This window comes from Vitis vinifera, chromosome 6 (assembly GCF_030704535.1).
Source record: "Vitis vinifera cultivar Pinot Noir 40024 chromosome 6, ASM3070453v1".
Taxonomy (NCBI): Eukaryota; Viridiplantae; Streptophyta; class Magnoliopsida; order Vitales; family Vitaceae; genus Vitis; species Vitis vinifera.
This window is the reverse complement of record NC_081810.1, coordinates 16411780-16525182: the sequence shown is the minus strand read 5'-3', so window position 1 is coordinate 16525182 and position 113403 is coordinate 16411780. Positions and strand designations below refer to the sequence as shown.

The window sequence follows — 113403 nt, the reverse complement described above, 5'->3', positions numbered from 1 at the left end:
AAACTATTTAAAAAATATTAAATTAAATAATTTTTTTAAATATTAAATTAAATAATTTTTTTAAATATTAAATTAAATAATTTTTTTAAATATTAAATTAAATAAAAGTATTTTTCAAAAATATTAATTTTTTCTCAAAATCAACAAAGGGCATTTTTGGAAATACTGAAGGATAATATCCTTCAACTCAATTTTCATACTTTCATTGAGTCTTGGACTCAATTTGAAGAGTTACACAAACCTTTTGTTAATTTGGGGGTTCATCTACCCCTAAAACATAATTCTCCCTATATATTATATATAAAAGAACAAAGTGTTTGTCCACTTTTTTTTTTCCTAAAATAACCTCATTGTCTCACTCACATGTAATTCAGTCATCCTATTATTTTATAGAAATAATACATACCTATAAACACAACTTAAATGATTAAGATAATCTATACTACTTGTAAAAGTACGAGATGTTTTACATCTTTTGTTTCCTGAAATTACCGTCACACCCAAAACCCATTCCAAGGGCATGATTGTTATTTTACATCTCAAGCCCAAAGGCTTAAAGTAGAAACAATACAAACATTCGTATTGTAATTAAAAATTTACCATTTACCATTTACCAATTACCAAATTCTTATTTAGAGTAGTAGAACAAAATTTCTAAAATCTCCAATAACAATTTTTGAAACTTAACACTTCAAACCAAGTGTTATTGTCCAAATAACTCCAAACTCAAATAATACTAATGGAAGATAAATTTTAACATCTAAACAATGCTAAAAAATAAAGAGAGTTTTGATACATGTCCTAACAAGTCAATTTTCCTTCCTAACCGTCACTCTTCGCCCGAACTAAAGGTACTTGGAAAGTTATCAACAAATAGGAGAATGAGGTCAAAGCCCAATAAAGAATATTAACACAGTTTCATGGATCAAATATTTTCAATTATATTTACAAATAGGAGATATAACATATACTCTATCTATAAAACTTTTGAATAAAACATGTTAATGCATTTAAATAGTTCAACAAACATTTTCATATATGTAAAAAATCATTTCATATCCATTTCAAATCAAATACATTTCAATTATTTTCACTCTGGTTATCAAACAACAAATAGTGTCCATTTAAGTGGGACTTTACAAATAGGTGACTAGCCTCAAATGTTCCTTTTAAGGTGGACAAAACCAAACACTACTAGTACTAGTAACCTCTAACCAAACCCCTAGAGGCTGGGGTTCAAATCAATTACATTTCCCACCACGAAAATGTAAAGGTCAACTATTATATCCTATTGACAAAGGTCAAACAAACTAGAGTCAAATTCTTTATTTTATTTATTCCAACTTACAAAAGCAGAAAATCTCCAAGTGTTTCGATATAAACAAAATAAATGTTATAACACATTTTTCCATACAAAAAATATGTTTGATCCATGCTTAAAAGCAAAATTAACAATTACACATTTCAAACAACATATATATATATATATATATATATATATATATAAATTATTTTCTTTTTCAAAATTTGTATTAATTTCCCTTACCTCAAAAGAAGTCCTTAAAAACATTGGAAAAAAATAATTCTGGAAAATCTATTATTCACCTAATAAAGCATAAGAGAAATAATCATTACTATTTATCTAAAATTATAGGTTTGACAATCCTAAAATTTTAGGCATTCAAATTAATGTTTTTAATTATGAAAGATAATTTAATCTATTCCCATTTAAGAAAAAAAATAATAAATTTCTAATTCATATAAAACTTAAATTTTATTTTCAATTTATTTATTGGGACATAACATAATTTAATTAAACTACAATTTATTTCACTAATTAAATTTTATGCTATCATTAATCTAATTAGAATATTATAAATTTAACTAATTTGTACTTCACCTCATTTTATTTATACATAATTTATTCTATCATTTTTATATTTTTCAAACACAACTACCATAACAACACTCACAATATATATATATCATCCACCACACTCACACACTTCACGCACAGTGCATACCTCCTTATTATTATTATTACTTTCATCATTTTTTATTCTTCCCACACGCATGCATATATATATTTTTTTTAATGGCCATTGAGCACACAATTTCAAAATCTGTTTATTATTATTATACACTTTTAGAAATTAGCCAATACATTGAAATCTTATAATTTTTTTTTCTCTTCCTAATATTTTCCAATCCCTTAAGGCACATATAATGATATATTTATTTACTCATTTAATTTTTGAAATTTCATTGATTAGATCTATTCATCTAAGAAAATTTTAAATTTCCCTATTTTCATCAATTAGACAACCTATATTCATAATTTCAATATTTTGACCTAAAAGTTTTAAATAGATTAACCCTAGGCTAAATTGAAATCTTTAAAAGAATCTTTTTATTTATTTTTTTCATCTAAAAACTTAAGATTTCCCAATTTCCAACAATAAATCAACCCATAATCTTAAATTTCCTATATTTTGATATTAAAAAGAATTAAATAGACTAACCCTAATCTAGATTGATTTTTTTTTTCAAAGAATATCTAGTGTGTTCAAAACTAACTAAAAAATATAATATATTAATTTAGGGTTAAAATCTTACCTAAAAGAATCTGAACTTTAAACTCTGAACCTCTAAACCTTTAGCCCTACGATCTTCAATTCTCTAATTTTGGTTTATAGGGTTTTCTAAATAAAGAAGACAAAAGGAAAATCTAATTTATACTTATGATTATTAATTGTAAAATGACTCTTTCACCCTTAATGAGTTTTAATTAATTAATTAATTACTTTGTAATTTACTATTTTGTCCTTAGAGTAAATTTTGGGGTGTTACAATTACTCTTATCAAATTTTTTTTTTTCAAAAATACCCCTCAACCCATCATTTATGTCAAATGTTTGTAACCTATCCTATACTTAAAGCAAGCCCAAGCCTTAAATAAATAAATCAACTTACCAGTTTATCCCAATCATCATCATCGTACCCAACTAATTACCCATTCTTTAGCCACAACCCTTGTACTTATAAAATTTTAAATAATAACAAATATGTATTGTTTTTTTACACTATCAAAATAAGCACCCAAAATAAGTACCTCCCAAAACATGTGACTTGGAGTCACTCAAAAAACAGATAGGTGTAATTGCACAAAGTAAGCTTATTTACAAATAGGTACCAACATATAATTCACTTATAGCACCAATGGATATATCAAACTGATTTTCAAATGATACTTTATGAGATTTTAATGTTATAAAAAAATGTTGCAACACCACGTGAAGACTGAGTCATGGGCTTTGACTCTTGTCCTAGCTATATAAACGCAAAAATTAGTGCAACCAAGGAGACTCTGTTTTCATTAGCTTATGGGGCATAAGTCGTGGTGCTAGTAGAAATAGGAGAACCAACCCTCCAAACCTCAACCTATGAAGAAATCACCAATAAAAAAGCCTTGGAAAACATTGTTACCTTGTTGAAGAAAAAACGTGAAATGACAACTATTCGAATGATAGCGTGCCAACAATGCTTAATGCAAGCGCATAACCAAAAAGTTCGACATCGCTCGATGAAAAAGGAAGTTTGGTACTTGAAGTTGTAATTGATCCTAACAGATATCTAGGTGAAAAGAAATAGCCCCAACCTAGGAGACCCATTTCGCATTGCTAAGATGTCTCGAGCAAGAGTATGTTGGTTCATTCACCTCAACGGAACACCATTTTCTTGACCATAGAATCACACACACCTAAAAAGGTACTACGCCTAAACTAACCTACCTTTTTTAAGATAGTTGCGGAACTCTACCATAAACTTACACTTAGCAAATTTTGGTTCAAACTTGTTTATATGAACAACCCACTAATCCTTGTACATTACAATAAAGTAAGCCTTTTGCATGAATATTGGCAAACTAAATCCGGGCATATTATTAAGGAAAAGGCTTGTCATGAGCCAAAACTTAAGCCCTAGTAACGAAAAGTGACCCGCCATAAAGGGAGGTCTATTTTAGCTAACACCAACTCTGCTAAATAGCAAAATGATTCACTATCGAACTATTAGTTTATGGGGAAAGCCCAACCGTAGCTCAAACTCACTTGAGTAAGGTGTGAATCTAAAAGCCTGCAACGCACAACATAAACAAGTTAGCTTTGACATTATGTCAAACTCATTTAACTTGTGCCATCAAAGAACCAAATAAAAACATGTATGAATCCAAGTTCGATGGTACAACCAAAAGAAACATAACAAACAAAAACTTTGTGGCAACGAGTCAACAACAAAAAACCTAAACTCAAAACATATACTAACAATCATACAGGTTAGACGGGGTAGCATCCTTTGTGACAACAACGTTTCTTGTGGCTGGATTTGAATAAGACTCAGCCATTCTCGAGGATGTATTGATATTGATCTCTAAGGTTCCTCACTTACCCTCGAAATGGGAAGGACCAGTAATAGGAAGGATCAAAGGTGTTTTGCCCTTAGCCTAATCTCTTACTATGATCTTTGAAGCTCTAGGCGATTCACCACATACTGCCATAGAGCTACCACCACCATCCTTGTTTTTCTCATCATTGGTCTGCTTCTCATTAAACCTAAGCTTCTGAACATAACACACGAAACATCCATTATTAAATCTCAAGAGAAAGACAAGTAACCCAATTTAGCATAAGAAAAAAAACTTATCTCCAAATCTAATTTAGTTAATTCATCACCCACTCCGAGTGACAGGTCTCTAAACACGTGTTGGGAACCCTAGATTACTCTGTTCACATGCCCTAGATCATGTAAGGTGCATGCAAATCTATCTTAGGCTTTCTAAATCTATCATAATGGATAAACGATTGTTCAAAAACAATATGGATGTCATCGAAAGCATAGATCTAAATAATAAAGACACATACCTTTGATCCAGATGTTCTCGAATTAATTCCAATCGATGTAGAAAACTCCAAAGTCATAATGGATATTGTAAACACCATGATCTTCCGTCTGATGACTCTTCTTTGTGTTTAAGCATTGAGATGGTAGAGATTTCAAGGGTGGAGGCGAAGGTTCTCTCTCTAGACTGAAGAGGAAAATGGAAAGACATAGAAACCTTAACCCCTAAAGTGGTATTTATAGGTTTCCTATTGGGTTTAAGTGACTTAAGTCCATCATGGGTTTGGGTCACTTAATATAGCTCATAAAGGTTGCTAATTGATTAATTAATCATACAAGACTTAATTACCAATTAGGCCAGTCCAGAGATACCACTTCCTTATTCATGTGCAATCTTGCATAATTACCAAAATGACCTTATGCACAAAAATGAACTAAAAACACATTCAACCCTCATAAGTTGTGCCAATAAGGAATATGAGTTCGGAGTGGGGATCACTAGGACCCATAGGAGTATTGGCTTCTTTAGAATCAAATTCTAAAATTGACTCAACATCTCATTATAAAGAGTCAACTACACTCTAGTATCCTATGTATGTTACAATAAGACACCAAGTGCTCAGGTTTATGACCTACTATCTACTACATGCAGACTCCCTATGAACTTGTATTCATAATCTAACAAGGTAGTTTTATCACTTATTAAGATTACCTCTCAAATCATTGAGTTATAAATCTCACTTATTATGCGATCAAATGACATACTCTAATTCCAAGGAGTATATGTCAAATTTCACTAAAGGAATTATTGTGGCCACATATTTCATGATCACTTGTCCTTTGGATCACCCAATATGACACATTGTCTCAATCCCATGAGATATTATGGTGTCTTTATTAAGAATACCTATTGCCACCAGCCTCCATCAATAGTGACCTAATCTATAGGGACATATAATCACTTTAGGGTCTCACTCATAGGTTAAAACCTCCTATTGATTTTGACACTAACTCAACATCCTTTCAAAGTTGAGAGTCCATGCAGTATACTGACTTGGTAAATCATGACAATTGATAGCATTGCGTCATGATTCATCGTAGGTCCTGTCCAATATGTCACATACACTAGTAAACTCACCATGGGAAACTCATCCCAACGCCCAAGACAAGTCATCCCTCCAATTAGAAGGTGATGTACTACAGTTTCTATTGGATTGTCTAAATCCATGAACCAATTGTGAACAATTTATCTACTTAAAAAGAACTCATGACTTGTATCATTTGTGTAATGCCTAATGCACCCAAGTCATGTACAATGTAAGAAACATGGACTGAATGTTCAAATCAATGTCAATACACCAAAGAGATAACTAGGGGATAGTTAAGTCCAACTTTGTTACATCACGTCTTACTTTTAGGGGCTCAATTCCAATAATGAGCTGATCAGATAAACCTTCTAACTTATTATCTAGGCTAAACTCTAGGGGTCAAATGTTTCAATACCTAATTTCAAATGAGTTTCACTCTACCCAAGGACATAGTCCTCATTTTGGTTTTACTCATCACGAGCAAACAAATCGCAAATCAATTGGCTATATACTTTGTGTCATAGATACTCTATTTTTTTCTTTCCCAATTCTTTTGCAAGCAAAGAAGGTCGGTCTCGCACAACATTCTTTACCCACCTCATATTTTCAAGCAAGTCACTTAATTCTTCATTCTCTTTCAAAACCAAACATGTTCCTTTAGTTGCACAATCTCATGTTAAGATTCAATCATCAGGCCTCACTCCAACTTCAATTCGACATTAGCTTTAGATAATTCCTCAGAACGGTAGGTCACTTGGGATGACATATGCTCAATCTAACCCCTTAGACCTACCAAAGTCAACCTAAAAGAAGTGAGGTGATGGCAAACATCAAGGTTAAATTGAAAACCTACCAAAGAAAAAACCTATGACCTATGCAATTACTAAACAACAAATAAAAAGAATGATCACCTTATACCTGATAGCAAAGGCCAATGGACCTATCCATGGCTAACATATTAGAAAGATTAAACAAAAATTTTACATCCTCTAAAAGAGAAGATAACCTAGTAGTCTTGATGGCAAGGGCAAAATCCTCACCTACAATCAGATCATTTATTTCAACAACCATTTTCTTCCCAAATTCTATGCCAGAAAGTGGAAAAAATGAAGCCAACATCTCCTTCATACCCTACCGCACCTATTATAGTATCTCCCAAACTAGGAGTTTTGGGTTTAAATGAGTCCTCAACATCCTCACCACCTTCAATGAGGTCAATAGGAGACGAAGATGAGACAAACTTATCCTTAATGTGGTTGTAGAAAAGCGAGTCACCTGACCAATGGGGTGGAAATTTCCCTAAACCATTGGAGAGATATCATAGAACCTCTTGTACTAAAACCGATATTTTGAGATTTTCTTTCCAAGAAGATCAACTCAACAAAGGTTACACCCAATTTTTTTTAGACGATCAGCTATTAGAGGCGAATGAGGTAAAGATAATTGTTTCTCCAATGAAGCATCTTTATATTTAATAAAGGAAAGACAAGGTGTCGAGGAAATTAACCCTATTAAGACAAAAGTAGCATACAATTAGGCAGGTTTCAGTAATATCTTCTTGTCCTAGAGACCAACATCAATCTTGAGCTAATTAGTTATCTCGACATAACGAGATTCTTCAGTTTCTAATATTTCGGCGTCTTCCATCTCTGCACACCACAAAATACCAACATCATTAAGAAAATTAATAGGAAAGAAAATGAGAAAAATCAAAATATAAATAAAACAAACCTGGAATGCCATGAACTCTTGGAACATGAGGAAGACCTAAGGGCCCAAAAGCCTTGAACTCCCAATTGTTGGACACTACAACAATGCCCCTACCTAAATCTACATTTATTAAGGGCACACAGGTAATTCCACTCATACCTAACCATGGAGGATAGGAGATACCACTCATGGGGAATAGGAGATTTGATCACATTATAAATGTATAAAACATTCTTAGCTGAAATACCTAGGCCTTTCATATGATCCAAAACTACCATAAATATAATCAATCTCTCAATATTAATACACAGTTGGTTTGGAGCCAAGTGGAGGTGACACACCACATTTTTAAATAGTGGGGGGAGAGACAACCTCAACCCAACCTCAAAGCAACTCTTAGGCAAGAGGAACTCACCATCAATGTGGCTCCCAATTCCAATTGATAAGGATATATTGAACTCAATCAGAAATTTATCTAACAACCCAAATATCTTCATCATTTTCCCTTTCTTCGATATAGTCACAAAGAGAATAATATAAAGAACTGCAAAAATATTAAATTAAGAATGAAAATGTGGAAATGAATTGTTGTACCTTTCTTTGAAAAAGAAATGCAGAGAAAAAAGTCATCAAAAAGCAACATTATAATTAAAACCCTCAATTGCAGAAAAATAGTTCCCATTAGGTACATCACACCAAGAGACATGTGGCAAGATCCACACCTTCGAACGTGGGGGACACTGTAGTAACTGTTAGGATAGAGTCCTTAAAATGATGACATGATGTAATAAATTTGGAATTCATTATTTATTTGATGATGTTCTAGTTTCATTTTTATCTATCCTTATTCCATATATTATACTTTATGAGCATTCTTCCCTGCATCTTTTGCATTGTATGTGACTTAGGTGCATTAGGAGTTGCATAAAAGATCTAAGTCATGGGTTCCTTGCAAATAGATGACTTGTTCACAGTCGGTTCATGGGTTTAGGCAACCCATTAAATGTTGTAGTGTACCATCTCCTAATTAGAGGGATGATTGATCTTGGCTATTAGACTGAGTTTTCCATGGTGAGTGCACTAGTGTGTATGGTTGCATATTGGACATGACTTATGGTGAGTTATGACTTTAGGCTATCAAGTAGTTATGAATTCACCAAGCTGCTTCATTGTGTTGTCTCTCAACTTTGAGAAAATATTGAGCTTGTTTTGAAGTTAGCAATGGATTTGACCTACAGGTGAGATCGTAATCTGATCATATATTCCCTATGGATTGGGTTACTGTTGATGGAAGTTGGTAGCAATATGTATTCTCAATAAAGACACCATGATATCTCTTGGGATTAAAACAGTGTGTCCCATTGGCTGATCCTAAGGAGGTGTGTTCATGGAAACTATGGTCATAGTAGTTCCTTAAGTGAAACTCGACATAGGCTCTTTGAGAACTAAGATATATCAATTGAACACACAATAAGAGAATCTGTAACCCAATGATGGTAGAGGTAGTCTTGAAAGGTTGATAGTTTTTACCTTGTTAGATTACGAACACTAGTTCATAGGGAGATTGAACACAATGGATAGTAGGTCACGAACCTAAGCACTTGGTGTCTCGTTGTTATTTACATAGGATACTAGAGTTCAATTGATTCTTTATAGTGAGATGTTGAATCAACTTTAGAATTTGATTCTAAGGGAACCAATATTCCTATGGGTCCCAATGATCCCTGTTTTGAGCTCATATACCTTGTTGGCATAGGTTATGAGGGTCGGATTGACTCTAAGTTCACTTTTATGCTTAAGGGTGTTTTGGTAATTATGTAAGGTTACATGGGGATAAGTGAACAAGGTCTTTAGATTTGGTTAATTGATTAATTAGCAAGTTATGTTGGGTTAATTAATCAATTAGAACTTGTTTTGAACTAGATTAAATGACCCAAACCCTTACTAGGTTCAAGTCACTTAAGCCTAATAGGAAACCCTATAAATACCCTTTTAGGGTTAAGGTTCACATAGTTTTTCTAGAGAATCGTCTTCCATTTTCAGAGAAAGAGAAAAAGAGTCATGACCTCTACCCTCCCTTCCATCCCCACCAGAAATGTGTTAAGATCAAAGTTTGAGTTATCGAGCAAAAGATCGTGGGTTTACGAGACTTCTGTAATTTCATATTTCATTTTCATCACGTGGATTTGATTTGGGAACATCTAAATCTAAGATATGTTTTTTGTTAGCACTTTCTGAATCATTTTAAAGTATATAAATGTTATTTTTTTCCATTGTGCACATGATTTAGAAAAATTTTAGGATAAATTATGCATGTTTCTAACCTAATTCGGACTTGGGAAATAGAAAGATCTGGGTTTTTCCCATCAGTAACTTCCTTAGGGAAAAAAAAATCTTGGATGTTATGCGTTGTCAATGATTAATGCAAAAAACCACCTCAAAATACCACTGGTCACAATTAATTCGAAGTGATAGAACAACTCTAAGTCTTTTCAAAAGGCTTAAGGCTCAAGGCTAAGGAAACTGACACTACCAAAATAAGCACCCCCAAAACACATGACATGGAGTCCCACAAAGTGCAGTCAAATATAATTACATAAATTAAGCTTACTTAAAAATAAGTACTTGCATATAACCCACCTATAACACCAGCGGATAAATCAAATTGACCTTCAAAAGGATACTTTACCAACTTTTAATGTTATCTAAAAAAGGTTGCAACACCACATGAAGGTTGCATCATGGGTTTTAACCCTTGTCCTAACTATATAAATGCAAAAAATCAAAGCAAAGGATAAAATCAAATAGAAAAAGAAAAAAAAAACCAAGTTTTTTTTCCTTTTTTTTTTACATATTTTTTTTAATCTCATATTCAATTTTAAATTAAATTGTTTTTTAGATTTAAACATTATTATTGAAATTTGTTGATAAAAAATTATTATAATTTTAGTTTTTGTTTTAATTTATTTTGTAACATATTTTATTTAAAATAATTAAAACATGGAAAATTAAGTCTCCTATTTTGCATTCATCTTTGCCATTGGAAGATGAATTTGTCAAATGTCTAAAGAGAACTTAATCTTCCAATTCCCTTTGTCAAGGCCTTTAGATGACAAGTATCAAAATTTTGAAGATGTCGCTAATTAATTAGTTTATCTATTACTTATGGTAGTTTCCAAAGGCTTAAACATAATTGAATATTTAAGGTTTGAAAATTATATAAATCACAAATTATTTTAAGCAACCCTCTCAATCTCTCACAACATGATAGATTAAGGAATTGTAATTGTATCAATTTTCCTACCTCCTGAAGAAGTTCCTCAATCAACTTATTCCTTCTCAAATCCAATGCCTTAAGACTTGTCAAATGCATTAACAAATTATGAGGGGTTTTAAGAACTCTTGAATTGAGTGCTTGCTCGGCCAAAAGGGTGTGTAGATTATTTTTGCTATAATATTTTTATTGAATGATGTAGAGAAAGATTAACACCTCGATGTACAAAATAGGTTGTTCACAGACCATAAAACATAAATGGTTGGTGGGAAAACAAGAAGTTTCCATAAAGGTAATGCAATTTGGCATCTATGGATTAAGTAGGTTTCGATTATCTGTTATTATCCACTTGATGTCTTTTTAAATTAGTTGTCTACAGTTCATACTTAGCTTTAATTTTTATAGGTTCCAACATGTGGAGGACATAGTCAAAGATTTACTTACATGGATCCAAAATGAGGAGATGACATTATGGGAAAATGGAGTTATAGTCACGTTTTTAGTAGGGGTAAATTATAAATGGAGGAAAAGAATCATAGGAAGTTTATAGTTGTAGACAATTAAATACTGCAACTACAAATGTGGCTTTTGGTGCCCACTTAAATTAGCATTGCTACCATAGTGTATGTCATGATCATGATCAATCTTTTTTCGCAAACAAAACATATAATAAACTCTTGGCTTATGGACATGATAAACCCTTTCCTATAGATACAAGCCCAATATGGTCGTGCTCCATTTAGGCACATGACCATAGATGGCACAAAGTGTTCTTCTAAGTCCTTCAAGAAAGTTGCGTACCCACTTTTCATCCTCATGAGAGATTTGTTGTCTAAAGGATTCTTCACTTTCTAAATCCTTATGAGTTTAACACAACCTAGCCTCTCTTCAAGCATCTTACTTCATTCCCTCTCACCATTCTCTCATCTTTTATCTCATTATTCAAATTTGTGTTTTTTTATTTTAAAGCTTCTAAAACTAGAGGTTTGATTGCTTAAGGAATGTGTTTCTAAGTTCTGGATCATAATTTTGTTGGTTTTTATGTAATAGGACTTATTTGAGTTAATTTCCTGTTTGTTTGTTTTTTTTACAAGATAGGGTTTTCATTTTCATTTTTCTTTCTTATCTTCCAATTCTTCAACAACCTAAGGGTGTATTTTTATGGATAATTTTTATTTGAATGTATTTGTGTTTAGTTGCCAAGAAAACAAAAGCATATAGAGGAAATGGAATTTGAATATTTATATTTCTTGCAATTTAGTTTACTCAGAGTGAATTAACTATATTAGGACATGATTGTGCTTATACTTTCCTTTTTTGAAGGAAAAATAAGCTTTTTAGTTTTCATTTCTTTTCTTCAAATTTTTCAATAACCAAACAATGTATTATTGTTATTTTTCATTTTATTTTTTTTTGAATAGTAGTTTGATGAGTAGAAGACTCAATGGTATAAGAAAGAGTGAGGAAAAAAGGAATTGACATTGAGGATATTTTCTTTGAAGGAATCACATGCTACTACAAACAATTTTAATTATGATAACAAGCTTGGAGAATGAGGGTTTGGTAGTGTCTGTTATCTGCAATTGTAGGATGGATCACAAGTAATGTTTAAATAAATCTTCAATTTTTTTTTTATATTTTAATTTGAGTTATTGCTAATGTTTTTATTAATTTAGTTATCAATTTATTAATTGATGAATCAAAATAGCTTTTATTCTGAAACGATAAATATAACTTCGATTGTCAAATCTAACTTAGAAAAGAAAAAAAGGGAAAGGTATATGTTATTGTTATATCTCAATGTTCGACTTAGAATTGTTTAAATTTAGGGAACATTGTAAAATTTGTTAGTTGTATGACTAGTTTCAATTATTATGATAATATGGTTGGTTTTAGTTGTGATAACATGAATTGGATTTAACATTTAATTGAAGTTGGATAATGGGGTAGAAAAAATTAGGTATACACATCCATCGGTTTCAGGAACACACAATTGATATAAGAATATGATATTAGAACATTAAATCAAGGGCAAACCAAAAATCTAACTCCTATTGGGTAGACCTATTTGTGCAAACCACTCAACCACACTTCTAAGATGTTGATCAAAATATGATGTCATGTCTCTCTTCATGAAAGCATCAAAGAAAGTACACCATTATGATTGAATTCATTGTTCATGGTTTATTTACTTATGATTAATTTTGGGATGAGATGTTTTTAAAAATTTAGATCAACATTTCTTTGTAAAAGAGCAAATATTTTGTAAGCAAGGATAGTTTTGGTAGTTTTAAAACTTATCAATTTTATGGTTTATGCTATTTGTTTCTCTTAATTATGTTTTACACCAATTTCTATAGTCAACTAAGCGACATCTATGGTTAATGCTATTTGTTGCTCTTAATTCTATTTTAAACCAATTTTTGTAATCAACTAAGTAACATTTATCTAAGAGGCTTGGAAAACTTGGATTGTAACTCCTAATACACCAAAATCATGTATAATGCAAGTAATATGAATCAAATACTCAAATTAATATCAATACATTAAAAGGATAGTCCGGGGATAATGAAGTATAGTTTTGTTACATCATGTTGTACTTTTAAGGACTTAATCCCAACAACTTAGTCTTGAGCTAATTTCACATAATTTCCCCTTTAGTTAGGCATTTTCACGAGCAAGTTCTAATTTACACTTGTTTAACTCTTCGAGCTAGTGCATTATTTCTTCACTTTCCCTTTCCTCTACTTGTTCTTGGATCCATGATAGTAAAGGATTGTCACGAGGACACCTGCTATTATAATTAAATCAATCAAATGATAGTGATAACTTTTATGTTTGTTTCCTACAAAAGATATCAATTTGTTGCAGGCCCTTTCATTTGGGATGAGTTGGGCATGTTCTTCATCCTATAGATGAACACAAATAGGAATGAGTTGATCAGGCTAACCCCTCTCTAATGGTCAAGTTAACCATGGGTGAAATGATATGACAACAAATAAAGGTTGAACCATTTCTCTTCCCCAATTCTAGTACTTGGACTCCTTTTTATGGTTTCCTTTTGGTGGATTATTTCAAGGAAGGTAATAGATATAAACATCGATTATAGGTTGCTTTGAATGATTTTGGTTACAATTATTTTGATGACTTTGGTCATTACACAATTAATATGGGATGACCTTTAAGGTTTTGGTTGTTATGTGGTTAATACGAGAGTTGTCTTTTATGAGAGATCAAACTCTATAGGTAGTGGTAACTACTAGGGTCATTTTTTAGGATGTGATTGTGCTGTGTTTACGGTTTAATCACATTTATTTATTTTGCTATAGTGGAATTGGTCCCATAATAAAATCTTAGGAGACAATATATGGAGGTAAGACACCCTCTTTAGACCTTGCTAGGCAAGGAATTTTTATGTCCCCGCATATTTTATATAGAAATTATTATTAGTTCCTATTTTTAAAAACAAAAGTAGGAATCAAACGAGTATTAGTTAGTTATTTATTTTTTAAAGTATACAATGTTTATAATTAAAAAATGTATTTTTATTTTATTTTTTGAAATTTTAAATATATAAAACTAACTAATCTTAAACAAATTAGGTCATATATGGTATCAAGTTGACACAAATTATGAGTAAAAAAGTAAAACAAATTGAGTATTCTAATATAAATACAAATACTTAGGGTCTGTTTGGTAACTGTTTTCGAAAATAATTTTGAAAAATAGTTTTTGAGAACAACTTTTGAAAACTGTTTTCAAAATTTTATGAAATCAAAGTCTGATTGGAAACTTAAAATATTTTTAATTTATTTTTAATATGTTTTAAAAATAATTTTTATATATAGTGTTTTATTTTTAATTATTTTACATGTTTGTATAATTATTTCATAGAAAAGTCATAACAAAACAAATGAAAACAATTAAAAGACGTTATTTGAAAACAATCTATTTTATATTTCTAAGAATAAAAAACAGAAAACAATTTTTGGTTGTTAAATACATTTTCTATATTTTTTTTTGAAAAAAATGAAAAAATTATTTTAAAAAACAGTTTTCAAACATAAGTTATTCATAATCGCCATAATCACCAGGCAGAAAGGATAATGTTTAATAAAAAATCGACTAAGTTTTCCGACCGGAGTTAGAGTCGTGTAGCGTATGACAATGCCACACATTGAATTAAAATGAAAAAACAAACAAAATCGGTAATCGGACTAAAAGCATAAACAAAACACTTAATAAGCCGTAGGTTATAACCCAAACAGGAAGGCGGGCGGAGGGCGAAGGCATTAAAATCACTCACTCCATCTCTTCACGCTCTTTCCAATTTCCCCTTTCTGGGCTCTCAATTCTCATTTCTCACCTCCAATGGCCGAAGTCATCAACATGCCCCTCGACTCCCTCGACCGCCGCGACGGCAACGATAAATCAGCCGAAGAGCAGTCCCAGTCTCAGTCACCGTCACCGCCACCGCCACCTCCACCTCCGTCGTCGAGGAGACGCGACAGAAGAGACGACAGAGAACTCGATCGCCCTCCCAACCGACGCGCTGACTATTACGATCGGAACCGAAGCTCGCCGCCGAGGGAGAGGGATAGGGACTACAAGCGCCGGAGTAGCCCTAGCCCTCCTCCGCCATACCGCGACCGTCGCCACTCCCCTCCGCGGAGGTCGCCGCCGCTTCAGCCCTATAAGAGGTCCCGGAGAGATGATGCAGGCTATGATGGGAGGCGCGGGAGTCCCAGGGGAGGGTTTGGACCTGGAGATAGAAGGTATGAGTGTTGCGATTTGTTGTTTTGTTTGTATTTCGTTATTTTAGGGCATGTTTGGTGTGGTTGCAAAGAACGATTAGGTAAAGAGGGGAATAAGTGAAACTCTTTTGAGGCTTAATCTTTTGCTCTAACCAAAAACACCCAATCATTATTTACTATACATGACATTTTGGTGAAACTGAAAGAGCGGGAATCATTAGACTCACTTCAAATCCTGTTTCTTTTCCTCAGTTTTCTCGGGAACCAAACTAGTTGCAAAATTACTGAGGAAATGATTCAAATGGAAAGGAAATGAATATACAAAATCTTCAGTTGTCTTTTTTTGGTTCTTAAGAACATGTAGAGTCAGCTTATCTAAGTTATAGGAAATTGAGATTCTGAGCTGATTTTTTTTTATCTTTTTTATTGTTTAGGAATTAGGGTCCAAACATAGAGATATATGACTTTGAGCTTCCTTTCAGTGTTTCTTACTCACTCCTAATGCATTTGTTTCTGCAAATGGGGAAATGACCATTGTTTAGTCAATGTGGAAGGTGACGAATTTAGGACAGTTGAAAGACCTGTTTTTGGGAATAATTTGTTTTTAAAGAGTGCAAGAATGCCGTTGTGAGATAAGCTTTGGAGATGTTTTTTCATCTTTTGTTTGTTTGTTTTTTTTGTTGGGTTTGTGGATACACTGAAAGATTAACTGATGAAGTTGTGGAACCATTACTTGATTGACAGCCAGAAAAATTTGTTAAAAGTGGACACTCTCCATGGGCAGCTCAATTAGCAGGTACTCCCACTCAGGAATGGGAGGTCCAAGGTTCAAATCCTGGGCTTACTCGATACACGGTTCTTGGGGAGATGGGTAGTGAATTCTTGGTTTTCCTGAGTCATGTGGAGCAGGGCTATTGCGTTCTATTTTATAGCAAAATTTCTTAGAAGGAAAATATTGATAAGGAGAAGAGGATTGATAATATTTAGAAAGCAAGCATGTGCACTGACACAAGGCATTCCAATGAACCATAGAATAAACCAATTTAAATATAAATAAGCTCTGAATGCAAATGCAACAGTTGTTGATGAAAGGGTCCTCCCCTGGCTGCTATATCCTAATTGATCATGTTTAAAATTTCTTAATCATCTCTTTACCCTTTAGTGAAGAACACTTATGCATGTCTTAGCTATTCAAGCATATATATTTTTTTTTTGATAAGTAAAGGATATGCATTAAAAAGGCAAAACGCCACAAAGTATACAGGGAGTATACAAGGCAGCTAAGGCCTCAAAAAACAAAGACAAAAAGAATCACTTCCCTTTAAGTGGATGCTATCTACTCTAGGAAGCCTATAAGGGAGAACGCCTCCTCACCTACATACAATTTGGCCCAACTCCACAAATTACAGACAAAAAAATTCTTTAACTTATGAACGTTCAACACCCTCCCCCTAAAAGCTAATCTATTCTTCTCCTTCCACACCGTCCAAAAAATACACAACGGAATGGCGTCCCAGATCTTTTTCTTTTTCTTTCCCACAAACGAGCCCCTCCAACTAGCTGAAACCTCCTTTACAGTTTTTGGAAAAACCCATTTCATATCAACTAAACCAAAAACAATATCCCATAAAGTTCTAACCATTGTACAATGAATAAGGATATGATTTACACTTTCTTCCTCGCATCCACACAAAAAGCAACGATTTGGAAGTTGTAGTCCTCTTCTTTGAAGTCTATCCAAAGTAAGCACCTTCCCCCACGTCGCCTCCCACGCGAAAAAAGAAACTTTAGTTGGCACCCTTGCCACCTAAATGCTTCTTGAGGGAAAGCCTGTGTCATCAGACTTCGCCAACAAACTATAAGCTTCCTTAACCCTGAACTGACCACTTCTTCCTTGCCTCCACAGGACTGAGTCTTCCTCCAATGAGGGTTTATGACCCCTCAGTATATGGAGAAAATCCCCAACCAAATCCAACTCCCAATCATTGAAGTCCCTCAAAAAATTTAGATTCCAATTTCCTTGACCCGAATTTTGATCCCACATTTTCTCAACCGTTGAGTTCCTTTGAACAGCCATACCAAAGAGGTGAGTAAAACAGTGGGACAGTGCTGACTCTGAACACCACACATTTGTCCAAAATCTGATCGTGTTGCCCTTCCCTACTCGGAATATCATGTTATCCCAACACCACTCTGATTCTTTCCAAATCTCCTTCCAAACCCCTACTCCAACCGCCCCATTAGCCTTCTTTGGCCTCCAACCAAGACCCTCCTGCCCATACTTCACCTTGATCACTTGTTTCCAAAGATTATCTTTGTCACATGCATACCTCCATATCCACTTGCCAAGTAAAGCTTTGTTCAACATAGCTAGCTTCCTAAGGCCTAGCCCACCTTTATCCTTGTCTGTACATACCACCTCCCATTTAACCAGATGAATTTTCCCCTCCATATTTCCCCCTCCCCACAAAAAGTCCCTTTGCACTTTCTCAAGCCTTCTAACAACGACCTTGGGCATTCTGAAAATAGACATTTGGTAGATTGGCATGCTAGCCAAAGTATTTTTTATTAAAGTGACTCTTCCCCCTTTAGAAATATATTGCTGTTTCCAAAGAGCTAGTCTCCTCCTGACTCTCTCTTCCACCCCATCCCATATATATGGCGCTCTATTGGGGGCCCCTAAAGGAAGACCCAAGTACTGAGAAGGTAAAGACCCCACCCTGCAGCCTAGCTCAACAGCCAACTCCTTCATCTCCACCACCTCTCCAATTGGAATGATTTCACTCTTGGCTAAATTAATCCTTAGGCCTGAAGCCACTTCAAACCAGAATAAAATCCAACTTAAATGAGTTAGATGATCCTTTCCGGCCTCACAGAATATAATTGTGTCGTCAGCAAAAAACAAATGAGAGATGTTCAAAGGGGGTCCACTACCACCCCTTATGTTACACCCTGATAAAAAACCCCCCTCCACAGCTCTCCTAATAAGAACATCTAGCACTTCCATTCCCATAACAAAGAGATAAGGAGACAGGGGATCTCCTTGTCTAAGGCCTTTAGTGCTAGGGAAGAAGCCTACAGGCACTCCATTAACCAACACTGAAAATTTAGCTGAGGATAGGCAGCTCCACATCCACCCCACCCACTTAGACCCAAAACCCATCTTTTGCAACACCTTCAGCAAGAACTTCCAATTGATACTGTCATAAGCTTTTTCTATATCCAATTTGCATATAAGGCCCTTTTCTTTTCGTTTCTGCCACGAGTCTATCACTTCATTTGCAATTAAGGAAGCGTCAAAAATTTGTCTTCCCCTCACAAAGGCATTCTGAGAAGTAGAGACCACCTTTCCAACTACTTTCTTCAGTCTGTTAGCTAGCACTTTAGCCAATAACTTGTAAAGCCCCCCCAGGAGACTAATAGGTCTAAAGTCTCCAAGGTCCTCAGCCCCACTTTTCTTGGGGATCAAAACCAAGAAAGTATTGTTGAGGCTCTTGAGGAAAGAGCTATGTTCGTAGAAGTCCTTGAACATTTCTAGAATCTCCTCTTTAATAAACTCCTAACAACTTTGCCAAAATGCCATAGTAAAGCCATCTGGACCAGGGGCTTTATCCCCATTCATCTCCATCAAAGCCACATGGATTTCATCCTTTGTAAAGGGCCTCTCCAGGTTCTCAGCCTCTTGTTGGCTGATCTGATCAAACTAAAGTCTCCCAATGTCCGCCTTCCACCCCATATCTTCTGAGAGCAAATTTTGAAACGCATTAGCAATTCCTTCCCTAATTTCCTGCTCCTCTAGCAGCCATTCCCCATTGATCTTAATTCTCTCCAAAGAGTTATTTCTACGGTGATCGCTTGCCATGCGATGAAAGAAACCCGTGTTTCTATCCCCCTCCTTCAGCCATATTTCCCTTGAGAGCTGTCTCCAATGAGTTTCCTCCATAATCACCCATTTTCTGTAATTTTCTTTTGCCTCTTTCTTAAGCTCTGTTTCCTCCACAGTCAGAATCCTCTCACTTTCCTTCCTATCCCAGAATTCCACCTGCTGTAAGGCTAAGGATTTGTTGCACTCCAGCTTTCCAAAAACTTCTCTATTCCAAACTTTCAACTTCTGTTTGATTTCCTTCATCTTAGTAGCCAATTTGTAACTAGCACTGCCCCTAACCTCAATTCCTTGCCACCAGCTGTGCACAAGATCTTTGAATCCCTCAACCTTAAGCCACATATTTTCAAATCTGAATGGAGTCGGGCCTCGTCTTATCCCACCCCCACTAACGTGATTGAGAAATGATCGGATACCGGACGGGGCAGCCTACACTGATTAATCCCACTGAATTGGTCTATCCAGCTAGGGGACATAAGGAACCTGTCCAATCTTGCCCAAGCCTGATTATTTTGACCCCCATTCCAAGTAAATTCTCCCCCATGAAGGGGAAGATCCACCAGCCCAAGATCATCCACAATCTCAGCAAATTTCCTCATTGCTGAGCTAATTCTCCTCTGGCTACTCCTTTCCCTCGGAAACAAAGTGATATTAAAATCCCCCCCTAAACACCAAGGGTCTTCCCACAGCCCTCTAATCGCCCCAAACTCTTCCCATAATGCATCCCTTTCCACTTTGGAGAAAGGGCCATACACTCCCGTGAAAACCCAGATAGCCCCATTTTCTACGTTCCGGAATCTGCAAGATAACGTAAACTGACCCTCTTCCCAATCTGGAATGTCCAAAGACCTTCTATCCCAGCATATAAGAATTCCTCCCGAAGCCCCCTCCGCATTGACAGCTTTCCAATCTAGGAATCTCCCGGAGCCTAAACTTCTCGCAATGCTATCTGACATAGATTGAATTTTTGTCTCCTGAATACAGATTAAGTCCACCCTCACGTTCCAGCTCAGAATTTTCACCTTCATGGGACAATCACAATTTGGCACCCTTTGCCCTGTGCCGAGCCTTTTTGTTTAATCCTCCCTTCATAATTTATGGAATATTCCAGTCTTTTTAACTCCCTTTCAAACTTAGACTTTTCCAGTAGCTCTTTGCTATGAATTTTCTCTCGTCTTTTTTTGATTTTGGTCAAAAAATTCAATATTTCCTTCTCCAGCCCCTCCGTGGGAAAGCCCAGGAATTGGCTGAATTTCGCCAAGCCACTCTCTTCCCATTTGCCCTCCGGCTCACTTCTCTCAATTTGGCCATCATATGTGTCTCCGACCCCATCCATCCCCCTGCCTTTGTCACTACTACTTTTGATTACTCCCAATTCCTTACAGCCATTGATCCTTTCATTACAAGCCTCATACACTGTTAACCACATTGTGTTATCAGCCCGTACTTCCTCATCCAAGTCCCCAGAATGATCGTAAAACTCCCCCCCCCCCCCCGGAGTCCGATAAAAAAGAATAGGATTGAGATGAGAAGCCCCCAAAGCCCTTTTCCCCTAAGAACAAGACCCCGTGCCATACCTCATTGATTCCTCTTCAAGCGCCTTATCCGTCTCTGACAGCCTAGCCACACCTTGTAGCTTTCTCATATCCTCAGACTCCCGCGCAACAAAAGGCTCTGGCTCAGGAGGATTACTTGAGGCGAGACACTTCAATAGGAAGCCCGTCTCCTGAAGGTTATTTTGGTCTTGGGCTGCTGAGGAGGTTGGGCCCTCCCTTAGCTTTCCATTTGGATCAGGCTGTTGGGGGCAACCCTTTGAATAATTTGGGCCTTTGTTTGACGATCGGGCTTTTGGCGAAGCTGGGCCTTTAGCAAAGCAGCCCACATCTTCAATCCTATGCGACGGGCCTGCTTCTGGGCCAATCTCACTTGCAGCCATACCTTTCATCTTAGAGCCCATGGCTCCGCTCGTCAGGCCAGGCCCACCAACCCTCCTTGTCTCCTTTGGGCCCGCGATTGGACTTAAGAAATGCAGTTTACCAATTGAGGCCCAAGTCCGGATTGTCGGGCTTAGATCTGCACTGGCCTCAACCCGACCCGACCCGACCCGACCCGACCCCATGCTCACCCGTCTCTTCATCTGACGGGTTCAGAGTCTCGAGCCTCACGCTCACCCACTCCTTCGTCACTCGCTGCTCCGCGCGTGAGGCCTCCTCACCCCTAACCTCACTGCTATGATGACCGACTTCTTGTCTGTGATTCCTCCTCAACACCGGACGACATTCCCACCATAAGGACACAGCGTAAACCTCCTCCTCCACTTCGAATTCCAGGATGCTCGGTCTAAATTCTCCTCTCGATCTCACCAAGATTCTGGCCCACTGGAGCTCACCCATCGTTTTCGTCTGTTCATCGGCTGTAATAAAACCGCCACATTCGTCCCCCACTCTCTTCAATATCTCTGGACTCCATAACGAGATTGGGAGCCCAACTATTCTCACCCAAACTTCTTTTCTCTCTTCCTCCTCTGCCCAACATCCACTCCTAGGACTCCAGTGCTCCAACCCTACCTGGATTCCTTCCATCGCGCGATTCCCAGAGGAGACAACACGTCTAGCCTCTTCCAAATCTTCAAATTCCAGTAGAGCTCTTTCCTGTTCCAACTTAGCCAACCCTAAACTACCTTTAAGATCCCAAGACTTTGCCCAAAGTTGCCCCAACTTCTCAAGTTCATCTTCTCCCCCTGAACTATCTTTCCAACTCGCCACAACACAATGTTCCAATTTCTTTAATAATCCTATTGATTCCTCCCTTTTCGCCTCCACTACGATTACATTTGGGTTGCTCGACAGTGATTGTTTCGCTATTGTTGCATACGATCTTCCCACAACAGCCTTCTCCACAACCTTTCCTTCCTGGTTTTCTGATTTTCTGCCAAGAAAACCTACCATCTGGTTAAGCTTCTCCGCCATGGTCATCCACCCCCTTTTATCCCTTCTGCCTCTCGGGATGAAGATGCAGAACCTCTTCCTCTCTAGATCGGAGACCCCTAGCCGTATAAACCCCCCCGCTCTGTTTATCCCTCGTGTCATAGAGTACATTCTCCCCTGCTCCTTCCATTCCCTTCCCCATCTTGCTTCTTTCTCATCCTTGATACAGAGATTCAGCCCTTCTAAGAAAAACCCTAGGCTGTCCGATCCCAATTGGACCCATGACGAAACCCCTCCCTTCTTCTCCACAATGAGGACTTGGATTTTTCTTTTTCTATCATCCACAACAATCTCGAACGCCTTGGATTCCACTGCGAAACTGCACTCATTCCTTCTGCTTCGTGAATTGTGAATCTAACCAACATCTGACGTTTGCTACAGAGTGATAGGCACCAAATCACATTCCATTCTTCCCAAATTAAGAAATAAGGCTTATTGTTGGCAGAAATTGCCATATACTGAAGTCAAGTCTTATCTGATGCATGCTTAAGGTTATAATCTTATTTGTTTTTGCTTGTACCAATCAAAACTTGATTCTCCTCAGGCTAGGTTTTCTTTGTGGGTTTTCTCTTTGTATGAACATATGCATGCTCACCTCCTCATGTAGTGCTAAAGGTGGCCAAAAGTCACATCTTTAACATGATCTAACCTTAGTTTGGAAATAGAATTGTTGTCCAAAGCTTAGTGAAGCATGGATCATTGGTGCGCAAGACTTTACTGGCCAATCCTTTTCATCTTTGTTAAGAACATTTTAAGAGAAGAACTCAATCTGAATGTCAAGACGACCTCTTCACTCCGATTTACGTAATTTTCGCCATGTTGGAGTTATTCCGATCTGTCAGTATGGTTGAGTAACCTCACTGGTCAGTGCTAAGTATTTACCCCCTCATGTAGCTTTTAAAAGTAGCTGAAAGTCACATCTTGAACATGATCCCACCTTAGTTTGGCAAGAGAGTTATCATCCAAGAGTGTGAATCATTGACATGCAAGACCTCAATGACAATTCCCATCATCTTTATTGTGACCATTTTAAGAGAAGAGCAAGAGATTTTTTTTTTCCTTTTTTTTTTTTTTTGGGTGCTAATCAAAGGTAGAACAAGGTTTTTCTTTTGGAAAAAACAATTGTGTTGATCTGAGATGATAAAGATATTTGATGGAGAAGGGGTCCCATCAAAATGTTTCAAAAAAATTATTTTCTACTTTATCTTTTGACCCCAGGCTTTTAGATCGTACTATTGAGCTATGCTAAGACTTTAAATAATGTGCATCGTATGATTTTGGAGAGGAGATGTGATTCCAAGTTTATTAGATAATTGATATTGTTGCATATAATCAAGGGAAGCTTTATACCCACAATTTCCATTTTCCTTTTAATATCAATTCCTAGTGGTTTGTTTACTGCAGCATTTAGTATATGCATGTTTTCTTTTATTAGAAACAAAAAAAATTCATTGGCAAGGATTTAAAAGTATATGTAAAGGATGAGGAATCCTTCCCAAATATACAAACTCTAATAAACAAATAGATGAATAAGTTTTTTCTTATATACTAACAAGATATATATCTCATACTAGACTTGGAAAAACTACTCGAACGAGCACAGATCTATGAGGATTGATTTCTTGGAATTATATTCTTACCTATTTCCTTTTTATTTTTTATTTTTTTATTTTTTTATTTTTTAAATAGATAAAAGAAAATCTATTAACAAGCACAAAAAGAGGGGGCACACCCTTTGTACACAAGTAGTATACATTGAGCCCCATGAAAAAGTACACAACCAATACACTAAGAGACATAAGAAGCCAACCTAACCATAGACTAGGGAATCTAAGAACTCTTACCATAGAGAAGCTCTCCATTCTCAATGAAGTGTGGGACCACTCCACAAGGGATTTAATGAAGACCTCCTTCAACCTTTGCTTTGAGAGCTCTTCTTTATTGAAAATCCTTTTGTTATGCTTTTACCATGTATGCAAAAACAAACACAGAGGGGCCAATGCCAAATGGTTCTTCTTTTCTTATCAAGTCCTTTAAGTTTCCATGCAAAGAGGAGATTTCTCACTTAAGCTAAAAACACCCAATTCAAGCCAAAGGCTGCTAAGAGAAACACCCAAAGCACTCTTGTCTTTTCATAGTAAATCAAGATATGATCAGTTGATTCTTCATTGTCTTTGTAAAGATTGCATTTATTGATCATTGCCTAATCCAGTTTCATTAAAACATCTATAGTTAAGATCTTTCTCCAAACAACTTCCATGCAGAAAAAACACTGTCTCAGAGGAGCTTGAGACCCCAAATCTATTTGGTTGGGAATACTAGATTAGTCTCATCGTATAAGGATGTATAGAATGGTTTACACTAAAACTTCCCCTCCTAGCTTCACTCTATATTAAAGTGCCTTCTCCTTCTTGCACTCTCATAGGATAAATGAGAGCCAAAAATTGGGTCACCCCCTCTAACTCCCAATCTTGGAGGGGTCTTCTAAAATGAACCCTGCCTCCACTCCCTTCTTCCTCCCATGCATCTACAACTATGACATTCTTAGAAGAAGATATTATGAAAAAGGATAGGGAAAAAGATGATGGGAATTGTCAATGAGTTCTTGCATATTATCCAAGAGAGTTATCTTCACAAGCTTTCCTGCTCAATACTAAACCTCCATGACCATTGTCCTGGTAAGGCTTTATTACTAACTCCCAGTCCTTTGAAATTCTCATCCTTGCATACTTTTGATCAACTCACAAAATACACCTTTTTTCTTTCCTCAAGGTTTTCCCATAAAAGTCTCTTTGATTTTTCTTTAATCTAATCCCCACTCTAGTTAGAGCAAAGAAAGAAATAAAATAGATTGGGACATTCGAGAGAGTACTCTTTAAAAGGACTAATGTTCTTCCTTTGAACAAATATTGCTTTTTTTTCCCAAGAAACCAATCTCCTTTTGTATCTCTCCTTTACTGCATCCCACACAACACAAAACTTATGAGACGCCCCAAGAGGTAAACCAAGTTAAGAAGTAGGAAGTCTCCCACCTTGCATCTAAATAAAGAAGCTACTCTCTTCACTTCCTCCACCTCTCCTATTGAGATAGTTTCACTTTTTTACATGTTAATTTTCAGCCTTGACACAAGCTTAAAATAGGTACAATCCGCTTCCACAATCTTAATTGATTTGTATTAGCCTCATAGAAAAGAAGGGTATTGTATGCATACAAAAGGCGAGAAGCATGCATGCCTTCTCCCCCTTTACCCTTAAACTTGAAACCATTAATGAAACCTCACTGCTTAACCTTGAAAATTAGACAACTAAGGTCTTCCATGACTAAGACAACCAAGATAAGTTGAAAGAAGGCCCCCTTGCCTTAGGCCTATGGTGGTCAGGAACAAGGACTGGTATTCTCACAGGACTGATATGCAGAAGTGTATCCACTTCCTCCATTTAATACCAAAACCTATCTTTTCTAACACCATAAGGAGAAGCTTCCTAGTTTCATGGTTACTTACCTATCAAAAGAAAAAAAAAAAACTTCCAGTCTACATGGTCATATGCTTTTTCTATATCCATTTTTCAAACTAAGCCCACATTTGAGCTTCTCTTGCTTGAATCAACGACCTCATTTGTAATGAGAGCAACATCAAGAATCTGTTTGCCCCTCACAAATGCATTTAGGTTTTTTGACACCACCTTTCCCATCACACTTTTTAGCCTATTAGCCAAAACCTTTGGTAGAAGTTTGTATCGGCTACCTACGAGATTGATTAGCTTAAATCCTTAGTCTGCTGCCATACCCCCTCCCCCAATTTTATTTTATTTTATTTTATTTATTTATTTATTTTATTTTATATATTTTTTTGCATGTTAGGACAAAATATGTAGTAGTAAGATTATAAGCAATGGAGTCCTTGGGATAAAATTCCTCAAATAGTTGCATTACCTCCCTTCCAACTATCTACCAACAAAACTTCCTAAATGCCATTGAGAAACAGTCCAGTCCTGGCACTTTATCACTGCTTAACTTTGAAAGAGCTAAATGCACCTCCTCCTTCGTGAAGGGGCTCTTTAACCATTCTCCATCCGACCCTTCTATGCGTTTAAAGAGCTCCATTGCCATGTCAAGTCTCCTTGCTTGAGACTTCAAGTAAGAAAAAATGGCCTCCTTGAGCTCCTCTCCTTCCAAACAATCTCCATTGATTTTTTAGACTATTGATGAAATTGCTCACCCACCTTGCATTAGCCATGTGATGAAAGAATTTTGTGTTGTCACCTTCCTTTAACCATGGAGCCGTTGATTGTTGCCCCTAAGAGGCTTCTTCTAAAATAGCTGGGTGGCTGAAATCATCTTTGGCAAGCTGTTAAGTCCTCTCCTCAAAGAGAGGTGTTTCCCTTTCTATACTATCCCAATAGCTTATCATTTCCAAGGCAACTTTCTTCTTCATAGAAACATTACCAAACTCCTCTTTATTCCATTTCTTCAGGTCTTCTTTCAATGCTTGCAATTTCTTGGTGACCACAAAACTTGGGGAGCCCCTGGCTATATTTCTGCCACCACTCTTTGATCAAATCCCCAAAGCCTTCCACTTTGCATGTTGGCATATTTTAAGAATGCCTTCTCTCCCCTGTTTCTCTTTACTCTTTTTTAAATTTTAATACATCTTCTACTTTCTTATTGTCTAAATTTTTTTATTTTTATTTTTTTTTATATACAAAATGAATAACAATGTTCTATGCATGTTTTAATTCTTTGAAGCTTGCTAATTCTACATGGTTTAACTGTTAAGCTAGTGTGGTAAATTTTTGTTTTGATAAGATTAAGCCAGTATGGTAAATGCACTCTGCATGGTGATTTTACATTTATGTTCCATATGTGTTAATCATAGTTTTCCTTTAAAAGGTGTGCCTTTGACAATTTGGATGGGAAGGAATCATAAAATTCTCAGCAGCAATTTTCCTCTGTAGACATGGTTGCAAAAAGGTCTTTCCTTCCGTTGTTTGTGGGTCATCTGTGGTTAAGTATTTTGCCTATCAAAAAAAGAGGGAAAAAAGATTTTGCTAAATTTCACATCGTTGGTTTAGTTCATGACTGGAATCAAAGTCTCTACATATTTGATACACTTCTAAATTTTCCCTTGTATATATGCATACAGATGTACATCCTTTTTTAATGCATTGATGCTTGGCTCAAGGAGTCTGCCTTCTCAGTTGCCTCCAACTATTCTACTGCCTTTTCACTTTGTTGGTGATTGATTTATTTTTTTCATTTTCATTTCATAAAAATATTCACCTTAAAATTTCTCCTATTCTTATCCTCCCTATTATTTTATGATTTCCTTTTTGTTTATATTTATTAATTTTGGTTTCAGTGGGTTCATTTTGTGCAAATGTTTGTTGATTATCATAGTATTGTGATATTTTAATGGTATAGGTTTGGGTATGATTATGCTAGTGGATATGAGCGTGAGATGGGGCCCAGACCTGGATATGCTGATGAAAGGCCTCATGGTCGTTATGTTGGTCGCCCATATCAAGTTGGCCCATTTGGTAATGTCTCAACTTATATCAAACTATGCTTTTAACTTGCTTTTCTTTGGTGATTATGATTAGATTTGTGTTTCATGGAAGACTTAGGGTAAAAATGTATTTGTACTTTTGTATTTGGTACTTTGTAACTAGTGGAGCTCTTGGGTAGCATTAATCAAGTAAATTGCCAAATAATTTGCCTAATTGTTGAAGGGTAGAACTTAGTTTGGAGCCTTGGATGTCGAGCATGTAGTCTCAAGCTCTCAAAGAAAACATCAACATATGGGAGGACTGGTACTTATCAAATAAAAAAAAAATCAACATATGGGAAGAGTAGGGTACAATTTAATTATGACATGTTGAAATTCCAGATAATAGGTTGCTGAAATTTTGGAGACAAATTAATTTTGGTGTTTGAGGTGTTTTGGTTAGAGGCTTAATGGTTGAAGAAGGTTTTTTTTTTTTTGATAGGAAACCACGCAAGAATATATTGATAGAAAAAGAAGTACAAAAGGAGGATGAGGAATCCTCCCTCCAAAAGAAAAACTAAACAACATGAAAAAATAACAATACACTAGGCCATCCCATTGAAACTATTGGAACTACACACTGATAGCCAATCAAGTTGTAATACGTTAAGGGGGGTGCCCTTAAAACCCGCTGAACAAAACGCCCAAAAGGACGCAAGGAAATGAATGGAATCCCAAAGATTCCCTGAATTCCTAGCCTTGTCCTCAAATATCTTAGCATTTCTTTCCCGCCACACAACCCAGATTAGCGCTATACTCGTGTTTTGCCATAGAATTACCCCTCTCTTGGACTTGCCAAATCCTTTGTAATTGATGAACATCATGTCTGAAATGCTTTTCGGAGGAACCCAATCCATCTTGGCTAGCTGAAAAAGTCTGTGCCACAACCCCAACGTCACTGAACAATGGAGGAAGAGATGATCTGCTGATTCTCCTTGTTCCATACACAACTTACATATGTCAGGGCTAATAGCTTTGTGGGGTCTCCTCAATTGTAGCAAGTCATTGGTATTCACCTTCTTATGTGCCACAAGCCAGACAAAGGCCTTAACTTTGAAAGGGACTTGAGATTTCCAAACAAACTTAGTGGGGAAAAATGGAGATGAATCAGGCATTTGGGATAGGGCTGTAAAGAAAGATTTGACTGTGAACAAACTTGAAGAACATAAGGACCATGATCTCGCGTTTGAAGCGGAAGTGGATAAGTTCATACAATCTAGAGAGTGCATGAGGCATTTTAGATCTTCTATCTCAGAATCGGTTAGATTACGACGGAAATTAAAGTTCCATGAGGAAGGGCGAGACGAACCAAAGATTGAGGATATTGGAATATTTTTATCCATTACTACTCGAAATAGTCTTGGATATTGGTCTTTTAAAATTTGGTCCCCCCACCACAAATCTTCCCAAAAGCGAATTCTTTCCCCATCTCCTACGATAAACCGAGTATACTTGGAAAAATCCTGAAAGCCTTGTGCTATGGCCTTCCAAGGACAGCGGTGTGACCATCTGACTATAGTATTGGCATCCCAACCATTTGAGTGTGTCCCGTATATGCTAAGAATGACCTGATGCCAAAGAGATGTACTCTCCCTAGGGAACCTCCACAACCATTTCCCTAGAAGAGCACGATTCCTTAAAGGAATCTTCCCAATCCCCAAACCCCCTATAACCCTCGGCTTGCACACTGCTTCCCACCTAACAAGATGATCTCTTTTACCTTCCCCAACCCCTGACCATAGAAAGTCTCTTTGCATTCTCTCGATTTTTGCAGCCACTGAAGCTGGAATCTTAAACAAAGAAAGGAAGTAGCTAGGGATATGGGAAATGCAAGAGTGTAGGAGAGTTATCCTACCACCAAAAGATAAGTAAGCCTTTTGCCATCTGTCTAATCTCCTAGAGATTCTCTCAATCATTGGATCCCAGAATCCACAAGCAATTGGGTTCCCTCCCAAAGGAAGACCCAGATAAAGAATGGGCCAATCTGAAGCCTTGTAGTCAAGTAACAATGCTAACCTAGAAAGATGATTCTGATCAAGGTTGATGCCAAAAAGATTACTCTTGTCAAGATTGACCTTAAGCCCAGAGATTTGACCAAACACTAACAATAAACTCTTAAGAGTTTGCAATTCTTCCTCTCTAGGGTTAGCAAATAGGATAGTATCATCTGCGAATTGCAGATGGGTCACCCTACATCTATTTCTACCTACCCTGAAGCCCTCCAGCAAATTTCTTTCCTCAGCTTTCAACAACATTCTACTCAACACATCTGCAACAATAGTGAATAGGAAAGGGGATAAAGGGTCACCTTGTCTTAATGGTTGAAGAAGGTTTATGCTGTTGGAAGTGAGTTCTCAGATTAAAAAGATAAAACAAAAACAATGGCTGGTTGTGCATTGATTGGTAGTGCAGAGAGTTGGTCAATCACACCTTTAATACCTGACAATGATATGCAATCTCTCCAATTTCTACTAATCTGACTCTATTCTTTATTTTTTTTTGGGTACAGGGGATTTTATGTATACTCATGATAATTTTCTAAAATAAAGCCAACAATGTGGAAACCAATGAGGACTCAAGTTTATCTAAAATAGAATGTTTCTAAAAGTTTTTAATGGGCTAATTGGATAGCCAAGAAAATATTCTAACTTAGATATTAGATAGCCAAGAAAATATTCATAATTAACTTAGATTTGAACTTCTGTAAAAAATATAGTTCTTGAAAGCTAGAAAGTATGAAGTAGAAAATTCTTAAAAACAGAAAGCATAGATCTTTCAAATTTTAAGATAGGCAAAACTACGACTGATGAAAGAATATGATAACCAACATTTATCCTAGATACTAGGCTTCTCCCACACTCATGATAGTTCCAGAAAAATAGATATCCCCAATAGCCTATGCTACATGTTTTCGGGTGCAGTATGTGCTAAGTGTCTGATTCTTCAAATTCTTAAAATTGTAGGATGGGGGGAGTTGGCTAAAAGGAATCTTAATAGTGGGTACAACGGTACAGTTACTTGGACATGATTGAGAAATTTAATATTTGTATTAATAGGGATTAATGAAGCTTAGTTGGAGTGTTGCATCTCATAATAGGAAATTTATTAATGCAAGACATCATTCTAAGGCATGGAGGGATGTAATAAAAAAATATTCATATTATCCATCATTTCTCCCCCCCTTTTTTTGAAGTCTTACATTTTTATTAAAAATTATCAAATTTTAATGTTTTGTATGAATTAATTTCGAAGTTGAATTGGTTTTGTATGCTAATTATCTCATTAATTGATTTTACTTTGTTATTTATATCTTTTACCAAGATGGATTTAACTTATTTTTTTGCTTTATTTTATTATCCAAATTTACCTAACTTTTTTCACCCCACTTTCATAAAAGCTCATCTTATATTTTCTTTTATCCCTAGGTCCTGAAGAAAACCCACTTTACAACAAGGGTTGTATCAATAAATGAAATCAAAGAAATCAATTATCAGTTCTATCTGAAGTAAAACAGCAGTATTTGACAAAGATCCCCCCACACCCATGTGATGTTGTGATCATGTGGGTATCTTAGCTCAAATTGATCTATCACCACAAGAAGATACATTATAGCCCCATCCTTCTTAACATGTTCTGCAACAGCTTGCTAATATATTATTTTTTATTTGGTTTTTGTTACGTAATGCTTGCATGAGTGGTTTTTTTTGATAAATAAGCACGATAAATTAACAAAAGGCCACAAAGCATACAGGGAGTATACTAATGCTCGCATGAGTGTTATGATAGTGGAATATAGCTGTCAAAGTAATTCTTGAGACTTATGATCCATATCGCATCATGATCACATCAATGATATTGTTATTAATTTTTAAAAGAGAATATGGTAAGCCTATTGTAGCATAATGTTTGTCTGATAGTGCATCACTATTCCTTGTGTAGTATGATAATCACTGCATTTACTTTCTTCTTTTATTAGTTAATGTGGAAATGTTGGTTCATTCCTTTTGCAGATTGGGATTCAGTTCGCAGTTATGGTGATGTTTCCAACATGGGGAATACCCAAAGGTTAGTATTTTGCCATGCTACTTATGGACTCTAGTACTAGGGAAGTATGATGGATTCTTATTTTGGTGGGTCTTTCTGGTATTTTCTCTGATATTCTAATTTTCTGAAGTAACTCTAATTAATTGAAAGAAATATCTTGTAAATATGATTATCCATACTAAATGTTATTAAAGTACTGCTATCATTTTTTTCCTTTTATTTTTGTTTTTCCTGTGAGCTCTGCTAGCCAAGTGCTTTATACTAATAATAGGTGATGAATTGGATTTCACTTATCGTTAACCAGTCTGGAAGATATACATAAATGTGTAGGTCTCTTAAGAAATAGCCATTTCTCATTTTTACCAGACTCCATTTTTTCTTTACCTTAGTGCCATGTAGTTCTGAAAGCTATAATGGCTGAAATAAAATTACGATAGCAATACAAGAAGCCAGAATCGCCTTAGTGATAGTTTTGAAACCTTGTTATGGAATTTTGATATCTATATAGAGGTACATTTCCTGCATTTTTCATTATTTTCTCATTGTGAAACTATACAATAAAGCAACAACCTGCAACTCGCATCAAGAGGATGCAGACAACCATTGGCTACCTGCATGAGAGGAGTCATCCTCTCTGCCAGTGGACAAAAGTCCCTTGGAATATATCAAACATGGTGTTTAATCAAAGTTGAAAGGAAATTTATAGAAATAAGACCTGATGGCGAAAATTTGGGTGTTTAAGAAGCAACCAAAGTACATTCTCAATCCCTACCATTTCGGTTTATGGGGTTTGGTGATGAAATTTTTTTAGGACCCTTCTCCTTTTGCTAGGGTGATTCTCTTTGGTTTAAGGGGGCAAAAATACTAGAGGGTTTGAGTTCAGGTCTGGGGAACTGGGTTCACTACCAGTTGCATGTAGGAGGAGGTGGCCTCATGGGTATGTTCCTTAAGGATGGCCTTCCCATTGATATTCCAGAAACATCGTAGAACTTCTATTCAGATTCAAAGGCTGATATAGTGATAAAGGTTTTGCAAGGGAAGCTTGCCCTGATGATCTTTAGCTATAAGTTCTTTTTGATGGGGAGGTGGCTGCCAGGGGGATTTCGGAAGTGGCATAAGAAGTTAGGAGCTCTTTTGATAAGCCTTCCTTATGGCTTAATAAAAAATTCCTCTTATTTTGTAAGAATGTGGGGTTTCTTTGGAAGGGCATGAAAATTTGAGATTCTAAGAATCCTAATGGAGATTGAGAAAATAAGGGTCTTCAGTAGCTCAGTTTGATCAAGGAAGAGCAGGGCAAAAGTTGGTTCAAGGAAGAAAAAGGAACTGAAAAAATTGTTTAGTTTTGTCAATTATGAGAGCAATGCTGGGAAAGAAGCAAACCATGCAGTGGAAGGTTGGTTGGTGGTCGAGGTGTCTAAATGAAGCATCACATGTTTTCTTGGAATGTGAGAGGCTTACATGATTCAGATAAAAGGAGGGTGATCAAATCCTTTGTTAGGGGGAAGAAGTCATACATGTTTTCTATGCAGGAAACCAAGACTAGTGCTATGACTATTGGGATAATAAGAAGCTTTTGGGTAGGTAGGGGTTTAAATTGGATTTCTCAAGATGCTCGGGGGACAACAGGAGGGGTTATGATGATGTGGGATTTTGGAGTTCTGGAATGTTTGGGCCTTAGAGGTGGGAGTTTATTCTATTTCTTGTCTCTTTGTGAAGATGGTTTTGATTGGGTGTTCTCTGTTACTTATGGTCCATTGAGTGGAAAGGAGAGAAGGGAGATGTGGGAGGAGTTAATCTCTATCAGAGGGCTTTGGGAAGAGCCCTCATGCATATGCAAGAATTTTTTTTTTTTGATCAGAAACGATGAAGATTATATTAATATAAGAACAAATACAGGAGAGATAAAAGAAACAAGAGAAAGAGAAAAAAACCAAGGGAAGGATGAGAGGTCCTTCCTTCACAAATTGAACGAAGGAGAAAACTCCCAACAATAGAACTCTAAAAACAAAGAGAAACCCCATCAATCTTCAAACTTTTGAAACGCAAACCCCAATCCAATTGAGTTGTAGAACATTTAGAGGAACTCCTCTAAAAGCTTCAGTACAAGAAGCCCATAGAGAAGAATAAAACCGAATCAAATCCCATACCATCTCTTTCGTTTTCCCTTTATCCTCAAAGATCCTATTGTTTATCTCTTGCCACACCATCCAAATCAAAGTAAGGCAAGCAATTTGCCAAAGTGTCTTGCCTCTTAATGAGTTCCCCAAGCCTTTAAAAGTAATAACCAACATGTCCTCAAGGCTCCTTGGAGGGACCCAAACCAACCCTACTAGATTGAACAACCTGTGCCAAAGTCCAATGGTAACGGGACAATGAAGAAAAAGGTGGTCAATCGACTCTCCATTTCCTTTGCAAAGAATGCACCATTGAGGACAAAGGGCTTTGTAGGTTCTTTTCAATTGCAACTTGTCATTAGTGTTTACCTTCCCATGTGCTACTAATCAAGCGAGGGCCTTAACCTTTGAAGGGACTTTTGAGCTCCATAAGAACTTGGCTGGAAGGAACAATAAAGGATTTGAGACTTTTGACAAGGCCAAGAAAAAAAATTTCACTGAAAACAAACCTGACGAAGACAAAGACCACAATCTTGAATCTGATGAAGAAGGAGAGAAAAGCACAGAACTACGGGAGGACATTAATCTTTGAAGGAGATCAATTTCTGAATTCGTTAGATTGCGGCGAAAGTTAAAATTCCAAGACAGTGATAAGGAATTGCCAAGGACATTTGAGACAGTGAGGTTTTTCACAGAAATAACTCTGTAAAGATCAACAAATTGAGAGCACAAAGTTTGGTTACCCCACCAAAGATCTTCCCAAAACCGAATTCTCTCCCCATTGCCCACCACTAGGTGGACAAAAGGGGAAAACTCCTGGAAAACTTGAGCAATAGCCTTCCAAGGACATCCGTGTGACCATCTAACCACCATGTTGGCGTCCCATCCATTAGGATGTGTCCCATATATACTCGCAATAACCTTATGCCAAAGACCACTCCTTTCTCTAGGGAACCTCCAAAGCCATTTCCCTAAGAGAGCAATATTTCTCATAGAAGTCTTCCTAAAGCCCAAACCTTCCAACTTCTTTGGTCTACTAACAACCTCCCATCTGATAAGATGATCTTTCTTCCCTTCCCCCGCCCAAAACCAAAGAAAATCCCTTTGCATCTTCTCAGTCTTTGAAGCTATTGATACTAGGATTTTAAAGAGGGAGAGGAAGTAGCTAGGGATGTGAGACAGACAAGACTGAATTAAAGTAATCCTCCCTCCCAAAGACAAAAAGGCCTTTTTCCACCCATCCAGCCTCCTCGAAATTCTCTCAACCATCGGATCCCAAAAGCCTTTTGTCTTTGGGTTCCCTCCCAAAGGAAGACCTAAATAAGACAAAGGCCACTCTGACACTCTGCAATCCAAAACCGAAGCCAAACTAGACAACAACTCCTGCCTTGTGTTAATACCTGAAATGGTGTTTTTTTTTAGGTTGATTTTTAAACCAGATACTTGCCCAAAAACCAAAAGGATAATCTTGAGGTTTTGAAGATGTTCCATGGAGGCTTTAGAGAAAAAGATGGTGTCATCAACAAACTGTAACAAAGACACTCTAGTCCTATCCCTTCCCACAAAGAAACCCTCAGTTATTGTAGTTTCCTCTGCTCTGATCATCAACCTACTTAGAACATCTGCCATTAGAGTAAAAAGGAAAGGAGAAAGGGGGTCTCCTTGTCTCAAACCTCTAGAGGCCTTAACCCAACCCTTTGCATTCCCATTAACTAGGATTGCAAAACTTGATGAAGACAAACAACCCCTTATCCAAGATCTTCATTTCTGGTTGAACCCCTTCCTTTGTAGCACATGATCTAAAAAGCCCCAATCCACATGATCATAGGCCTTCTCAAAATCAATTTTGAAGACTACCCCTTCCTCCCCTGACCTTCTTTTCTCATCCACCACTTCATTGGCTATCAACACAGCATCCAAAATGTGTCTCCCTTCCACAAAGGCTCCTTGAGAGCCAAAGATTGTTTCATGAAGAACTTTGCGTAAACGCCCTGATAAGACCTTATCAATTATCTTATATAAACTTGTAACCAAGCTAATAGGTCTATAATCTGAGATTTTAAAAGTTTGGCTTTTCTTAGGCACCATAGTAATGAATGTCGCATTTGTACTTTGATTTATTACCCCCTTAGTGTAGAACTCAAGAAACACCCTCATAAGATCCTCTTTTATCACATCCCAACACTCTTGATAAACTGCTATAGTAAAGCCATCAGGGCCAGGGGCCTTTTCCTTATTCAATTGGAAAACTGCCATTCGAACCTTCTCTTCAGAAAACGGTCTATCCAGCCAAATTGCACTCTCTCCAGAAATAGGGGCCCAATCAATCCCTTCAATCCTCCAAGAGTCACCTTCAGGTTTGGAATAGAGTTTCCCAAAGAAATTTACAATCTCCTCAGAAATAACCTCAATGTTACTTAAAGTCTCCCCCCTCTCAGAAATCAGAGACTTAATGAACTTCCTGCTTCTTCTTCCAATGGCCACTCTGTGAAAGAACTTAGAGTTGCAGTCTCCTTCTTTAATCCACTTAACCCTAGATTTTTGTCTCCATTGAACCTCTTCCTTTAATAACAAATCCTCTAGCTCCTTCCTTCTTAAGGTCCTTTCCGATACCAGATCAAGATTTAAATTCCCTTCTTGTTCAATTAGATCAATTCTGCCTAAGTCCGAAAGAATGTGTTTTTTCCTCTCTCTTAAATCTCCAAAGGCCACTATATTCCACTCTTTCAACTTTGATTTAACAAACTTTAGTTTTCTCATGAACTTGTGACCTTCCCAACCTTCAACCGTACACTCTTGCCACCAATCTCTAAACTTCTCTTTAAACTCAGGATGGAGCAACCACATATTCTCAAACCTAAAAGGAGTCGGTCCCCATTTTAAAGGATTAGTTTCCAAACAAATTGGGCTATGATCAGAGGTCCATCTAGGAAGGGCCTCTTGAAAACTTTGAGAGAAAAAAGAATCCCACTAAGAAGAAAACAAAAACCTATCCAATCTCTTGCAAATAGGATCCACTTGCATGTTTGACCATGTAAAAGCCTCATTCCTTAAAGGGGGGGATCCAACAAACCACTCTCCCTTATAAACTCTTCAAAACACCTCATGTTGACTGTTAACCTAGAATCACCCATCTTCTCAGATATCCTCCTGATAACATTAAAATCCCCTCCTACACACCACCTTGGGAAAGTTAGACCATACAGGTCTTGAAGCTCCAACCAAAAGTCCTTCCTCCACAAAGGCTTATTCGGACCATACACTGAGGTTAACCAAAAAGACCCTTCCTCATCAGAGTTCAACTTTACAGTTATAGAGAAGGATCCTAACACCTTCTCTGTACACTTGAACTTAATTGAATCCCACAAAATCACAATCCCCCCCGAAGCCCCACAAGCAGGAAGAGTAGCCCACTCCAAACTTCTGCCTTTCCAAACACTGCTCACAAACCTCCTGTCCCAAATTACTCTCTTTGTTTCCTGAAGCATCACAACATCTGGGTTTTAAGTACTTAAAAACCTTCTCACAGTCCTCCTTTTCTTCCTAGAACCTAATCCTCTTGTATTCCAACTTAAGATCTTCATGTAAACAAAAACAACCCGACACAACCAGCACCCAAATCTAATCCTCTCCTCGGGTTCCAGAGTCATTTTTCCTCTTTCTTTTGAAATAAATCTTATCCGCAGAGAGAGTACTCTTGTTCTCTCCTTCCACACCTTTTCCATTATCCCTGACAATTCTAATCCTCAAACTCTCCAAAACCGACTGAACCTTGACCATCTTCCTAGGCGTGAGTCCCTTAACCTGAAAACCTTCCAACGGGAGGGTGGAAGGTTCTGGCTTTGGGAACGAAGCCTTGCTTGAGACACAACATAGATATCTTCATGAGAAAAGGGTGGACCATGGTAAGTAGATGTAGCCTCTATAAAGATAGTGAAGAAATAACAAATCACATCCTAATTCATTGTGATAGAAAAAAAAAATTGTGGAATCTTATTTTAGCGATTTTTTGGTTGAAGTGGGTGTTTCTAGACTTAGTGAAAAACCTTCTCCTATGATGGAGAAAAGACGAATTGGCACATGGTTCCCTTATTTTGTTTTGGTGTATATGGAAAGCGTAATCGAAAGATCTTCTGTGAGGAAGAGCTATTGAATTAGAGATTGAAGGAGACCCTTTTGAAATCCTTATTGGAGTGGTCTCGGATGCAATGGGAATGGAGATCTTAACAATGTTGGATTTTTTAGATAGCTTTGAATGTGAATAGATAGGTCTTCTTGTGAACTATCTTGTTAACTTGCTTTTCAGATGGTAATTATTTACTAATTATCCAAAAAACTTAAAAATCTGCAAACTTTTCCTTTTCTTCCTTCTCTTGAATAGACCTTGGGACTTATTCCTGTCAATTATGTGCTATCCTGTTTGCCATCCAAGGTAGGTAGGTTGGTTAGTTAGTTTTGGTTTTTTTTTTTTTGGCATGGGACACATTCAGTTGAGGCATAGAGGCTGCATTTGGTAAATTGGTCTCCTTTATGTGAAAAAAAATGAGGAATTGACAAATCACATTTGTCTTCACCTTGAGGTGGCAAGACACCATTAAATGATCTCTCCTTTGTGTACCGTATGTTTTACATGTTTCAGTTGAACTGTATGCTTAGATGGATGATTGTTTTTTATCCCCCATGCTGCTGTGCTCCCTAGAATTGAGTGCACCTTTGGGAGCTTAGAAATTAGAGTGTCAGTTGGGTCCAAATGAAATAAACTTGATTGACATGTTTATAGTAGTGAGGATCTGTGATTGAGGATAAGGAGCAGATACCAGGAAGACAGGTTGAATATTGGACAAAAGAGATGGCAGGTTGAATACTGGACAAAAGAGATAGTTTAATCATTTAAGATAAAATAAAACCAGATCAACTGGAATGGCTGAAAAAGTTGTGGCTGAACCTAAAGAATTGGAACTAGGCTTTCTTGAGTTGAGTTGCATTAAGTTTCATGTTTGCATTAATTAGCATATACTTTAAGGCAGGATTTCACAATTTCAATCAAACTTGAAGTGTCTATATTTCAACAATTCTGAGTTCCTACATTAACCAAAACCAGAAGTTTTAAACTGTGGTCAAAGCTTGTTGATAATATGTATGCTTGAATGCAAGTTTCTGGAATATCTTATGATTGTTCTGATCATGATAAAAGTTCAATCCTATAGTTAAGCTTGTGGTATTGCTACATGACCATGTGTTCTCACGGTGCTCTTCAGGGACACTGATCAATGTTGCAAATGATGTCTATTCACCAAAAGCAGAAAAATGAATAAAAAAAAGAAGAAAGTAATGGTGATCTTTTCCTAAAACATTTATGTATCTTCTGCTGTCTGGTGTTTGATCAAACACATTTTTAATTTATGCACACTTTTCTTTCTAATTTATGCTGTTGTTATAGAGTCCCTCTTTTGTGTGTGCATGTGTGTCCATGACTCAAAAAAAAAAAAAAAAAAAAAGAGGTAAAAGGAAAAAAGAACTGATTCTTGCAGTATTCTCAAACTAAATATATATATATATATATACATATTTTTTCAGAGAAGGCTTGATGTCATATAAGCAATTCATTCAGGAGCTTGAAGATGATATACTACCAGCTGAAGCTGAGCGTAGGTACTGAATGGAATATGCCTTGATTTCTGTAAGAGTTGGATTATTAGCTTGTGACTTCTATCAAATTATAATGGAGTGACTGTGGCCTTTGATAATACAGATATCAAGAATACAAGTCAGAGTACATTTCAACTCAGAAGCGGTCTTTTTTTGATTCCCATAAAGATGAGGAATGGTAATTCTTCTATTTACTTTCTTATCCACTAATTTTTGTTTTTATTTTTTGTCGTTCTTTACACATGTATGATTGAACTTGCATCTTTGTGTAGGTTGAAAGACAAATATCATCCAACAAACTTACTTAGTGTCATAGAAAGGTGGGTTCTTAAATATTTTAGTTTGTAAACTCCTAACTGGGTTGAAGGAGTTTCATGGCCCTCATAAATTATCTGGGTGGCTTCCTTTTATCCACCAGCTCAATTTGTTTTTATCTATGAAAAATTTATTTGGTATCGACTTAATTTTTCTGGATCTTTACTTGTAACCTTTCTAGGAGGAATGAAGTTGCAAGGAAAACTGCGAAAGATTTTTTGCTTGATTTGCAAAGTGGAACACTTGACTTGTAAGTGCTTTACTTTACATTTGCATTTGCTTTGTAAAGAACATGTTATGGACATTTTCTTTTATATTTTTCTTATCATATGAAAGGACAATTTTATTATGCAGAGGACCTGGTGTCAATGCATCATCTTTAAACAAATCAGGACAGACTAGTGATCCAAACTCTGATGAAGAAACAGAAATGGGTGGCAAAAGAAGACGGCATGGTAGGGGACCAACTAAAGAAACTGATCTTCTTTCTGTTGCTCCCAAGGCTCATCCAGTCAGTTCTGAACCCAGACGAATCCAAGTTGACATTGAACAAGCTCAGGCCCTTGTACGTAAACTTGATTCTGAGAAAGGAATTGAGGAGAATATATTATGTAGAGCAGATAATGACAAATTGAACCGGGAGAAATCTCATGGTGGTTCCATTGGCCCTGTTATAATTATACGAGGTTTGACCTCTGTCAAGGGCCTTGAGGGCATAGAGTTGTTGGACACTCTGATTACATATCTTTGGCGAATCCATGGCTTGGATTATTATGGAATGCTAGAAACAAATGAAGCTAAGGGTCTCCGGCATGTTAGAGTGGAGGGCAAGAGTTCTGATTTAACAAGTAATGGGGTTGAGTGGGAAAAGAAGTTTGACTCACATTGGCAAGAGAGGTTGAGGAGTCAGGATCCATTGGAAATAATGACTGCTAAGGAAAAGATAGATGCTACTGCCATTGAATCTTTGGATCCCTATGTCCGAAAAATTAGGGATGAGAAGTATGGGTGGAAGTATGGTTGTGGGGCCAAAGGTTGTACAAAGCTCTTCCATGCTGCTGAATTTGTACACAAGCATCTAAAATTGAAACATCCAGAACTTGTGATGGAGCTGACTTCTAAAGTGCGTGAAGATCTGTATTTCCTGAACTATATGAGGTAAGTATGGCTTTTTAATGGCCTTTTTTTTCCTTCTTGTGTTGATTCTAGAGTATCATGATGACTGCTATAAATTGTTGCAGTGATGCAGATGCGCCTGGTGGGACACCTGTTATGCAGCAATCTCTACTGGTATGATTCATCATCAGTGATTACCATTGATTCACATGGCTGAATAGATTTCCTGTGCTTATTATTCTAAAATCTCTTAATAATGGCTTCTGTTGTGGAAGAAATTGGTAACAACATGATATTATGATCTCTTTTCATGTTTTGCCCTCCTTTTGAGCACAAGGTATTAATCTAGGAGCTGTTAGAAAATGAAGGCGACAGGCCAGGTAGTATTTACAAGAAACCTTTTTTTTTTCATAAAAAAAAAAAAAAAAAATACGTTACACCCATTGGAAACTTTTTGTTTTTTTTTCTTGAATGAAGGTGACAGGCCAGGTGGTATTTACAAGAACCTTTTTTTCCAAAAAAAAAAAAAAAAAAATGTTACACCCATTGGACTCAAAATTGGCATTCAAAAGAAGTGAGTTCTCCAAGTAGTCATGAACTAGTGTACCATGGTAACTGAAAAATGTTGAGCAAACAGAATGGATTCAACTGCAGGCTGCCCAGATTTCTCTGATCACCTGGCTGCTCCTTATCATATTTGTTTATCTTCTCATAAATTGTATTCTTCTTTTTAATATAATTTAGCATAGCATTTTGTGCATATTAAGATTCATTTACATCTTGGGAAATGATTAGGAAAAATAGTTATACAAGTATGACGACCCCAATCATAAACCTATGACAAATGTTTCACATGTTTAATATCATATTTATCTATAGAATGAAGCATAAAGGAACAGGGCTTGCATCCTTCAATTGTTTAGTCATTCGAATATTTAGGGCTAATCAATAAATGAAGTATATTTAAAATTTTTTTACATTTCATTGCACTAATAGTCATACAATCAACAAAAAATAGACTTCCTAATCTTCTAACTGCAACTCTGACTTTTGATTAGCCTGTGACTGACTAGTGTGCCAAATCGTTAACTAGTGTCAAACCAATTAACCAAATCGTTAAATGAAGTTCTTGTTTGGACTATGGATGTAGGGATCCTAAATCCTCTTAAAATCTAGGGAAAAAATATCAAATTATTTCTGTTCGGATGTAGTATGAGAGGAAAAGGAAAAGCAGATTGGACTTGGAGATTCTTGGAGAGAGATATCTTGAGTTTCTCAAAGGGAGAATGCCTTAACTCTAATCCGGCCTGTTCACAGTTCTTCATCACCAACTCATGCAGTTGTGGAATTTGGACTTTTCTCAAACCTCAGGAAAGAGATGGCAACATTATCTCCAAAGTTGTAAGAAGTGGCTCACATGATCTGGCTTGGGAGAACAACCTTTGTCATAGCTCCAGTGCAAAGGGACCTATCAAAAAAAAAAAAAATAGCTCCAGTGCAAAGGGTACTGGAGGAGGGGATGATCCATCTACCCCTTGCTCTTCATATATAAAATGCAACATTCAAAGTTGATGGTATTATAGGGCCAGCTGATACAAAGCAGATTGTTGTTATTAACTTTCTTATCAGCCACCGACCATCTAAAGGCTTTGACTTTCAAGGGAGCCTTTGACTTGAAAATAAACTTGGCTTGAGGAGCAAAATCGGGGACTTAAATTTAGATTGGGCATGGAATAAACATTGGGAAGTGAAGAGGATGCTCATTCAAAGGCCTAACACCTCTCATGTGGGATAGAAGGGGAAAGAATGACATTATGTAAAGCTAGGAGGAGAGAGGAGAAATCCTCAATTTATTGGTTTTGTCAAACTTTCTTGTAGAAGTCAAACTTTCTCGACTCTCGAACAGCTTCAAAAGGGGGGGTTGGTCTTTGGCTAATCGTTGTTGCCTTGTCTAGCTCATGAGGAGTCAATTGACCACATCCTCCTACATTGTGGCAAGGCACAACTGTTGTGGGAGCTGTTGGTCTCTCTCTTTAGGGTTTGTTGGGTGATGCAGTTCACTATTAAAGAGATGTTATTAGGTTGGCATGACTCCTTTGGTGGAAGAAAGTAGAAAAAAGTTTGGAGAGTAGCATCCTTATGTCTCTTCTGGACAATTTGGAAAAAAGGGAATAGGAGATCTTTTGAAAATGTGGAGCTCTCTATTCAAAGGTTGAAATTCTTGTTTTTGAGTAACTTGTGAACCTGGACTAAACTGTTTATAGGTGAAGGCTCGATGTCCATAGTTGATTTTATTGATTGGTTGGGTTCGTTTTGAGGGAGGGAGTAGTTTTTTGTTTTCTCTTCCTTATTTTGGCGCTTTATGGCAGCTCTTGTATACATCGTGTGTACTTTGGTGCAGCCCTTTTTGGCGCTTTTCAATACTACTTTCGTTTACTGATAAAAAAAAAAAAAAGAGAAAAAGAGAAGCCATATATAGGTGACCCTCTCGGTCTATGCTAGAAATGAAGTTGGGGGTATTGTTAACACAGAGGCTGATCTCCCTTGCACAAAATCTTCCCTGAAAGTAGACTGATGAGCCACTATCAGCAATAAATTGAGTGTGATGAATGAATGCTTGGTAGCCTTGGGTTATAGCTTTCCAATGACATTGGTATAAAGTGCAGACAAAAAAGTTGGCATCCCACCCATTATTATGCAAACCTAAATGCTTTTAGTAACCTAATTCCATAGGAATTTCGCTTCCTTGGGAACCACCACAGCCAGTTAATGATAAGGGTTTTATTCCTTATATAGAGGTTTCCCCTAGGTTTAGCACCCCCAACAGATTTAGGCATGCGAATCTTAGTCCATCCAGTCTATTTGTCTCACTTCCTTTACGGTCCATGTTGGATAAAGTCGTCCTTGGTTTTCTCAATCTAAATGCTATTTCCCCTGAGGATTTGTAGATGGAAAGGTAGCAAGCCAGAATATGAGCTAGGCAGCCTTAAATAGAGTACTCATACCTCCTAAAGATGAATGAGTTCTCTTCCATCTGTCAAGCCTTTTATATATTTTTGTCTACAATCAGGTCCCCAAAATGGGCTGCTGTAGGACTACCAGATGGTAGAAGGCCAAGATAAGTAAGAGGCCATTCCTTACTCCAGTAATCCTACACATTATGAAGGATGCTAACCTCTCCTTGTGATTGGAGTCAATATTGATTACTTCTGTCTATGTTGATCTCAAGTCCTGATGTGACTGAAAGGTCTGAAAATGAATGTAAGATTATGGACATTTTTATTGTTGATACTAGAGAAGAAGTAGAAGATGTCATCTATGCATTGTGAAAGGAGATTCTGACTGTATTTGTATGATGAGGAATGAACCTTGGGGTTTATCAACAAAAAAGTAAGCCAAGAATAGTTTGATTTCATTGTCCTGTTTATAGTATCTATTAATTTTTAGTAGTTTACTTTTAGTTAAGTTTAAGTTTTTATTTCTTTGTCTCTTCTTATTATATTGGGAAAGTGTTTATTTATTTTGGTTTTTAAATAATATTCATTTCTCTTATTTATTTATTTTTTTAAAATTCTTGCAAGGAAAGATAAGGAATAAGAAAGGTGTCCTATTAGTTGGAGGGGCCCTTTTGTGGGTAAAAAGAGGAAAAAGATTTGGAATTCCATTCCGTTGTGTATTTTTTGGACGGTTTGGAAGGAAAGAAATAGGTTAGCTTTTAGAGGGGGCTCTTTAGCTATTCAGACACTCAAGAATTCTTTTGAATGTAGTTTGTGGAGTTGGGCTAAGGTGTATATGGGAGAGGAGTCCTCTTCGCTTTTAGGTTTCTTGGAGTGGTTAGCGGCTCCTTAAGGGCTGGTGAGGTTGTTTTGTTTTTGCACTTTTGGCCTTGTGGATGCTTTGTATACTCCCTGTATGCGTTGCGGCCTTTCGGCCTTTTTTAATATATTTTGCGCTCATTTATCAAAAAAAAAAAAAAAAAGAAAGGTGTCCCATTAGGAAAGAATGTCATAAGGGTCATAAGAGTCTACCATTTGTAAAGCAAAGTCAAAAGGAGGGCTAGGTGTTCATTCTCTTTCGTTGTTTAACAAGACCTTACTTTGTAAGTGGTGTTGGCGCTTTGCTAGCGAAAGAGATTCATTGTGGAAGAAAATTGTATGAGGGAAGTTTGGGGATGAGGAAGGGGGATGGAGGTTAGTTGTGGTGAGAGATTCCTATGGGGTTAGGGTTTGGAAAAAGATTGGGAAGTAGTGGGAGCTTTTTAATTCAATGATTTCCTTTGCGGGTGGGCAATGAGAGTAGGGTGAAGTTTTGGAAAGACAGGTGGTGTAGTGAAAAGCCATTATGTGAGACTTTTCCGACCTTGTTTGTATTTGATGCTAAAGAAGCTTGGGTAGTTGATTTCTGGGATCATTGTGGTGAAGGAGGAAATTAGAACCTTTTTTTTGTTAGGAATCTGAATGATTGGGAGTTGGGTGTCATGGAATGTTTTCTTTCTAAACTCCAAGGACATTTAGTGAAGAGGGAGCAAGAGGATAGAGTAGTTTGGAAGGGAGATAATAAAGGGGTTTTCTTTGTAAGAGGGCTATATTCTTTGTTGGTGATTGATGAAACCATCCCTTTCCCTTTAAAGATAGTTTGGAATCCATGGATTCCTTCAAGGGTGAGTTTCTTCTCTTGGGAGGCATGTTAGGGAAAGGTTTTGACTTTGGATTAGCTTCAAAGAAGAGGGTGGACTTTGGTCAACAGGTGTGCATTGTGCAAAGAGGAGTTAGAGTCCATTGATCATATCCTTCCTTACTGTGACAAGGCGAGATTATTATGACAACTAATGTTTTCCATTTTTGGTGTTTGTTAGGTTATTTCTAAGACAGTTAGGGAGACCCTCCTAGGGTGGCATGATTCTTTAATAGAAAGAAGGCGTATAAAGGCTTGGAGAGCAACTCATTCTTGTATTTTCTAGACGATTTGGAAGAAGAGAAATAAGAGATTCTTTGATTGCGAGGGATTGTCTAATCAAAGGTTGAAAAATTTATTCTTAGACAATTTCTCTATGTGGGTTAGGGTATATATAGGTGGAGGTTATATGCAAATGGTTGATTTCATAGATTGGTTGGGTCTTGGTTGAGGGAGGGAGTATTTTTTTGTCCTCTTTTTTGTTTTTTGGTTGGTGCTATTTGTATACGACGTGTATTCTTTTGTGCGCTTTCTGCGTTTATTAATACAATCTCTTACTTATATATATATGCCTATGTAGTTTTTTTTTAAAGTGGAGCATCCGATATCTAATAAAGAATTTTGGCATCCGTTATGCTTTCTTTGAGGGTGTGATTGTCTTTCTCTTAAATGTGGTTGCTTAGGAAGCCCTATGTGTGATTCCCTTAGAATGTTGGTTTGATTGCTAAGTATTTCTTTACCTCATTTCTGGGCTATCTTTTATTCTTTTCACCTCATTTTATAATCTAAGAAAATCCTTTAGTGTAAAATTTTTTAAGATCCTCTATCAGTTTTCATATTAGAGCTTATGACAGCACTATGACAACTTGAAGTAGTCAGGGTTTTAGGGAGAAATTGATGGGTCGGCATGTGATGATGAAGGTGATAATTCCTTTGGTGAAGTTGGATCTTTAAATATCGATAATCTTCAAGAAGGTGTAACACAGGTGCACCCCTAAACGAAATAAAACACAACCTAGAGTGCATGCCAAATTTATAGAATATGATTCAAAATTCAATCAAAGCAACAAAATTCTAGATTTCAAACAATTAAAAGAATCATTGAACACAAAACTGTTGAAGTTATTGGAAGTTTCAATACGCAATTAGAAATTTAAAGAATAAAAGTTTTAAAAAGGAAAAAGAACATATATGAGGTGACCTTTCCAATAAGGTGTGGGCTTTGGCAGGTGAGATGCTATGGCTAGGATTGGTTGCACCTTGGGCATAGGCATGCTTTAGACACGTCTTTTACCAACTATGGGTTTTAAAAAGTTAATAGTGCATGATATCATGCAACAAAATGATACATTTTTTTTGAAATTAATAAAGAGTTATTATATTATTTGTTTAATGTATGGTAAGATTAGAAATTGATCATAGAGGGGAGAGAGAGATCTTTTGTATGTAATTTTTGGTTTTTGACTAAGTCGATTGTAGATGAAGGACTCTTCCTTTAATCAGTTTTTTTGATTGGTTGGGTTTTAGATGAGGGCTAGTGATTTTTTGTATCCCCTCTTCTTTTTGTTCTTGCTTTTTGGTGCCTCTTGTATATCTCCCGTATGCTTTGGGTCAGCCTTAAGGCACCCTTTCTTCTAATATATTTTTTTCTGTGCGTTTACTTAAAAAAAAAATAGAGGGGAGAGAGAGGTAAAATAATCCTATTTACAAAACTTCATTGTTGTCAAATGTCGTGCTGGAAGTTAAGTGAATTTATTCTTACAATGAATATTAGAGAATTTTCATTTGAATGATTTGAATGTTAATATTGAAAATAATGATGATTGATGAATATAAACTTTTGCTTAATATTTATTTATTTTAATTATTATTGGGAAAGGAATGATAACTAATATGAAAAGTTAGCATTTTGAAGATGACACAAAGGCATATATATCTACAACACATATGCCTACTTAAAAGTTGAAACTAAAAATCATATCTACAATTTTAGAAAGTTTATTTTTGTGGATTTTGCAATCAATTTATACATTAAACTCATATTTTGTTAAATTTAACTTCCAAAACTCTAGTATCTAATATTTTCACATGATATGATATGGTTTAACTCCTTAAATCCTATTATCTTTTGTGAAATTGGTTGTATATTACATGGTACTTCATGTTTCTAGTATCTATGTACATGTATGCATATTTTTTTTCATTTATTTTTCACTATGAAAAGACTTACACAACATGAATTATTTTTCACTACAAAAGACTTACAATACATGAAATATATAAAAACAACACATGATACACTGTACAAGTTAACAACTGTGATTGGGGGTGGGGGTGGGGGTGGGGTATTTTCTCAATAGTTAATGCTATAATTTGGTGGGACTAGGATTACTGTTCCTTATTCTACTATGATCAGTTTTTATTTTTTAGTTTTAGTTAGCTCGATTAATCTCTTATTTCTATGTGGGATTGCTTTGGGGGTTTTAGTTGGATTAGTTGGTTGTCCTTATTCTACTAGGTTTTTCCCCTTTTGAATAGTTTTAGTTGGATTAGTTTGGTCACTTAGCTAGGGTTTGTGAGTTTCTGATCTACATATAAGCTTGTAAGTCTTTCTTAAAGAATCATAATATCATAACAGAATTTAGCAGCTTTGCAGAACTGACAAATTAGACATGCTGTGTCATTCAAAGCATTGGTCAGCTTTATTCAATCAATCTAGAAATTCCTCATCTTGTAATCTTGAATTCAGCTACATTGACTTTTATGGAAATAGATCTAGGTCTACCAGCCAGTTGAATAGATTACTGCTATCATTAAAGGACATGTCAAATGATAACTGATCTAATTCCAGCTTGATTTATAGAAATTTTTTTGAAGGCTAACAATGTTCTTGGGAAGTGTATTTCAACCATATTATGAATGTGAACCACAGCCTTAATGTGAATGAAACCATGTAAAAGATTGAGATAAAAACTATATTAGTATGGGCTTATCAATGAAAGGAAGGCTGAGGAGTGGGTAAACAAAGGAAAACCTCATTGGTTATGCTGTGCTAACTTTCAGGCCTAACTGGTTGTGCCATGCTAATTCTTTGTATAAAATGGATTTGAGTGGGATCCAAAAAAAGGCTTTATGCTTTCAAACTACAATAGTAGGAGAGGGAACCAAAAAAAGAAAAGGAAAAGGAAAAGAGGAAGATAAATATCCACAGTTGGGTTTCTTGAATTGCCAAGAAAAGAAAATAACAAACAAAAGAGATCCCATATTAAAGATAACAAATAATACATTAGGAAACTCCTTAAGGCTATAGATTATAGTGGTTACATTTTGTTATTAGTAAAGTGCCATGGCCTTTAAGTTGTTTTATGCCTTGCATTTGACAATTTTAAGTGGATGTGGGTGCTTCTCACATCTTAGGATATATGCAAGAAAAATAAAAAATAAGCCAAGGCAATGCAATAGAAAAAAATGGAAAAGAAGTGACAAAGAAGGGAATAAAGAATCCTCTTGGCATAATTCAAGAGACGGAGGTTCTAAACATTTTTTTTTTTTTTGAATAAATAATTAATGAATAAATTTTTGACATGTAAGGTATTTGTAGAGTTAATTCTAATCCTAAGTGTGGTAGAAAAAAATCCTAATTATAATTGAATTATTCCTAATAGGAAACATAAAATAAAAGCCTAAATAAAGTAAGAGAACTAATGTAATAAAAAGGCTTGCTTTGTGGAAGAAATAATATATCTCAAAAGGTGAAAGACAAATTTTGATTAAGAGCACCTTATCCAGCTTAACGATTTACATCATGTCCCTTTTTGTCATCCCTTTTTGTTAACTTGTAAAAATTATCGTGTATCATTTTTCTATTTATTTTTATCATGTATTGTATCATATTGTGCATTGTAAGTTTTTTTATATAGTAAAAAATAAATATGTGTGCATATCTATTGGAAGTATGAAGTATAGAGTAATATATAACCAATTTTATGAAAGATAATAGGATCTAAAGAATTAAACGATATCATATCATATGAAAATATTGAACATTAGTGTTTTGACAAATTCAAACTAACAAAATATGGCGCTAACATACAAAATCATCACATAATGCACAAAAAATAAAATTCTCAAATTTTTTAGCTATGATTTTTAGTTCATTCTAATTAGGCATTTGCACTTATTGTATTGTTGATTGATTTTCTAGCTATGATCTATATGCATCATCTTCAAAGTTCCAACTTTACCATATTTGTCACCATTCCTTCTCCATTGAAAAAAGAAATTAAAAAAAATGCTAATATATTAAATTCAAACTTTTTATTTGCTAATCACCATCATTTTTGATATCAACATTCAAATCATTTAAATGAAAATTCATCAATATTCATTGTAAAAGTAAATTACTGGACTTCTAATTTAGCATTTGACAACAAAAATGTAACTTTTCATATAAAGTTATTTTACATACGTCTCCTTTCTATTTTTAATTTTAAAATTTTTAGTGCATTTTAAGCAATTAATATAATAAATTCTTTTAAAAAAGAATTACTTTGGTTTTTCTTAAAAATTATGTAAAATAGTTGAAGATGTATGTATTGTTGTATCGTTATATCATGTATCGTAAAATATGCTTTAAAATAAGATGTAGATTGCGATACGTATTGATTTCCATAAAAAATATATCGTGCCATTGTATCATAAGTTAAAGAGTTCTAAGTTCTAATTGCCTCACCTGTTTGTTAGGTATTGACTTCCTTTATCAATCATATATATTAATGATATTTGTTGAAGATTATTACAGCTGTTGAGTATTATTACAGCTGTAATATACAGCTGTAGGAGATATACAAATCTAATAGATAGCTGTGTAAGTTGTACAGCTGTAAGTACAGTTATATATATATATATATAGCTAGATGTATATTTATGTATATAATCCCTAATTTGTAGGGATTCTTCCTTATTCTTTCTTTTCTTCCTTGTTCTTTCCTTTATATATTTCATTGATGGTATACTTCCAAGATTTAAAAAGAATACAATTTTTCTCCACAATATTTAAAGTAAATAAAGACTTTTATATCACTTCTTTTATTGATGTGAGCCATTTAGTTTTTCTAAGAGGGTGTTTTTTTTTTTAGGTTATTTGTTTTTCTACTTTTTCATAACTTGTTATAAATTTTTGGCTGAATAAAAAAAGACAAAATATTTGTTTTTTATTTAAATGAAAAAAGTAACATATTAGTTTTGCTTTACCTTTTAGTACTTAATAGAAATAAAATATTACAAAAACAAACAACCTAATACTTACTATTAAGTGCTATTTAGTTTTTTTTTTTGATAGATAAATTAAGTGTTATTTAGTTTTAAGTTCTATTTAGAATTAATTTAAAAAAACACCACGTAATTCTATTGGAAGTCTGTTTTTGTTTGATTGTCCACTTATAAAAAACAATTATTAGTTTGATTTCCATGGCTACAGTTTGTTTACTGAGTTCCATTTTTATGTTTCTCTTTTCAGATTATTGCTGTGATGTTTTTATTGTTATTAAATCTTCTCTTTTCATTGGACAAGACAGAAAGTTGTGTATTGAGTTTCATTTTTGTAATTCTCTTTTCATGTTATTACTATAATAACAATAATAATGTTATTATTTTAAATCCTCTCTTTGCAGAAGGACAAGACACAGAAACGCAGGCTAGGTCCAGATAATCGATTGAAAGACAATCGTAGGGAACGTGAAAATCGAGCTAATGGCAGTGAAAGATATGATAGGTCTGATAACCATCAGTCAAATGATTTCCAGCCCAATGACGGTCCAGATGGGGGGAATCCTGGTGAAGGAATGTTTGACACTTTTGGTGGTCAAGGCATGCATGTTGCTCCTCCTTTTCCCTCAGATATGCCCCCTCCACCAGTATTGATGCCTGTTCCTGGTGCTGGGTAGGTTGACAGTTTGTTCTATGATTTTTTTGGTATTTTCTGTGATAGCTTAATTTACTGTTTTCCTTGAGTTCTTATATGTGGGTGCACTTGCAGTCCTTTGGGACCTTTTGTTCCTGCTCCACCTGAAGTTGCAATGCGTATGCTGCGAGAGCAGGGCGGGCCATCCCCTTTTGAAGGTGGGGGGAGGAATGGGAGGTCTGGGCCCCAGTTAAGTGGGCCAGCCCCAGTTCTTGCTTTATCTCCAGGTTTAAGACAAGATCCTCGGCGTCTACGAAGGTAATTCCTTTTTCTGGATCATCCTTGCCCCAGTTTAATGGTTTTGTTTTGGTTAGTGACAGAACTTCAGCTTGAGCCAATTTCCAAATTTTTTAAGATGGGGGATATAGTGAACTTGTGGACCAGCTAAATTTCTTTTACCTCTTAAAAGAATATGTGCCATATGAACCTTTAATAGTGTGTTTATTTATTTATTTTTTTTTGATAACCAAGGAACCTTCCATGGCCAAGCCCTTAAGACTCTCCATGAGGACCCAAACCTCGGGGTGTTGACCGCCCTGCAACAACCAGCGTTTAAATTTTGCCAATTCAGTTCTATAAACTGAGTTTGTTATTTATGGTTTGCACCAACTTTGGGGTATGGCTGGCTAGAAAATCATGGCACTTGGTGCAACAAATTATCTGCAGGAATTGTAGTTTCTATATATATAAAATTAAGTTGAATCCTCTCTGCACAGATTACTGATCAATAAGGAAAAATGTAATGTACATAAAATAGGGGCTTACCACTATTTAATTCTTTCCATTTGCCAGCATAAAGACATAACAAGAAAAGAAGAAAGATGTGTGCATGAGTGCACACATGCATTTAGTTGGATTTTTTTTTTATATTTATTTTTTACTTCTTTCCACCAAATTTCTATGGGAACTCCATTTGGTGTTTTATTATATACTTGTTCTTATTGAGGATGTGGTTGAAATCTTCACTTTATTTGAGACCTTAATATTTCATTTGGCAATGATAAGTGACAGTCTCTCTCTCTCTTTCTCTCTATACACACATTTCGTGAAGTGGCCAGGAATTTCTTCATGAGCATAATTTTGTCCATGACCATAAATTTCATGAAAATGGTTTTGCTAGGGGTATTTTCTTCCTTTTCTTTAGGTGGGTTTGGGGGGGAGGATTGAAGGGAGGGAGAATGTAACTTTATAATAAAAAAGCCATTTAGGATGTGATCTCCCAACCCCAAAATATATCTCCATCCCTAGCTTCTTTTTGCCATATTTGGGGTGTCATGTTTTTATGAATGTGAAGTCTGCAGCTGACTTCCTTTGGATGTGGATGCAGTTACCAGGACCTTGATGCCCCAGAGGATGAAGTCACTGTGATAGATTACAGGAGTTTGTAGGTACCAAGATTTGCGAGCATGATGAAGTTATGTGAAGTGGTTCTCTCAAAAGCAAACTTGTGTACTGGGTGAAGGTCATCTGCATTTTTTTTTGCAGTAATCAAAATTCAGAAGCAGCCAACCCACCTTGTACTACAATTTATTACGACGAGGCTGCTGAGTGCTGCTCAGAATCCGCTTCCCATTCAGATATTGCTAGGTATTATTGCATGTGTGTTAGTGGCATGAACTTGCCTGATTTTTTTTTTCTCCCACTTGCTTTAGTGACTAAAATAGAATAGCTGTTTATGATTTTCAGGTGGGAATGTTCAATTCTCATCAAATTGTAGTCCTGTAAAATTCACATCTGGAATTAGACTTCAGATTGTTTTAGAAATGTGAATATTCTGTATTTGATATCCATGGATCCTCTTTTCTCTGGGCGTCATTTGAGGCGGAGTCTGGGGGACATGTTATGTTTAAGACAATAATCATACAAAATCCATCAGGAACTTCACTTTGTATGGTAAGGGCTCTTAGAGATATCTTTCATTTATCTGGAAAATCATAAACATGTGGTTTATATGTTGAAAGTTGATTACATTTTTATTAAAATATCATTTTGTAAAGTTCTAGGTTTTGGAATATTGGCTTTCATTTTGCTCCTAAGTGAAATTGCCCCTTGGATGGATCAAGGTAAATCCTTCAGGATACTGAAATTTGTGTTTGGGAGAGAAAGAAAACCGTTGGACAAACAAGGGAAAAATAAATCTTGAACCCAGAAAATTTACAATCTCAAGTCATCATTCTCTGTGTTGTGTTGAGTCTTTTTAAATGAGTAGAGTGAAGAAAGGGAGGTTCCAGAAACTTCACCAGAATAACCAAAATCCGTTACAAGCTATAACAGATTGTGGTTAAGACAAATCTGAGGTGGCACTTGATGTAGCAGCTTCCATGTTTGTCTTCACACACCCTCTCAAACAAAAAGGGGACTCATTTGCTTTGAGTTTGCTCTTCAATTTTAAAAATCTAGCTGTTGACAAAGGTTTGATGAAGATGTTAGCATTCTGGTTTTTGGAAGGAACAAAGCGGATTTCTAATGTCTTTTGAAGAACCTTGTCTTGAGCAAAACAAATGTTGATTTGAATATGTTTTTTCAAGCTTGATAAACAAGATTAGCTGCCAACCAAGCTGCTCCTTGATTATCACATCAAATGATTGGTGAGAATTTGATATGAACTGCCCCCAACTCTCTCAGTAAAGAATGTAGCCAAGTTAGTTCTACAACAATAAGGGCTAATGCACAATATTCCGACTAAGTACTTGATTGTGCTACTACACTTTGTTTCTTGGAGCTCCAAGACACAAGATTTCCTCCCAAAAACACACAATAGCCATTGGTGGATCATCTATCATCTAGATAACTTGCCCAATCAGCATTAGTGAAGCCTACAAGATTCAATTGTTTGTTGGATTGGAAGTGAAGACCATGAGTGATGGTCCCTTTTAAGTAACGAAGTACTCTTTTACAAGCCTGCTAGTGAACATCAGTAGAATTCTATAAAAATTGACTTTGCTTGCTAACCATATAAGAGATATCTAGACTTGTCATTGTGACATATTGTAAGGTCCGAATAGTACTCCTATTGAGTGAAGGTTCTGCCACAAGGTCTCCATCTCTCTTTGATAAGAGTTTTCCTGAGCTAGCAGGGGTTGATAGAGGTGTAGCTCCATCCATCTTGGTTCGTTTCAATAAGTTAATAATATATTTGGTTTGAATTACATACAACCTAGTAACATCCCAAAAAGCATCAACTCCAAGGAAGAAATGTGAGGAACTAAGATCTTTAGAGCAAAACTACAATTCAAGTGCCTTACTAGCTTTGATACAATTGTTGAATTGTTACCGGTGATCAAGATATCATCAACATAAACTAATAAAATCAACAAGGTACCTCCTCCTTATACATAAATAGAGATACATTAGACTGTGAATTAGTGAATCCCCTATCTAAGAGTACTTGCTCAAATCTATCAAACTAGGCCCTTGACACCTGCTTTATGGGAGACACAAATATCCTTTAGTTTTGGATGAATTCATGTTTTTAATTCAAAATATCAAGCTAAATTCTTTCAGATCTTACTTAAAAAAGTTTTAAGAAGAAGTACACACATTATTGGAATGTTCATATCGACCTTAAATTCAAGGTTCTTTTACAATTTTAAGAGTAATCGATTGAGGGGGAGCTAAATTGGTTAAGGAACCAACTTAACCAATTGAGGGTGCATAAAGCCTTCTCTTTCTTCTAGTAGCAGGTGTGTAGTTGGTTGAGGTTTTGCCTCAACCATTCAAGGTCCAATTGAGCCTCAAAAATCCTAATGGTGACCTGTAGGGCATTAAATGCCCTAATTGCTAATCAAATAGTTGAATTGAAGGTCGACCAATCAAGGGTATTCTTTATGTTTTTGGATGCTCGAGCTTATTTTTTGTAGAGCCCTATTGCATTTATGAATAAAAGAACAATTACATTCAATTGAAAAAACCTCATTTTCTCACATTCAAAGCTCTTCATTAAAGTGCATTGACTTCTAACTAGTAAATTTCTTTAGTGCACCTTTTAAATCTATCGTAGCCTCTCTTGTATTGCAACCCAAGTTTTTTTCTAGGATTTGAAGCATTGAATTCATCCCTTATCTACTTATTGTGAGGGAAAAGACTTTAAGTTAGTTTTACACTCAAAGTGATTGTGAAGGTCCATTGGAACCTAGTAATCCAAGAGTAAGAAGGTTAAAGACTTTGACCTTAAAGTCTTGGTGCTAGTGGAAACCTCACTTGGTTAGGAGCTTGAGGAAAGTGGGCATAGGCTTGCCAAATTACTATAAAAAGAGTTTGCACATTTCTTCTTCCTCTCCTTTACTTATTTATTATCTTGTTCATTATTACTTGTCATCTCGCATTTGGTTATTTTTTTAAAAGAAAGTTTTACCCAATTCTCTCTTGCCTCTTGGGTGAAACTATTCTTGAAAATAATTTTCTAACTTAAAAAATTAGTCTGACTAATTTTTTTACTGAAAATTTATTGTTTTTTAGAACAAATTTAAGATGGTTTCAAGTATTTTTTGTAAAGTGTTTTAAAAAAACAATTATAAATATGGAGAATACTTTCATTTAGTGCATAGTGCATTCAATGAACTCAAGAAAACTAATTTTCATATTTGAGTTCTTAAATAGAATTTTATTCCTAAAGCCATTTGAGAACTAATTTTAGGAAATATTCTCCATTTTTTTTTGACAACTATTTTAAAAAACATTTTCAATAGATCCATAGATTTTCCATTTTTTTTTTAACCAGTAAAATAAACTCTAAATCAAATGAGACTTAGTATATTAGGTATTTTAATAGGTTTAGTAATTTTTCAAACAATTTGAGACTCAAGAACTAAGCCAATTGATATCAATTTTTTTGGAATCAAAAGTAATCTAAAATTACTAGAATTAATATCAATTTCTAAATTTTAGATTTTCCTAAAAATTTAGAATTTTAGGAAAATCAGTGTTTTCTTGGAATTAATTCTTAGGATTGTTGATACATCTTGGAGGTTTGTTGAGCATGCTAGAATACTTTGATGATGAGAGTCATATTTTTTCAAGAGTTATATTTCAATATTTCCTATTTTTGTTCATGCTCTAGGAAACTTTTATGCTCTATTTTGCTTCATATTATGCTTTAACATGCCTCCCTAGAATTCGACTTTAATAAGAATGCATCCATATGTTACTCATGCTTAAGGACACTTCTAAAAATAAAATAAAAATTAGGGGATAAAATCATATTTTACTTGTCTTAAGGAGATTACTTCTATAATCCTTAAGTCGCATATCGTCCTATTATGTGATCAATTAATATACTCTACCTCATAAAGAATATATGTCAAATTCCAATTAAGAAATAACTATGACCATAGATTTCCTAATTACATGTCCATTAGGATAACTCAAGGGGACATGCTATTTCAAACCCATTAGATATCATGGTGCCTATCTTGAGTATACTTGTTGTCATCAAGCTCCATCAATAGTGACCTAGTCTATAGGGAGTATATGACCACCTTAGGGTTTCACCTATAGGTCAAAGCCATTGTAGACTTTAGCACAAACTCAATATCCTCTTAAGGTTGAAAGTGCATATAGTATAATAGTTTGATAAGATTATGACTATCTGATAGCTAATGTTATGACTCACCGTGGATTTTGTCCAATGTATAACCATATATACTAATACTCTTATCATGGGAAACCCATTCTAATGACCAAGACCATTCATCCCTCTAATTAGGAAGTAGTACACTACAACTTCAAATGGATTGTTTAAATCCATGAACCAACTATAATCAAATCATCTATTTGTAAGGAACATATAATTTGGATATTTTATGCAACTCATAGTGCACCCAACTCATAGACAATGCAAGATATACTAGAACTGAATACTCAAAAAGTAGTATGATGCATGAATAAGATGGATAACAAATCAAGAAACTGGAATCATATTATAAATAATAAATTCATTATTATTACATCATATCATGCTTTAAAGGTCCCTATCATAACAATTACTACTCTAATTTTCTCTATCTCTCAATATTTAATAGGAGATTCTTCTGAGATCAAATATAAAATGCTATATCCATTAACCAACCTTAAGTGTCCTAAACTTCAAGATTTTAGATGGTCTAATATGTCAAGATCATATTATAAACAATCGTTTAAGTAAGAAAATTTTATTTCAAGATTATCTAGACTTTTAGATTGTATATTTGCTTTGTTTTAGGGTGGACAAGTCATTTAAGGAATATCCTTTTCCCTAAGGTAATTCTACCTCATGCTTCTTTCTATGTTAGTAGAATGCATTAGGAAATAATAAATAGATTTTTTTAACCACTTTTTCTTTAAATCTTTGGATGGCTTCTTGAGTTTTGTTACTATTTAATTGATCCTCAATTCTCTTATAATTGATTCCTTGAATCAAGAAATTAATATGGTTATCCTTAGCCTTAATTCTTTTAGAAATGGTTGTGGATCTTAATTTGTTTGGATTTCTCTCATTCGGAGGATTAGCAAATTAAAAAAGAATCTCATGATTTAGGAGTTCTATTCTTATACCTTGGCTATTTACTCTAGTGATAGGGCAAATAATGTTTAAAAAAAGGTATTTTAAGAGTTATTTCTTCTCTTAGATTTGGAACTAGAATAAAAGATTGTTGGATGCATATCCCTTGATCACAAATATATGCTTTAGACAATTTGTAATTAATCTTAAGTCTGACTCATTCGGCACCATAAAGAGATTATTTCGATTTTTTTTTTCATAATACTTAGTAGGAACTAATCCTTCTTATATGTAATTCAAAGCAACTCCTAAATCTATTAGGGCAGTAGTCTTAATAGTAAATTAATTTGTAATATCAATTGTTAAGGAAACATTCCATTTTTGAAAGATTTTGTTATTTATCTTGAAATATGAATGACTTAATTCTTCATTGTTCTTCAATGATTGGAGTGTATCATGTTTCTTATTTCTTAGGATCTCATTTATTTATTCTTGGAGGTTCATTAAAACTATCTTAGTATATTGTCTTAATTCTTGGACATCTATTTTGTATTGTCTAATTTCCTCTTGAAGATCTTTAATGGTCGCTTCCTTAGAAATCTTATGATCAAATCTCGTCAAAATTTCATCTTAGAAGCTTGTGTTGAGGGATGTTTTGAGGTAGATCTACTATCGAGAATTGTATTTATGTTTGTAGTAATCAAGTAACATGGAGAAGCAAGAGATAGAGCGTGATAGTAAAATCAAGTGCTAAAGTTGAATATAGAAACTATGGCTCACACTACTTGTCAACTTTATTTTGATTAGGAATTTGTTACAAGAATTGAGATGTCCTCTTTGATGAACCAAGCTATCATACATACACATTACTGACTTCCATCTTCTAATTTGATATAAGAATTATAAGCTCTCTGCGCACAACTCCTCTGATGAACTGATATTCAACTTGGATATGCTTGGTTCTCCCACAAAAGAAACTCTTCTTTCTCTCATACCAGTCAGTCACATGTGCATCGCGCCTGGTCTGGTCCCGAGTTCTACCATGGCCCAAAGATCCCTAGGATCTGTCCTGGGCCTGGAAATTTAAGATATCATCCTCTCTCTTACCCCGGATCGCTTGGCCCAATGCAAAACACGCCCAAGCCCACAAGAGACCAATTAACAACCCCTAATCACAAATTTGAAGAAAAACAAAGAAAATGATCTGATTCCCACATGCCATGTGAATCCAAAATTCCAAATTAGGTTTATGGCGTCCACTTCTCACTCAGGAATGGGGTTTGGCCGTAGCATAATATAGTAGCTGCAAAAGACTTCATTGATTGAGATAATTGGCTTAAAAAACAAGAAAGAAAAAAAGCTCAGAAGGATATGAGTGAAACAGAACTCTTCAATGCCTTGGGAGCCATTGGATTTGATGAGTTACATGTACAAATATGCTGAACAAGAAGCTTCCATGGACTAATATGACAACATTAGAATATGGAAGTGGAAGAAGCAGCATTCCCAACTCACTTGGGAGTGGTGACTCAATATATATATCTATATTCTAATCATCATCATCATCATCCAAATTCCTGTCCATCAAACAGGAGACCCCCCCACCTCCACCCCCACCAGCTCCAGATATGTAGTCATGGCTACTACACATCATAATTTTAAGTTCTTTACTTCCGCTGCTTTTTCGATGGTGTTTCTGACTGCGCCTCACCCTGTCAAAATTAATGTCCCATGGATCAGATTGGAGGGAAAAGTTCAAGTGCAGAAACAACAATTTAATACAAAATAAAGCTATTGTCCTACATGACACCCATGTTATTCAAACTTCATGGTGACTGCTTACTGCTTGGGTTATGGAAGAAGAGATGATAGTAGCATACTAGTACTTATCACTCACAGCAGTTACTATCTATGCATTTAAGATATCCAAAACATTCGATTCACTATTCTTTATGTAGTTCTTGAGCTGTAAGATGGATGCACCAAAAGCCCAGAAGTCTGCTAAGGCTTAGGTGCATGGTGCAACCCAATGAATGAGACTGGGCAAAGCGAGGCACAACATAAAATTGGAAAAATACAATCAGTAATTCCAGTGTGCGGCATGGTAAAATGAATAAAAATTTGTAATTTGAAGGGCTGTTCCTAAAGGACCTGACAAATTCCTAAATGGAATTCTTGGGTTCTTTTTATTGGAACTATGTTTCTGTTTATTTTTGTTTCAAATCTACTTCTTGGAAGAAAGTGAGTTTCTTTAGATTTTGGACTTTGAATTGTATATCAATGGAAAAAAGGAATGTTGAAGTTGAAAAAAAAACCCCAGAAGATAAATTTTTACACATCTCTAATTAGGGAATGTCAATTATAGAAAATATATGATTATTCTATCCAAGCAACAAACAAATCAAGATTCCAGGCATTTAATAAAGAGTGCAACAAAAAAGGTCATGCAATTATGTAAAATTTCAACATATAGTAAAAAACTGCAAGAACAAAAATGCCAAAAGAAGAAGAATGAAAATAGATGAGGCGCGCCTCTCCAACAAGTGGCATGCCTTCATAGGAAAAGCACTAGAGCAAAGAAGTAGTTGTGCCTTCGATCTAGGCGTGCTTCACAGACAGCAGTAGCAGATACAGAGCATAATGGATTGACTGCTCTAGCAGTCCACACCATTGTCAGGGAAAGGACTTTGAGTCTTCTGGCTATATTTCAGTTTGTGATCCAGATTAAGATAGATAAACAGCTCCGATTGATCATATGTGAGGGCTTTTAGATAATAAAAGGATTGCAATCATTTTAATCATTCTTAGGGGATTTCAGACAAAAAAAGGATTATAGTTATTTTTTTCTGAGTGTTTGTAAACTGAGAACATGAAACTATAAGAGTGGAGTGTATGATTACCTACTTATTTTCTACTTGTTTTACTTTTACTACAAATTTCCTACTATTGTAACCTGATTTGCCCTCTAAAATGAAATATATCTTCAAACTGTTAAAACATCCCTCTCCAGATGCTAAGGGCCTGTTTGGTTTTTGTTTTCAAGAACTGTTTTATGTTCTTGAAAACAAAAAACACAAAAAACTTGTTTGGGGAAGGGGGCGTGTTTTTGTTTTTTGTGTTCTCAAAAAAGTGGTTTTTGAGAACAATAAAAAGATGTTTTCATTGTTTTTTCACTGTTCAAATAATAGATTGTTTTTCGTGTTTTCTTTTCCTTCTTTTTGTGTTTTCTTAGCTGTTTTTTGTGTTTCTACAAAGGTGAGTTCCACCCAACCACCACACCCCCACCCACAAACCCTTTCTTCTTCCTTAAATTATTGAAATTAATATACTTACACATGGTGACAAAGTCATCATTTGTTGAAAAAAATTATAACTAGTGTAAAAATTTCAAAATAGAATCATTTTTTTTTTTAATTTAAATGAATTGTGTATATGAAAATTATTTATATATTTATAATATCAAGTTAATAGAAGAAAACACTTTATTAATTAAAAAAAAAACTTTCAAACATGAAAATTATTTATATATTTATAATATCAAGTTAATACAATTTTTTTTTTTTTTTTTTCTAAAAACACAAAAAACTGTTTTCCATAATAGTTTTCAAAAACAGCAACCAAGTAGGCCTTAAGTTTCTTCATAGAAACTCCATTGAACCAACTTGCAAATACCAAATCCAAATCCTAATATACCACTAGATTGATGCCAAAAAAGGATATGATGCAAGTTGGAATGGACAATTTTCATGCTATAATAGAGGCATTTTAGTTCTAATGGGCCGCCCCACTAAAGTCGCTGTCTTCTTAATCAAATCCACCCATGTTAGTCAAGCCCTTCTGATTCATCCAACTTTTATGGGTACTTTTCATGTGCAAAACAAAAGCAACTTCCTCATCCTCAAATATATCCACCAACAAGAGTTACTATAGCAGTATAGCTCTCATCATTACCGTTCAAACTGCAGTAGCAGTTTCTAAGGGTTGTTCACTGTCAATAACTAGTTTTAAATTGGTGGCTAGAGTTAGTTTGATTTAAAAGAAAGAATTAATCATTCTTAGGGTTTTAAGTCTATAAATAGGGATGCAATTATCTCTTGATTTAGTGATTGATAAATTGAGAATTTGAAGCTGTTGAGAGAGAGAGAGAGAAGAAAAACCTTAATTCTCATTCGTATGTTTACTTACAATTGAGCAATATATATATACAAGGCTAGGAGTCCTAACTACCATACATGTGACCTATATTAACAAGGAAAAATTATATACTATAAATACATTATATTCAACACTCCCCCTCAAGCTGGAGCATATACGTCATATGCACCAAGCTTGTTACAAATATATTTAATCCTAGGACCTCTGAGAGATTTAGTGAAGATGTCTGCTAGTTGATCATTTGAATTAACAAAACTTGTAGCAACACATCCTGATGCGATCTTCTCTCTAATGAAATGACAGTCAACTTCAATATGCTTGGTCCTTTCATGAAAGACTGAATTGGATGCAATATGTAATGCGGCCTGGTTATCACAGATGAGTTTTATCTGTTCATCCTTTCCAAATCTCAACTCTCGAAGAAGATGTCTCAACCATATGAGTTCACATGTTGCCAAAGCCATAGCTCGATACTCGGCTTCAGCGCTAGATCTGGCCACTACATCTTGTTTCTTACTCTTCCAAGATATTAGATTACCTCCAATAAAAACACAGTACCCTGAAGTGGAACGTCTATCTGTGGGTGAGCCAGCCCAATCTGCATCTGTGTAACCAACAACCTGAGTATGACTTCTGTTCTCGTACAACACACCTTGGCCTAGTGTACTTTTGATATATCGAAGAATGCGGATTACGGCATCCCAATGGCTATCACATGGTGACTGTAGGAATTGACTAACAACACTCACAGGAAAAGAAATGTTTAGACGAGTAATGGTGAGATAGTTCAATTTACCTATGAGCTGTCGATATCTCCCGGGGTCTCCTAAAGGCTCCCCTGTCCTGGTACAAGTTTGACATTCGGATCCATAGGTGTGTCTACCGGTTCACAGTCTAACATACCGGTTTCTTCCAGGATGTCTAAAGCATACTTCCTTTGGGAAAGGACCACACCAGAACTGGATTGAGCTATCTCAATTCCCAAGAAATACTTGAGTTTCCCCAAGTCTTTGGTCTGAAAGTGGGTAAAAAGATGTTGCTTTAGTTTCTGAATACCATCCTGATCACTGTCTGTAATGACGATGTTGTCCACATAAACAACCAGATAAATACACTGCCCCAAGGAGTTATGATGATAGAAAACTGAATGGTCTGATGTACTGCGAAGCATGCCAAACTCTTGAACAATAGAACTAAAACGGCCAAACCATGCTCGAGGAGATTATTTCAAGCCATATAGAGAACGGCGTAACCTGCACACTAAACCAGACTCCCCCTGAGCAACAAAACCAGGAGGTTGCTCCATATAAACTTCCTCGGCAAGATCACCATGAAGGAAGGCATTTTTAATATCCAACTGATAAAGAGGCTAAGAACACATAGCAGCCATGGAGAGAAGCAGACGGACAGAAGCAATCTTGGCAACAGGGGAGAATGTGTCACCATAATCAGAACCATAAACCTGAGTATAGCCTTTAGCAACTAAGTGGGCCTTAAGGCGATCAATCTGACCATCAGGACCAACCTTAACTGCGTAAACCTAACGACAGCCAACGGTAGATTTACCAGAGGGTAAAACAACAAGATCCCAAGTGCCATTAGAGTGCAGAGCAGCCATTTCATCCACCATTGCCTGTCGCCAGCCTGGATGGGAAAGAGCTTCATGGGTGCTCTTTGGAAGAGAAACAGAGGATATAGCAGAAACAAAAGCAGAATAGGGTGAAGATAATCGATGATAACTCAAAAAATTGTAAATAGGATGAGGATTACTAGTAGAGCGAGTACCTTTCCGAACAGCAATGGGTAAGTCATTAGGAGAAGGCAGAGCCGGGGCAGGTGAAGCCGAAGGGATAGGAAGTGAGTCAGCAGGTGCCTCAGCAAAAGGGAGAGGAGCAACGACACAAGGACGACGATGATAAACCTGAAGTGGTAAAGGAGGCATAGCATCAGGTGGGGAGACAATGGGAATGGGCAAGACTTCAGAAACAGGAAGAGACTCAGAAGTGGTGGAAAAGAATGGTGAGTCCTCAAAGAAGGTGACATCAGCGGAGATAAAGTATCGATGAGTCTCAAGGGAATAACAACGATAACCCTTTTGAAGTCTAGAATATCCCAAGAAGAGGCACTTCATGGCTTTGGTGGAAAGCTTGTCCTGTCCAGGAGTGAGAATATGAACAAAGCAAGTACAACCAAAGACACGAGGAGGAAGGAAATAAAGTGGTTGGTCAGGGAAGAGAAGGGAGTGAGGAATCTGATCGTGTAAGACAGAGGAGGGCATACGATTAATCAAATAACAAGCGGTAAGAATAGCGTCCCCCCAAAAACGAAAAGGAACATTACTATGGAGGAGGATAGTACGAGCTGTCTCAACAAGATGTCGATTCTTGCGTTCAGCTACCCCATTTTGTTGAGGAGTATGAGCACAAGAAGACTAATGAAGAATCCCATGATGAGACATAAACGAAGTAAATGGGGCTGAAAAATATTCCCTGGCATTGTTACTGCGTAACACACGAATAGAAATATTGAACTGGGTTTGGATTTCGGCATAAAATTTCTGGAAAATAGAGAATAACTCAGCTCGATTTTTCATTAAAAATAACCGAGTACATCGAGAATAGTCATCAATGAAAGTGACAAAATACTGAAATCCTAAAGTAGACGCAGTCCGACAAGGACCCCAAACATCAGTGTGGACAAGCTCAAAAGGAGACTTTGCCCGATTATTCAAACGCTTTGGGAACGAGACACGAGTATGTTTCCCAAGCTGACATGACTCACACGGAAGCGACGACAAAGTGGAAAAACGAGGGACCATCTTCTGGAACTTGGAGAGACTAGGGTGGCCCAGACGATTGTGAATGAGGAGAGGAGCATCAGTGGAAATGCAAACTGCAGGAGATGAATCCGAGGTGAGGTGATAGAGGCCTTGAGACTCACATCCTATGCCAATCGTCTTCCCCGTACTCCGGTCCTGCAAGGTCACAAATTTATCAGAAAAGGTAATAGAGCAATTAAGAGTACGAGTGATTTTGCTGATGGAAATAAGATTAAAAGGACATTCAGGAGTATAAAGGACAGAAGTGAGAGGTAGAGAAGACAAAGGAAGGGCCAAACCAATACCTTTAGCCACAGTTTGAGAACCATTAGCTAAGATAACATTAGGTAAAGCAGAGGTAGTAGTAATAGAGGAGAAAAGATCCTTATTACCAGATAGGTGATCAGAAGCTCCAGAATCTAGAATCCAGGGTCCAAGAGAAGATGTGTGGGTAAGGCAGGCAGAGACATTACCAGGCTGGGCAACAGAGGCAACAGAAGCTTGAGATGCGGAAGAGCTCGGAGGCTGAGGCAGCGGAAAATCAAAGGACTGGGCCACATGGGCAGTGCGAGGAGGCCGTCCATGTAACTGATAGCAACGATCGCGAGTGTGGCCAAGTTTATTGCAATAGGTGCAATGAGGACGTTGACCTCTACCTCGGGTACCACTGCGGCCTCCTCGAGAGCTAGTTTGAGAAACTAACACAGAAGAATCTGAAGTGCTATCAAATGACAAAGTCTGAGTGGAGGAGATACGGAGGAGGCGAGCAAACACATCATCCAAGGACGGAACTGATGAACTACCAAGAATCTGATCGCGGACAGGCTCAAGATCCGGACGGAGGCCAATAAGAATAAGAACCATGAAGAACTTGTCAAGCTGTGTTTGTTGAGCCCCAACATCAGGAGTAAGAGGCATCACAGTCAAGAACTCCTCCTTAAGAGAGGCAATCTGACCAATATAAGTAAATAGGTCCAAGTCCTGTTGGCTGATATGGACAATAGCAGAAGCCACCTTATAAAGACGCTGGATATCATTCATGTATAATCCTTTGGCCTGAGTCCAAAATTTAAAACAAGTTTTGTAGGCCCGAAGATGAAGAAGAATCTTGGGATCAACCGATTGCCATAATACACTACATAACTGTGCATCTATCTTCCTCCACTGTACGCGGTCAACCTCAGGGATATCTGCCTCTTGGGTAACCAAGTGATCCTCATATCCTTGACCCATAAACCAAAGTTCAACAGAGGCAGACCAGGAAAGATAATTTTCACTGCCAACCAATTTCTCCGAAGTAATCATAGGAGATCCAGATATGACAGAGGAAAAAATGGAAGCTTTAGTAGCTATATCCACTTATCTGGAGAATGAAGTATGTTTGGATCGAAGAGAGCCCTAATACGGCTTCAGATTGCGGCGTGGCACCACCGAAAAAGGGAGACGGCCTCAGATCGTGGCGTGGTAACACCAGAAAGGTAGAAGAACACTTCCTAAGGTACGTGCAAGGATTGGGGTGGAGAAAAAGTAGTCGGACCTTCGCCGGAAAGACTGTTTGGAGGGCTGACGGAGACAAAAATCCCCAAAAGAGGTACGTGCAAGGCTCGGATGGGAGAACCAGGGAGGTAGGGATGCTGGTCGGCGTCAGGCGAGGCTGGAGGAGGAGGCACGTCGTCAGAACAGGCCTCACGCACCGGCGCGTGAGATGCAGTCGCCGGCCGAAAAATTGCGCGTGGCCGGCGCATGGATGGTCTTTTGGTTCTGATGCCTTCACAAAAGTTGGAGATCTCCTCCAGGCGCTCCTTCTGGTATGATCGGTGTCGGAAAAAGACGTCGCCAGAAAAGTTCGCCGGAAAATTTTACCGGCGGTGAGTGTTTTCTGACGACGATCCGATTGACCGGAAAGTATTGGGAGATGGAGAAGGTGATCAGAATGAAACACGGTCACCGGAAGGTTTCCTGAAGTTGATGACACGGGAAACAGGAAAGAATTAGGTTTTCTCCTTTGGCTCTGATACCATGTTGAGAGAGAGAGAGAAAGAAGAAAAACCTTAATTCTCATTCGTATGTTTACTTACAATTGAGCAATATATATATACAAGGCTAGGAGTCTTAACTACTATACATGTGACCTATATTAACAAGGAAAGATTATATACTATAAATACATTATATTCAACAGAAGCTTTAAGCTTTGTTTGGAATGTGACTACCCTTCTTTCTCTTCTACTTGTCATACTATCCTCATCTTCATCCTGCTGTTCTTTTCTTTAATTTTTCTGCTATTAAAACCAAATTTGCTGCCTGGAACAAAATGAAAGTCAAGGAATGAGCATCTGATACTTGAACATGAGATGGTCTCCACCAACCACTGGAACAAAGATCGCAATTTAGATCATTCAACTACACTAAAAAGCATTCCACTCCCTCAAAAGTCCTATTTCTCACTTCTTCCAAATATACAAGCTCTCACAGAAAAGCAACTCCCCAAACCTTCTTTTCTACTTCCTTACAAATCCATGCCACAGCTTAAATAGAACTCCTCAAACAAGCTCCATGGATAAATACAACTCCAAGAGAAGAAAATAACCAGGGACCAAATTCAATAGCCAAAAGGCAATGAATGAGGAGATGATTAGCAGGCTCGCCAAAACATTTACACGTCCAATCAAAGAAGGGTAGTTGGGGAGCCATCGGCCCCAATTCTGATTTCCGGAAAGCTAACATCATCACAAAGAAGCAAGGCCTTGAAAAAAGATTTTCCTGTGAATCTACCACCCTTGCTCCTTTTACAAATCAATAACATCTAAACCACATGCACCCATCTCCACCAGCTTCAACATCCAATCATTGAAATCCTAGGACTGTAAAATATAAGTTTTAACCACATTCCCAGGGGGATCAAATATAAGTTTCTACTACAAGATTGCAGCACCCATTACTCTGCAAACTGTGGATACTTTTAACCACCTGGTGCCATAAGCAATTATTTACCTTAGAAAATTGCCACAATTACCTTTTTATTAAAGCTTTGTTCTTTGAAGACATCCCCTCTACACCCCTCAAACTTATGCATACAGACTTGGTATCCCACATTAGTAATCAGACTTAGGTCCACAGATGTAAACCCCCCTTATACTAGACCACATTCTCAAATATTAGCATAGATACACCACATGTGCATGTTCATACACACACAAAGACACCAAACCCCCCTCATACTTAGATTATGTTCTTATTTATTAGCATGTGTCCATATCTGCGCACAAGCATGCACACACACTTATACAAAGGTTTCCACATTCAGTGCACAACCAACTTTTCTCATTTTGAAGAATCCTACTGGAGGCTACATTACATATTGAAATCCAACGCCAAAAAGCAGAAATACGACTCTGAGGAAAAGATAAACACCAGTCCCATTGTCCACTTCTCACATGCGTCATAAAATGAGGATAACCAGAGTGTGAATCACAAAAGAGAGTTTTGAATTCTATGCATCAGAGACAGTAAATAATCATGATAAGAATAAGGATTAAGATAATTATCTTACTGCATTTGACAACTGCTCACGAATATAGGCCATGGACCTCAACATAGCACCTAATGTATCCCTGGAAACCTGAAACTTCACCTCTGACTCCCCTGAAGTTGTCTCAGTATCTTGAAGCTGAAACAATATAAAGAAAGAAATTCTTAATTAAATGAATAATGAAATAGATAATATAAAAACATGAAATAAGGACAAAGAACAGTTTTTGGCCATGGGATCAACACTTCACCATGATGATTGATCTGAATGATATAGAAACATTCATGTATCAAATAATTTCCTTGGCAAGCATAATATATTTTGTTCTTCTGTCATTCCAAGACAATAAAAAATCACTCTCTGAATAATTTGGACACTTGCATTCACATTGAGAGATAAACAGGCAACATGCAGAAAAGCATACACACATACATTAAAATATGTTTTCCAGGAAACAGAATAAAATCCATGGTACCATAAATTCAATGATACCTCTACTAATGGTGTTCAGGCAACACCTTACACAAATGCATGAAATCCAAATAATTCAGTTGTGCTGTGATCAATAACAAAAGCTATGATACTCTCGACTCTCCAACTTTATTAAAAGTACCCATGTCAACATGAGTGTGAGAGTGGGATTCTTGTTGGATAATCCAACTTTACATTGGATATGACTGTTTGATTTTGATTGTTTTTTTAAACTCCCTTCAGATTATTACATTGTAAAAAGTGAGAATTTAAAAATATTTAGGGACAAGGGGAAAAAAGATAAAGATAAAAAAAAAAAAAAGGAAGTTCTTATAAAAAATACCTTTACTTTTCTAATTATTATTATTATTATCATTATTTGTTTATTTTTGTTATGCTGTATCCCCATATCCATATCTAAAGTTTAGATCATTTTTAGTCAATTCCCCATATCTTAAATTTTAGAGTTAAAAAAAAAAATTAATTCCTAGATCGTACCCACACCAAACTCCAACCGACATAGAACAAAAGTATCAACTGCAAAAAAAATTCCTTATTTTGGCTTCCAAAATTACCACCTGGATAGCATCTGAGCATAACCTATTGAGAACACATTCCAGCCATGGGACACTATCAATACAGTTCGGGAGAGATGAAATTGTGCCCTTCAGAAGGGCACCTCTCAAAACCATCCCAGTTCATTTTCTGTGACAGAGAACTATCCAATAAAAGAAATCTACTTGTTTTCTTTCCTTTCTTTGATAAATGAATATTGAACATAGATAAAGGTGTAGCACAATTAATTGTCTGTGCCCAACTTAAACTATCAGGAGTTAAATGGCATGAATTGAAAAACATTTCATTCTACCTGAGACACTTAATGATTCATTCATGCCAACTTTTTCCTCCAACCAGAATGGTTGTGTGCCTCAGTTATAGCATAAATCATCACCACAATATGCTTTAGGCTCCCTTAAACTACTACCACCACATCTTCACTCACTGCTAGAGGCTACTATAAAGGTTATTTTGAATTTTGTCTTTCCCGGTCTTCCTAGTTACCAGTATCAGAGCCCTCAATTAGGAAGTAAGAGATGTGTATGGGGTAGGTTTATTTTTTTTTTTTAGATAAATGTGTATGGGGTAGGTTTATAGAAAACCATAAGGAATGATTGAGATAGTTTTAGTAGTAGAGTTGCTTTTTCAGTGGAAAATGAGAGGAGATTGAAATTTTGGAAGGACAAATGGTGCGATGACGAACCACTAAGCATTTCTTTCCCCTCTATATTTGCTTTAACTACTTCCAAGGAGGCTTGGATAGAGGATGTTTGGAAACATTCAACTGATGGAGGTTGTTGGGCACCCCATTTCTCTAGGTGGCATAATGATTGGGAGGTGGATATTGTGGAGTGTTTCCTCTTGAGATTACAAGGGAGGAGAGTGTGTAGGGATGAGGAAGATAAAGTGATTTGGACAAAGTCAAAGAATTGAATTTTTTTTGCTAAAGCCCTTTTCAAGGCCTTGGAGCTGGAAAGTCAAGCTGCATTCCCAACAGGAGTTATTTGGAATTCTTGGGTGTTGTTGAGGGAGGGCTTCTTTGCATGAAAGACTACTTAAAATAAGGTTTTAACTTTGGATCACATTTAGAGGCGAAAGTGGTCTCTAGCAAATAAATGTTTCTCTTGTTGCACAGAGGAAGAATCCATTAATTACATCCTCATCCATTGTGGCAAAACAAGGGTTTTATGACATTTTTTGTATTCTTTGTTTGGTGTGTCGAGGATGCTTCCCTTATCAATAAGAGAGATGCTTTTAGGGAGGCATGACTCCTTTGTGGGTTCAAAAAAGGAAAAAGGTGTGGTGAGCTACTTCTTTGTGCCTTTTCTGGACAATTTGGAAGGAAAGGACTAGTAGGGCATTTGAAAATGAAGGAACCAATGGCATCTCAAACAAGAACAAGAAATGATAGATAGGTAGAACCAATGTGTATTTGTGTGTGTGTGAGAGAGACATAGAGGGAGAGAGAGAGAAAGAGAGAGAGAGAGAGAGAGAGAGAGAGAAAGAGCAATGGATTTCCTTACTTAAACAACAAAGGTAACAAGCTCATATTTGGTCACTAAAATCTCCTTCTAGAACAAATAAATGTTATTAATTATACCAATCTAATTTATTTTGCATACATTTTCTGGATGTTTAATTTATTTGAGTATTGTTTGTATAAGCACTCTACCTGTTCAAGTACACTAAATATGGTTTGGGTATATGAAGATATACACATGGGATTCTTATGACAATGAATATAATAATTTTTCTAAAAAATTTAAATTTGATTTTTCTTAAAAATTATGAAAACAATAGTGAAAGGTGTATGTGTCATTGTATCGTTACATCTCATATCATGTATCATATATTTATGTTAAAATATGCTTAAAATATGACATGAATTGCGATACATATCGATTTTCATAAAAAATGTACTATATCGTTATCACATATCGTGTATCTTAAGTTTTTGACTATGCCCCCTTTACCTCCACCACCCATAAATCTCCAACTCGTATTTATGCTCAATGCAATTTTGAATAGAGAGGCATAACTATCTTACAACAAAGGCTTCCCACACCATTCATCTAACCAAAATTTACTTCTTAACCCATTTCCTATAATATACAAGCCTTTGGCCAAAACTCTCCCCTAACTAAGCTAACCATATTGCTTTTCAAAGTCCATGCCAAATGCCTTAGATATTTAAAGCTCCACCCACCATCCATCTCCTTGAATTTTCCAAAAACAAACCTCTTGCAAAAACTATTTTTCTTACCCACAAACCTAAAAAACCATTCTCTCAGAAAATTCTTATTTAAGGTAGCAAGACTTGTAATGCCTACAGATTGAAGGGTTATCTTTTGAGGCGTTGGAAGAGGAGGAGGCAAGGAATTTAGAGGTGTTTTTCTTGGAGGAAGAGGTGTTGGGTGCGCTGTGGGAGCTGAATAGTGACAAAGCTTCAGGTCCAGATGGTTTTTCGAAGGCTTGTTGGAGTTTTAGAGGGGAGTTTGTGAAATTTGATATGCTGAATTTTTTTTAATGAACGAGTTCCATGAGCATGGCAGATTTGTTCGAAACCTTAATGCGACCTTTCTGGTGCTGATTCCCAAGAAGAACAGGGCTATCAACCTTAAGGATTTTAGGCCAATATGCCTAGTGGGAGGACTCTATAAGTGGTTGACAAAAGTATTGGCCAATAGGCTAAAGAAAGTAATGGGAAAGGTGATTTCTGGCTTTCAAAAAGTCTTTGTGGAGGGAAACAAATATTAGACGTAGTGTTGATAGCAAATGAGGCAATTGATTCTATGCTCAAGAAGAAAGGTAGTGACTTATTGTGCAAGCTTGACATTGAAAAGGCTTACGGTCATGTAAATTGGGAATTCTTGCTAGCAATTCTTGCTAAGACGGGGTTTGAGCAAAAATGGATAAAGTGTTGTATCTCTTCTCCAAGTTTTTCTATTTTAATCAATGGATCCCCCATTGGTTTTTTTCAAAGCTCTAAGGGTTTGAGACAAAGGGACCCAATTTCTCCTTACTTATTTGTGATTGCTATGGAAGCCCTTAGCAGGTTGATTTTGAGAGCTCAAGTTGGTGGTTTCATTTCAGGATTTAAAGTTAGGTCAAGAGGGGGTGGAGGTGAAGAATCTCACATCTCCTTTTTGTTGATGATACTATTATTTTTTGTGAGGCCTCTCAAGAGCAAGTTACTCACTTGTGTTGGTTGCTTATATGGTTTGAAGCCATGTCGGGGTGAAGATCAATTTGGAAAAGAGTGAGATGATTCCAATGGGAGAGGTGGACAATTTGGAAGAGTTGGCTTGTGAAATTGGGTGTAAGGTGGGAAAACTACCTTCTTCTTGCCTAGGGCTCCCCTTGGGGGCCTCTTATAAGTCTATGGTAGTGTGGGGCGGTGTTGAAGAACAATGTTAGAGGAGACTTTCGTCATGGAAGAGACACTACCTTTCAAAAGGGGGAAGACTCACTCTACTTTGAAGTACTCTAGCTAGTTTGCTCATCTATTTTATGTCCTTGTTCACCATCCCTAGATTGGTAAAGTTGAGATTATAGGAGTTTCAAAGGGATTTTTTGTGGGGAGAACGGGCTTTAGAGAAGAAAGTGCATTTATTCAAGTGGTCAACTGTTTGTAAAGCAAAGTCAAAAGGGACTAGGTGTTCGTTCCCTTTCGTTGTTTAACAAGGCTCTTCTTTGTAAGTGGTATTGTTGTTTTGCAAGTGAAGGTGATTCTTTGTGGAAGAAAATCATAAGGGGAAAGTTTGGGGAGGAGGAAGAGGGATGGAAGTCAGGAGTGGTGAGAGATTCCTATGGCTTTAGGGCATGGACAGAGATTGAGAAGCAATGGGAGCTTTTCAATTCAATGATATCCTTTGTGGTGGGTAATTGGAGGAGGGTGAAGTTTTGGAAAGATAAGTGGTGTAACAAGAAGCCATTATGTGAGACTTTTTTGCCCTTGTCTGTCTTATCTGATTCTAAAGAGGCATGGGTAGCTGATTTGTGGGAGCATCAAGGAGAAGGTGGAAATTGGAATTTCCGTTTTGTTAGGAACTGGAATGATTAGGAGTTCGGTGTCATGGAACATTTTCTTTCTTTACTTCAAGGACATTCAATGAAAAGGGATTAGGAGGATAGAGAGGTTTGAAAGGGTGAGAGAAAAGGGGTCTTCTCTGTAAAGGGGCTTTCTTTTGTGCTAAAGATTGGTGGTATTATTCCTTTCCCTTTAAAGATAGTTTGGAACCCTTGGATTCCTTCAAAGGTGAGTTTCTTCACTTGGGAGGCTTGTTGGGGAAAGGTTTTGACTTTGGATTAGCTCCAAAAAAAGGGTGGATTTTGGCCAATAGGTGTGCTTTGTGCAAAGAGGAGTTAGAGTCCATAGATTATATCTTTTTTCATTGTGACAAGGCGAGATTATTATGGCAGCTGGTGTTCTCTATTTTTTGTGTATGGTAGGTTATTTCTGAGTCAGTTAGGGAAACCCTCCTAGGGTGGCATAGGTCTTTTATAGAGAAAAGGTGAATTAAGGCTTGAAGAACTACTCTTACTTGCATTTTCTAGACGATATGGAAGGAAAGAAACAAAAGATTTTTTGATAGTAAGGAATTCCTAAACAATTTCTCTATGTGGGTTAGAGTGTATATAAGTGGTGGCTATACGTATTTGATTGATTTCATAGAGTGGTTTGGGTATTGGATGAGGGAGGGAGTATTTTTTTTGTACCCTCTTTTCCTTTTTTTGCTTGTTTTACTTGTTTTACTTGTATACGACCTGTATACTTTGCACATTTTTTGCCCTTTTATTAATACAATCTCTTACTTATAAAAATAAAAAAGACTTCTAATGCCTACACCCCCATTGCTCTTAACCTTGCAAACAAGGATTCACTTCACATGTGTAATTTTTTCCATGAGTCAGTCCCCTCATGAGAATCCTATTGAATTTTCTCTAGCCAATTTCTAACTACTTTTTTTTTTTTGATAGATAAAAAGGAAGATATATTAAAAAGGGCTTCCAAAAAAGCAGCCCAAGGTATACAAAAAAGTATACAGCTACCACCAGCCTCCAACACAAAAACACCAAGATACAAAAAAAGAAAAAAAAAAAACCAGCCCGCCCTTACCAACGGCCCAACCAATCTAGAAAGCTAAAAAGAATTAAGAGGAACATTATCTAAGTACCCATTCGCTTCCGACCAAAGATAAGAAACAAATGAACTTTTTAGCCTTTGGATAGAGAGCTCTTCCCCCTCAAAGGCAATTCTATTTCTTGCCTTCCATGGTATTCAAAACAAACATAAAGGTCCGGATTTCCACACCCTCCTATGCTTCTTGTCCTCAAATGGCCTATGCCACCCTAGAAGAGTTTCTCTAATTGACGCAGGTAACACCCAAGACACCCTAAAAAGGGCAAACAGCAGCCGATTTCTAACTACTTTAGAAATGATAAAGAAAGACATAAAAGATTGGTAAGTCAGACAAGGCACATTTAACAAGAGAGAATGTTCCCACTTTAGGAAGATACTGCTTCTTCCAAATGGCAAGCATCCTCTTAAAGCGATCTTCCACCACTTCGCACCTTGGGTTGGATATCAAAGGGTTCCCTTCAAGAAGACCTAACTAAGAACTCGACATTTTCTCATCTAGTTATTACAAGAGATCATTGATTTTGCCTTTTTGTCTTCAAACAAGAAAAAAGGATAGATTGACAATGCCTAACAAAAAAATGGGTGCAATCAAATAACAGAAGAAGTATACAAGGCATGCAAAGGCCAAAAAGACATTCATTTTGTATCTTTTTTAATCAGAATCCATCATTTGTATCTATACATATTGGTTATGAGCATTATTTTGTAAAATAAAAGGAAGGCCTTCAAAATTTATTTTCTTAGTGAGGCAAAATTTGAATTGATTTCTACTTATTAATAAAAAATAAAGAATAACAGCAGCCAATTCCTCAACCTCAATTTACAATTTTAGATTTAACCGTGGTTGTTAACTTTCAGACTGTATTTTATATAATTTTTCCATCTTTTTGTATAGTGTGTCCTAAATTTTTTACATAGTAAAAATAGTTTAAAAAGTAAAATAAAATGCATACATATACAAGCTACTTATATGTCGGAAGAATGAAATATGAAACAATTTATAACCAGGTCCATGAAAGATAATAAGATTAAAAAAGTTAAAATATAGACATATCACATTCATTAATATCATACATATGAAAATTTTTTAGACTAAAGCTATGACAAATTCAACTTCAAAATATAAGACAAATTAATGCATAGCTTCATTGTAAAATCCACAAAATAAGCCTTTTAAAAAAAAAAAAAAAAAATTTGAACTACAATTTTTAGTTTGAAGTTCCAACTAGCATATATATTGTTGAAATGCATGTGTTAATGTTCAACCAAAAAAAAATAATCCTACAAATAGAAACAAATATACTAAGCAAAAAAAAAAAAAAAATCAGAAACAAAATATTCATTGATAAGGATTCAAAAGTACAAGTGAATGATGAGGAATCCTTCCCACATATACAAAACCTGAACAAAAGAAGAGATGGACAAGATTTCTGCAATACACCAACGATACATGTACATCAAGATAGTATCACATGAAACTACACAAAGAAAAAGTGACTCTCATACATCTTCTACACAGAGTCCAAAAGCAATGATTGAAAAGTACAAGTGAAGGATGAGGAATCCTTCCATATACAAAACCTGAACAAAAGAAGAGATGGACAAGATTTCTGCAATATACCAACAAGACATGTACGTCAATATAGCATCACATGAAACTATACAAAGAAAAAGTGACTCTCCACTCTATAGGGGGTCAATTCATCTTCTACACAAAGTCAAAAGCATTGTCCCTTGCTTTGCTATTTTAACGACTTTGATTTACACAATAAATCCCAATTGAGCTAAATAACATTGAGAGGAGTGCCCTTGAAAGTTGTGGTTATAGAGGCCCAAAAGTAGGCATCAAAATAAATTAAGTAAAAGTTTTTCTTCACCATCATATTCAAGAGGTTAGTGTTCAAATCATCCAAATCAAGACTAATCAATATTAATGAGAATAAATTCAATTAGATTTCAATCTTTTGAATAAGTCTTTAACAAAAATCATGTAGTGTTTTTATGTAAGATATTTTTTTTCTCTTTCTTTCCCTTTCGTCGTTAGTTTTTAAGCTTAATGTATATTTAATAGTAATTTTTTTTTAAGAATTGCTTTTTTCAAATTTGATTTTTATTAGAAACTATTACAAAAAATCAAAGGTGTTTATGCTGTTCACATGTATATTGTATCGTGTATCACATGTATTTTAAGATACATTTCAAAATAAGATATGTACTAATTTACATACCATCTTACATAAGAATTGTATGGTGTTGTACTACATCATGTACTATAAGTTATTACAACTATGGATTAACTAACATGCCAAAGCACCTTAAAATTAAGAATGAAGAATGTGAGGGCAAGGTTAGAAGCATATTTGGGAAGGCAAAAATGTTAACTAGTGAAATGAATTTACTAATTTATATTGTTTCTTACAATCAATGAATAGATAATATTCTATATATATTCTTACAGATTCTAAGTACACAAGAAAGGGGACCAACCATCATAAAAAACCAAGAAGGATACATATGCTCACCCATAACACGAATTCATCGCTACACTAACCCTATTGACAACATTCAACGCCCATACGAAGCAAATATGCAAAATAAAACTTCAGCTTAAGAATCAACTATGTCATTAAAAGTCTATTGAGTCTCACAGCCAAAGGCTCACGTCAAAGTGATGCACTATGAATGAATCTTGAGGGTATAGCCTCAATACAAGGTACTTCAGTTGGCTTGAAGCTAGTCTCAAGGCTGTTGAGACTTAAAGTCTCAAACATCTAGTGATTTTTCATGTTTTTGGATTTTTATGCATTTATGATATATATTTTATAGCTTCAGTCTCAATAGTTAATGGATTTTAGGCTTTTATGGGCTTTAGGTGTATATTTTATAAGTCTTGCATCTTGGGCTTGGGTCCGGGTCTTGGATTAAACGTTTTACAGAATAAGAGCTCAGCTAGTTTCCATTTAACACTTTAAAAGAAGAGATAGAGAGAGAGAGAGGAAGAAGAAGAATGGATTGACATTCACATTAATGAGGAGGATGATAAAGTAATTAGATATGGTGACAATTCCTTGAAGAAGAGGAAGAAGAAGAAGAAGAAGAAGAATGGGTTGACATTCACATTGATGGGGAGGATGATAAAGTAATTATATATGGTGACAATTCCTTGGAGTTGATGACATCCATACTAATGGTGGCATTGAAGACTACTGATGGAGCCATGAGAAAAAGTTGGATTTTGAAAGAGATAAAGAGGAATTATTAGAAATTATTAAAAATGAAAATATATATATATTATTTTTATTTTTATTTTTTGAGATTTTCTTTGTTTAAGTTCAGCCTTACACCTTATTCTGCCTCCAAGCTTAAGCTTAGTCTCATTTGGGAAAAAAAAAATGCATCGATATTGCCTTTAGTCTTTTATTGTCAATGACACCTTCCCCTCAAGAGTCCAACCATTGCATTCTTTCAAGGTGCATGCAAGAACGCTACTGCTTTTTTCCAAGCTAGAAGTCTCCTCTTGCCTATTAACCAACCATATCACTCCAAAAGAAAACAAGGACACAACCATGCATGCACACAACGGAATAAAGAATTCAAAAACAAAAAAATTAACTCAAAGAATTCAAAAAAAATTTCCTGCCACCAACAAGTGTTTAAGGCTTTCAATATTTCTAGTCCCTCTCTATACAATCCCAAGCAAATATCACTGAACAATTGGATGCCTCACTCTGCTCACATGGGAAAAAAATTTAATCCTACCAACAGAAGGTAGTTCTTAAAGAAAATCTCCTCTACTGATTAATGAATGCTTTTCTTCATAGAGGCATTAAATAGAGATCACATATAAAGGGACACCAAAGGGGGGCACAACCAATCATAGCTTGGCATCACAAGGAAGTACATGCGTCAAACTGTCAATGAACTCCAAGAAGGATCTTCTGCTATTCAAGCCAACTTCTTCGTTAAATTCCCAAACAAGCTCTTCAACCCCCTCTAAGATTTTCCTATCACAATCCTTCCAATTGCACCACACTACGCATAAATGACCTGTTCTCCACACTTCTCTTCTCCTATCTACAAACTTCCCATTCCAACCAGCAAAGCCCAGCCTCATAGCGGATGCAAACACCCAACTTAAACCATAATAGAACAAAAATCAAAGCCCATAGGTTCCTAACCATTGAGCAATGGAGTATGACACTAGCACTCTCTGTCTCCCTTATAGATACAACATCTATTTGGAATCATCTTCTCCCTTCTCACAGGATAGAAACCATCCATATTCAGCCCCAACCCTGTTGGAATCAACTCATGTTTATCCAAGTTAGCTTTCAAACCTGAAATTGCTTCAAAGCAAAAGAAAATAAGTTTAGGGCATTTTAGCTAATCAATATCCACCTCAGAAAAGCAGTGGTGTCATCTGTATACTGCAATGCCATCTCCTCATCCCCATCTGGCATTGTACCTGAAAATCCTACAAGAAATCCCCCATCGACAATCCTGGTTATCATCTGGCCTCAAGCCTCCATCATAATATTTCCACACGCTTCAATATCTTTTCTTCAATTCATTGTGGTCACCTTTGTCTTTGAACAAAATAAGTTTTATGTGAACATGCATTCCAAACTTCCTCCAAAGTTGTCCATCATTTCCTTTGCATTTCAAAACATTTTTACTACATGACAAACCAAAACTCAGCCCAGAACAGAAGTTTCAGCCATGGAAATAAGCCTCAAAAGGACATTTTAAATCATTTAGGCACCCACCCACCAAGATACACACAAACCAAATCTCACCTCAAAAAGTTTCATTCACCAAAACTCATCCGCTTGAACCTCAAACTAGCATTTTAGATTTGCTTTCACCCACACACACACATATACATGTAAAACAAAAGCTCACAATTGTAGGCACCCATATCAAATGCTTTAACATCCATAGAAAATGCTTTCAAGCTTCACTTGGAGATGTTTTTAACCTATGAATTTCCTACAAATGGTCACAAGAGAAGAGCAAAAGCATAGTACAGAAAATTTGTTTGTTATTCATTAAAAAAAATTAAAAAATAATAATAATAAAAATAAAAAAAAATAAAAAATATTAGAGCTGCTTCTCATTTCTCAATCACCTTTTGGACTGCACAATGCATCAAACCTTAATTCTTCTTAGTGAAATGCATATATTGGCAGCCTATCACCAGATAATGTGTCCATTTGAAAACATGAGAGAGAGGTTATGTGTGTTTTCATGTAAGATCTAATATACACACACAAAAAAAGTTCATAAAATTTTACAAGATGAATTTGGAGAATCAACTCAAAAAAATGGTCCTGCCAAAAAGGCTCATCATTCTATGAGACATAGGTCTAGAAGTTGTATTCACACACCTTCAAATTGATGACAGCAACCCTATTTGCTGGTGTTGAAAGCTGCTCATTAATGTAGGCCATAGACCTTAACATGGGTTCCAATGTGACCCTTGAGAGCTGAAACTTCACTTCTGATTCTCCAGACGGAGTCTTGCTGTAGTCTTGCAACTGCAGTAGAGAAACACAGAAAAGGCAGAGAAAAACCTAGGTGTCACTTGTTGAATAAGTAGCAAGAGAACATAAACAGAAAGGCTTATATTGATCTCTGGGTTGTCACTATAGCTACTTTATGATGCACCAGTCCCACTTGTATTTAAGGTTTCAGCTTTATATTTAAGAATTCTAATACTACAAATCGCACATAAGATATCACATCAACACAAGGAAAAGAGTAAGAAAATTTAAGAAATTATGCTTATATAACTCCAAAAAAAAAAAATGAAAAAAAAAAAAGAAAGGAAGAAAGAAGAAGAAGAAGAAGAAGCAGTAAGTGACAATCATACTTGAAGTTTATATACATACCTTCAGGTTGATGACAGCAACTCTATTCCCTGGTGTCGAATTCTTGTTCTCCATTACCCATGTCATTGATTTTAGACAAGGAAGAACCACCTGTGGGGATGGAAAATGAGAAGAAGAAAGAGTCAACAACTAGCTTTCATACTTAGAATCAGAGGATATATGAAACAACAAAAATACAATGAAACAAATCTCTTTAATACCATGTTTTCAGGAGGACCATCATCATGGTGAAGAGATACAGGGGCCATGCGTGGCAGATTCAAGTCGGCAACAGGTTGAGCAGGAACACCAGCATCATTAAGATTAAAGCGCCTTATTACTTCATCTTGCCGTGGCCACAATAATGGTGTCATATCTGAAGCCAATGTAGCAGTCTTCTTGTCATCATAACCAATCCCACTAACCTGAGTGCTAGGAGGTGCAACTTTTGCAACATTTTTCTTCATAACTGCAACCTTCTTCCCTCCTTCTTTAAGAGCAACCATTGCCGCATTATACATCTCTACAGCTATTGCCCCTTCTTCTGCATATTTGATGGCTTCCCGACATAAATTGTTGTACCGGGATGTCAAAGACTCTTGACCATGTAATTCACCACCACGGTCATCTGATCCAACACCACTTTTAGCATTTCTTGTCCACCGTCTCAAGATGTAATGAGATGGCAGTGTAAGTACATTTGTTACAGTGAAGACTGTCAAAACATGTCTACAGAGAATGCCTGAATACTCAAACATTTGGCAGCTGCAGCTTGCTGTCATTTCTGGAATGTTCAATGAGACAATGTATGCCTTGTGGTCATCCTCAAATTTTGCAACCCTGTATGTGCTAATAGCTCCATCACCCTCAATTCTATTTGCAGTATACACAAAAGTTTCAACTAGCTCTTCTTGAAATTTTGCAAATATTTTCCTTGTATAGAGATTTGCCGCTTGTTTCTCCATAGGTGAGGGGGTCCTCAACACTGGTAACGTGCAAATGGTATCAAAATCTGACTCTATTTCTTTTTCAAACCAATTCTCCAAAGCTCTCTCATACTGCCTAAAGAACACTGGTAATGTGGTCTGTTGGTTCACATAACCATCAAAAAAGGAGCCCTCAAATCCTCGATTAGGAGAAATTGAAGCAAAGAAGGAATCCCGAAAATACACAGGGACCCATTGCATTCGAATACTATATAATGATTGAAGCCAATCATTTTGCCTGAGGTCATATTTATCAAGTATAGAATCCCATGATGATTCAAACTCCTCAATTGTTTCAGTTAAGTTAATACAATTATACAGTTCCAGCTGAAAATTAGGATGAGCATGACACACATGAGCCAACCTTTCCTGGCCGTCTCTTAAAACATGCCATTTGCTAATACAGTGGCGGGCTTCAGGAAAAACCTGAGCAACTGCTGCTTGTATGGCTCTGTCTTGATCAGTGGTTATTGAGACAGGAGGGTGATCATTCATTGCAGTGAGAAATGTCTTGAACAGCCAAACAAAGGAAGCCTCAGAATCATCAAGAAGTAGTGCACAGCCAAACAAAATCGTCTGACCATGATGATTTACCCCTGTAAATGGAGCAAATGGTACTCTGCACTGGTTCACTCTGTACATTGTATCTAGGGTAACAGCATCACCAAAATGACTGTAAGCTGTCCTAGACCTAGCATCTGCCCAGAATACGTTAGCCATGTGGTTATCTTCATCAAGTTGTATTGCATAAAAAAATCCGGGGTTTTCAGCCTGCATTTTCTTGAAATAATCCAGCAGATTCTGTGCATCCCTTCCTAATGTTCTTTTTCGATTTGAAGGTCTAGCAGCATAGTTTATGGACCCAGCATTCTTATTTGGACGATTTGATTCTATTGGTGGAGCACTTCTAACTCCACGATTTGTTTCTATAGAAACACGGTTTCCGTCCATGGATACATACATAACACCACTGGGAACAATTCCCACCCCTTGGTAAGTTTCAGCCATGTTCTTTGCAGTATTAGCAAAATGCCTGCGGGGTCGAAGGTAATGCACCTTGCTGGGATTCATCATGGAATGAGTATGCTCCTTTTCAAATTCTGTCACAACCCACTTGCCTTGACCTTTTAACTCTATCTTAAGCATTGCATCACAACTATCAGCATGCCTTCTTTTCAAACCTCCTCTACCACATGCAAATTCCCGAGCAAGAACCATTCCATCAGGTTTAGAACGGGTACAATGACCAGCTTTGGTGGTAAAACCCAAGCGTCTGGCATAATCTTCATAGAAAGTTCTGGCAGCATCTTCAGAATCAAATTCCATTCCTACATGCGGCTCAGCAACCCCATCCTCATCCTGTGCTGTAGAATTTTCAGCTGCATTTATTTCTCCACTTTCATTTGGTTCAGCATCACCATTATCATCTGCTACAGCATGGGATCCCATGTTTCCCCCTTCCACATCTATTACTTCAACATCCATACCAATCTACTTTATTAAGTTTGAAACATGTAATCTGTGGGTGAACTATGTAGGAATGTTCCACATGTTTTATTTCTACCAAAGGAGAAGAATACCAATCTGCATAAAGACAAAATTCCAACCACAGATATAAAAATAATTCACTATTAAACCATGTTCGAGATAAGAAAAAGACATGATAATATGGAAAATCCACAAGAAGAAAAGGTAGATCTCTGTTTAATCGCCAGTAAAACTCACATGAAAATTAAAGGATATTTAGAATCTTACACATCAAGAGAAGATCAAAAAATTTTGACCCTAGACCTAACCCCAACAGCCATCCTGCTTTTTACCATCTGAGCAAAGGCCCAACAATTACATCATGTTTCTTCATAGGAAAAAGAAGCCAATTTCATATGCAGACCATAAATGTATCTAATTTTGAGTTCCTTATCTGAGAACTAGGCACAATTCTATTCTACTTTCCAAGCATTCAAAGCTGCCATACATAATGATTGCTACATATATATACATACTGCCATCATCACCATTACTATCACTCTCAGGTGCCATTTACAAAAATTCTAAGAGCACACCTGCTTGTCCACTTCTCATTTCAAAAATGCCCCACCATTAAATCTTAAAATTACATAACACCACACCTGCTCACCACCAGACCCACCTGAACCAGCCCACGATTCATATCTCCTCATTGCCTTCACAAATGGCCACCCACTTGGCCAGTCAGAAGAACCGAGTTAACCACACCCAACGTGGCAACCCTTTTCTACCCACATATGGCCGCATCAAATTCATCTCAGCCACTCCACTATCAAGTAAAAGAAAAAACCCAACTCCCAGAAGCAGAAAACAACCCCAATACCAGCCATGACCAAACAACAGTAATGAAAACCAACACAATTCCATTAGAACCAATTCCAGAAGCACGACCAAAATCCAACACACAACCTCCCTCGGAAACACCTATATAGTAATAACGGCAATAATCAACCATACTAAGATTGAAATCATCAATACCCGGATCAAGAAAACCAATAAGATCAAAACAAAGAAAATCTGAATGAAATTGAAAGTAAGAAAAGAGCAGAAAACAAGAATTAATAAAGGGTGTAATTTTATTGATTATCAATTCCATCTAGGGCAAAGAAAAGGGCGCTTACTGTGTTTGGAGTTTAGAAATACGGGGAGAGAAGCGGAGAAACGTGGGAGGCGGAGAGATCGAAGAAGAATCAAAAGCGTCGCTGTGAACGAACCACAGACCGCTCTGTCTTATGGTTTTTTTCTTCTTCGTTTTGCCGTTGTTTATTTTTGGAGTTTTGGTCGGACTGAACCCAGCTCTATCCATGCGTTCGTCACAGTGTAAAAAAAACTTATAAAAATTAACGGGCCCTTCTACTTTGTCGCCGTTTTTTTACTTTTCAGCACCTTTAATTTTAAAATCTTATAAAAATAAAAATAAAAATGAAAAGGACAAGAGAAATTATAAAAATTATTTTAGATTTTGTTGATTGCTGAATTTTTCATTGAGGAGAGAATGAGGAAATTTTGTTACATCTCAATTTTAAGATGTAACAAAATTGATTTGACAATTGATATGTCACAATTTTGGAATCATTTATGAGAGTGATATGTCACCACTGATTTGACAATGGTAGGAGTTCAAGTATTTTAGATTAATTAATTAATAATTTTTGTTTTTGTTTTTGTTTTTCTTTTAAGAAAATAGAAGCTTAATAACATGCGGGAATTTGATCAAAAATTAAAATTTAAAATTTTTTTTTTTTAAAATACTTAGTATTACCTTATGTTTAATTATTGAATTGAATTGTACTGCTTAAAAAAAATAAAGTATGAAAATGATTTGTTTAATGAATTAAATTATGCAAATGATATGATATATTTTAAATATTTTTGTCGGATTCTATATAATTAAAATTTTAATCAATAAAAGCATAATTAAATATAAATAATATATGATTGTTCTTTCAAACAAATAAATAGTTACAAAAAGTTTTAAATAATTGAAATAACTTCTAAAAAATAGAAAACTTAACTACTAGATATTTCATTTCAACATCTAAATCTGACGTTGTGTTCCAAACTCAAAAAGTTCCATGAATGCTAAGTTTTCATTATTGTTGTCGACAAATCCCAACATAATTTAATTATTGTTCTTTGAAGATAGTTGATCACATATTTTTAAACAAGTAATAATATTGCTTTGCATTGTGAATAGATATTATGACATTAGTGTAATAATTTTTTATTCATTATTTACTAATAAGATTCTTGTTTCCTAATTTATCTATCCATTTCATGCACTATACCTTCTAAACATTTTGACTTGACATCCTTTGCATTGTATATTATTTGGATGCGTTAAGAGTTATATGAAAGATTTGAGTCACGAGTTCTTTGTAAGTAAATGATTAGTTCATAATTGGTTCATGGATTTAGGTAATCCATTTGAGGTTATAGTGCACTACCTCTTAATAAAAGGGATGACTAATTTCAGTCATGAGGATGGGATTCTCATGGTAAACACATTAGTATAGATGATTATACATTGGACAAAACCTTTGATGAGTCATAAAATTGGTTATCGAGTAGTCATGATCTCACAAAGATATTATAATATATAATCTTCTAACCTTGAGAAGATATTGAGCTTGTACTAAAGTTTGTAGTAGCTTTGACCTATGGATGAGATCTCGAGGTGGTTGTATGTTTCTTATGGATTGGGTCACTATTGATGAATGTTCATGACAATGAGTATTCCCAATAGGAGCACTATGAGCACTATGATATTTCATAAGATTGAGACAGTGTATCTCATTAGTTGATTATAAGGACACATGTTAGGGAAATTTATGGTCATAGTAGTTCCTTAATAGAAGATTGACATATGTCTTTTATGAGTTATTGTATGTCAGTTGATCACAAAATAGGAGGATCTTAGAGTTAAGGATTGTAGAGGCAATCTTGAGAAGTTGATAGCATTTATCTTATTAGAGTATGGATATTAGTTTATGGCGAGACGACATATAGTGGATAGTAGGTCATAGATTCGATTTTTTGTATCTTGTTGTAATATACATAAGATACTATAGTGCAATTAACTCTTTATAGTGGAATATTGAGTCAACTTCATAATTAGATTATGAGAGAGTCGGTATTTGCTTTTGGGTCTCAATGATCCTCTCTCGAACTTATATTCCTTGATGATATTGTTTATGAGGGTTTGTTGAGTTTTTTTTTTTTTTTTTTTACAGGTGTGCATAAGGGTGTTTTAGTTAATATGCAAGGTTCCATAGGAGCTTAGGAGTGGTATCTTTGGATTAGATGAATTGATTAATTGAAGCCCAATATGACTAATTAATAAATTAGGACTCAAGTTGATTAGTTTAAGTGACCCAAATTGAGAATGAACTCAAGTCACTTAAGCTCATTAGAAGCCTATATTAAGGTTTCACTCTAGCCAATTCACTAAAAAGAAGAAAACTCTAGCCACCAACCCTTTGAGAGGATTTCACCCTTCTAGTGCTTAGATTTAAGGAGAAAGAGACATTGACATGGATGATCTTTGGTTTTGTGAGATCTAAGATGATTTTGACACTTTTTCATCAACTAGATTTGATCTAGGAACATCGGGATCTAAGTTAATACACTAATCTTCTAAATCTAAAAGTTTCAAATACTTATTTGCTTCCATTGCTAGGATCTAAAGAACCCTAAGAAGATTTGCATGTACCCTAAGAATCTAGGGATAGGGAATGAAATAATCTAGGTATTCCCTATGCTAGATCTTTTCGTTAAAAGCAAAGATAATGATATGCTTATTATGCAAATCTAAGTTGATAATATCATATTTGGTATTACTGATATCTCTTTATGTAAAAAATTTGTCAAGTGTAAGCATAGTGAATTTGTAATGAGCATGATAAGAGAGCTCAATTACTTTCTTAGTCTTCAAATTAAATAATCAAAGGAAGACATCTTTATCAACTAAGCTAAATATTTTAGAAACTTGCTTAAAACATTCAAGATGGATGATTCAAAGACCATAGGATATCTAATGAGTTCGTCCATCAAACTTGAGATGGATGAGTAAGATATATCTATTTATCCCACTATGTATAGGGGCATGAGAGGTTCTTCACTTCAGTTAATTACTAGTAAATTGAATATCATGTTTAGTGTTATGCTTGTGAGCTAGATTTTAATATTGTCCTGATTACTACCAAAAAGTGCTATTTTGTAGATCTAATTATAATGGTTTTAAGCACCTTTAAGTAGTAATCATATTCATTTAACCCAATTAATTCATTAAGGTACTTAGTAATTGGTTTTAACCATTTTGTGGCAAGTTTACATGTTTTTATTAGCTTATGAACCAATTCAAGCATGCCAATTGATGGAGGAGCTATTTGGGCGAGTTAAGCAAGGATTTTGGACAATTACAGGCTTGAATTTCAAGTGGAAACACGAGCACAAGCAATGGAGAAGAGGAAAACAGAGTGAAGAAAACAGCTGCAGTCTTCTTTCGCACTTTTGAAGCACTTCTCGAAGTCCATTTTTTGCATGCTATATACCATTTGAAAGCTTAGGAAGTCCTTTGAATCCCCTGTTTTGAGACATTGTTGATGTTATTCCACTGCCGGTTCTCCAAGATATTTTGCTTGATTTTTAGCTTTGTAAATACCTATTTTACCCTTGTAATCAACCAATGAAAAGGTTGCTTTTGTAATAGCTCTTGTAATTTAGCTTTTTATTGTCTTTAAATAGAGGTGAAGAGCCTCAGACACGGATCATCTAATCTTGTAACCTGTAACTTTATAAGTTATAAGAGCACTTTTGTTCATACGCTTCTTTTCTCTTTTCTTTCTCATTTTCTTAGTAGCCAAACATCCTTGGAGGATGAAATCCCCAAGGATGAGAGGCTAAAACCTTTTAGTTTCTTGAAGTAATGGATGCCATGTGAAGCTCCCGTGTCAGGATGGAGATTTCCAAGCCATAAATGTAAGTAGCTGAGCGTCATAAATGTTTTCATTCAAAGTAAAGCTTTTAATCCCTCTGACTTGCTTTGAATGGCCAATACTTGATAACCTTTTGGTCTCAGTGGATTCTTATTGTTAGATCCACTGACCTTCATTAGTTATCTCCTACGAGCCATTGTATTGCAAGTCGAGGAGATGACCTATATCAATAAAAGAGCATTTATGAGGTTCAACTACCCTTTTTGTAAGTTTTCAAGGACTAAAACTCAGTTGTTAAACTCATACCGGTTCGGGAAGTAAGCATCACCTTAGTTGCTTCCCCAACTCGAGGTGAAAAGTCCCAAAATCTCCATTTTTACACAGTGAGTTAAGCATGGCTATCCAAAGCTTTGAGAAACTTCTTTTATTTTCATGTTAGTTTAGTTTACAACACCTTCATCTTTTTATGTTTTCATCTTAACCTAATTTTTATTAAGAAAAGTTCACTCCATCCTCCGAACTTCACCAGTTAAAGAAAAAACCCTTCCCAGTGTTCGATCCTAGAGCCACTATGCTATAGTAGCTTTGCTACTTTAGTGTAAGGACCTTAGGTATAAATTTTGTTGATACCCTTACATGCCAAGCTACCAAGAGTCGGGTTATCATGTCCTAAAGAATCTTATCTAAGTATCATAAAAAAAAATTTATGATACTTAAAAGGAACTATTGACTTAGACTTGTGGTATCTAAGTATGATAGCTTCGATCTAATTGGTTTTTCAGATGCCGACTCTACTAGTTTCAAATTTGATAGAAAGAGTATTGGTGGAACTTGTCACTTTTTATGACACTCATCAGTAAGAAGCAAATTTGATTACACCATTTAGGATGGAAACCAACCACATTGTTGTTGGTCTATGTTGTGCACAAATTCTTTGGATGAAACAAACTTTAAGTGATTTTGATTTATATTTTGCTCATGTTCCAATAAAATGTGATGATACAAGTGCTATTAGTATTTCTAAAAATTTTGTTCAATGTTTTACAACAAAGCACATTGAGATAAGACATCTATTCTTTAGAGATCATGTAAAAAAAAAAGACATCACCTTAGAATTTGTAGGTACTAAAGATCAATTGGCTGATATTTTTACAAAAACTCTTAATGAAGATTTCTTTATAAAAATTATAAGAGAATTAGGAGTAATTAAATTAAATTTTGAATTGCTTATACTCTATTGATAATTTTGGAATGATTATTTTGTACATTACGATGATTATGATTGTTGTTTGGTTTAATTTTTTTTTTATGGTTCTTGTATTTTTTTTTAAAAGAAAAAAAAATTTGCATGTGTTTAAGAATTACATAGAAAAGTCAATTTATTTTAGAAAAAATTACATCACCAAGGCAATTTAGCGTAAAATTTAGGGAAATTTCTTGGCAAATAGGCAATTGGAGGAATTTAGGAGAAAAACCAAACCTTTTTTATGGCATTGATCGATAATTTACCTAACTAATTGAATTAGTCCTCAATCGATCGATCGGTTCATTGAGATTTAGGGTTTTAAAATCGTCTTGCAATCATTCATTTTTACTCTATTTTTTTTTTTGTGGTTTCTCTCCTAACACCCTATGTAATTGTTCTTCAATGATTTGTCCTTTGAAATCTCAACTTTTCCCTTCCTTTTCTTCAGCCTTGGTTGCATTCCCTTTTATATCTTTCATTTTTGTGCTTTCTCAACCTTCATCTCTCTTCCATATTATTGAGGTGAGACTCTATGGCTCCACAAGGAGTGGTTGCAGTGACAAAAGTGCAAGAAAAGCATCTAGCGTAGGGTTTGTAAGCTAAGGCACAAATGAAAGCTCACTTTGACACGTAGAATTTTGAATTAGTGGAAGATTATTAATGGTATAACTGTTATTTTGTTACTCGAAAGGTAATTCCAGGTCGAGACATCAATTTTACCCAATTAGCCTACTTTTAGTTCTATGACCTCTTTGCTAGGATGGGTTAGTGTAGACCCTCAATTTTGTCCCTTTAGCACATGTCTTTAAATTAACTTCTGGTGCTCCATAGTAGTTCCTTGGTGGCCCATTACTACCCGTACTACTTACATTTTTCTGAGTCACCTCAGAGACTTTGGTTGAGAGATTTATTTGACCCCTTATTGTGATCCTTGGCAGTCTTGATCTAGACTAGGCTTCACTTATATACACTTGGCCCATTAGGCACCACCCTAGGCCCACCTGGATTCACCTTGATTCCCTTAGATCCACCTAGACACCTTTTAACTTTCATACATTCACCTTATGTCACTTAGGTCACTTAGACACCTTTTCAGAATAGGTCCATTTAGACACTCCATTAGGCTTAACTTTTTATATAATCTTTTTATTATTATTGCATGCATTCGATAATTACATTTATTCTGTTTATTCATTTTCATTTTTACTTTTTATTTGTTTATTATTATTTTTATTATTATATTTATCTATTTATTTATCTAATATAAAATTGCTTAAATTGTTTAGACTTCAAATGCACATATGACCCCTTATTAAATTATGGAATTATATAATACAGTCTCTTTTGTTTCCTTTTCTTTTAATCATCTTTTGTTTTATTACCAATCTCACAATTTTCATGAGTTACTTTTCTTTTAATTTTTAACTTTATTTTATTTTGTTTTGCATGAGGAAACAAGTTGCCATCTATTTGGAAGGAAGATCACCAGAATTTTAGAGAGAAGAAAGTGACAGCTACATTATTTTATAAAGTTACCTCCACCATGCATATAAGAAAGACACGACTACAAGAAAGAGGAAGAAATTGCTGCCCATAGAAGAATATATGGAAACTTCCACACAAAAGGGAATTATTGGAGAGACGCAATCTCCATAGGCAGGCAGATACATGGGAAGAAAGAGGAGATTTTATTATTTTCTAATTAGAAGCACAAATAGCAAGAAGATTTGATACTGAGATCAGGCACTAAAAGGAAGACATGCATTATATCCTTTAAAAGCATCTCCACATCTACAGAGAGAGGGGGACTGACCAAAAAAAAAAAAAAGAAGAAGGGGAACGTAGAGATTTTTTGATAGAGGAGACGCACCAGAATTTGAAGAAGGAGGCATCCACCACGCATGGGAAGAATGGAAGGGTACCACTTTGAGAGAATAAGGTGACCATAGACCATTGAGATTTTTTAGGAACATGCTACAAATTTGAAAAAGGAAACAACACGCTCCAAGAGGAATTCCTCTCCAACATAGACGGTTCAGTGAGATTGGAGGAAAGCACGCGCTCCCATTGATTACGGGAACACACACCATCATGAGATGCACCAGATTGTGATTCATAAGAAGAACTTCATCCATTGAAGAACAATTAGTCTGGATCATTGTAGGAAGAATCAGAATGCATCATCAGCAATCGCCATCGCGCACCATCAGGAATTTCATCCCCTTTACACATGTTGACACCTTGATTTAATGGAGGAGATGCTATACACATTCAGTCGTGTTGATGCCTTGGTTAAATGGAAAGGTTTTCATTCACTTCTAGTCCTGTTAACACTTCGATTTTGATGAAGAATGGGCAACCACTTTGTGAATATTAATTACTTGATTCCAATAAGGTTTCAATGGCCTTGAATTTATAAATCTCTGTGGATGAATTTTATAATAGCTTAATGGAGATAATGACCTCGAATTTATAAATCTCCATGGATGAATGGCGGAATATATGGTTGCATATGGAGAGTTCCTTTGAAGGTAGTTTCATGCAATGGGTGAATTCTTGAAGTTTGACTTTTGTGGTGGACACAAGAGAATTGTGGCTGTGAATGGAAGCTTTTTCATGGCTGAAAATCCACAATGAAACATGTTGGAAATTTGGTGAAGGACCATTGATAAGTGAGCTGTCTTCAAAAGTTGAAATTGATGAAGAAACAAGAAAAGAGGATTTTTTTTTTTAGGCAGAGAACACGTGAAGGAGGAAAAAAGAGAGAATTTTCTGGGCAAGGAGAAAACACGTGATTTTTTTTCAAAGAGAGGACAAGGAGCAGAAGGGTTTTTCTGATATTTTTTAAAGAGGATAACAGAGGGAACGGGCAGGGGATTTATTTTTTGGAGAGGACACGCACATTGAGGGGTAAGAAGAAGGGGGCCCGGACATCATTGATTCGTTAAGGACCAGCAGCCACAAATTCTCTGAAAAGTGGGCTACCACTTTCCTCCACGTTGGGAGCGCACAACCGTATTCCCCATCAAGAGGACAAGCGCGCATCACAGATTCTATTTAAGACACGCACTAGCAGCCGGTCACTTAGGGGAATCTTCGCGGCTGCATCTCCAATGGCACGAGCGCCCATGCTGATCAAAACTCTCTGGTTTTCTTTAGATTTCATCCATGGAAGTCTACGAGCTTTTGTCTGTCTTTGGAGAAAAGAATAAAATCACCACACAGCTCCATGGAAAGGAGAATGCACAGTCAGCCATTGAAGGAGAGTTAACAATCTCGTGTTCCTTACGGAAGGGATTCTCTCCATGATTCGACTCATGGTAGCTTAGCTTTAAAGGCGTATCAACAAAATTTATACCTTAAATACTATTACTAAAGTAGCCAAGCTACTATAGCATAGTGGTTCTAGGATCGTTCACTGGGAAGGGTTTTCGCAAACACAAGTGATATTCAAATTAGGAAAATAGGTGATTTTCTTATGGATGTTAGCTTTAAAAGAAAATGTAAATGTTTTAGAAAGATTTAAACTAATCTAAGCTAACATTAAAGACTAAAATGAAAGGGTGTAAAAACAAGTTTCTCAAAGATAGGATAGCTATGCTCTGGCTCTTATGCAAATTGGAAATCTTAGGATAGGCTCCTCGCGTTGGGGTTGCAACTATGGTGATGCTTGCTTCCCGAACCGGTATAGATTTAGCAAATCAAGTTTTAATCCTTTAAAATGACAAAACAGATGGTAGTGAATTTCATCAATGGTTATTCACCTTAGACTTCCTTTGAATGGCTCGTAAGAGATAACTAATGGTCTAAAGCCAAAAGCTTACCAAATATTGGCAACTCAAAGTCATTCTAGGTGATAAACTCACCTTTCAATGGCCATTGAAATTGGTTCTAATGGATTAATACAAAACTTGGAATTGAAAACCTCACCTTCCAATAGCTCGTAGGAGATAACTAATGGATAGAAATCCAAAAGCTTATCAAGTATTGGCCGTTGGAAGTTGTCCAAAGGAAATAAAAACCAAACTTTACCTTAATGAACCTTTAATGAAAAACGTCTACCTTACCTTCCGGGTGCGAGAAATTTCCATGGGATTGCATCCAAGCCATCACATAACATCCATACTTTGAGAAACTAAAAGTTTTAGCCAATCATCCTCTGAGGAAAAGCCCTCAGAGGCTGTTTGGCTTCCAAGAAAATAAAATAGTAAAGAGAAAAGAGAGAAGAGAGAACTCCGTATATCACTCTCAGTGTAAAACGTAATATATCTTCTATATATCATCCAAGAGGTGATTTCCACCCCTTATATAGTCTTTACAAAAGCAAAAGCTTGTGATTGGTTAGTTACAAGGATAAGAAAGGAAATTACATCACAAAATACAAAGGAAAATATCTAAATTGGAGTCGGCAAAAACAGAGCAAAATTCGCAACACGCATGGGTTATGCGAATTTTGAAGGTGTTATGCGAATGTTATGCGAATTTCGCATAACCTGGAGCAGTTGGCTTCCGAAGGCCATATCTTCCTCATTTCAACTCCAAATTGTGCACGGTTTGAAGCGTTGGATTCTTGACTTCTAGAGCTTTGAAATGGTATATAGTATGTAAAAAATGGACTCGGGAAGTGCTCCAAAAGTGCGAAAGAAGACTACAGCTGCTGTCCTCTGTTTTCCTCTTCTCCATTGTTCTTTCCTTGCATACTTTGAACGACTTTGGCAAAGGGCTATGAAGCTCCAAAGCTTGGTTCTTCATGAATTTGAGCTTCCAAAAGCTTTGCCATTACTTGTCCAAGTAGCTCCTCCATCATTTGGCATGCTTGAATTGATTCATAAGCTGATAAAAACATGTAAACTTGCCACAAAATGGTTAAAACCAATTACTAAGGGCCTTAATGAATTAATTGGGTTAAATGAATATGATTACTACTCAAAGGTGCTTAAAACCATTATAATTAGGTCTACAAAATAGCACTTTTTGGTAGTAATCACTCCATACATCACACATTGCATCCTAAAGAGAGAAAGGTCTTCACACATTGCCGATCAGAGATGATACACATGCACATGGAGGATCACTTGCTACCATGAATATTAGTGGCTCATCCACAGTCCCACATACAACCACACATATTGGAGAAGAAGTAGCAAGCTACTACTTCAAGATTTACCATGGGCAGCCCACACACACCATTTAGAGAAGGTAAGTCAGCTTTTTTTATTTATTTATTTATTTATTATTATTATTCTTAATTTTTGGTTTGAAAGTTAATTTTCTTTATATTTGTTTTGATTCCATTAGATTGAAAGTTAGAATTGTTAATCTTGGTTTTGAGTCATCCTATATAGTTTAGGTGTTTCACGAATTCTAGTTTACAAGTTTAATTGATCTCGTCTAATCAAATTCATGTTTCTCAATTTGTTTGAACTTAATTTGGTTCATTTTAATTAGTTTAGTTACCCTTATAGTTTTAGTTCATTAATAAAATTGATTATATATTTGAAAGTTCATGTTTCGAGTTTACTTTTAGTTTGATTTAATTCATCTATTTAGTTTAAATACTTTTATAGTTTTAGTTCTTTAATAAAATTGATCTCATGTTTGAAAGTTCGTGTTTTTAGTTTAGTATGATTTAATTTAATTCATCTATTTAGTTTAGACATTTTTAGTTTGGCTCATTTTAATTAGTTTAAGCACTTTTTACAGTTTTAGTTCTTTAGTAAAATTAATTCTATGTTTGAAAGTTCATGTTTTTAGTTTAATTTAGTCAAACTCGTTTTAATTAGTTTAGGTACTTCTATAATTTTAGTTCCTTACCTGAATTGATCCCTTTTTAGTTTTTATTTCAAAATCATTAATGTTAGTTCCTGATCACCCTTGTCTTAATTTATATGCTTTTTTTAAAATCCTAGCGGTTAGTTCATGAATCGATACTTTATTAGTTTGTCTAATTTAGAATGCCTTACCTATTACTTTAGTGATCCTTCATTTAATTTGATTTTTTCTTTCTGAGGCTTTTGGAAACTCATGAAGATTAGCCTCCATTCTCACCTTCAATTGTTTTGGTTGTCAAAATTTCTACTTTGTGATTTTGTTCTCTTTTCTTTTGCTTGGTATTTTGATTCATACATTTTATTGTTTTCAAATTAACTTCTTTTATCTTTAAAACATAACAATATTCTCAAAATCTCATTTCCTTAAAAAACCATTTCAAAAATTCATTTAGAGTTCTTAGGATCAAAATCTCATTTTTTAAAATAATGTGCAACCATGTTTTGATCGGTTCACATCTTTCAAATAAAATTACAGTTTTGAATAAAACACGAATCAAAGCTTGTGGTCCCAAATAAATGGGATAATTCTAAGCTAAATTCGTGTATATCGATTGGGGAATTGGTGAAACCCCTACATAAGAAAATCTTTTCAAAATTTAGTTTTGTTGCCACATTTGACACTTGTTGAAATCACGTCTATCTATTTTTTAGGAATTATATACAAGATGAGTGTGATAATTAGTGTTTTCATATACTTTGATAATTTCTGCTATGTTAATTAGATAACGAGCATGCTAGGATTTCTAAATTTTATTATTTATTATCTAACCCCTCATGTCTTATGGAAGCGCATTGTAAGTTATCTATGTTATCCAGGTACGTCCCCTATCACCTACTTTCTAAATTTTGTAAACAATCATGTCACTGTGAAATATGCATATGTTTGATAATCCTTAGGTGCTTAGATGTATGCTAGATTCACTATGATTAAATACATGTTGTGTGTTATACTTCTATACTAACTCTGATGTTTTATGATAGTGCTTGAGAAGTGGTCCGGGTACGTATCCTAACCTTTCTTTATTGTAATTTGATCTTGTTTGGCATGCTATTTTTTGGAACCACCTAGCCTACTTAGGTATCCATAATTAACCGATTAATTGTCACATTCCCCTTAACTTAGTTAGTAGAGACCTTTATAGGGCTTAGAGGGGTGCTACCTTTTAAAGGTACCTTCCCAATAGGTAACCTGATCCCCGGACTTAGACTCGGGTTTTTCAAAGACATGTTTTTTCCAAAAATTATGGAGTCACATTTTAGGGTTTTTCTTTCTTGTTTTATTTTCCATTTAAACTAAAAATAAAATAAGTGGCGGCTCCAACCTTTTTCCAAAAATTATTTTTTCACAAATAAAAAAAAAGCGAGTCTTGATTCGTGCCCAATTGGTGTCTCAGCTGATTCGTGTCCAGCTGGTGCTCCTTGATTGAGGGAGTAATCAACAAAATTTATAACCTATTACACCATATACTAGGGTAGCAAAGAAAAAGCTACTATAGTATAGCGGCTCTAGGATCGTTCACTGGGAAGGGTTTCCAAATTATCAATGATATCAATTCAAAGTGAATTGGTAGTGTTTCATTTCAAGGTTAGCTCAAGAAATAAAATACAAACTTTGATTGGCAAAGATTTAGATTTAAACTAACTAACAAAACAAGCAATGGGAATTACTTAGGAAGAAAAGCATTCCTTGGAGAGTCAGGTTCACTGGGGTGGTTCCTCATGCAAAAGACATAGCTCCGGTCAGATGGTTCATTTCCTCGCGTTAGAGATTCAACATATAGTCAATTCTCTAACCGGTGTTGTACAGATACATCATTTAATTAGATTTCAACTTTAATTCTCTCACTGATGCAACTTGCAATGGTTTAAGCCTCTCACTAAGCCTTAACCATTCAAGGTGATCTTTAACCTTGGACTTCCCTTCTCAAGCTCACAAGAGATAACTAATGGATGTCTCCTTGGAGTCCAAAAGCTTACCAAGTGTTGGCAATTCCAGAAAATCCTACCTTAAAGTCACCTCCCAGAGGCTCGCAAGGGGTAAACTAGTGCATTTCCATGGTTGGAAATCACTTGCCTTACCAAGTGTTGGCCCAGGTGACTCTAAGGTGTTTTAAGTTAACTAAAAACATAGAAATCACTAAAGGATTTCACTTCCTCTTCATTACTGGCTGAAACCACAAAGCTTTGCATTCTTGCACTTGGAACCTTCCCCGACAATCTTAACTCCAAGGAATTAGAGGTTTAGTTACTCATTCTCTGGGAAAAACTCCTCAGAGAGTTCATAACTTAGTAAGAAAATAAAAATACAAAGTGAGAAGGTAAGGCAATAAAAAGAACTGAACTTTACTTGCTTACCCAAAACTTTACAAAAGGATCCCCCTCCTTGAGAACAGGCTCCCGAGAGGTATATATATGAACATAATATAAAACTAATTATTACATAGATATTTTCTCTTTTTACTAACTTAAAAGCTAAGGAATCTTGTAATTGGTGGCTTACAAGGAGTATTTTGGGATTTAGACAACAAAAATCTAATAGAAAATATCTTCAAATGTCGGTAGCAAATATCAGGGTGCTTCAGGAACCATTTCGCAAGAGAAAATGGTGTCTGCGAGATTTCGCAGGCACTCAAGAAGGGCTGCGAAATCATTTCGCAACAACAAGCTATTCTCGTAGGGCTGCGAAGTTGGCTTCCACCTTGAGGTTCTCAGCTTCCAGCTTGCGGCATATATCGGGCACCTTCAGAAGGAAATACACCCTACTGTACAAAAAGGCTGCGAAATCACTTCGCAACAAAAGGGTGATTTCGCAACACTTTGGAAAATGCTTCCTTCAACTGGGAGTGATTGGATTGCAGTGGCTGTAACTTCTTCGTTTCAACTCTGAATCGCACACCGTTTGAAGCATTGGATTTTTGACTTCTTGAGCTTTGAAATGGTATATAGCATGTATCAATTGGACCTCATAAAGTGCTCCAAAAGTGGCTACTACGACTGTCATCAAGAATATGCTTCTTGGCAGATTCTCTTTAGTTTTTCTCCTTGCATTCTGGATTTACTCTTGGAAAATGAATTCCAAGCTTTGCCCAAGATTCCTCAACACTCTCCTCAATCTTGAATTGCTTTGGTGATCAAATTACTAACAAAAACACCAAAACTTACACAAAGTGATTAAAATTGCTTTCAAGGGTCCTTAACATGCCAATTGAGTTAAAAGGCCAAAACTACTACTCAAAAGCGTTTAAAAGGATTAATTATAAGCTATCAAATAACACTTTTTGAGTAGTAATCAAGTCTCGCCGATCGAGTGGGGGCGCACGTGAAAAATGCGGGTCCACAGTTAGTTTTTTGTAGCGACTTTAAGAAGCCCACTTATTTGACCCTAGTTTGCATGTTCTACTCTAACATGTGGTATAAGACAAGTGGTCCTATTAATTCTCTAGTCAAGGAAGTCCACATAGAGTTGACCATTATAGACGTGTACCAGATTTTGGAGTTACTCAAGATTGTCCTATGCTCTTTTAGACTAAAAGTCTGCCTACTATCATGAATTTCAATGTTGGGTGGGTAGTTCAACACTTTATGATTTTCCTTTAATACCATGATTGCCAAGTCAGGTGGGTAGTTCAATGCTTTATGATTTGCCTTTGATACCATGATTGCCAAATCCCATGCTCATGCTCTTTTTGTTATTAGTTAGCTTCTCTATCATATGATCAAATATATATTCATCCCTAAAGGAAAGACAATGGGATAGGGTTTCATATTATGAGAGTTTTTTTTTATTGATTCCATCATAATCGATAAGGGGATCAATCCAGGATTTATTGTTTTCCAACACATGAAGAAGTGATGTGAGAACAAGTTTAAGATACTGCTAAAATGATACATATTGACTCATATACTAAAGGTGTATAACATGGAGTTAAGGATTGAGAGAGATGTACAACCACTGACAGCATATGACACATACAATGTGAAGTCCATGATTATATGCAGTTTGAGCGCTTACTAATTGGTTCCTAGATTTACAAGTGAGGTGGTCAGGAGGTTCTAAAATACTAAATTGAGTAAAGACTAAGATCCTTGGCATGAAGAGGGGATTTTCAACAAGGCCTCAAGACTAAGGAGCTTGTCCTACTAATAAACCCAAAATAACATTTCAAACTTCTTAACTAGAGCAGACTATGCCTATTGAGGAGTCATTCCACTCTACTTGTACTTTCATTGGGATACCTCCCTCTCCATCTTCACAATTCACTATGTCATGCACTACTCTACCATTTAACCAACAGTAATAGGTGGATCTCTATGCTCTGATTGGGTTGCTCGGTACTCACGTTGAGGAGTTTGCTCTAGTCAATGATTGATGTTTCTCCTTGCTAGAGATGTGCATGGACTAGTATCAAATTAACATGACTGCATAATTCTAAGCTCAATTTGACCTCTTACAAGCCTAAATTCAGTCCAAACATGACCAAATAATGGACTACTTGTGCTCCATCTTTTTAGTTCCCTAGGCTTGATTCCTAGGTCACTAGTTTATTTTTTATTTTTTAATGCTACTAAAGGGGAGATATTTCATTTATCATAGGCATATCTAAGCTAGGATTGATATTTTGGACACATTTTGATACATCATACTTTTTGGATCATTTTCTATTGATGATATTTTAAATATTTTTTGTTTTGGATACATTGTTTTAATGGTTATTGTTGTATTTTTAATTCTATTGATCATTACTTGGATATTTGTATATATTTGAATTTACACACTTAGAAATCTTATGGTTATACTTCACTAGTTGCACATGATTTACTATATGACACTGATATGAGCTTAGGATGTATGGATGGCTATATATAAATACACATATTTCATTATCCACTTGCTTGAGTATCCTTGTCTAAATACTTATGAGTTTTATTAACTTAATTTTTTTATCATGCACTTATTGAGGAAAAGATTTTTCCCTAATAGCCTAGTTTTATCGTCATAAAAGAGAGAGAGAGATTGTTAGTCTAATGGTTCTCTTAATCAAGTTTTGATGATCACAAAATAAAGTTAAGGTCACTAATGGTTCAAATCAACTTAATCATTTTAGATTCATTCTTAAAAGATTAAAGAAAGCTTAAGCAACCATAGAAAAAGATTAATACCTTGAGGATTTGGGCTACTTTAAACACTTAAAGTGACTAGGATTTGTTGTAATGTTTTTACTTGTTGGTGCTTGAGTCTAAAATTTTCCATACACCTAAAATTTCAAAATCATCATTCTTTAAACTTAAAAAGAACACATTTCATTAAAAAAAAAAATTGGATGATTTCATTTTTTTTATATTAAAATCCTAAATCTAATACTTCCTAAACTTGATTAAAGGGTTTTGTGAAGTTGAATTCAAGTTGTCGAAGGTTCCAAGACTCAAACAAGGGTCTTTTATACACTTTATAATGCAAACCAATTGAGGTAGAAAGGAATTAGTTGAGCATGTCAAGCTCGATTGGTCGAGGTACATTTGCACACACTCTTTCTCTTCTAGTAGCATGTATCCTTGATGGTTGCTTAACTAGTTGAGGTTTCAACTCCAACAGTTACCTACTAATGCATTAAATGTGCAATGATTAGTGAACTGATCAAATCAATTGCTTAACCAATCGAGCATTTTTTTTAGGGTTTTGGGGATTTTGAGATGGAAAACTATAAATTGAAGCGTTTAAGAGTATTTTTGACATGAGACACATTGCATTCAATTGTTAAAGAATTTTTGCTTACCTCATTTAAAGCTCTTTTAAGTGCATTTAATTCAAAACTTATTATTCTTTCAAATTCACTTTCAATTTCTTAGTTTTCATTTATATTGGCATCCTCACTTACTACTAGGATTCGAGTTCATATATTTACCTTCATTTATCCTTCTGAAAAGGGTTTTTTAAGAGAGGTAGATCACTTTAAATATTTGTAAAGATCCATTAGAATCTTGGAATCCGAGTATACACATTGACTACTTGTAGTTCAACTTTTAGAGCTAGTAGAACCCTCATTCAATTAAAAGTTTGAGGAGAGTGGAAGTAGACGATTTGTCAAACCACTATAAAAAAGTTTGTATTTCCTTATCTCAATTTCTACCTTTGCTTTTTATTTAATAATCTTTTTCTTCTCAACTTGTCTTAAATTTATTTTTTCAAAAAAGAACTAATACTCAATTCAACCTCCACCCCTTTCCTCTCTTTATTGGATGTATAATTAAGTTGAATTAACTTCTTTTCACAAAATGATTTTGCAATCTCAATGGTAATATAATTAAAAAAATATATTTTTTGAAAGAAATAATTTCAATGGGAAAACTCATGCAAAATCATTTTCCTAAGAGATATTCAATTTGCACAAAAATCTTTGTATTATAGAATCTAAACATCAATTCGTTTCATGGTAGAATGTTGGCACACTTTATGGCAATGATATGTTAGATTGCAAGCAATTTTACCTTTGGAAAAGTCAAATTCCATTCTCCTATCTTAGGATACCTCCTCATCATCTTCCTCTTCCTTGTTTCCATCACAACTTTCCCTTTCGTCTTGCTTGCTTGAAATTTTCTCTTAAGACAAGGCCACCATTGGCTCTTGTTATGGTACACATAATCCCCTCTTGGAAAAGTCATTAAGCCATGGTGCAATGTCTCTAACATTATTTGTATCTTTTCTCCTCGTGTTTTGATCTTATTCAAAGGGAGATAGAGTACCATCCATCTACGTAGAGTCCCCACAAAACGAAGGAGTCATAAGTAGATGAATAATAAAATTTATTTTTCTATTATCATCCTACGTACTAATTGGTGATAAGATAAAATGCTTTCACATTTAAATCCAATCATTACTAATTACCTTATAAATCGAAGTAAGAATGGTATAAAAAATAAGAGTCCATCTGGCAGTGGTTTGAGGGAAAGTTTTCAACTTAAAAAAAAATATTTTTTTAAAAAAAATTATATATTCTTAATTGGTCCTAAAAAAAGAGATAGTAAATGGACTTTCAACATGAAATTCAATAATGCTTATAAAAATTATTTTAATTCTTTACAAAATTTAATTCCATAATTAAAAAATAATTCATCAATTTTCCCAATTATTTTTCCTTTGTATTACACCATTTAGAATGTGATGATTGTATTCTTTTTTGGTTTTTTCTTATCCATTTCTACTAATTTATAAAAGTTTCAATATTTGTCATAATTTTATTTCATACCTTTCTCTCTCTCTCTCTCTCTCTCTCTCTCTCTATATATATATATATATATATATATATATATATAGACTAATGACATTGTGGTGGATAACAATTAGAGTACGTTTGATAGTGTTCTTACTCAAAGTATTTTTAAGAAAATCACCTATAAGTGTTTATTCAAAAAATACTATAAATGATTTCACAACGCTATGAGTAATTTTTCACATTTTTAAAAGTGTTACCTAAATTTTACCAAACACCTAATATTTTTTCAAAAATGTTTTTTAGACTAAAAGCACTTTTTAAAATTACTACAAAACATATTATTCTTCTTCCAAAATAATATAAAAAATTAGTGAGCAATTACTTATAGTGGAGAAACAAAATAAAATAGGAGAAATTTGAACAAAAAATAATTTGTCAACTTAATGGCAAAATTTATTGCTATGGTGATCAACTTAAAATTATTGGAGAAATATTAAATGCAACTAAAAATATATATATAACCATAGTATTATGATCATAACATTGTTATTGATTTATTGCTTAGTAATTGATTGAATGAGAAAATGATAGAATTGTAGAATTTATTTCCAAAAATCTTCTCAAAAAACAAAAAATTCATTGAAAAATCAATACCCTTCAACCAAATATGATCTAAGTGGGATTCTAGAAAAACTTTAAATAGATATAAAAAAAATTGAAAAATAATTAACATACAAAATAAAATATTTAATACTAATTCAAAATTAATAATTATAAAGAAAAAAAAGAAGAAAAAGTTTCTTTACCTTGAACGAAAAGAAACTATGCTTTTTTTATTGTAATAACTAAATAATAGTTCAATCAAAAGAAGAAAAAAGAGAAAAATATTGGGAAAAAGCGGGTTTTGACTCACTAATTTGAAAAAAATATAGAAAAAGAAACTTTAAATTTTATAAATTGGTTTTATTTTCATTAATTCATAAATATTTTAAATGAATAGAGAAAAAGAAGAAGGGATGATGCAATTTCTCATGGGCCTCAATGTCACCTACAATGTTGTTTGTACAAACATTCTTATGATGTCACCATTGCCTAATGTATGTCAAGCCCACTCTCTCATTGTAAAAAAATGAAACACAATGATAAATGACATCATAATCAACTAAGAATTTTTCCATTGTCGTTGCAATTCAGAACTAACCAAACAACTTCTCAAATAATCCCAAAGATAAACATTATGAACATTGCAATAAAGGAGTACATACAATTGAAAAAATTATAGGATTTTAAAATTTCATTACAAATATTGTGACAAAAAGGTCATACTGAAGATATGTGCAGGTTTAAAAAGGGTACATGGGTTCCCAACAATACAAGAACTCAAGGCAATCAACAACATCAACATAAGTCTCAAGAAAGTGCATGTAACTTCTTCCCTGTTGCCAATACAACAAATTCTTTCCAATTTTCATATGGGCCCAATCTATAAAATGTCATTGCTCCAACCGAAATCTCCAACCTATTGGATTCTTTACATGGGCTTTCCACCAACCAACTTCAACAACTTGCTCATGCAATGTCCATGATGACTCCAAACCAGGCTTATGATAGTAATTGTCATGTTCCATTTCCTTCAAGTTCCATATCAACTCATGCTCCATTTGATTTGTTACACTATTATATTTGTGTCCACACGAAGTTCCCACACATTCAGGAACACATTTTTTTCTAATCATTATGGATGATTTTACAAGATGCACATGGATATATATTTCTTATGCAATATAATTCTAAAAATAAAAAAACCCTTAGAATCTTTTAATAATTTTGCCCATACTCAATTTTATGCCTATGTTAAAGTCATCAAGGTGGGCAATAGTTCTGAATTCCTATCCATGAGAAATTTCCTTCAATTTCATGGCATCAAATATCAACGAACTTGTGTTTAAACTCCAAACAAAAATAGAGTTGTCAAACACAAACATCTCCATTTTCTTATTGTAACATGTACATTACTTTTCCAATCCCACTTACCCCTAACTTTCTAGGGTATTGACCATTGTCTACCTTATTAATCAACTACTATCACCATTGTTATCAAGTAAATCACCTTTTGAATTCTTATACAATTATCCACCATTACTTGACCACTTAAAAGTTTTTAGTTATCTATGTTATGTTATTGTTGTTCATCTTACTTATAAATTTGATCCCTATGCCAAATGTTGCATCTCTGTTGGACACCTCATTGGTAAAAAGGTTACAAACTTTATGATTTGGAGACTAAGAAATTTTTCGTCAATCGTGATGTTAATTTTTTAAAGACCACTTTTCCTTTCTTTTATATTTCAACTCTAATAACCCTCAATTTTATGTTACCTCATTTTTCCCTTGATATCCTTACCAATTGGTCTCCTCCAAAACCCTTCTCCACCAACATTATATTTCAACAACCCCACCAACAAGAGTTGTCTCACACACATGAACCCGCTTCACCACTACACACACATGTCACACTCAAAATCTCTACCACACTTGTAACCCTTACCCCACCTTCTACACTCTTACCTGATGCTGAACTCACTACACCTATTTCAAACACTTCAAAACCTCTTGCTTTTCCCATTTCCTTTATGTAATGGTCCATTAGTACTAAGCAACATCGACATGGCATAAAGATTATGTAGTATCTACTCACATGAATCACTCTACCTTGGTACTAAGTTCTGCATCAGGTACTCGATATTTTATTTCCCATTTTCTATCCTATTCTTGTATCTCTTCTACCCATCATGCTTTTCTAGTTGACATTATAGGTCGCACCAAACCTCAATCCTATGCTCAAGCTATCCTTGATCCAAATTAGCGACAAGCTATGAATGCATAATTGAAAGCATTATAACAAAATAATACATGGATTTTGGTTCTTATGGGTTCTTATGCCTGTTGGCTCTAAACCAATCAGTTGCAAATGGGTTTACAAAATAAAATGCAGGTCTAATGGCACCATTGAGCACTATAAGGCTCATCTTGTTGCTAAGGGATACAATCAAGATGAAGACATTGATTATCTTAAAACTTTCTCTTATACGACCAAACTCACTACATCTTTGTTGTCTTCTTACTGTTACCGCTGCCCGACATTGGTTTATTCACTAATTAAACATCCATAATGCTTTTTTTCATGACGACTTGCATGAAGTAGTTTTATGTGGAGCCTCTACCTGATTTTCGTTGACAATAGGAGAACATTGTATATTAGTGCAACAAGTCTCTCTATAAACTCAAATAGGCATTCGAAAACTAGTTCTCCATTTTTTTTTAAAACCATCCAAAAAGCTGGTTATCAACAATCAAAGGTTGATTATTTTCTTTTCACCAAGGCTCAAGGTATTTCATTTACTATAGTCCATATTTGATGACATACTTCTCACAGGAAATGATTTTCAAGAAATAAAACATCTAAAAAAAATGTACACGTTTTTGTTCGGATTGAGCCCCTAAAAGTAAGACATGATGTAACAAAATTAGACTTAACTATCCATTTATTATCCTTTTGGTGTATTGAAATTGATTTGAGTATTCAACCCATGTCTCTTACATTGTACATAACTTGGGTGCATTAAGAGTTGCACAAAAGATACAAGTCATAGGTTCCTTGTAAGTATATAAGTTGTTCACAGTCGGTTCATGGATTTGGGCAATCCAGTAAAGGCTTTAGTACATCACCTCCTAATTGAAGGGATGACTTGTCTTGGATGTCGGGATGAGTTTCCCATGGTGAGTGCACTAGTGTATGTGATGCACACTAGACAAGACCTACGATGAATTATGACACAAGACTATTAATTGTTATGATTCACTAAGCTACTATATTACATGGACTCTCAACCTTGAGAAGATATTAAGTTTGTGCCAAAATCAATGAGGGGCTTTGACCTATGAGTGATAACCTAAAATACTCATATATCCTTATGGATTAGGTCATTGTTGATGGAGGTTGGTGGCAACAGGTATTCTCAATATAGGTACCATGATATCTCACGGGATTGAGACAATATGTCCCATTGGGTGATCCAAAGGACATGTGATCATGAAATTTGTGGCCACAATAATTCATTTAATAGAATTTGATATATACTCCTTGAAGCTTGAGTATGTTAGTTGATCACATAATAAGTAGGATCTATAACTCAAGGATTGGAGATGTAATTTTGATAGGTGATAACACTAGCTTGTTAGATTACGAATACCGGTTCATGGGGAGTCTACATGTATTGGATAGTAAGTTACATACCCGATCTTCATCCTATTGTTATTTACATAAGGTATTGGAGTGCAGTTGGTTCTCTTGAGTGGAATGTTAAATCAACTTCAAAATTGGATTCTAAGGGAGCCAATACTTCTATGGGTCTTAGTGGTCCCCGATCTAAGCTCACATACCATAATGGCACAGTTTATAAGATTGGCTCGAGGTTCATTCTTTTGCATAAAGGCATTTTAGTGATTTCACAAGGTTACACATGGAATAATGAACAAGGTCTCTGGTTTGGGCTAATTGATTAATTAGATGACCCTATGTGGTTAATTAATCAATTATGACCCATTTTGGGCTAGATTTAGTGACTCAAGCGTTGATGGACTTAAACCACTTAAGCCCAATGTGCAACCCTATAAACCCCTCTAGGGGTTAGGTTTTCCTAATAACTTTTGTGAGAGTTTTCTTCCACCTCTAAAAAGAGAGCACCATAGCCTCGTCTCTTCCAAAACCTACACTTTGGAGTGCTAAGATCATAGTTCAAGTCATCGGGTGGAAGATCTTGGGTGTACGAGACCTCCTTGGATGCAAGACTATAACGCATAAGATGTGTATAGGTTGTGTGCACGGGAATCGCATGGGATGCACATGTGGGCAACAACATGAGGGGAGAGACTCTTCAGTTTTTCTAGGCATGTTCTTCACCGAATGGGTTTTGATTTGGGAACATCCAAATCACATGTATGAATTTCAAATCTCTAAATATTTTTTCTATAATGTTTTTAAAGCCATTAGTTTCTACTACATTAGATCTAGAGAGCCCTAGCGATAGATGCATGCACTCTACAAGATCCAGGCATGGGAATGAAGTGATCTTGGGTTCCCAACAATTTCCGTATCAAAGATCTAAGAGATTTGAAATGTTTTTTAGGCATTGAATTTTCCTAATTGAAGAAAGATATTTTCATGTCTCAAAGAAAATATGCACTAAACATTTTGCAAGATTCGAGATTTCTAGTTGCACACCTAGACAAGTTTTCAATGGAACAAAATTTGAAGCTCACTCCTACAAATGGAACATTACTTAATTATTAAACTAAATATAAAAAACTTGTTGGCAGACCGATTTATCTTATCATCATTAGACCTAATAAAGTTTATTTTATACAAACACTAAGTCAATTCATGCATGAGCCTTAAAAACCTCATTGGAAAGCTTCCATACAAATTCTTAAATAGATAAAAGGTACTCTTGGTTAAGGTTTACTATTTCCTTCTACTAACAGTATTTCCTTGAAAGCTTTTTGTGATTTAGACTGGAGAGGTTGTCATGCCTTAAGAAAGTCAATTACAAGATATTGTGTTTTCCTTGGAAATTCTCTCATCTCATGGAAATATAAGAAACAAACCAATTTTTCTAGATCTTCAGTAAAAACTGAATATCAAGCTATGGATAACACATGTTTGGAGCTAACTTAGTTGAGCTTACTTGTTCTTGTTTTGGTTCGAGCGAGCCTATATTCCTGTACGCACAAATTTTGTAAAAGTCCTATGAAATTAGCAAAACTATAGGAAAATAATGTGAACAAAATATTTATTAAAATTAAAATATTGTGGGTAAAATCTCAAAAATAATATTCTTTACAAAAGAATATTTTTAATTTGATTCTTTTGCCTTGATCACAATTTGGAAGACGACGATGACGTTTTCTTGATTTCAAAGATCAATCAAGGGCCACAAGTGGCTTATTCCCGAATGAACTTGTTGAATGGTGAAGAATGTATGTAGCAGTTTTTTTTGTCGTTTTTCGAACTTGTAGGAAGATTTGATGAAGCTTTTTCTTTTGTTGTGAAATCTATTTTTTCGTATGAAGTCACCTCTGGATTTTCCTTTTTGGATTTTTCCCAATTCTCAATTTCTAATTTTTGAATTTCTTCCTGATTACTACCCAAAAAGTGCTATTTTACACCTTTAATGCATTATGTTTTAAGCACTTTTGTGTAGTAGTTCTCCATCTTTAGTCCAATTGGCATGTTAAGGACCTAGCAATGTCTTCTAATCATATTTGTGGCTAGTTTTAGTGTTTTGACATCTTTTTGGATCATTAAGACAAGCCAATCAAAGGAGAAAAGCAAAGAGAAGCAAAGAGGAAAACAGAGGACAGCAGCTGCAGTCTTCGTTGGCACTTTTGGAGCACTTCCCGAAGTCCATTTTCTACATGCTATATACCATTTCAAAGCTCAGGAAGTCAAGAATCCAACGCTTCAAACCGTGTATGATTTGGAGCTGAAACGAGGAAGATATGGCTTTCGGAAGACAACTGCTCTAGGTGTGCGAAAATTTCGCACACCCCCTTAGCTGTGCGAATGGTGTGCGAAATTCGCACACCCCTTGTGTGGTGCAAATTTTGCTCTGTTTTTGCTGACTCCACTTTAGATATTTTCCTATGTATTTTTTGATGTAATTTCCTTTCTTATCCTTGTAACTAACCAATCACAAGCTTTTGCTTTTGTAAAGACTATATAAGGGGTGGAAATTACCTCTTGGAATATATGGAATACGTATTACGTTTTTACACTTAGAATTTTACAGAGCTCTCTCGTTCTCTTTGCTCTTTACTATTTTCTTTTTCTTGGAAGCCAAACAACCTCTAAGGATGTTTGCCCGGAGGATGAGAGGCTAAACTTTCGGTTTCTTGGAGTGATGGAAGCTAGGTGAAAAGTCCAGATGCAAGGTGGAAAACGCTCGTGCATTAAATTCAGGTAGTTGGAATTCATAAATGGCTTTTAAATCCAAAGTTTTGCTTTAAATCCCTTAGAATCACTTTGAATGACCAATACATGGTAAGCTTCAGGTCTTTATGGATGCTTATTGCTAGATCCATATTAGTCCATTAGTTATCATGTACGAGTCATTGGAAAGCGGTTCAAGGTGAAGACCTATAGTGTCTAAAGCCATTAATGGACTTTGACTACCATTTATATTGATTATTATGGATTAAATCTTCATTGTTAAACCTATACCGGTTCGGGAAATAACTATAGGTTAAATCCCCAATGCGAGGAGAAAAATCCGGAATTTTCCACTTTGCATTCTAAACTTGATCCTAGCAATCCTGAGCTCCGGGAGACTTTCCTTCTTCCATTTTTAATTAGTTTATGTTAATTTAGTTTCAAACACTTTCAAAACAAATTTTATTTTCTTTTAAACTCTAAGTTTTTTTTATAAAGGAAATCATTAAATTCAATTCATAATCATGAGTATATCACTGGTAGAATGAAAACCCATCCCAGAGTTCGACCCTAGAGCCACTATACTATAGTAGCTTTGCTACACTAGTATGAGGTCATAGGTTTTATAAATGTTTTTGATTAAATGACCCATTTGGAGTTACATGCGAATCAAAATGGCGCCGTTGCCGGGGATGGTGCCACAATACAGTGATGCAACCTTTTAGAGGCTACTTGTGATTTCCATCACAAGTTTGGTGAATTCCTTTTTCACTAATTACATTTCCTTTCATTTTATTTTTGTTAGGTTTATTTTCATTTTCTTTCTAACCTTAACTTTTTTCTAGGTTTCTTTTGTTTTTGTTGTTTTTGTTTTATTTCAGGTAAGTAGTAACTTTTGCATGCCCTATTGGATTCGGGACCAAGAGGGAAGATTAGTAAGGATTGAGAATCCTCAAGACACAGAGTTGGATATTTGTGTTAACATCATGGACCCTCCACCAGAGGATCAGAATTCTCAACAAGGTCAAGGGGGTAATCCCAATGCATATTTATCCATGAGGGATAGAATGCACCCGCCAAGGATGAGTGCACCCTCATGTATCATACCTCCTCTTGAGCAGTTGGTTATAAGGCCCCATATTGTGCCCCTTCTACCAAATTTCCATGGAATGGAGAGTGAGAATCCATATGCCCACATCAAGGAGTTTGAAGAGGTTTGCAATACCTTTAGAGAGGGAGGAGCTTCAATAGACTTGATGAGACTCAAGCTATTCCCTTTTACTTTGAAGGATAAGGCAAAAATATGGCTTAATTCTTTAAGGCCAAGGAGCATAAGGAATTGGGTTGATCTTCAGGCCGAATTTTTGAAGAAATTTTTCCCCACCCATAAGACCAATGGGTTGAAGAGACAAATCTCAAATTTTTCTGCTAAAGAAAATGAGAAGTTCCATGAATGTTGGGAAAGGTATATGGAGGCCATCAATGCTTGTCCTCATCATGGCTTTGATACATGGCTCTTGGTGAGCTATTTCTATGATGGGATGTCTTCCTCCATGAAGCAAATTCTTGAAACCATGTGTGGAGGAGATTTTATGAGTAAGAATCCGGAAGAAGCCATGGACTTTTTAAGTTATGTGTCTGAGGTGTCAAGGGGATGGGATGAGCCCAACTCAAGAGAGAAAGGGAAGTTTCCCTCTCAACCAACCCAAAATCCAAAAGGTGGAATGTACGTATTAAGTGAAGACATGGACATGAAAGCTAAAGTGGCAACAATAGCAAGGAGGTTGGAAGAACTTGAGTTGAAAAAGATACATGAAGTCCAAGCCATTTTCGAGACCCAAGCCCATGTCATGCCATGCACCATTTGCCAATCATGTGATCATGTGGTAGATGAGTGCCCAACCATGCCAGCTGTGAGGGAGATGTTAGGTGATCAAGCCAATGTTGTGGGGCAATTTAGGCCTAACAACAATGCACCTTATGGAAACACCTATAATTCAAGCTGGAGAAACCATCCAAATTTTTCTTGGAAACCAAGACAACCTCCATACCAACCACAAGGCCAAACCCAAGCACCTCAACAAACCTCTTCAGTGGAGCAAGCCATTGTGAACCTAAGTAAAGTCATGGGTGACTTTGTGGGTGAACAAAAGGCAATCAACTCCCAATTGCATCAAAAGATTGAAAATGTTGAGAGTTCTCAAATTAAGAGAATGGAGGGGATGCAAAATGATCTATCTCAGAAGATAGATAATATTCAATACTCCATCTCTAGGCTTACCAACCTCAACACTGTGAATGAGAAGGGAAAGTTTCCCTCTCAACCAAGCCAAAATCCCAAGGGTGTTCATGAAGTTGAAACCCAAGAGGGAGAGTCTTCAAAGTTGAGGGAGGTTAAAGCTGTGATCACTTTAAGGAGTGGAAAAGAGGTTGATCAACCCATGCCTAAGTTGAGGCAAGATGAAGAACTCATGTCAAAGAAAACCTTGGTCAAAGAGAGCAATAACCAAGAAGAGAAGAGTGGGAAGAAAAGTGCCTCCAAATCAAGCATTGAAGAAGAGCCAAGGATAGTGATTAAAGAGGATATGATGAAGAAACATATGCCTCCCCCTTTTCCTCAAGCTTTACATGGAAAGAAGGAAATCAAGAATTCATCAGAAATTCTTGAAGTCTTGAGACAAGTGAAGGTGAATATACCCTTACTTGATATGATCAAGCAAGTCCCCACATATGCAAAGTTTCTAAAGGACTTGTGCACGGTCAAGAGAGGGTTACATGTGACAAAGAATGCATTCCTCACTGAGCAAGTAAGTGCTATCATTCAGAGTAAGTCTCCAGTTAAGTACAAAGATCCGGGATGCCCCACCATTTCAGTCAACATTGGAGGGACACATGTTGAGAAAACTTTACTAGACTTGGGGGCAAGTGTGAATTTGCTCCCATACTCTGTGTACAAGCAACTGGGACTTGGAGGATTGAAGCCCACAGCCATCACTCTCTCCCTAGCTGACAGGTCAGTCAAAATCCCAAGAGGGGTGATAGAGGATGTTCTAGTTCAAGTGGACAAATTCTACTATCCTGTGGATTTTGTTGTGCTTGATACTGATCCCATTGTGAAGGAAGCAAACTATGTACCAATCATCCTTGGGAGACCTTTCCTAGCTACCTCCAATGCCATTATCAATTGTAGAAATGGGGTGATGCAGCTCACATTTGGGAATATGACCTTGGAATTAAACATATTCCACCTATGCAAGAGGCATCTTCACCCAGAAGAAGAGGAAGGATTGGAGGAGGTGTGCTTGATCAACACCTTGGTTGAAGAGCATTGTGACAAGAATTTACAAGAGAGCTTGAGTGAAAGCCTTGAAATGTTTGAAGAAGGGTTACCTGAACCCTCTGATGTTCTAGCCATCATGTCTCCTTGGAGGAGACGGGAAGAGATCTTACCACTGTTCAATCAAGAAGACTCACAAGAAGCAACTGTGGAGGACCCTCCAAAACTTGTTTTGAAGCCACTTCCTGTTGATTTGAAATATGCATATTTGGAGGAAAATGAGAAATGTCCAGTGGTGATTTCTTCAACTCTTACTATTGATCAAGAGGATAATCTTTTGGGAGTCCTCAGGAAATGCAAG

At 35.7% G+C, this 113403-nt stretch overlaps 3 protein-coding genes across 3 annotated transcripts; 2 read left to right on the top strand and 1 right to left on the bottom strand.

Moving 5' to 3' along the window:
- The first annotated feature begins 15060 nt into the window (after nucleotides 1-15060).
- Nucleotides 15061-53902, top strand: LOC100254817 (serrate RNA effector molecule). The gene is made up of 12 exons (XM_010653306.3): nucleotides 15061-15742; nucleotides 28014-28129; nucleotides 32148-32202; nucleotides 39873-39947; nucleotides 40048-40122; nucleotides 40217-40264; nucleotides 40441-40509; nucleotides 40614-41417; nucleotides 41501-41549; nucleotides 51722-51990; nucleotides 52087-52269; nucleotides 53339-53902. Exons 1-12 carry the CDS (start codon nucleotides 15339-15341, stop codon nucleotides 53397-53399), a joined length of 2208 nt encoding a protein of 735 aa, XP_010651608.1. The 5' UTR covers nucleotides 15061-15338; the 3' UTR covers nucleotides 53400-53902.
- Nucleotides 15750-28005, top strand: LOC132253949 (uncharacterized). The gene is made up of 2 exons (XM_059737570.1): nucleotides 15750-27563; nucleotides 27736-28005. Exon 1 carries the CDS (start codon nucleotides 21936-21938, stop codon nucleotides 22941-22943), a length of 1008 nt encoding a protein of 335 aa, XP_059593553.1. The 5' UTR covers nucleotides 15750-21935; the 3' UTR covers nucleotides 22944-27563; nucleotides 27736-28005.
- Nucleotides 53903-59861: 5959 nt separating the features above from the next.
- On the bottom strand, nucleotides 59862-84895 carry LOC100249541 (protein FAR1-RELATED SEQUENCE 3). The gene is made up of 6 exons (XM_002270405.4): nucleotides 84671-84895; nucleotides 81258-83606; nucleotides 81058-81147; nucleotides 80554-80703; nucleotides 69016-69132; nucleotides 59862-60201 (listed from the first exon to the last, which is right to left on the bottom strand). Exons 2-6 carry the CDS (start codon nucleotides 83505-83507, stop codon nucleotides 60157-60159), a joined length of 2652 nt encoding a protein of 883 aa, XP_002270441.1. The 5' UTR covers nucleotides 83508-83606; nucleotides 84671-84895; the 3' UTR covers nucleotides 59862-60156.
- Between the last annotated feature and the right edge of the window lie 28508 nt (nucleotides 84896-113403).

Excerpts from the sequence above, each read along its gene's own strand:
- LOC100254817 (XM_010653306.3), top strand. The coding sequence starts at position 15,339 with ATGGCCGAAGTCATCAACATGCCCCTCGACTCCCTCGACCGCCGCGAC. Across the intron at positions 41,418-41,500 it reads TATTTCCTGAACTATATGAG|TGATGCAGATGCGCCTGGTG; the intron begins GTAAGTATGGCT and ends AAATTGTTGCAG. Across the intron at positions 51,991-52,086 it reads ATGCCTGTTCCTGGTGCTGG|TCCTTTGGGACCTTTTGTTC; the intron begins GTAGGTTGACAG and ends GTGCACTTGCAG.
- LOC132253949 (XM_059737570.1), top strand. The coding sequence starts at position 21,936 with ATGCTCGGTCTAAATTCTCCTCTCGATCTCACCAAGATTCTGGCCCAC.
- LOC100249541 (XM_002270405.4), bottom strand. The coding sequence starts at position 83,507 with ATGGATGTTGAAGTAATAGATGTGGAAGGGGGAAACATGGGATCCCAT. Across the intron at positions 80,704-81,057 it reads TTGCTGTCATCAACCTGAAG|TTGCAAGACTACAGCAAGAC; the intron begins GTATGTATATAA and ends TCTCTACTGCAG. Across the intron at positions 60,202-69,015 it reads GTGAGCAGTTGTCAAATGCA|GGTGAGGCGCAGTCAGAAAC; the intron begins GTAAGATAATTA and ends TAATTTTGACAG.